Consider the following 144,179-nt stretch of genomic DNA (forward strand, 5'->3'; position numbering starts at 1 on the left):
GAGGGGCTTAAATTATCATTAGAACCATCAGTCATAAATACAGGCCAATGCCTTATCCTTTCCTTGCCACTTCGTGTAGTGAATGGCATATTGCCAATTTTTTGTTTCTCTAAAGCTAACTTAACTTTAGTTTTTTTTTTCTTTATCAGGGTAAAAGTAGATTTTTTTACATGGCCTGACTTAAGCCCTGGTGCATCGGCCTTCATAGATGACGTTGATGGCCTTGCATCGTCATCATGACTGCTGCCAGCAGCTACAAGACTGGTATGTGGATCCTGCTCTCCTGTCATGTGACTGTCCTCCATACTCACTGCAATCTTACAGCAGTGTCACCAAGCAATTATAGTGTAGCTCAGTTGTGGCTGACGCACAAAACCAAAATTTTTTATTTTTTTTTCACTGGTGGTGTGGCAGGCTAACACACACACAATTTTTTTTTTTTTTCACACTGGGGGTGAACCCCTGAAAGAGGCAGCAGCCCCTTGACAGACAGCAGCACAGCACCCCTCTGCACCTACGCTGATGACAAGTGTGGCTAACATGCACACAGGAAAATAAATATTTTTTTATTCACACTACGGGTGGGTGAAGAGCACCCCCTGGACAACACAGCAGAACAGCCAGCCTCTATGGACAACAGCCAGTCAGCCCCTATGGACTACAGCCAGCCAGCCCCTATGGACTGGACAACAGCCAGCCAGCCCCTCTATAGACAACAGCCAGCCCTTATGGACAGGACAACAGCCAGCCCCTATATGGACATTAAGCAGCCAGCACATGAGTGACAACAGTAGCCAAAGCCCCTATGCACAGCGTCAACAACAGCACAGCACAGGTCCCAGCTCCCTCCCTCTTCACTCTACAGCCGGAATGAAAAATGGCGGCGATCGCGGGACCTTTATAGAATCCAAAACCGACAGCGGGATAATGACGTTTTGCCTCGTTTTCAGATCTGAGTCAGGCGGGAAAGGCCGTGCCGACTCGGATCTGCCTCAGATCCACAAAGTTCGGGTGGGTTCGGTTGTCCGGGAACCGAACCCGCTCATCCTTAGTAATAAGATGCAAGCATATGTGAAATGACTGCTAGTGTTTTAGACTACAGTTGCAATATACATTTATAATATACAGTATTTACAAAATCAGAAAAAAAAAATATGAAGAATTTTTGACAAAGTTTAAATCTCTCTTCCATAACATACACTTACTGTAATAAAATAGTCATCCTTCATTCTGACGACACATGGGTGTTCTGCTTTTGTGGGATGCGGATGAGGGGGGATAATCCTGTGCGAAATGGTCTGCAGGGGGTAATGGGGCTGTTGTAGGTTGGGGGCACTGGGTACTTTCTATGCTTTGTTACACTGATGAAATTAACATTGTGACATCTGTTAAAGGGACAGGAATGGTGGTCGCTCACATAGGTGTGTATGCTTTAGAAGTTTATTGCACCCTAAGATGTGAATAGGGTACTGATGGCCTGCTTCAGAGATGGATGGAATTGCAGAACCACACACAAGCATCTGTGCAATCCTGTCCATCTCAAATGTGGGAAACAGACACCTCCTTGCTGCATCTGCGATCCCAGCTGTGCAACCGAGGTTGCAGCCTGGGATCACCATCGCAACCGCCGCGACCAATGGTCGCTATGGTTGCTGAAGCTTACCGTAGTCTGACTGGGTCCTGGCTGCTGTGAGGTCAGGAAATCTGCATCCACCAACGCAGACCCTGGCCTCGTCCCTCCCTGCCCCTGCACCACCCCGAAATGCTTCTGTCCGGTAATGGATTAAGGGCCCCATTTACAAAAACGAAAAATAACCCCTTTAGCGCTCGCTAAAGGAATTATGCCAGGTTCCTGTATTTAGTAAACAGCGGTAATCTTAATTACCGCTATTTTTACAGCATCGCTCTCGTCATCTTTTAGATGGCGAGAGCGATGCAGGCCCCATTGCCGGCAATGGAAACCCGGCGGTGCCTTTCCGGCACTGCCGGGTCTCCGTGTCATGCACATGCGCAGACGGACCGTTGCACATGCGCGTAACACTGGAGCCCCGTCGCTGGCAGCGTTAGGCCCAGTGGAGGACCTCGCTGAGGACTTCGAGTTCGTGGGACCTCACCGGAGGGGTAAGTAGTATTACTAAATAAATACTAGTGGAATTTTTGTTTGTATCACTGTGATACTAAGCAAAAATTGCAGCTGGTATTTCGTTTCGTTTGTAAATAGGGCCCTATATAGCTATCAGTTTTCCCAGGAAAGGATCATATTTGTCAAAGGAAATCTTTGCTGTGTTTTTGGGGTACTAATTTTGAAAGTGCCAAGTGGGTATCATTTTACGCCAAACATGCCCTCAGTCCATAGGTGTTTTTAATAAGATCAACTCATCTCCTGGTTCCCAGTAGTATAATTTGTAGAATGTATATTAACCCCTCTGTATACTATACATACTGTAATATACAGTGTAATGACATTAGCTGACTCTGAATGGGATCTTATGTACTCCTCCTCCCGCTATAAAACCAGAATAAATGCATTGATGCCGATTTAAATGTCTATTTTCTTTGATTATAAGCTTGCTTGAATCCAGTGCTCCCTCTCTCTGGCAGCAGGAAGCCACAGCAGCAGTCAGTGCTGCAGCAATCATAGCAAGCACGTCACAGGCTGCAGCCCACCTCCAGGCTCCCGCTATAGGTGTGACACTGAGCGGGGAAGAGGGGGCGGCCGAGAGCCTGCGCCGTGCACCAGGAAGCAGCAAGCAACCGGTTATACAGATACATTACACCCTGACTCACCCACTCACTGGCAATACAGCCCGTAGCCGCTTTACCTGCTGATCATCTGACTCACCTCATTCCACGGTCAGTATTCTCCTCATTGCTCTATCACTCCTGCAGAGCTACACAGATTGTAGCAGCACCGGCTACTATATGATCCATTTAATTCTGACCTGTGTGATTCACATGTGTTCCGAATTACCCGAATTAAAGGGATATATGGCATGCCTCCGATGCCCATGGCGTTGGATCAGCGCAGTGAATCACCCAGAAATATAGAATTTTTGTTTGCAGCACCATAGGGGTGCATATTAAAAATACATGATCTCAAGACCTACTTGTCTGTGTGATAGAATAATGTTTACATGTATACTGAACATCTGTACTTAATTGTAGGTTTGTTCTATTCATTGGGCAATAAAAAAAACAATGGTGTCAGTTTATGACCAGACTGCGCATACTGAGTGTCGGACAGAGATGATCTGGGTCTTGAGAGACTGTTTACTGTCGCTTTTATGCCTTAACAATTGCGAGCTCATCATCCATGTACCCTGCTTGGCACCAGGACTGTCCCGGGCATCACGCAGAGTTTATAAAAATTCCAGAAGGAACGGTTTACTGTAGTGATTTTTTTTTTTCTGGTGTATATGTTCTACCAACTAAGTATGTAAGGCTTGGGGGTCTATGTACTAATAATCGCGGCACTGCTGCAATTAATATATATCCATCTCGCCGGGAAGATTTTTATGTTTAATGAAAATATCCCCACTATGTACCAAGGGGAACTCGCAGAGACAGCGGTTGCGGTAACCGCTGTCCCTGCGAGTTTTATCCCCTGCACTGGGGGAAGCTGACACTGCAAATGTGCACAGCGTCAGCTTCCAGAACTGGCAAGGGGCTGCTGGGGGGAGATTGAAAGATCTCTCTCCTGCCCCTGGAGCACCATAGGTTTACAGTAGTTTACGCCATCTGAAGATGGTGTAAACTATCGGGACTAAACTCCGTAAAGCTTTGTTTAGTACATAGGGGGTCAGTTCTTAGTCCCCATTGATAATAATGGGCACTGCAATCTGAAGTGCTACTTAGCACTTTGCAGGAAATTTCACAGTGCTATTAGTAATAAGATCGATTCAGATTGATACATAGGCCCCTTGGACACCAGAAAAAAAAATTGTGGTATAGAAACAGTTCATGTACTTGACTGTCTGTAAATGTCCCGTGCGTCACACAGAGAGTCACCCTAGAGTATTTGCTCTATTCTGCACATACCTTCTTTCTAAATGTATCACAGGAATGACGGAACCGCCGTGAATAGGAAAGGCATGTGAGGGAGGCATATTTCTCTTAAGACTCCCCTGTGGCCAGTATTTTAAAGGAATTATATTACTAAGTATATGGGCAGGTTTAGCAATCTGGGGGTAGGGGGGGTAAGGTGCGCTCTTCCTGCTAGTAATGGTGATGACTTGTGTGTGTTTGTGAGTGGTGTTAATTAGAATGTTTCATCTGGTGGTGGTGATGTTTTGGGAGTGAGAAGGAGGGTATGATTGGGTATGGAGTGTAGTTTGGAGTAATGTGAAAAGGGGAATAAAATAGGATCAAAATGAGGCCAGCGAGACACAGTAATTTGGGGCAAAATCTTGTATTGAGTAGTCACAATGCTGCTCTGTTGAGATCCTGGGCAGATGGGTGGGGTTCAGTGATGAGTGGTGATGAGACTGGGGATGTAGGTGGACACTTTCAGGGGGCTCCTTCCCATGCGGTTCAGTGACCTTGCACGTCACCCCTGCTGGACCTATGGTCAACAGTCTAGGAAGTCTCGGGGGAGTCTCGGGGGGCGGGGGATGTGCAAAGTGGGTTGGAACACCTGTGCGGCGTCCCGCGTGTTGGTGTGAGTCTTGGCAGTACTTACCTACCAGTAGATTTTTTATTATGGTGATGTAGGTCGACGTTGCGACCATTGCAGATAGGTTGGAAGCTGCAGGTTTGTTGGTGAGCTGGATCAGTGTGTTGCTGGTGTGCTGCAGGTTTAGCAATCTGAATTACAAATATTTAAAAAATCTCAGACCTATTTATATTACCATATTAAAATCATTCAACATCTATATAAGGATTGGTTACGGAATACCAGAGCTCGGCATCCTGGCAGTCAGAATCCCGGCGCCAACATCCTGACATGGTTAGGATACCGACATCTGTTGGTAGGTATCCTGCCCCTAGCCCTAACCCTCCCTTCTCACACCCTAAGCCTAACCCTCACCCTCCCCCTAACCCCAGTACTTACCGCCGGGATTCTGACTGGTGTCGGGATTCCTGCGCCTGCATCCCGGCTGTTGGAATTTCAACTACCTCCCCTATATAAATCATTTAATAAAAACAAAAGATCTATTCCATGGTTTGATTTAAAGTTTATAAAGTTGTTGCCTTTTTGGTGTTCTTTTGTGTACCAGCTAAAGACCTGTGAATACACAATTAGCAGACAAGAGACCATAATATGAAATCTAAATAATGCATAGAGACTTACATTTCCAAAATAGTGTTCCTTCTAGGGTAGGCAGGGGGTAAGGCGGCTATCACAGACGGGCACTCCTCTGCGCACGCCTGAATAAAGGGCATAGGGCCTGATTCAGATCCACTCGCGAGCGGCTGTCCGCTCGCAAGTGGGTCGATGTTCTGCACTGAGCAGGCGCACGACGGAGGGAGCTCCGTCGTGCGCATGCGCCAGACGCGACGAGTGAAGTCCTTCGCTCGTTGTGTCTGATCAAAGGGGGCGTGCTGTCGATGTTGCTTGACAGCACGCCCCCTTTGGTGGGCGTGCCGGGGGCGTGCCTCCCTGACGGGGGCGTTCCCACGGGAACGCCTCCCGTCAGAGCCAAAATCACTCCAGAGCTTGCGGTTGAAAACCTCAACCGCAGGCTCCGGCTCGCAGTTTCGATGGTCGCGATGGTCACGGCCATCAAACTGCACTCTCGTATAGCCTGTGGGTGGTGACCCACAGCTATACGAGCGTCCAGGAGGACGCTCCATTTTCATGGAGGGCGGCCCTCATTCAGAGCGTGCGCTCTGCTCAGAGCGTGCGCTCTGCTCAGAGCGTACGGCTCTGAATGAGGGCCATAGTCTTTTATTATTTCGCCTTCACTTTCCCCATCTGTGGGGCACTGCCGTGGGGACTGCTATTTCAGCACATCCACCATCAGGGCAGGGTGCAATTCAGCGACTTCAAATCGGGATGGGCACGGCGCCCCGCCACACTGAGACAGCCTAGCAGGAACACTATATAATTACACTTAATTGCGTTATTGAAATTTGACCACCGTTACTGCTCCTAGTGAGTCTGTGTTTTCTCTATGATAATCCCAGGGGTCAGTGGCCATGAGTAGCAGATATCAGTTTGTTTCCCTATCAGTTACTTGCTGCCTAACAAATAAGTATAAGCTGGGCACACACAGAGCAACCAGTCATCTCCAAACAGCTGTATATGATCCGGGCATCCTTGTCCTATCACGCTGTGTATTCCCCTCCACTTCCAGGCTGGCTGTTGACCCCTCATAAGTGTTGAGCCAATTTTCGACCACGTGTATGTAATGTTCTTACCTGCTGGGCTTCTTCTTAGTTACATTTTCACCCACATCTTAAACTTATGCAATATCATTTGTATGGTTGAATGTGTGTCCTGACGAGATAACCGCCATAATTGGCGCTCTGTGTCTATATAGCACCAGACCTGTTATGTATTAGATGCCGGGTAAGGTTGTATTTGTCTTACATGGATGTGATTATCTGTTGGATATGTGTAGCTGAGCGTTGTCTTGCCACTAATTCAATTTCTGCCTCCATCTCTTGACTCCGTGCCTCATGAACCATTAGACTAACTAGACTGCAGCCTAGAGTACTGCATCAGTTTACTACACCTAGTGGGTCACAGGCAATTAATGACATTGCACATAGTGGTTTTCACACTTGTAAATTGACTTTTGAGCTCAGTTTGCTTTGACAGCGTTGATGGTGGGTGGTAAGAGGAGCAGGGAGAGATACTTTTATGTGGGAACTCTATAATGTGGCATTTGACAGGGGTAGGGGGCACAAGGGCACCCTACAATTGTATCAACCTAGAGCTGCTGTTTACCATAATCAGGTGCTGTATTGACCTCTGCTACTGAAATGTGTTCTAGCCACACTAAAGGTGCCCACACACATAGCGATGTGCTCACGATTAGCCGATGTGTACGATTTCCCTTGAAACTCTCCCCGGCAGCTCAGCACACGATCTGCACACGATTTGGTGTCCAATCTTCATACAATCTCTCCTGCATCCAGACTTTCACAGTGCATCGCTTTCCTAGATTGTCAGATCTGCCCTACAGCACGGCAGATCTGACGATGCGATGTGCGACCAGCGGGGACTCGCATCGCATCGTGAGTGGGGACTCACGGTTTTGGCATATTTTACACGATTTGTCGTCACGATTCGTCGAAATCGGCCAAATCATGTAAAATATCGCTATGTGTGGCCAGCTTAACACAAATTATTATTATTTTAGATTTTTGTGGCTCATTAATGAGCCTTACTGTTTCTGCTATACCCGGAGGGGGATATGTTCAGTATCCTGGCACAAGGGATGCTGGCGCTTAGAATACTGGCGCCGGAATTCCGACACATGTCAGATTCCCAGCGCCGGCATCCCGAAGGTAAGTAGCGGGGTTGCGGGGAGGGTTAGGCACTAGGGGAGGAGGGTTAGGGTTAGGCACTAGGGGAGGAGGGTTAGGGTTAGGCACTAGGGGAGGAGGGTTAGGTTTAGGCTGTGGGGATGGTGAGGTTAGGTTTAGGCACTTGGGGGAGAGGTTAGGTTCAGGCATCGGGGAGGGTTAGGGTAGGGAGAGGGGGAGGGTTAAGCAGTAGGGGAGGAGGGTTAGGTTTAGGCTGTGGGGATGGGGAGGTTAGGTTTAGGCACTGGGGGGAGGGTTAGGCACTAGGGGAGGAGGGTTAGGTTTAGGCTGTGGGGATGGTGAGGTTAGGTTTAGGCACTGGGGGGAGGGCTAGGATTAGGCTGTGGGGATGGGGAGGTTAGGTTTAGGCACTTGGGGGAGAGGTTAGGTTCAGGCATCGGGGAGGGTTAGGGTAGGGAGAGGGGGAGGGTTAGGCTACCTACCGACAGGTGTCGTTATCCTAACCCTGTCGGGATGCCGGTGTCTGGATTTTGACTGCCGGCATCCCGTACCCATCCCCCTTGAGGTATCTAGCCATTGGCTAATTCCTGTAAATTATGTATACAGCAGTTATAACAACAATGTTTTTAGGATAAATTAAAGTTGTATTTTTAAAAACAAATCCTAGCAGGGAGCAAAATAATCATGAATTATAAATGATGCATTCCTTTCTCATGATATATATTGTCAAATTAATGTATTTCATTTTATACCACATTAAAAATTATATTTTAGAAATCAATTCTGTTTAAATTCTCCAATACATGTTTATCCACAGTTTGTGTTTTCAAACATGATCATATAATTTGTATTTTGTATTTCCTAGGTAGAAATGGCCGACCCATGGCAAGAATGTCTGGATTTTGCTGTTGAGGTAGCAAGAAAAGCCGGCGCAGTATGTATCCTTGGAGAATGTGTTTAAATAATTCAGCCCTCATGTCAGAAATATCACTAACATTCTGCTTCCTTGTGTATAATGGATGAACTTGCCAAAGAAAAATTAGTTTGATTTTTAAATCCTTTAGATAATTGTTAGTTTAGCCACATGATTTATACCAGTTTATTCTTAAAATATTTAGGATACTGGTCAAGAGGGTGTAATCTGGGCAAAGTAGAAAACGATTGTTATGGACCACTGGTGCAGTTGTTACACAGCAATATGAATGTGACGTTATGGAAGAATTTATCCATAGCATACTGTACTGGACTTCTGGCATTTCTTGCTAGCTGACATTATAATAACAATCCCTAGCTGATATAAGTGACAGTACTTTTGCCGAGTGGCTACGTTTTGTACAGTGTATTTTTTGTTTCTGTAGACTTATTTATATTTCATTTTTTATCTTCACATTTGTGGCCTATATATTATTCAATATATGCGGCATATCCCCTGAAAACACCCGTTTCCGGTGGACGCCTGCAAATATTATCTACATTGTGTAAATGAGGGACCACAGCAGATACAGTGTCTCCATATCTGCTTCAGTTTCTCCATTGCTGACAGCAGAGGCAGCCTCCATAGAGTTTGGCTCCGTCAGTAGACCGTGCATGCGCCCCCCGCCCTGCATGTGTTTTTGATACATGCTTCAGGCGAATTTTAATTTCTAATTGCCACTTATAGAGGCGATAAGAAATCACAATTATCGGGTGTAAAACCCAATAGTTGATAAACCTGCCCCTTGTTCTCCAATAGCTCATTCATTATATGGTTTACGCCTTTGCCTATAGCTCTCACTGGGGCCGGCTCAGAGTAAGTCTGTTTTGAGGATGGGTTTTGCATTTTCTAGCAAAGGGCATTTACAGGCAGTCTCCAGTCTTACCTATCTCAGTCTTCTAGCCATTCGCAGACGTAACTGGGCTGCAGTGGCATGTTCACACACAAGCTGGGTTTAGTGAGGGTAAGCAGGGATCTCTTGCACCAAGGATAGGGCTGGTGGAGGTGCGCACTGATAATGATGGTGGCTATTTGAGCAAGCATATGGAGGGGGGAGGTGTGGTTGCATAGATGCATGCAACTCTGTATACGGTCAAATACTCGCATTTCCCTGCACGTTGTGTGAGTGGAATTACAGTAGACTGGTGTTCAGTTCTGAATTGGCTGTACTCTGGCTTCCTGGTTTAATACCAATCCTCATTACTTTTCCTTGTGCTGTCCTTTCCATCACTTTTTGACTAGTGAACTTAACCTCCTGATGTCGCCTACCCATCTTGTACCTCTCTTCCGCCAAAAACCTGGATCTGACCTGGGTTTTTGGACATGGATCCAACCCAGGTCAGACCCCGTTTACACTGCACCTTCAATCTGGGTTACTCCCAGGTCAGCCCTGTTCACACTGAACCCAGGTCTGCCCTGCTAAACCTGTGAGGTCATAAAAAGTGGGAGGTGACTGCTCCACAAACACCAATCAGCTTATTTTAGGCCTGACCCAGGTTGGATAACCTGGGTCGCGCCATTTACACTGCACCATTACCCGGGTCCATCCTGGGTCCGACCCTAGTACAGTAGCTACCTGGGTTGGATTGCTGGGTCACTTGACCCGGGTTATTTTTCAGGGACCCTTTTACACCCTTTTAAACCCAGGTTTTTGCTCTGTTGTAAAAGAGGTATTAGAGTACAGGTGTACCTGTCGACTGCACACAGTGGGGGGTAGCTATTTTGGTGGCTGGGCTATTGTTTATAAGAATGTAGGAGCAATGACTTCATTAATCATACTCCCCTACTCTAAATGAATGGCCGGGAGACTCCCAAATCTCACTTAAGCTGGGTACACACTAGACGATATGTCGTCTGATATTGCGGTCGCACAATATATCGTTTAGTGTGTACGGCCGACCGACATACCGTTCCGTCGGCCATGATCCAGGATCGTGTAGTGTGTACCCAGCATTAGAGTCTTTGGTGGTTGTTATTAAACAGCACTGTATTAGTATATACCATCCTAATGTTATTGCCATGATGTTTGGCAGGTGGTGTGTGCGGCACTGAAGGAGGAGATTTCGGTGATGGAGAAGAGCTCTCCGGCTGACCTGGTGACAGCCACAGATCAGAAAGTAGAAGAAATTATAATCTCGTTATTCAGAAAGAAATATCCCTCTCACAGGCAAGTCTGTATATAAATGCATTTTCATTTTGACAGTCGCGGGGAATAAATATATTGGTGGAATAAATACACACTGCATACTATGCTATTTATATGGTGTACAAACTTTTATACAGCAAGTATAGCATATTCTTTTTGTATGAAACACTGTACAAGTAAGTTAGCACTGCGTATCGCTCAGCTGTCACGGCGATATTTGTTTGTTCAGGGTAAGTCTAATTTCTTTAATTTATTTATTTTTTCTTCAGTTTGTTATTGCAGCAGCTTTACCCAGGATTCTACAGGCTGCTTTCAGGTCCAATTAGAAATAAAAAAACAGGTGCGCAATGTAGTCTGTGTGGGGACTGTATTTGACTACTGAGCTGCTACAATGAGTGGGAACTGCACCCCACTAAACAATAAATCAATAGAAAAAAGAAAAGTATAGCTGGTAGACAAATATAAAAAAAACTATTTATTATACCACAACATAAGTTTAGACAATAAACTTAAATATGAAAAAATGCCAAATTGGGTATGTTGTAGCAATAAAAAGAATTTAGGCTGCTGAAAAAAGACGGGATAGTGACAATTTTTCTTCAATGTGTCATGTCTGACATAAATCAGTCCAGGTAGTAAATATCAACGGTAAAGAAAAGTAAAATCTCACCCAGTCTGAAAAGGGTCTGCAATGTCCAGTCCGATTATATTAAATGTAGGTCCAGTCTGCACTTGACAGAAGTGTGTACTAAACGTGCGCTTCCCATATTGATCCCATTGATCAGTGATCACTATGTTTATATCCTCTCACGCTGCTGTCCACCAATTTCTTCACTTTGGGAAATGTACTGGGCTCTTTATCCTGACAATGTATATCTACAAATCCTCTCTTCCTGTGCATTCTTGTTACATAACAGATGGTTAATGTTACTTTCTCTGTTGCAGCTTCATTGGGGAGGAATCTGTGGCAGCAGGCCAGGTATGCACTCTGACCGATAACCCAACCTGGATCATTGACCCCATAGATGGCACAACTAACTTTGTGCACAGGTGGGTTCTTTGTGAGTCCAGCAGTAAATTATGGGGAAGATAAATGAAACCACAGGACCAACTGTTCTTCTCCAGCATATTTAGGGGGTTCGAAAATCCATACCTCAAGTAACCCTACCTTTCAGTAACATAGAACCCTAGGCTGAGAGTCCCCAGAGCAGAGCCTGGGATAGAAGCACTTGTGTATGTGTCGGTGGGCATGATTCAGGATTGTACACTAATGCCGCTGATGCGTCTGCGTACGCAGTGGATGTGCGAAAATATGCAAATGTCGCAGGCGCCGTGGAATGCATTGAGGCGCCCACTTCGCAAATCCAAGCATCCGGAGCCATGTTTACTCAGCGTTCCCACTAGGCTGTTTCAGCGGAGCGCCGCGCACTGCCCTATTTCTGAAGGGCAGAAAGCACCCTGTCCTCCAGCGTTGCGCCCCTCTGAAACAGCCTGCACGTTCTGTCCTCCACCCGCGGGCCGCAGTGTCCCGCGGGTGGGGAAAACGACAGAGCATGCGCCCGGCATCTATTCACAGTGACCGTTGTACTAGGGGACTGTCCGTAAGTGCCGTGCACGCTCGCAAGAGTTACGAAAAGGGGATGTGTCATAAAGACACGCCCTCTTTTCATTGGCCACGCCCATATGGATATGGTTTTTCCTGTGATGCTGTAGCCAGTAAAATGCTATTAAGCTGCTAAGAGCGTGGATACTACATACACATTTTTCAGTCAGACTTGTAGTATAACTATATACCCATGTCAGAGTGGTCTCACCAAGGTAAGATTCTCTTGTGGGTGTAATCCCCGTCTGGTTTTATCTTCTATATAACCATGCCAGATGATTGTGCTGATTTTTATGAAGCCGAGACATAGTGTTCAAATGGAAGCTCAGACACCACCTTCTATCTGCTGAAATAATTCCCAATCAGGGTCACTTTGTATATGTTTTGTTAATGTTTGTTTTTAATGTTTCATTTAGGTTTCCATTTGTGGCCGTATCTATAGGCTTTGCAGTGAATAAACAGGTGGGTAAAATGAATTAAACTTTAATCCTTTGGGGACTCTGATACATGGGGTATAAAGGCTTCTTTAGTCAGTGTGTGTGTGTGTGTGTGTGTATGTATGTATATATATATATATATATGTGTGTATATATATATATTCAAGAGTATAAGGGCTTTCACGACACACTCCAACTGATCATGATGTGACAGCGCAGTATAAGTAATGTGACTGAACAGTGTATGTGAATATAGTCCAGCGCTCCCAAGTGTGTGTTTCTCAGCAGCTTCCTTTAAAGATCATGTACAATAAAAAAACCAGGAGCACTTTGTTTGTATTAAATATGTATTTGGTAGTTATTGTATGTCTAAAAGTGTTCAGAATACCAAGTATCCTGTACATAGACAAACACAAATGAAAATGCTTATAGCTCCTTTGTAGAAAAGTTTGTTAGTGAAATCCACAACACTGATACTGACTGGGAAATAAGGAGCCGTAACTTCCCCTACCTTGCCCTGTATGTCATCGCCGGGCTCCGAAGTATAACCCCACACTGCTGCAGGTTCTCCCTGGTAATGAAGATGGCGTAGGTTCTGGTCCAGAGGCGTCAGTCACTCGTGTTAATATTTGCGATCATGTGCGCTGTGATGTCCGTGTATGCGGAATGAAGGTCCGTAGGCAAGTAATTACCAATGCGTTTCGTCACTGACACATGAGTTTTTCAAGTAAGGGGGTTATACTCCGGAGCCCTAACTAACATATACATATTAAATCCAAACGAAGCGTTTCCTTCTATTATTACTGAACAGTGTATGTAAATGTACTGTAGGTTTAAATTTAAGGAATGTTATTGTTAATGCACGGTATGAACAGGGGAGACCACCTTGGCACAGGGTTTTACTGACCGATGTCCGGTTACCTGAGCTCAGCCATTGACCCCCACAAATCTCCGGGTTCTCTGATTAGTGATATGGCAATGACTGACCACATAGAGCTGGGAGAAGGACAGTCATTCTGCGGTGCAGTGTGGATGGGGGTAGGACTGGGTACACTTAAGGCCATATTTCTCTAATGAAATGTACAAAGTTATCTACAAAATATATGAACCCATTACCAGCACTAAACCCAAGCAGTGATTTGCTGTAGATACCAGCCCCTGCTCAACTGTACAGGTCATTACTGTATTTGCGCTATTACTGTAATGCACTTACACTGCCACAATGTTTAAAAATGAGTTGTAACTAAAATAATCTGATCCCCAGCATACAGGCCTCTCACACAGGCTACACCCATAAATTATGTGTCTTATGGGACTTTTTGTAAAAAAATTAAATCCTATATTTAGCTAACTGCTATCCATAATTATGTTATACCTACAAGTCCCAGTGCTGTATTCATTAAAATGTCACATACTCTACATTTATAAAGCACTTAAAATGTTCCAAAACTAGTTTCCCTCAGTGGGAACACTACTGGCCTCACTTAGATCTAGGAACCGACCCAGCTCAGGGGTGTAAATGTGCACCTGGGCAGGCGATGTAATGTAAGGGCTGCAACTGCAGCTTTGTTATTTATTTGGTTTGCTTGGCAATACAATAAAGCAGGTCATAGAGTTTGCGTTCAGCACCTCCCACTCCTAATCTGATAGCACATATGAAGTATGCGGCCCTCTCCCCCCAACACACACATGCACGTTGCCATGCAATGCAGCATATTTTTATTAAGGTGCAAAAATGCCACCTATTAGCGGAGATTACTCTTAGATAAATAATGCTCTATCAGAGAAGTTGTTGCACAATTCGCGTGTCTTGGTGCGATCTTTTAGCGTCTTTTGTCTAAGCGCGCTTCCGGTTTTTTGCACTATCCTGTTACATAAGACCCGAAAATGCATTCGCATGAAAATTGTTAGTGGAGAAACCTGCGAAACGTACAGCAAGAATTGGGGAAATCTGTCTGTAGCCCATAAAAAGCCTAACTGACATAGGGAATCAATTTAGAAGTGTATTAGTGGCCCTAATAAAAGTATTTTGGGTTCTTAAATTGTGTGAAATGGCTGTTATATGCATATTTGTGTAACAGTGGAAAAATTATAATTAGCAAGTTTTTTGGCTAAAATAAATGCTGCAGTTAAATTAGGGGTACGTGAAAATGGGTGCAAGTATATTTTTTGGGTCATAAAAGTGCACTTTTAAAAAATACACCTGATGCAGCCACCTCCAATATTTAGAACACATGTTCCATCCATACAGCCCCCCCCAAAATATCTGCCCCACTACTTGAAATCTATTTTCCAACACTTTCAATTTTTTCACCCCAAAAATGACATGTCATTAATGGCCAAATTAATCTAATTAAAAAATAACTTTTGCCTAATTTGTCATAACGGGGGAGGGGGGTATCCAAGAGGCTCTGAAACAAGTCCCCACATTTGTAAGCAAAAATAGGAATTTTGCAAATTTTTTCACCTGCTCTGTGATGGTGTAACAGTTCGCAGTTTTTTGTCTATGGAGATTTCGCACGTGCGAAAACTTCGGTATAGGATTGCACGAAATGCATTTTTGTGTGAAAAGTTTGCACCTGTGAACACTTTTCTCCAAAACGCGGCTTATCGCTGCTAATTGGATATGGCCCTTAGTAGGACTTGGTGCGTGTGTGTAGTGAGCGATCCAATGGTTTATTCATATATGAAATGTTAAGTGTTGAGCATGTGACTGCTACAATGCCCAGCAACCTTTATAGCAGTAATTGCTTATCTAGGGTGCCAGTAAGCTGCTCTTAATTAAGAGAACAGACTTTTGGCAGATACTATCTACATGGCAGCCTTTCAACTCAATGTTTTACCTTCTGGGGTACTCGTACAGTCCAGTGCTGAGGCAGCATTCCCACCTACAGGTGTTCTGTGTTCCCTCCTGTAGATGCTGTTCCATACTTGTTGCTTTGTTGTATTGTTCTTTTTATCTAATGCAATAATCACTTACCATAAATGGTTTAATTCAGCCACCTCTGCTCTCTGCTGCTGCTATCTGGGTCTCCCGTGGCTTCTTCTAATCCATGTGGCCTCCTCCAATCCACGTGGTCTCCTCCTCCAATCCACGTGGTCTCTTCTTATACTGTTCTCATTATATTTCTCATGTTTCATTGCCAGTACAAATGGAACTTTTAAATATGACAAAAGCTCTATTTTAAATGGTTTCTGGAAGGAAGTTTATTGTAGTAGATGAAACACAAAATATAAATGTAATATGTTACGAAGGTGTAATCCTTTTTTAAGAAACCAAGATTTCTTTCTGTGGTTCTCTGTAGTTCTCCTATACCTTACTCCCCCGCACCTGCTATGTTGCCTTATGGTGTTCTGTATTTCACACCACATTTTGCAGAGGAGTACATTGCATTATTTGCACTGGACACATGAAGTTCTAGTTACCCCACTGAGGGGGAGATGTATCAAACCTTCTAAAGACGACAACCAATCCGCTTCTAGCTATCATGTATCTATTACATTCTATAAAATGACAGTCTGATTGGTTGCTCTGGGCAACTTCTCCCCCTGAGGAGTCTTTTAGTTATCTGTACAAAAGTGTGACTATTCTATTTCTCCGTCAGGTTGAATTTGGAGTGGTGTACAGCTGTGTAGAAGACAAGATGTACACGGGCAGGAAGGGAAAGGGGGCGTATTGTAATGGGCAGAAATTACAGATCTCTGGGCAGAAAGGTAAGTTCCACCTCACCTCATGATGTGCTTGTACTAATATTGACTCTACTCCATGCTAAACAGACTGTATCTTGAATCTAGAGACAGCAGTCAGTGAAAATCGCCACATACAGACATGTCCTCATACACCTAGGCTTAATACGCCATGCGGCGCTAGACATCTTGTCAAGTCAGCCGCAATGAGCAGAGCAGCGTCTTTTTTGCATTTTTTTGCTTGAATGCACGTCTTAGTCGCAATGCGAAGTGAATCAACAACTTCACCAGACTTCACTGATTAATTTGTTATGAATGAAACCACCTGGAAAGCACATGCCGCAGAATAATCCATATATATATTTGTCTAACGCAGCACTCCTGACCATATATATGAAGGGGCAAATGTAATAGCCTGCGACTTGCAGCCATCTGTGACTTCCCGGTGAGTCTGCCTGATGTTTTAAAGGGGCAATGATTTTTAAAGGCGAGAACAGGCTGGTTTTGCATTTTAAAACATTGGCCAGGCTTGCCGGGAAGTTGCTGATGTCTGCTATTCGCAGGCTATTACATATACCCCAAAGTAGTTTGTGAAATGACTTTATTTAACGGTGTTCTTTGTTTTCCAGATATAACAAAATCCATGATTATTACAGAATTAGGATCAAATCGTAACCCAGACGTTATTGCAACCGTTCTGTCTAACATGGAGAGACTATTGTGTATTCCAATCCATGGGTAATACTCTCCTTGTTTGTTTATTTTTCTCTCCAAATGTTTTAAACCTGATCTTCAACAGATGTAATACTTGAATGAAGAACAAAACCCACATACACAACCTTGCTATATAGAGCAGTTATACACTCGGTGGCCACTTTATTATATAGTCCTTTCTAGTACTGGGCAGGACCCCCTACCTCTTTGTTCCCAGAACATCCTGAATTCTTCATGACATGGATTAATGATTCTGGTCCATGGTGACATCATAGCATCGTGCAGTAGCTGCAGATTTATCATCACACTGATGCTGTGAATCTTGGAGTGAGAGCTGGTGCAGGCCGTTTACACTGAGCTCATTGCCATGTTCATGGAACCAGCGTGAGATGGTTTGTGCTTTGTGCCATGATGCGTTATCCTGCTGAAAGTAGCTAATAAAAGATGGGTAGACTGTGTCCATAAAGGGATATACATGGTCAGCAACAATACTTTGGTAGCCTGTGGCGGTTACGTAATACTCAGTTGGTATTAGGAGGCCTAATGTGTGCCAAGAAACATTCCCCACAGCATTACACCTCTACCAGTCTGAACAGTTCACACAAGCCAGATAGAATCCATGGATTCATGCTATTTACAGTAAATTCTGCATATTGCATCATCAGAACAGCCATCATTTTTCCAATCTTCCAGTATTGTTGAGCTTGTGCCCACTGCAGCCTCGATTTGCTTGTCTTAGCTGACGGCGTAGAACGGCGGTGCAGTCTTCTGCTGCTATAAACCATCCACTTCTAGTATTGAGGTGCTGTGCTCTAAGCAACACTCTTCTGCAACTACTATTGTTACGCATGGTTATGAGAGTTACTGTCTTCTTCTTGTCAGCTTGAAGCAGTCTGGCCATTCTCATCTTTCTCATGAACCAGGCAGTTTTGCCAACCAAACTGACGTTTACTGGATGGGTTTGTTTTGCGCACCGTTCTCTGTATACTCTATATAGGCTCATGTGTGTGTAAATCCAAATAGATGAGCGGTTTCAGAGATACTCAGGACACCTTGTGTAACACCAGTACTCATTCCATGGTCAAAGGGCCTGATTCAGACCCGTTTGCTATATGCGTGCGCTCGCAAGTGGCCCGAGGTTGTGCGCGCGCTTCATTCTGCGCGTGCACGAGCTACTCACTGCGATCGCATACCGCTCGCTCGCCCTGCAAAGACAGCCCACTGTAATGAGTGACAGGAGAGACCGTTTGTGGGTGGTAACAGGGGCAGTCCAGTAAAAACGGGGGAGGTGGAGATGCAAACGCAGGCGCGCCTGGGTGTTTCAACGCCGTTCCAGAGGCGTGCATAATTAACAGGCAGCGTCATAGTACACGTCACTTGGCTTTTTTTTTTTACACTGAAATGCTTGCAGAGCTTGCGGTAGGGTAAGGCTACCACAAGCACTGCGTTCGCATCCGATGGTCCTCGATGTACCAATGTTTTCATACACTTCCTGGAGATGACATGTGCCAGTGGGCGTCTCTACATAAGCTAAGGGGTGTCTGCATACGCAGAGCGATCACTCGCACAGCCAAAGTGGGTGTGCTTATGCCTTGGCGAGCGATCGCATCCAATGACATCAATTGGAAAAATTTGCATACTCTCAGTGCAAGCGTATGCATCTAGCGACCGGGTCTGAATCAGGCCCAAAGTCCCTTAGATCACATTTATTCCTCATAATGGTGATTGGTCTGTACAACTGAACCTCTTGACCATGTTTGCATGTTTCTATGCATTGAGCTGCTGTCACATGATTGGCTTATTGGATATTTGCATTATAGAGCAAGTAAGCCTAATAATGTGGCCAGTGAGTGTATATTCAAGTCAGAGATACAAGTGGGAAAAAAAAATTCTCAGAAATCTAATAACCTCTGGTGTCCTGTAAGGTGCAAATAATTATTTCCAAATTATATTACTCTAGCGCCTAAGAAAGGTACATTTCTTTCTTAGTTGAGTACTTATAACTCATTGCTTGTGCACTATGACTTCAGTTAGATTACTAAAATAGAGAACAGTTCTTATACAGGTGTCCACATACAACTACCCTCAAACCGCGCCAAATAGCACCGTTTAGCGTGCTCAAACACTGATGCTAGGTACCTAGGGCCTGATTCAGCAGCACTCATTAATGCGATCTTGCACGGAACACAGCTACAAAAATATGCTAATGCCCGCCAAAGCTCAGCCAGCATAAAGACGCCCACTGCTGCCTTCTCATCGCCGTTCAACCTCGCTCTTCTGCATAAACATCGGTACCAGTCACGCAGCATTTACACAGGTCTGACCAGCCTCAGACACTGCAAGTCTCATCGCACGCAGAAGGCTCTCATGCTGCGTATGCAGTTGCAGTGGCTATTTCATGCACGCCCATGAAACAGCGTGCAAATGGACTGGCACGCCTCACCACTCTCCAGTCACCACCCCCAAACACTCACAGCCTGTCACTCACTCTGCAATGGATTCCTCTGTGCGTGCGTTATCGCTGTGCAATCGCAGTGCGGCTTATATGCATGCGCAATGGCTAACAATCGCTTGTTCTGCGTAAGTAACATTTGCGATCGCAGAATCAGACCCCTCGTACACTATAAGAAGCAACATTGCAGAAAAAATTACAAAGTCAAGAGAAAAGAAGCAAATTAAGGAAAAAGTACACAATCCTGGTTAAACAGACAAGACAGGTCAGATACGAATCTCGTGCCATACATTATTATGCTTAATATACAACTTTATTCCAATTCCTTTACGACGATAAAAATAATTAATCCTGAGTACCTACGCTAACATGCAAAATTGGTATCTCGTGCCATGGTGCAAAATGGGTATGTGTATGAGGGCACATCTGTACATTGCTAGAGGGACTTTGGGGGGGTAATTCAATTAGGTCTGTTAATTTAACAGGGGTGAGAAAGGGTGGTAGCCTCAGGCTTGGGGCTATTCAATTCCAGAGCCTTTTTAGCCCAAGACTCTTTTTAACACCCATTCAATTAACATGTTAATGAGCGTTAACACTTAGAATCCGTGATAAGTTCACTGACCTATGCGTATCGGGGTCTTGGCACCCGTTAACAGGCTATTTTTCAGGATTTCTTTTGAAGTCTTATCAGACCCGAAAAAATAAATCCCAGCCTGCGGGCTGCCTTCCGGGCTAGTTGAATAGCCCTGGGGGATCAATTGGCCCACGGTAAATTAATGCGGCTATTTGAGTTCCCCCTCCTTAATATAATAAGATATATTTCTGGTTGTGGTTCATTAAATTTACATTTTGTAATATTAAATCACATTAGATTAATTTTAAGCAATGTTTTAAATGTTTCACCAACATCTGTGACGCAGGATCCGGGCGGTGGGCACAGCAGCTGTTAACATGTGTCTGGTGGCTACAGGAGGCGCTGATGCTTATTATGAGATGGGAATCCATTGCTGGGACATCGCTGCAGCATCTGTCATTGTCACAGAGGCCGGAGGACTTGTCTTGGATGTAAAAGGTTGGTACTGCATGTTATGTGTGTGTGTATATAATATTGTTCCACTTTTGGGCAACGTTCATAAAGGATTGTGATCTGACAAGAGTGACCGTAGATATTTCTCTTATCACAATCCACTTTATTAATAAATGAGTTATTTGAAGATGAAAAATCCCAGAATAATAGCTGAAGATTGCATCTTTACAGCAAGAGCATCAACAGCTAAAGACTATGAGCTTAATTCAGAGACCAATACGCTAATGCACTCATAGCTGCTGTGTAATGCATGCAGGCGGCTAGATATATGATGAGACGCCCACCACCGTCCTTGCAAATCCAAGCATCTATGTACAAAGACACCGCATCGGTCGCCGATTGTTTGATGTTACCAGTCCTGAGTAAGTCTATGGTCTCACAAAATGGCCACGGGAACTGAGACGCTGGCGCCATATTTTATGCTTATGGGATCGCAGATGTAAGCGGATACATTCCCCCGAAAACGGTCTCAGGCGCTCCCTGAATGTCAATCGCTTTGCAATTAAATCCTTCCTGCGAGGGGCATCGCGAACCTACCTTGGTGCGAGCGCAGTGTGACCGTGATGCATGCACAGTCGACCGATAATCGCTCAACTGCGTACATCTCTGAATTGGGTCCTATGTCAAGCCTATTAAATTTTAATTATTTTTGTCCAAAAAAATATATATTTGAAACAATGTGCAGCTGCTCGGCCAGGCTAGTTCAGGACATTGGCTCTTCTGGCCAGAAGTACCAGATGCCCTATCCGACTGTGCCTATGGTGCATTAACTTCCTTTCCTTCTATGTAACTTAGGGCCTGATTCAGACCCACTCGCGAGCGGCTGTCCGCTCGCAAGTGGGTCGATGTTCTGGACTGAGCATGCGCACGACGGAGGGAGCTCCGTCGTGCGCATGCGCCAGACGCGACGAGCGAAGGAAAGTCCTTCGCTCGTTGTGTCCGGTCAAAGGGGGCATGCTGTCAATGTTGATTGACAGCACGCCCCCTTTGGTAGGCGTGCCGGGGGCGTGCCTCCCTGACGGGGGCGTTCCCACGGGAATGCCTCCCGTCAAAAGCCGGCCCACTGACATCACTAGTGATGTCAGTGGGAGTGATTTTGGCTCTGATAGAGCCAAAATCACTCCGGAGCTTGCGGTTGAAAACCTCAACCGCAGGCTCCGGCTCGCAGTTTCGATGGTCGCGATGGTCTCGACCATCGCGGCCATCAAAATGCACGCTCGTATAGCCTGTGGGTGGTGACCCACAGCTATACGAGCGTCCAGAAGGACGCTCCATTTTCATGGAGGCCGGCCCTCATTCAGAGCGTGCGCTCTGCTCAGAGCGTACGGCTCTGAATGAGGGCCTTAATGCAGAGGATTTGCTTTTCAATTCCACAAGCTGCATAGCACCATCTAGAGGCAGCCAGTGTATACTACAACCAGTACAGTACCAGTTTGAAGAATTTTACTAAAAAAACAAATGTTGTGCTCTTCTTTTAATAATCACAAAGTGGCATCAAATGTTTTTAAGGATATTTCTGTGTCTCCTATATGTATCTAATCACTTCACACACAGTTGTATGAAAGGAGTGCCCGTAATTTGTGTGTCTGTGTTTGCAGGAGGGCCATTTGACCTGATGTCCTGTAGAGTGATTGCAGCAAGCAGTAAAGAAATTGGAGAGAGGATCTCTAAAGAACTCCAGCTCATACCATTAGTGCGTGATGATGGCAGGAAGCAGTGACCAGATCACTCGGGTTTACAATAAGCCATTCTCCTTTACAGAATAATATTTTACAAACCAATGCCCCACTCGACTCCACCCCTGCGTGCTACTCCTTAGACTTTACTGTTATGTGATGACAGTGACAGGAGCCGGGGCAAACATAGGGCCGTCTTGCCGTATACATCAAATTGGCCCAAATGTCTTTATGTACTTCTGAAGCGGAGAGGATAAGGATCTCAGAGGAGGTGATGCACTGAGAAGTAGCAAAGGAGATGGGGCTTTAGTTTCCCCTTGTATACATCCGTGCATGGGTGTAATAGCCGTGCATGGGTGTCAGTGGTACTTTTCAATCTGATCAATTTCAAAAATTTTGCTAAAATTGAAAATACTTTTTTTTATTTTTTATTATTTGTTAGTGAATTTATTGCTGATCAATAAAACTGACATTTTTGCAACCATAACCCTTAATCCAGTCTGGCCTGTTAAAAATACAAAAATATTTGTATAAATACAAAACCTTACTGACATTACTACACTACACAAACCATTCCCCACGCCAATCTGATCAGGGTCATCCTCTCGTTATTTCTCATTACTGATCTCCTTTGTCCATTACATGTCATTACTTTTGTTTTTTGGATTAATAAAAAAATGATGTAATGTCAGTCAATATTTTCGCTGACCTTGTTATAAAAGTTATCAAAGTGTGAGAACTGTATTTTGTATAGCAAACATCTCTCTTGTTTTCGAGGAAGAAACATTCTGGTATCATTTGTCTTAAACTGTATAAGAAAAATGACAGTTACCCAGGATTATAGCTGCATACAGATGTGTCCACATACATCTATCCTCCGTGCGCTACAAGTTGCGCCACACATAACGTGGGAGCTCCTTGTGACTCGGTAGCGCAGAGCGTCTTTTTGTGAGTCTTTTTACCTTCAAATGCGTCTTATTCGCACAGCAATGCGAAACGATAGCACAAACAGCTTCTGCTGATTAAAATGATATGCAGCATGCCTATGTTCTGTGCATGACTGCGGCTGTATCTGCATGCGAAACGCTACGTCAGTGTTACACCTGCTGACACTGTAACGTACCATTTTGCTTGCAGATACACCCGCACTCACACACAGAACATAGGCATGCTGCATATCATTTTAATCAGCAGAAGCTGCTTGTGCTATATAGTCACATCATTGTGCAAATAACACGCATTTGAAGGTGAAAAGATGCTCTGCGCTACCGAGTCACGCCACGGCATGCTGCAACTAGAAGAGCTGTTTAATGTGCAAGGAGGGACCCATCTGTATATAACACATAGTTAAAAAAAAAATGCCCAAAATGTATTCAGTTTTCCCATTAGTTTAACTTTTTTTAGTAACAGTTTACAGAGGTTTCATACAGCTTCTTGTAACTCAGCCACAATATTGTGGTCACAAAATACGTGAAACAGTACATAACCACATCATATTTATACATATTATTTTCCACCATAAGTTGTTTTGCAGTGGCCGTCAGTATTTAGGATGAAATGCGTGGAATGGAGTGATGGAGGTAACAGAAAATGTAAATAATAATAAGAGTTTCAGGTTAGGGATAAGAGACATTTTCGAAATTATTATTCCACAAGATTAGCACTAACGCATTTGGTGCATAACCTGCACTTTTCGCCAGTGGAATTTGTCCATTGTCCCCAGTTGTACACCAAACACACCACAAAGGATATTGACAGACTCCACCCCAGCTCTTTTCAATCAGCCTACAGCAAATTTACAAATATGACTCAAAGTGGCAATGCAAAATCAGACCTCTGAGTGTAATGCCAGAACTTCTCACCGCTTGTGTGCCGATAAGTTTCACACAAGCAACGTTTTGGTCATCTTTAGTTCAATAGTGACATTATGCAGATAAGTCACTCCTGTGCGGGAGAAATACAGTGTACATGGCAATACTTTCAATCAATTTACCCACTTGGTATTCAGATGATGACACAGGGCATGGTTTTTGGAAGTAATGATTTGCACAGCAGTAATAAAATTAAGGACATTGCAGGTTAGTATATAATGGTTAACAAAAATATAAAGTCCTACCCACACTAGGGAGGAGTTGCAACATATTTTGCTTTACATCTTATCTGTTCTATAGATGTCTATTTTTTTTTTTCTTGTATTAATGAGGGTGCAACACAGAATAAGTATTCTCACAAATGAAAAAGTATTCCGTTATATTGTCACTCATAAGTCCCCTCAAAAATAAGTATCTTTTAAAATATTATTATTATTTTTTTTACTACCCGTATTATGTCTAATATTCCGTTGGCAAAATATTTGATTGGTTCATTAATACCCTATAGTAAATTTCAGTGTGAGATGCTAAATATGTTATGCTGCTGTCACATATAGAGTGGCTTTAGGATAGAAAGGTGTTGGTGGAATAATGAAAAGCAGGTTTGGCTTTTTAATGTGTTTTGTTTATGTATTAGTGATGTGGTCATTTAATAGTTATTGTCTGGTGATCATCAGACAATGACAAACTACACTACAGAGGTATTGGAAGAGCCAGGGGATGGGGTGAGGACTTCATATCCACAAATGTTGGCCTACATTTCTACACCAGGTGAATAAATGAACAATAAAGAGAATCTACAATAAAGAGACAGAGACATATTGGCGAGGAAAATGGTCAGATTTATTTATTAAAATGAGGGGAAAGATATTTTGGTGAAGAAAGAACGACCTTATGCACAGTATCACCATCTTGGCCAACTAATCCAATAAAGGGTTTAGATGCGGGCCAATTGCCAGATCATTTTCAACAACTCAATGTCTAGATGGTGACCAACTGCCAGCAACTCAATGCCTAGATGGGGCCAACTGCCACCTCAGCATCAACAAATTAAAGGTGCATACACACGTAACGATTTTGTAACCAATGATTTTCTGTCAGATTTTCCCTTGAAAAAGTGAACGATTTTTTGAAGTGTACTGAACGATTCTTTGAACGATAAAAGAATAATGTTCCTTCCCTTAATGAAAATCGTCACGTTGGAAAGTCTGAAATGGAAGATGAACGATAACTACAAACGGGAGTGCGCATTTGTGATTATCGTTCATCGTTATAACTCCTAAACTGAACAATTTTTTTTAATGATTTAACGATAACGACGTAGTTATCGACAAATCGTTCAATAAATCGTTACGTGTGTATGCATCTTTAGGCCTAGATTGAGGCCAACTACCAGCTTATCACCATCAACTCAAGGCTTAGATGGGGGCCAAATGCCAGCTTATTGCCAACAACTCTTTGCCTATATGGGAGCCACCTGCCAGCCCAACAACTCAAGGTATCCAAACTCCCCTGTCATTGACACACAAAAGGCCCACAAGGACTGGTGGTGTCTCTCACCCTAGGGGGGTAGAATCAGCCTAAACCTATGTATTAGTGGGGAGAGCAAAGTGTGACACCCCTGAAGTGGTTATCATTACTTAAAATGTTGGTATTTAATTGATGTATGTACACTGTATATGAATAATTAACATAACCTATTAATTCATTTATTTACATGAATAATAGCAGTAAAGCTGCCCATATATATGTATCAACATCCCTCACAGAGGGGCCCTTGAAACGGACTGCCCATACTGAGCTATAGGAACCATAGGGGTACGCGACTCAGGACACTGAATGAGGCCAGCAATAGGGGAACACTGTCCCCATAGAGACTTACAACACACAGGCAGAGCGGCGCGTGCAGTCGGCGGGAAGCGGACGCGCACGCGACCGCTGCTTATATAGGGAGCACCTGCAGGGGCCGTTGGGTAGTTGGCTCGAGCCAGTGGTGTGGAGGAGAGCCTCTGTGACGAGTGTCCCATACCTCAGGAAGATCAGTGACGGTGACACGGGGCAAAGACCTGCCGGAGTAAAGGGGGAGAGCGGGACTTACCGATTAGTATTGTGTAGTGCTGCTGGAGTCCTGAAGGGGCCTGTGGGGTGAGGAGACCCGCGCTGCAGCCCCTACTGGTGACCGGAGCGTGACTTGCTGAACGGCGCTGTGTGGAGCCGCAGACAGCCAGAGAGTGGTGACTGATGCTGCCGGCAGGAAGCTGTGTCAGTGGAGCCGCCCTGCCTCTTCCCCCTGCTTGTTGACTGACAGCCGGGAGCTGAAGGAGCAGCCCTGGGGAGGAGATTAGAGCCATCACTCGTGGCTGAACCGGCCCTGGAGGCGGAGCAGTGAGTACTATCACCACCCCTGTCTGGACATACACCCCTCTCTGATTACCAAGTTCAGGGACAATCTGTAGACAGCATTTGGGACACACCACAGCCTACCCCTAGAGAACTAGTTACTGAGACTGTTAAAACAACACTATATAGTCATGGACTGCTTTATTAGTTAAATTCATGACCACAAGATTTGCAGTACCTGTGAGGAGTCAGCTTGTATAGATATATCCTTTCAGTGCAGTATAATTCTTCAGGTCATAACAACCTCAGTGTTAAAGCTAAAGTCAGCAGAGGACAAAAGTGAAAATAGCAGTAAATCTCCTTATCTGCGGCATGCTTTCCCACATTAACTGTTCGTTAAACAAAGTGGCCTCATTATAGAACCCTACAGCAAAAGTCAGTATATAAAACTAAGAGGAATTGGATCCTGTTAATCATCCGACTAGGATACATATAATCTGCTAGAGATAACGTCTTACCGCTGCAAGCATAAGGGCAGGAAAATAAGAAAATAAGGTATACATCCGTTCTTCAAACTCAAATAAACTTTAATGCAGCCTGCAGTACATTTGAGATTGTAAATACAGTGACTTAAAACCCGGGCACCGTTTGCAAACACTTCATCGACTAGTCATTCACTTGCATGCATTAGTGACGTAAAACTATTCTTTGTTTTGTGCACAAAATAATAGTTATATTTTATCTGGAATTGACATTGCATATTGATATTTGCCTGTTTGTATATCCACTGATTAACCCATTCTCCTAGTATTCGGATCCGAGATTCCAGAGTTCCAGATAAATAAATGAAAGATGGAGCAGAGTGTTTCCATTCTTATAAAAAAGTGTCAATTTTCTGGTGATATAGTTGTTTCAATGTAAAGTTGCTAAATTGCATTTGTCATATCTTGCATATTCTTTTGTTGGAATAAATTCAAGTTGTGTGAAATACAATTGCCTATATTTAATACTTACCTCCTGGTCGGAATCCGGGCCTCTCAGAGACAGAGAAGTGGTAAGAAAACCCTACATAGCACAATCCCCCAACCTATCACACTTGAATAGGTGTGACAAAAGCATTTACAGTCATCTGTCCCACAAAACAATAAAGCCAACAAAATATGCTGGTGGGTCGCTGGGGGCTTCCAATGAGACAAGAGACCTCCAAACGGTATGCAGTTAGGAAGCTGACGGTCGAAATGCCGACTGCTGGCTTCCCGACTGTCTAATCCTGACGGGACTAATGAGAAGGCGTCCAAATACTGACGCTTATCATCCCTACGCGGAAGCCCGATGCCCGGCATACCGAATGAAGGTAAGCCGGGCGGTGGGCGCGGACAGCCGCAGTGGGGAGGGTTAGGTTTCAGGGCTCCCTTAGGGTTAGGTACCCCCGGGGGGAGGTTAGGGTCAGGCACATCCCGGGAGGGTTAGGTTTAGGCTGCGGGGAAGGGGGGCTTAGGTTTAGGCACTTACAGGAGGGATTAGGGTTAGGCACTAGGGGGGGAGGTTAGGCTTTGGCACCCTTAAGGGATGGTTAGGGTGGGGATAGGGTTAGGTGTAGTTACTATAACTTACCAATCAGCATTTTCACTCTTCTGGTGTCAGGATTTGAACCGCTGGGCATAGGTCCAGCGGTCATTCATACCGATCCCCTCCAAACCAAGAAATCACTTATAAACCAGCAACCAGACTGTCCTCCGGACATCTGTGCTGCCGCCCTATCACCCCTTTACGGCACCATGACACAAAGCTTCTGCAAGGTACTCCATGGCGGGGATCCGAGGGGGACTAGCTAGCAGGCTACGCAGACTGCAGCCCGGAATCCAGGGGACAGGTAAGGCGGAACCCAGTTTGTGGGGACCTGCGTCTTGGTGCAGTCTTGCCTTCGGTCTCAGGAGACAGACTGGAGGCGCTAATGTGGTCACTGGTTCGCCCACGACTCCACCGGGGCACAAATATACTGGTGCAGTATATTGTAAAGGCCAAAGGACCCGATGGTTAATGCCAGCCAGGGATTAAGGCGCTCTCTCTGCAGACCCTCCCCAGCTCAGGGTGCCATTCCACTGCGGTCCTGGTGTTCCCTGGGCTGCTCCTCACCCTCCACCCCCTCAGAGATGCGCTGCAGCCATTTTATGCAGCAGGCCCACGGGAAATACTGGGTCCAGTCTCCCTGTATACCTCTGCCATGGGCCAGGTTACATAGCGCTATATCCTAACAGCCACTGTGGTCTGTGTAGTTGATTTTAGTGCCCATTGCAGACATATAATGTTTTTTCTGCATTTGTATGTGACTTGTGCTAGCGCTAATCTTTATTTTCTATACTGTCATTTTATACCTGTCCCTTTTTTTCTACTATAACCTGACATACTAAGGTATAGGGGGTTTATTGTACCTCACATCTTCTATATAATTGTGAAGACTATCACATACTATATAGTGCGGTTGCACACTACATGGTGCCATATATATAACGCGGTTCGGGAGACATCCTATTTGGTCCAGAATTAGAAACAATTGTGACTACTTTGGCAGCTTCCAAGACAACGTTCCTGGCCTCTGAATATAAAACAAAACCTAGGACGTCATCCTTACTCGGCCCCTGTCGGGATTCTGATTATCGGGATGCCACTGTCTGTATTTTGACAGTCAGCATCCCGACTGTCGGTCTCCCAATTTTGCTTTGGAAAATGTGCTTATATTGTACGCGTAGATTGGATGTAGAATCTGCCACCAAGAAACATATGGAGGGGGCTCCAAATGTAGTTCAAGGGTGAGTTTGCAAAAGGAGACACATGGAGGGGGGCTGCAAATGGAGACACATTGCAAAGGGAGAAAAGGAGACATGCAGGGGGCTTGCAAAGGGAAACATATGGAGGAGGCTCCAAATCTGGTTCAAGGGTGGGTTTGGGTAATGAATGCACCTTTCTGGGTGCCCATGATTAGCACCCAGCTGATTGGGGAGGAAGAGATTGTACCCACTGGCACAGAAACCTTTCCTCACTTTTACCATAGTGTTTAAAGCATGTCCTTAAAGCCTGAGTGCCACATAGTGTTCTATAGGGAGGGGGGCACATAGGGAACTAAAGGGGGGCCTTGCAATGAGAAATAACTATACTCTAGGGAGGAGGCCGCATAGGGAACTATAGGGAGGAGGCTGCATAGGGAACTATAAGGGAGGCTGCAATGAGAGAAATGGAGACATACTCATTTCGTGATTTTGACCCGACTACTTGGACCATGGGTGCCGAGAGGGGGGGGGGGGCAGGTACAGTTTACCCGGGCTTGCTAGAGGGACCCAGCATCGCCCCCCTCCCTGACAGCAGCTCAGCACACAGCTTGTGCTGGGCTGCAGTGCGAGACTGCTCGCTGCTACTGCAGCAGCCGGAGCAGTCTCCTTTGGCTGTGGGCGGGAGCGATCACACTGATCGCGCCCCAAGCTTAGCGCCGGGCTGGGGGACTTACAGCGCCTCCTTTTTTTGGTCAAGGGGGCGTAGCCACATCTCCCTCGAGTAATCCACGCCCCCTCCTTTACCCAGGCCCGGGCGGGCTCTCTATGGCCCTGACTTGGACCGCTTAGTAATTATTTTGGCTTAGGGGTGCCTTGAAAAAATCATGGAGACCATAAGGGAACCTCGAGCCGGAAAAGTTTGGTAACCTCTGGTTTAATGGACAAAATTATTAAGAATATTGTATAAAATTACCTTCAGGCTCTTGTGTATAAGGTGTATATGAAACTTAAATTAATTTTATGTATGTACACAAACTTTGTTTGAGCCACAAAATTTTTGAAAATATTGTTTAAAATTACCTGCAGGCTGTGTGTATAAGGTGTATATGAAACATAAATGCATTCTGTGTTTAAATTTGGGTCCCATTCACTAGTTATTTCATTATGATATGCAAATATTCCAAAATACGGACTATTCCGATATCCAAAATAACCTTGGTCCGAAGCATTTCAGATATGGGAGAGTCAACCTGTAAATAGCAGGTAATTCATTAGTCTATACCTATAGATCAGTATAACTCCGTATCGCCTGTAATTGCTTTAAGATGAGTATGCGTACCCTGATGCTAAATAATGCAAAGTCCGTACGCAGTTGGAATGGTGTGCAACTCAGAAGCCCTGCATTTGCGGATGAAAATTATTTCTCTACATTATGAAATTGTAGGGTATCGTGTTCAGCGGGGGATCCGATTGAGCAATGTGGTTGGTTTGCACTAATACAGACATTTGGGGTCTACATTTCAAAGCCCACCCCAAAATAAATTAAATATTCTTTAGATGTCCTGGTATGAGTATACGGTAATTACAAAAATATGATCTAAATACATTTTATTTCACATAACAGTATGTCACTGTAACTATAAACCAGATTTTAAGATAAATATTTGTTTTTAAATATAAAATCCTGTTTTTTGATTTTAAGTGTCAATGAGTTTTTTTTGACAAATAACATAGGGAGTTTAGTAAGTCAGATGAGTTAATTACAAGTGCATGGAATGTATATTAATAGTTAATTGATGTAGGGCCAGATCAATTAGCCGCGAAAAGCTGCGGTTTGGCAAAATGTTTACACCGGATGTTCAGGCTTTCATGCAAGGTGTTCTATGGATACAACCTCACTTTCTCCCTCCTGTGGCTCCATGGGATTTGTCAGTGGTGCTCAAAGCACTTCAGGAACTCCATTTGAACTCCTGAAATTGGTGGATGTCAAATGGCTCACTGCGAAGACACTGTTTCATCTGGCTATAGCGTCTGCCCGTAGGGTATCGGATTTAGGGGCACTTTCATGTTGCTCCCCCTTTTTGATATTTCATCAAGACAGGGCTGTTCTTCGAACACACTCAGGCTTCCTTCCCAAGGTGGTTTCTCGCTTCCACCTGAATGAGGAAATTGTGGTTCCGACCTTTAACTCACGAGACCTCTAGGCAGGTGAGGCCTCTTTGGATGTGATCTCTCTTTGGATGCAGATTTCACAAGAAGGGATGGCCAGCTAACAAACAGACTCTGGCCAGATGGATTCGCATGACTATCTCACAGGTTTACACGCAGACTGGCCTTCCTGTGCCGACTACAGTCTCTGCTCATTCTACTCGCTCTGTGGATCCCTCATAGGCAGCCCGGCATGGCGCCTCAGTTGAACAGTTATGCAAGGTGGCCACCTGGTCTTCTGTTCTCTCAGGATGCTTCCTTCGGGTGTAGGGTTCTCCTATCAGCGCAGGAGCGTTCCCGCCCTTGAACAACCGCTTTGGGACATCCCCAATATCTCTGTGTTGAGCCCTATGGTCACTGAAGAAGAAAAGGAGAGTTATGGTAAAACTTACCTTCGTTAACTCTCTTTCTTCAAAGTCCATAGGGTCCACAGGGCACCCACCCAGATGCACCTGGCTTCTATGGGCTTCTTCTCTTGGTCACTTGTTTCCTTCTCTGCATGAGTGTGATTCCCCAGTGTACCAGTCTTCCTTCTCTCCTATCCTGCTCCTGCCTTGGGCTTGTAGACAAAACTGAAGTTTCCCTCAGGCTGTGAACAGGGTATAGGGTGAAGAACCAGAGCATCCTGGGATTGAAAAGTTTTGCTTTTGGTGTCCGGTCCTCCAGGTCCTACCTACACCCCAATGTCTCCCTGTGGACCTTATGGACTTCGATGAAAGAGATTTAACGAAGGTATGTTTTACCATAACTCTCCTTGTTGGTGATGTGTAGAAAATAAAAATTGCTTTCAGTTGGCTTTCTTGCAATTGCAATATAAAAAACACTCACTCTGAATTTTAATAATTTAATAACTCTGGTTACAGCCCATTTTATACCATTTCAACAATCAGTCCAGCACAGACTACACTATAGAATGATAATTTTTGTATGGGTAACAGGAGCGAACATGGGGCCTGATTCATCACGGATAGCAAAAGCCGATGGTGGGTTCTGCGCATGCGTATGCTTTACAGTTCACCGGCCAGTATTGCGATCGCACTGCGATCACGTATGCAGATACAAAGCCATCACAGAGTGAGTGACAGAACGTCAGCGTTTGGGGGTGTGGTCAGAGAAACGCAGGCGTGCCTGTCTGTTTGAACGCCGTTTCCTGGGCATGCATAAATTAGCCAATGCGACTGCATTCGCAGCTTGAGTACTCACTGCGTTCGAGAGTTGCAATCTCTGAGACAGGTCAGACATGCTGTAATTCTGCGTTAGGGTCCGATGTTACTGATGTATATGCAGGATTGCGAGGTCTTACGGATGTGCGAACGTGGTAGTGGGCGTCTCTGTGCCGGGTGAGCAGTTGCAGACATTAGCATATTTTCGCAGCAGGACTGAGGACCTCATTCAGAGCCACTCGTAAGCGGCCGCTCATTCGTTCCGAGCGATGTTCGCACATCTGCGCATGCGTATGGGTTGTAATACGCATGCGCGAACCGGTCAAAATTCGTGTGCTCGCAAAATAGCGAATGCCTGCTAATTTGAGTGACAGAGTGAGGGTGGTAACAGGGGAAGGTGCTTGAAAACGGGGAGTGGAGATCCGAACGCAGGCGTGCCAAAAGGTCAAACCGGGCGTTTTAAGGGTGTGCATAATTAACAAAGCAGCGTCATCGACCACGTCAGTTGGGTGTCTTTTAGCCAGAACTGCTCGCATGATTGCGGTAGGAAAATGCAACCACAAGAATAGCGAGCAGTTCATACGCCTTTCAATGTACTCGATTAATCTAATAAATAGCGGAGATGACGTATGATGCGAGCGGCCAGGGGGCGTTTATTACAAAATTACGACCGCATGTTTTGTTCGCTCGTTCAGACATAGAGGCGTTAACAGACCGCAAAGAGCGAACGGTCAATTTAAATAGCCAACCCCTTTTTCTGAACGAGCGAACGCAAATAGCGTCCGGCTCTGAATCAGGCCCTGAGTGCGTAATCACAGCTGCAATCGCGATCCGTAGGGAATCATGCTCATGATTCAATCACCACAAATATGTGATACCTCGAGGTCCCATGTTATTACATGCTCATACACATGTAAATGTGTTTTAACATATCTATCCTGCTGAATATAATATCGTGTTTGCATTATTGAATTACACCAGGCTAGCCACCTTGCTCCTTATTTTCAAAATGTAGCTGTTCCTTAACTGGGTTTGGTATGTTTTGTCAACATCGATCATATCAACATTCTGCATGTCGACACTGAAGAAATGTTGACATGCTCAGTGATGTCAGATCATGCGGAGTTTCGGTACGCTGCCCTCTAACCCTAATCCTTCATCCCGCAGCCTAACCCTAATGTGGGTATTGTGCAGATGTAATCAAGTTCCATGTCAATATTTCAACAATGTTGACATCTTAACTGTCAACATTAGTGTGTCGACATTCTGCTTATCAATAAGGTGACTGCATTCCTCTTAAACAGCTTCCTTTAAATTACATATTTCAAATGTGTGTAAACATAAAAACCTGTGTGAATTAAAACACTTATTGTGAATTATGTTCTTTGGTGCTCACCAGATGTCCAGATATAAATACCAACAAACATAGTTTTATTTTGTACAATAGAAGAACTACAAGCACTTTTGCTTATCTTCAGATAGTATAATACTGTATGTTAAATGTTACAAATAAATACTAATTTCAGTGTTCAAGTATATATATGTACACACATTTCTGTCTATCATAATTAAACTCTGCATTCTTAGCAATTTATTGTCTACACCCTAAAAATGTTACATTTGTTTCTTTCTTGTACTTCATTTTAAGTAGTAGTTTCTTTAAGAAAACTGCACAGAACTGACTGTTATAAAAAAAAAAAAATTAGAAAGCCATAACAAACTAACCAATCAGAATGCAGAGATTCAACATTTGGTTTCTTTCCATTAACACCCACTTTCCCTAGGTGTTACTTTCCTTTCTAAAGTGCACTGTTGAGAAGGAAGCATTGTGTTGCTGCTTTAGTATTGTTATACAGATGTGTCCTTATACAATCTAGACTTAATACTCCTTGGAATGAAAAATTCTGCGGCCCCTACATTGTAACACTTCATATACAGATTCAGAGACTCAATTGCACTCAGATATACAAGCGTCGCATATCTAATTAATCAGCACAGTCTGCTGATGCGTCCTAGTTGCATCGCATTGTGACTTAAGGTGCATACACACGTAACGATTTTTCTAACGATTTGTTGTTAACGACGTCGTTATCGTTCAAAAAATCGTTCCGTTTCTGAGTTATAACGATGAATGATAATCGTTCAAGCACGCTCCCGTTTGTAGTTTTTAGTTATCGTTCATCGTCCATTTTAGACTGTCCAACATAATGATTTTCACTAAGGGAAGGAACATTTTTCGTTCATCACTGTAAAAATCGTTCATTACACTTCAAAAAATCATTCACTTTTTCAAGGGAAAATCTGAAAGAAAATCTGAAAGGAAATCTGACAGAAAATTGCTGGTTACAAAATCGTTGTGTGTATACACCTTTACATGCATTTTTGGCAAAAAAATACATCCGACACTTGAAGAGTCTCACGGGACCTGGCACACCAAGAGGGGCTTTTAGGGCAACTGCAGCAAAGATGTATAAGGACCCATCTGTACCATGTATTAATGGCATTGACTACTTATATGATAAATAAACATAGGCTGTAAGGGTTTAATGAAAGAACTAATGGATGAGAATAGCTGCTTTGTCTGCTTGCACCTACTTCTAGACCATTTGTAAGATACGTAATGATAATGGTAGCACTATACAGCTGTCTATCATTGTATTGTTGTCACTGTCCTCTTTTTTTCCTGTTTCATACAGTGCACAGGGTTTTACACCCTGGTTTCACTTACTGCCTGAGCTTCAATATAATTTGGACTTTTTTTTTTTTTTGCAGCTCTTTGCAGGGGGAGTGATTTACTAACACACAGTATATATAATCCTATAGCAAATAGCCAGACATTTGCTTTAATTTTCTGTCATGCACTAGATCGATTAAATGATGATTTGGTTTGCAACAGGTTTCTGCACATTTGCAGTAATGTGCAGTAATGTGTAATGTGTCCATTGTTCCTAAATCCTAATATTCCTATATACAGAGATATGTATTCCACTTTCATATCCACTTTCATTTTCTACATAACAGAGGAAGACACATTTCTGAGAGGCATTGGAGATGAAGGATATGTATAGCATTGCAGGCCTGCTTTAGTAGTTATTTGAATAAACAACTCTTGTTATTAATAACTATAACGCATTTGTAGAAACTAGAAATGTGAAGAAATGTATGATTGGTGGGCGAAACGCGTCAGAAACAGATTCGCAGGAAATTCGCTCATCTCTGCATGCAGATCTCTCCCACATAAATAGTTTATTCTTGCATTATTCTGCTCCTTCTTTAGTATTGTGTTTTTAAGTAGGATAAGTCAAGCAGATGATAGGCCATCCCCTCAGTCAACAGCAAATTTACTATTGCTAGTTATATTTAAATATTTTCTCTATATATGCATTCTCCATATTCATCAGGGAACTTGGACAGGTATTTCTTGCTTAATTATCTGGGGAATAAAGCACAGATTTATGACATGTCACAACATTTGTAAACATATTTTGCACATAGAAAATACAAACACGTTTACCATAGCTATAAACATAGTTTTTTTTGTTTGAACAGTTACTCCAGATGCATTTAAATTTGAACCCAAGAATATTTATTAGCCAGATTGTGTGGTAGTTGCTGGTGGCTGGGATGTGGTTGTTGCAATTTAGTGTGTGCTCTAATGTTTGCCTTATTGTTTTCCATATATTTTTTCCAGGTCTAAAAACATTAAATGCTTTTTATGGAGCAAATGTTGCACCCATGGCAGTCCCACAATCATGAAATCTATACATATAAGCATCTGAGTAGAACATGTTCAGTGTAGTTGCATCCATCCTTGTGGTTGAAGAGTTTTAAGTTGAATGTTACCAATGTTAATTCATTATTCCATTTAAAGTTACTTAATATTTGGAGCATCTAAGTAGTGCCTCTCAGGGAACTTATTGTGTGCTGGCGAACTGTTGCAGAAAGGGATAAATATAGTCTAATTATTTGGAAGTTATTGAAGTGATGTATGATACTATTGACTTCGAAGTGATTTATGAGGTTTTGATGAATTTTGTGGAGTCCCTCGGTTATTTTCTGCTATGTACTTGTGCTCATTCTAGCTCAGTATCTCTGTGTGTCATCCTAAATTTAAAATGCCGATTTGGTATTTTATTGGGTATGTCATCCTAAATTTAAAAGTACCGATTTGGTATTTTATTGGGTATGTCATCCTAAATTTAAAAGTACCGATTTGGTATTTTATTGGGTACGTTAAAAAAATTGTAAGTAAATTTGCTCCTGCCATGTTATTCACACATGTGGAAGTATAAATCTATGTATGTGTGGATGTACATACGTATGTGTATATATATGTGTGTGCATATATATGTGTCTGTGTGTGTATGTATATATATATATATATATATATTTATATATATATAATGTGTGTGTTGTATACTGTATGGCTGAATTAAGGAAAGTTGTGCAGAAGACAGATGCTGAGTTCTGGGTAATACACATTTGGTCAATGCTCCGGTTAGTGATACTGTCTTCTCTTACCATCCTCATTTTCTGTAGATATGTTTCCTTACTATCATCTTCGCTGATTTCTGGAATGGTTACTTGCCATCGCCGAAGTTCTACTTCCATTTCTTCCTCTGTGTACAGATCGGCCGGGTCCAGGCATTTAGCATTTATTATTCTGACTAAGATTTCCTTTTCGTCCACTCTGTGAGAAACAATGGAAACAAATGTCTATAGAACAACACCAAAGAATCAACTTATCCAACACCATTAATAAATGCCATAAATAACTATAATAATGAAATTGGCAGCATTGTTACATTTCCTTTTTTTTTCTTGTGCAGCTGTTGTACCTTGTGGATTACAGAATAATAGATTTACCTTACTGTTACCATATATCTCTTACATGTTTAGCTGTCAAAAAGGTGTGGCATGCCCAGAAAGGGATGAGTATCCAAAAGAAAGCCTTGTGGCCTGTGCAGATGATGCTTATTTCTTGGCTGATATGGAAGGTGAACAAGTACTCCAGGATAGGGGCACACTCTAGGTGTATTTCCCAAATGGACTGGTAAAAATTAACTTTTAATATAGAATGTTAAAAAACATGTTGAAAATCAAAGTATCCAGCACTATGACAACGGGAACAGTGTAAACATATAAACAATGTGATAGCCCAAATCCTCCAATTGGAAAGAGCCTCACTTTCATACGATTCCCTCCTTTCTGGACACTAGCCTATTTGCATTATATACCCATTCACAGTTACATGACTTTTTCGGGCTGCACCCACTCTGTGGAATGCCCTCCCACGCACAATATGACTTTCGTCTAGTCTCCAAACCTTCATACGTTCCATGTAAAAACCTTTTCAGACAAGCTTATCAAATCCTAGAACCACTCACATAACCTCCATAAGCTATACTACCCTGATACATCCCCTGTATACAGTCCATACATAACTTTACATATTTTATTTGTCTTTGCTTTCACAACCTGCAGACCCCAGGCCAACATTCCTGTGTGACTGGACCATACAGCCCCCCCAAGAACCTCTGCAATGTGGCTGGACTGATAATATGTAGCACCTATCCTTGTGTATCAATGCCTATTTCCCTATAGACTGTAAGCTTGCAAGCAGGGCCCTCTTACCTCTTTATCTTTCTGTTATTACCTGTCTTTTTTTTATTACTATTTGTACCCAATTGTAAAGTGCAACCAAATATGCTGGGGTCATACGTGCACGCAGGGGGGGTTTCCGAGTACCTAGAAACCCCCCCTGCCCACCGCTCCATTGCCGTCCGGCTCCTGCAGTGGTAACGGGATGACGTCATGACGTCTCTCCCACAATGCTGAGCGCGCCAGCCCGGGCGGGAGCGGCGTCGCGAGCAGGACCAGGACCAGGAGCAGAGGTTCAGGTAAGTATATTTTTATATATATATATATATATATATATATATATTTTTTTTTTTTTAACCTATCTGCACAACGGGGGAGGGGGGTGGCTACTACTGGGGGGACCTCTACTGGGGGAGGTGTGGCTACTACTGGGGGGACCTCTACTGGGGGAGGGGTGGCTACTACTGGGGGTGCCATTGGGAGGACCTACTCTACTGGGGACTACTACTTGGGGGGGAACTACCACTGGGGGCATTATAAAAGGGGCCTACTACTAGAGGCACTGCACTCGGGGGACCACTACTGGGGGCAATAATAGGAAGGGCCACTACAGGGGGTACTGGATAGGGGGGATCACTACAAGGTGCCTGCATAAGGGGACCACTACTGGGAAAACTGCATGGGGGGGACTACTGCTGGGGGCACTATATAAAGGGCACTGCATAGGGGGGGGACTACTACTGGGGGCACCTTATAAAGGACACTGCATAAGGGGATACCGCTACTGGGCGCACTGCATTGTGGGGACTGCTACTGGGGGCACTGCATAAGGGGGAACACTACGTGGGGCACTGCATTTGGGGGGGCCACTACTGGGGGTACTGAGTAAGGGGAACTAATTGGGGGCTGTATAAGGGGGACCACTACTGGGGATACTGTATAAGGGGCACTACTATGGGCCTGCATAAGAGGGACCACAACTGCATACTGGGGGTACTGTATAAGGGGTACTACTGGGGTTAAGGTGCATATGGATAGGAATGTTCAGCGTGAAAATAAAGGGGTGTGTCATGTTGACACGCCCCATTTTTAAGTGACCACGCCCATTTTTTCAGCGCGCATTCGGCGCGCGTACATCTCGGGATTTTGGGAGGGGGGGGCTCCCTTTTCAAATTTGCCCTGGGCTCCAAATACCCTAGTTACGCCACTGCTGTATTGTCATAGTGCTGGTTACTTTCAAATTTTTTTTTTTAACATTATATATTAAAAGTACATTTTTAACAGTCCATTTGGGATTATACATAGACTGTTGCCCTACCCTGGAGTACATTTTCTTGTTTTTCTCCTTGTTCATATTATTGCTCCTGCGTGCACCTCTTCTTTTCTTGCAGGCCACTTAGGGTTAATAATTACATTGGATTTATGAATGTGATATTTTTGATTTATAGATTCAATAAATTTTCATACCTTGCCATAATTTGGATAGCTAAACTCCTGTGCAGCCCCCCCTTGCCATTCCCCCTTTCCCTTCTACTTGAAATGGAAGGTGACCTAGTTTGTAGTTTGCCACAATTTTCCATTTGGTATGTTAGGAGACAGGGACATAACTAGATCGTTGTGGGCTTTATAGCTAAATTTTGATGGGATCCAAAAAGTTTCTAGGGGCAACTCTGCTCTCCCTGCCACTTCCCTCAACAGATGGCTGCTCCCTCTGTTGAAGGCCCATCTCTTCCTGCTCAGTGAGGAAGCAAACATTGGCGTTCTCTTGCAGCCCTAGAAAGCCAGCTTGTGTGCACAGCATTCTGGGAGTTCACATTGTCAGGAGTGTAGCCTAGCCAGTTACACAGCAGGAAGTTTATCCCGAAGCAATACAGAGGGGAAGCTACATGGTGCCTGGCAGCTGAGGGTCTCTAATGCCCTGTTCATTGTGCCATAGATGGGAGGTACTGTAGATTTCAGTCATCAAACCATGTTTAGATAAATTCCCATTCTAGTTGCAATTCTATTCACTATCTCTTTTCCTGCTTATGCTCCCTCTTAGATAAACAAAAAATTGAAAGCTTAATCTAATAATAAGAAACCCTATGCTACTACTGCCAGATTGCTAAATCTAGAGGGAACCAACTCATCAATCTATAATTGTTCAGGGCCGGCCCTCTTACTTTTTGGAGCAGCCTCCTGTCCGCTCGCATAGCTGTGGGTGACCACCCACAGCTATAGCGAGCAGCCAAAATGATGGTCGCGATGGTCAAGACCATCGCGACCATCGGGCTTGCGACGAGACCCTAAGGTAGGGTCTCATCTGCCGCAAGCCCTGGAGTGCTTTTGGCTCTATCAGAGCCAAAAGCACTCCCATTGACATCACTAGTGATGTCAGTGGGGCCGACCCCAGATGGTAGGCGTTCCCATGGGAACGCCTCCGTCTGGGCAGCCACGCCCCTGGCACGCCCACCAAAGGGGGCGTGCTGTCAATCACCATCGACAGCATGCCCCCTCTGGTGCGAGACCCATAACGATGGCTTGGCCGTCGTTATTCGGGTCTCGCGCATGCGCACGACGGAGCCGCCTCCGTCGTGCGCATGCGCACTTGGGCAACATCGACCCGCTTGCGAGTGCTCGCGAGCGGGTCAGAATCAGGCCCTGTGTCTTTTCTATGCTTGCACCATGTGGGGCCCCATGTGCACATGGGGGCCCCGGTTCAGATAAAATACCCCCGGAGCAGTTGTGAAAACAATAAACTCTGTGCTCTGGAAATGATGGTGCCATCCTCTTCAATTATAGAAAAAATCCAATGTACTCAACATTGCACTTGTTGTAACTGCAGGTGCTAAGGGATCTGCAGCCGAGGTTAGGCCCACTAGCCCTGTCAAAGCCTGATCTATATGTGTGAGCAAACCACCAATGAGTGGTACATCGAGGCCCTTCCACAAAAAAAAAACAACAATTCCTGTGGGGCCCATGAATATCTAGTTACACCCCTGCTACTGCTTAATTCTTAAAGGAGCCTCTAAGGTTGGGTAATAGAGTGTGAGTATGCAGGTGCTGATTCTGGGTCACATGCAGCATGGCTGTATCTGCGGTGGAAGCCGCGGCAGCTTGATTTACATACTTATGCTACTGCGAGATTCCATTCAGCTAATGCAAGGGTCCGTGTGCCTGCAAGCAGAAAGCCGTGATGTCCATTGTTGCCAGCCAACGCGAACTATCATCAGTATCAGCACTTGCACAAGCCCCATGCTAGGTGCAAGAGATCTGTCAGAAACAGGCTTCCATTCCCCATATGCATGAGTCACACGGGGCATTAGATACACGCCCACTACACTCCCATACGTCAAGGTGGTTCCATGCGATTGCATTGCCGCTGCCCACTTACCACCCCGAAACGCCCAATTTCATGGAAAGACAGATCTGGTCAAGTTCCGTCTGACTCAGAATAGGATGGACATAGACACAGAAATGTGTGACTTCGCATTTGTGCATGCTCTATATGCAAAAACTCGCCAATTGCGCCCGTGTACAGAGATCGATCCGACTGGGAATCAGCCCCATAATACAGAGCCAGCACTTTGTCTCAGCTGTATCATTATAGAATAGATAGTATTAACAATTGCGCAATGAACCAGTAATCTGCAGCAATTAAAACCATACTGGAGTAAACATCGATGCTCCTAATTCATAAACAGTAAAAATAGAATGGATACAATTGCGCTGATGACTGGAAAGATGTACACGATTTTATTATATTAAAATCCACAAATTAACATGAAATAGAATGTCACAATGCATTATTTCATGTAAATAAATAAGAAAGTGTCAAAGTGCAAACAATAAAAAATTGATTCAATTTTCTGGTGTTATATCATGAGGAAATAATGTCATGAAAAAAACATACTGGAATCATCCAGTTGTCATATATTGCAGGATGGAAAAAGACATACCATATGGGAATGGTGGTGTGTGAGAAAGTGTATATTCAAGGTATCCAATAGGCCATTCGTCAGTTCACCACCAAACTTAGCCCAACAATGAGTCCTTTTGAAGTCCAAGTACCACAGCAAGGCATGGAGCACAACGCGTTTCGGATATTAATCCTTTTTCAAGTGCATGCCGCTGTGAATGCAAATGGTACTATTTATACAGAATATAATGGGAGTGGTTATCCACGAGTTCCTGCATTGCTTCCCGCCACTTGCGTGTCATCTCAGGTTCATAACCCCGGAAATGTGCGTTCCAATACAATTCTCTGGATCCAGACGCAGGTGTTAGTGACGCGTATACGCCACTTGCGCCCCACTGGCGAGCACCTTCTTTGAAGGATAAATTAGTACAAAGTACCTATATGATCAAAAACCCATAAGTGAGAGAACTAAGGGTTTCCACAGGTGTGGATCATGTTTAATGTGTCGGTCAACCAGTCATCATAAACATGCCAAAAAAATTGCTAGTTTTGAAGCTAATGGTAAAACATTCAAAATCAATAATTTTATAACCTGTCACGCTGTATCATTCACAAAAACAACAGAAACAAAGATAAAGGTTTCATAACTTACTCATTAGTACTATTATCGTCTTTACTTCCTGTCTGGTCATCATGACTCTTGTTCTTTGTACTAGGGCTTCCTGAAAATGAAAGTCAGATATTGTAGAGTGTGACTCATCTCTGGGGAATACTGTGTCCCTTCTCCTTATAGATAAGTTATTAAATAATGTTTATGTTCAGTTCATTACTGTTACTGTATCTGTTGTGATGGTGAAGCATAACTATACAGTGTAGATAATCATACATACACTCACTTATAGCCTACATTAGTTGAATGAATATTACTCCTACTTGGAGATGCTGGCAGAGATTATTATGTAGATTAATTACTCTTGCTAGTTCATGGACCCCGTACGTGCACCATTATTATGTATATAATGAGGAGGCGTGGCTATGCCCCCAGCAGCCACGCCCCCAACATCTGGACCCTCCCACAATCTTAGCAGCCTTGGTTAGTTCTAGATGTAATATGCAAAGAATATATGTCACTGATGCACTAACCTTTCAGTGGGCCTGGCGGCTTTTCATTGAGATCACCCTTGTACTGTATTCCACTTTCCTATAAGTAACACATCAAATTAAAATATTTCCTGCTTTGTTCTCAAGACCGTGTTTCATAGGAATCCAATTACCTTTAGAAGCTGCTGGAGTCTTTCTATGTCCCAGTCCCTCAAGTAATAGAAACAGTCACGAATGTGATGAGCGTGTAATCCCTTTGCATGACATTCATCTGAGAAGCCACATTTCTGGGAAATAACAATGACAAGAGCAGGAGATTTGTTGAATAGACGTATGGGTTATATTTACTTCTTGGTGAGTTTACTGCCCCACTAATGGTAAATGAAAGCACAATGTGTTTTGCCCTCTATATCAGTGGCGTTATATATTTTGAAGTTTAAGCCTCCATTTTGTAAATATACCCAATTGTATTTATAATTGTATCTTGTGCATGTCTAGATATCAATCACATCAGACACTATGGTCCCAGGGGCGTTTCAAGAGAGGAGGGGGCCCATGTGCATACTCAGTGCAGGCCCCCTTCTCTCTCCGGCGGTCCCGCGGCGCAGCGCTGGCAGTAGATTCTGGCTTAGTGCCACAATCTACTGCGCATGCGCGGGTCTCTGGGAAAATGGTGCCTGTGCTGTTTTCCTGGGGACAGCAGTACTGCGCATGAGTGAGTCACCGGGAAAATGGCCGCTGACATTTTCCCAGTGATATTTGCTGCTCTGCAGCGCTACGGGAAGGTAAGCGTAAGACTATATGGGTGCAATGTGTGTGGTGTCGGCCCCCTGGACCCAGGGACCCGTGTGCACCGCACACCCTGCACCCATTATAGATACGCCCCTGTATGGGCCTTATGTACAGAAATAGTCCAAAGTGGTACGAACCAACGCAATTCCAGCTATTTAGCCCATAGCGGCAGTAATTTAAAAAGCAAAACCTGATTGGCTTTGTACTGATTATAAGAGGTGAAGTAAGAGGAATATGCAGAGCGGATGGCACATCGCAAGAGGAGAAATGTCAGCGCAATAAATAAATAAAAAGAACAGAGCGCAACAACTTAATAAAAGATAATTAATGATAAGAGGCCGTATAATGTACGAGGGAGAGAAGGGACAGGAGTTGGACCATAGCAGACATTACAGTAGTAATACATGTCCTATTTCAATTATCAATTATACTTCCTATAGCAGGATTATTACAAATACAGTATATAAATAATTCCATATCCCTACAATCAAATGTTTATATAAAGAAATTGGTGAAGCATAGAAGTGTATAGAAAAGATGAGTCTGTTGAAAATATCAACTTTAGGAACTCTGAGTTCTCCTATATGTTAATAAATGTAAATTGTATATATGTATGTACAGTATGTATGTATGTATGTGGCCAATCTGTCTACTGAAGTTTTTGTAATCATTTGCTGCATAAGAAGAATTCTTCCTTAATAACTATTAATTATTGCATAAAACCACATTATACTTGTTATCATGTAATGTGATGTACAGTATGTCTAATAGGGACTCAAGTGTTAACACTTATATTTACTTCAAAGCTACAAACCCTAAATATTCATAGCTAGGCATTTTAATTAAAACATAAATGTAATATGACTGATTTTTTTAGGTACAGTATAAGCTTAATGAGATACAAATACTGATAAAAAGCAAGTAACAATATGCATTATTAAATATAATTGTTTTATAATTACCAGTGATGATATCTGTTGGGTTCAATTGAGAGCACAATATTTACACTGTAGTTTACTAATGAACATATAAATGTACAATCATTACTGGACTAAGCTGTTGTTTACTTTACATACTTTTGATGGCCAATAGATCAATATTATGTTTACCTTCGAAGCGCAGGAGACTATTTAGACAAGGGTGGAGTTTTAAGCTAGTATTATGCTGACAAAGTGGGTGTGCTGGGTGATTCCTACAGTTGGACTATGTTTATCTGCATGCCGGTATATGCCTACATTTGTGTTTATGGTTATCTAAAAGTGAGGTTTTTAGAACTTCTCCTGGAACCGTTATTTCTCTGTTACATGCAATAAATCCAAATCTACCTAAACAACACATAAAATTCAGCTTGAAAGTGGGTGTTCATTTTGTTATTGAAACTTTTCATGGTATACAAGGCTTGCACAGCAGGGCAAGTCAGGGACTGCACCAGCACAGGACCCATTTCATAGTTCTTCATGCTGCTGACTGATTCCTGTGGTGTCAACAGCAAACTCCTGCTCCGGGCCTCCCACCTGAACCACACCAACTCCTGATGCAGCTTTTCCCAGATGCCCTTGTTGATCCTGAATTATCTTCTGAAACATTTCTGTAACCAGCCTGATGAACCTTACGTTGCCACAATCGTTAAATGCCTCCAAGTACTCTCTGGTCGTGACACACTTATTATACACTTTGCCTCTGCACTAGAGGTCTCACTGGGAGGGATGAACACCAAAAGTACCGCTGCTTAACTACAAGGATGTGCTTGACCATAAGGTACTTCTGACCAACCAGCCATCATGGATGTGATGCCTCATCAATGAGCTCGGCTGGCACTTATCCCACACTGACTCTGAGGTAGTGCTGAAGGACTAGGATAAAAAAAAACAACCTGGTTCTGTGATATTACAGGGGCAAGGCACTGCTGGATCACTTGCAGCTGTCCCCGAATCTAGCTTGACAGCAGTACAAATGCTTGTCACAATCTCTATAATCCTTTCTTTTTACTCTATGGATTCCATTCAAACTGTTAAGCTCAAACCCCCAACTTCCTCTATTACCGCAAATTTCGAGTCATACTCGCTAACTTCCTCATCCCAGCAGCCAGCTGGCGGCCCATCCACCCATCCATAATTCCCTTTTTTGGAATGAGTTCTCTGAACCACTGAAATTGTGTGAAGTTGTTGTTTGGAATTGGAGGATAAACAACAAAACTACCATATATCTCCTGGCAAAGGTATAGATATTGATTATAATGCACTGGCATATATTTTATTATGTAGGGAACAATAATGTTTAAGGAGAATGTGGTGGAAATGTAACTTGGTTAACTGGTCCTGCCAGATAACTTGGGTGTTACATAGTAATAGTGGTAATAGTAATATGCCTGAAACCCCCCATAATAATGGGGGTAGAACGTAGCATGTCTGCTGTAGACAGTGTTTGCCAATTTCTATTTATTTGATCTTGTTATTAAACTATTCTTCACATAAGATCCATTTATGGGTTCATTAGTAGTGGTGGTGGAACTTGTAGGATGATATAGCAGATAGAATAAAAGACTAGAATCTACTTACAGTTCCTTGGTGAAACGGTTGTCTGCAGCCACCACAGAATTCATGCTGACACTGTGTGCACTTGAAGTGTAAGCATCCTCCTTTCCACAAGTCAAATCGAAATGTACAAGAAGGACAAGCTAGACAATCGCACCAAAAAAAGAAATATATACTTATATATAAAGCACATTAATGGTGTCACTACACGTTGTACAGACGTTTTCGACATTTGTTTTTGTGTAAACAGTTTCTGTAAATACATTTGAGGTAAATTTATTAAAGCTTCTAAAAGTGGTGTTATCCATAGCAACCAATCAGATTATATCTATTATTTTCTAGTAAACAGTAGATAAATGATAGCTAGTATCTGTTTGGTTGCTATGGGCTACACGACCACTATTCATTTTTCAGAAGCTTAAGTACAGATGTGCCCTCATACACCTGTCGTCAATATGTCATGTGGCGCAAGCGAGCTGCGACGAGCAGTGCAGCATCTTTGTCGCTTGTTTTAGTCGCAAATTTAGCCTTAGGATGTGACAAAACCGCTTTACTGCACTGCACTGATCACTTTGATATTCAACACTTGGGAATTCAATTAGATGCGAAAAAGCAAAAACTTAATGTCAGAGAAGCTTTTGGACAATTCGCTTGTTTTTGTGCGATCTTTTCACGTCTTTTGTCTATGCGCGCTACCGTTTTTCCGCACTATCCTATTACAAAAGACATGAAAATACATTTGCACGAAAACTGTGCATGGTGAAACCAGCGAAAAGTACAGCACAATTTGGGGAAATCAGCCTTTACCCCATAACTGACATAGGAAATCAATTTAGTTGTGTAGTAGAGAACCTAATAAAAGTATTTGGGGTTCTTAAATTGTGTAAAATGGCTGTTATATGCATATTTGTGTAACATTGGAAAAATTATAAAAAGTTTTTTTGGCCAAAATAAATAGTGCAGTTAAATTAGTGCTACATGAAAATGGGTGCAAGTATATTTTTGTGTCCTAAAACTACACTTTAAAAATACACCTGGTGCAGCCACCTGCAAATCCAAATCCCGTCTAGATTCAACTTCACTAGGCAGCCGATATCGAGAATGTACAGAGATGTCAGAAAAATTGTCCTCAGTGTCCTAAAATATGCTGTTGTACCCAATGTCCACTTAACCACGGATATGTGGACAAGTGGAACAGGGCAGACTATATGACTGTGACAGCCCACTGGGTAGATATATCGCCTTACACAGCAACAACAGCAGCGTCACCAGTAGCAGCATCTCAGAAATGCCAGCTCGTTCCAAGGTAGGCTACACTGTGTATCACCGGTTTCAGTAAGAGGCACACCGCCGACAACCTCTTAAAGAAACTGAGGGAAATCATCGCCCAATGGCTTACCACACTTAGACTCTCCTGGGGATTTGTGATATCTGACAACGCCACCAATATTGTGCGGACATTACATCTGGGCAAATTCCATCACGTCCCATGTTTTGCTCACACAATAAATTTGGTAGTGCAGAATTTTTGGAAAAACGACAGGACCGTGCAGGAGACGTTTTGGGTGGCCCGAAAAATTTCAAGCCACTTTCGCCATTCAGCGACTGCGTGCCGAAAAGTGGAACACTTTGAAAACACTCTTTAACCTGCAGGGGTGTATTTAGAGAGGAGGGGGCCCGTGTTCACTCACCATCCGGGGCCCCCTCCTCTCTCTCCGGCGGTCAAGGCGTATTGACACATTCAGTAGACTCCGAACATTAGTCTGTGCCCGGAGTCTACTGCGCATGTGCAGTACACCGGGAAGCTGTCGTGACAGCCATTTTCCTAGCGATTTCCCTACTGAGCATGCGCAGAACACCGGTAAAGTGGATGCTGCGGCCACTTTCCAGGCATTCTGTGTAGCCGATGTGGGACTTCGGAGAAGTAAGTATTTGGAAGTATTGGTGCAGGGTGTGCTGTGTGGGCCCCCCTGTGAACCTGCCCTGCCATCACCTGAAGCAAGAGGTTGCAATGCGGTGGAACTCAACACTCTATATGCTTCAGAGGATGGAGGAGCACCAAAAGGCCATTCAAGCCTATATATCCACCTATGACATAGGCAAAGGAGGGGGCATGCACCTGACTCAAGCGCAGTGGAGAATGATTTCCGTGTTGTGCAAGGTTCTCCAGCCCATCGAACTTGCCACACGTGAAGACAGTTCAGACACTGCCAGCTTGAGTCAGGCCATTCCCTTCATCAAGCTTTTGCAGAAGCAGCTGGAGAAAGTGAAGGAGGAGCTAAGACAGTGATTCCGCTTGGTATGTGCGACTTGTGGATGAAGCCCTTCATTCACTTTCCCAGGATTCGAGGATGGTCAATCTGTTGCAATCAGACCACTACATTTTGGCCTTGGTGCTCAATCCTAGGTTTAAATCCTACGTGGCGTCTATCTTTCCGGCGGACACAAGCCTGTAGAAGGGCAAAGACCTGCTGGTGAAAACACTGTCAGCTGAAGCGGAACGTGACATGGCAACAGCTCCTTCTTAATTTTCTCCCGCAACTGGGGCTGCCAGGAAACAACTTAGATATCCTAATCAACCCGCTGGCAGTGATGCAGGGCAGGCAGGACCAAGTTTGGACATCTGGCCCGGACTGAAGGACCTGCCAACAATTTCTGATGTGTCTACTGTCACTGCATATGATGCTGTCACCATTGAAAGAATGGTGGAGGATTACATCGGTGACAACATCCAAGTAGGCATGTCAGACAGTCTGTACCTGTACTGGCAGGAAAAAGAGGCAATTTGGAGGCCCTGTACAAACTGGCTCTATTTTATCTAAGTGGCACCCCTCCAGTGTGTACTCTGAAAGAGTTTTTAGTGCAGCCAGGAACCTTGTTAGCGAAAGATGTAGGAGGTTGCTTCCACAAAATGTGGAGATGATGTTCATCAAAATTAATTATCAATTCTTCCGAGAAGACCAGCCTCCAGAAAGTACAGAGGGACCTGTGGTGGTGGATTCCAGCGGGGACGAATTAATACTCTGTGAGGATGAGGATGTACACAACACTGAAGAGGGTGGAGGAATCGGTGGATGAGGATGAGGACGACATCTTGCCTCTGTAGAGCCAGTTTGTGCAGGGACAGATTAATTGCCAGCTTGTTTTGTGGGGGCCCAAATGAACCAATGATTTCAGCCACAGTCGTGTGGCAGACCCTGGCTCTGAAATTATTGGTTTGTTAAAGTGTGCATGTCCTGTTTATACAACATAAGGGTGGGTGGGAGGGCCCAAGGACAATTTCATCTTGCACCTCTTTTTTTTGTTTGCATTATGTACTCTTTGGGGCCTAGCTTTTCAAACTGCCATCCTGTCTGCCACTGCAGTGCCACTCCTAGATGGGCCACGTGTTTGTGCTTCCCACTTGTGTTGCTTAGCATAGTCATCCAGCTACTGTACCTCGGTGCAACCTTTTGGCCTAAAAACAATATTATGAGGTGTTCAGAATAGACTGGAAATGAATGTTATTGAGGTTAATAATATTGTAGGAACAAAAAATAAATAAAATGCTGTGATTTTAGCTGTTTTTATGCTTTTTTCCCAAAAAAATACAGATCCAAAACCAAAACCCAGAAGGATGGTTTTGGCAAAACCAATCCAGATCCAAACATGAAGAAAGATCCAGATCCAAAACCAAAACACAAAAAATGAAAAGTGGCCGGTGCACACCCCTAGTACATATGTATGTGTATATAGGGGGCAGCTGCATCAATGAAGAGTTTGGCTGCAGAGTGAAGTATGGAGGAGTTAGGCGGGCATGGGGCTGTGCTGTATTATAGATTTAGATCTGCCAGCAGCTTGCTATCTGATTTATCCCATTTCAGGGGCCATAGTCTGTGGCTGTGATGTCCCCAGTATTTTGTGTTGGTTGTTGAGTTCTCTGTATTATATGGCACTCATTGCAAAGTTCTTTGTAGTGTATGGTGGTCACTTGGTGGGGTGTGGAGGGGAAATGTACTTAGCCGTGGACAGGGATAAAGTACCAACCAATCAGCTCCTAACTGCCACTTTTCAGGCTGTTTTTGAAAAATGGCAGTTAGGAGCTGGTTGGTTGGTACTTTATCACTTTTGAAGGCTTAGTACATCTCCCCCTTGGAAGCTTAGTGGATTATATGGCAGACACTAGTGCTCTGTATTATATGGCGGTCTCTGTTATGCTCTATGTATTATATGGTGATCACTGTGACGCTCTCTGTATTATATGGCACTCACTGCGATGTTCTCTGTATTATATGGCACTCACTGCGATGATCTCTGTATTATATGGCAGTCACTGTGATGTTCTTTGTAATGTATGGCGGTCACTTGGATGCTTGGTGTATTATATGACAGGCACAGATGCATTGTATTATATGCAATGTTTATTTACATAATATATTTTGGTCATTGTAATGCTCTCTGTATTATAAGGCGGTCACTGAGATGTTCTCTGCATTATCTGGTGGTCACTGTGATGCTCCCTATATTATATAGCAGTCAAAATGTGTAGCGGGGGCAGGGCCACGATGACTAGATCACACAGACACGCCCCACGCCCCTCGCACCGCCCCTAATGTCGGGTAATGTCCCTGGCCATACCCCCCACGCCAGTAGAGGCCAGCAAGAATGTTGGCAAGTACTGTATGTTACAATGCAATTTAGATTACAGTTTGGACAAGTCCCTCTCAAATCTATATCTGTGTACATTTTACATCTGCCCCACCTGCAGTGCAACATGGTTTTTCCAAGATGCAAAGTTACTTGCTTTTTTTTTACTCCTAACTCAAAATCACTCCTATATCCGCTTGCCGTGCATGTGAACTCAAGGCCATCACCATTTTCTGATGACATTATAAAGGCTAAACATTTTCTATAGTGGAATGTTTAACAGAAGTCATGAGGATAATGTCATAGTCTAAACTACTCAATATCTACACAACGGCTGTAATTTATTTTTTTCAATGGTCCTTATCCAACCATCCATTAATGCAAAAGTGAATTACTGTAATAGTACTACCAATCCCATGCTCCAAAAGATAAGTGTCCAGTTCCTTTGGTTTGTGTTGCAGCTTCAGCAATCTAAACTCTTTACACTGTAGATTTTCATGTGTGTCCTCCCACTGTGCGACAGAAAAGCAAACAATTAGTTTGTCCATAAACATTGCTATATACACAATTAACTATTTATCAGGCCTGGCAGAGAATAAAGAGTGGTACAAACAGAATCAAATCATCTCTCTATTCTAAGGAGCATCCTCAGACATTGGTGTTCTATAATACCACGGCCAGGAGACACCTCAATGCAACGTCCTACAATATGGCATTAATAAAAAAGTAAATAACAACTGTTGTCACTAGATGGCAGTAAAACATATCTAAGCTTACAAGTAAAATATTACATTTCAAAAGTGATTAATTATGACATGTATAGTCTATATAAAAAAGAAACAATATTATGGGTCTGTAGCAGGTGCAATGGTGCATCAATACCTCTATACATTTAATTTACTGATAAAGACATTCCCCGATGCTGAGGGAATTTCTGTGTCCATAGACCTTATGCATTCTCTGCGTTCTCATGAGAAAATTAAAGTAAGTTTAACCATGAAATTAATTTATGTAGATTTATATAAAATAATATATATACATATAAATAATATTTATGAATATGGAATATATCCAACAATATTAGGCGCCACACACTTAACGAACAGTAGGATGAATTGACAGTATCCTACATGGATAGCACCGACTCATATAATTACTTCAGCACTTACTTGTTCTTTGCAGCTGAAACAGGTGATTTTATTGCAGGCTGGACAATCCATTTTTATTGTGTCTAACTCATGCACAATACCAAATGAGCACTGAAAGGATAAGGATGACATAAACATTACACTTACAGGGCCTGTTTCATCACGGATCGCTATTGTGATTGCAGTTGCGATTACGCACGCAGTCTGTGATTATGCACACAGTATGGTAATGACTGCAATCGCAAAGCTATTGGAAAGACGCCCAATGCTAGCATAGAGACGCCCACTACCGCTTTCGTACATCCATAATACTTTGCAATCCTGCACATAAATCGGGAACATCGAGTGACATCGGCCCCTCACAGTGGCAAACGCAGGATTTCTAGAGAGAGGTTTCCAAATGCTTAATTTTAGAGTGAGTGTGGCCAGTCAATGAACAGGGCAGAATTAGTACTTAACAAGCTTTAATATGCATCATACATAGTATATTGTGTATCGTAAATCCAGCATATACAGGACCAGTGATCACAGTATGCGGCAGTAGGGCCATCCTGCCTGAGCTGAATGTATTTATTTTAGATGTGGGCACCATTCCAGACTATTAGAGCAAGTTCGGGAGCCTGGAGGAGTAGCAGAAGAACCTAGCACTGCCCTGGACATATGTACATATTGGGCTCTATAGCAGTACATCTCTACCAGTGCATGTTTTCCAGATCTTCTAGTTGGTGCACAGGTTATTTATTACTGGCTGATACATGTTAAAAGATCCACAGGTGGTGCTAATTATTTCATTTGTGATACTGAGAAGAACATGAGGCACTAGTAACAATCTATTATATTACTATTTCTATTGTGGTCATGGTGTGGGCTGGGGAAGGGGGTTTCCAGGCAGACGGAAACCCCCCCTGCGTTTGCCTATGCCTCAGGCACTGTTACAACAGGTCTGACCTTACTCAGAAATTGCTAACTTCGTCGCACGCAGTGAGTACTCAGGCTGCGTATGCCATCTCAGTGGCTAATTTATACACGCTCATGCAACTGCGTTCAAACGGACAGGCACGCCTGCATTTCTCCAACCAGTCCCCTGTCAACACCCCAAACACTCACTTCCTGTCAATCACTCTGCGATGGGTCTGCATGGTCTCTACGATCGCAGTGCCATCGCAATGGAGCCTTCGCGCACTGCAATGCATATGCATACGCAGTACACAGCAATCAGCCGTCTGCACGCATAATCGCAATAGCGTTCCGTAATGATGAATCAGGCCCATAGTACATAAACATATATACATTTTAAAATACTTATTAATATGTCTTCCTTGCATTAAGTGTTAACATTGGGCATTGTTCGAACAGTAACCATCCTAAATGCAGTTGCTCAATAGTGCAGTGGGAGGTCCCATCCCCATCAGAGCATCTCAGTGACTGCTGGAGACAGGAGTGAGGCCCTACACCTGAAGATGTAGTAGGGAGCCACATTGTGGCCTGATACAGAGGCAGGGTCCATAAACAGATCTACAAAAAACACACATCACCAGAAACAAGAGCAGGCACCCCAAATATATCACGTCCATGTTTTCCCTTTAATTATATTTAAATGCTTCCTGTCAGTTCACTGAATTCATAAGGCCCTTAGAGAGTGGGGCAGAGAGTTTGGGCGATCAGGGGGAGAGATATAGGCAGGGGGATAACAGCAGAGGGAGGGAACAAAATAGGAAAAGAGAGTGGGGAGGGGGAGAAAGACAGAGGGAAAAACATTACAGGTAGATAGGGTAGACAGAGAAAACAGTCAACTCTAGGCACAAAAGTTTGCGACCTGGCAAATGACAGGTCCTTATCAATGCTCATTTAAAGGGTTATATTTACTAAAGTGCAGGTTTATAGAAGTGGAGATGTTGCCCATAGAAACCAATCAGACTCTAGCTATTATCTTCACAGCGTGAATCCATGGGGGGAGCGATCAGTGTGGTCGCTCCCCCCCCACAGGAGACTGCTGCTGCAGCTCAGCACACAGCAGCAGGTGCTGGGCTGCCGATGGACAGGAGGGAGGGGGGGTGTTGTCGGACCCGGGCCCCTCTGGCAAGACTGGGCTCGGGTAATTAGTATCCACCCTGCTCCCCAGTGCCTAAACCTAACCTCCCCCCCTAGCGCCTAAACCTAACCTTCCCCTCCCCGCACCCTAAACTTAATACTCCCCCCTTAGTGCCTACCCCCCCCCTAATGCCTAACCCTAACCCTCCCCATAGTGCCTACGTCCTAACCCTTCCCCTAACCCTGCTACTCACCTTCGGGATGCCGGCTACGGGATTCTGACAGGTGTCGGGATTCTGGCACCAGTATTCTAAGTGCCGACTTCCCCTATAAACGGTACTAATAAAATCCATACATAACATACTAATAATACAGTAGGGTTGGACTAAAGGCAGTTTCTAGTTTACCCAAGACTTGCTTCTCTGTTCTGAGTTCATTCTCTGCTGGTTTCAGAAAGTGCCAGTGTTTTGTCAATTTACCTGAGAGATTTACTGGCAATTGTATAAAGGCAAATCTAGTCAATATATGCAGTTTATATCTAATGGTCAGTTCCCAATGTGATTAGTGACTCCAAGGGATTACCATGAACCTGGAGTTTAATGGTCCATATCGAGTACAGATAATTTACATAAAGAGATAACCCAAGGAAGTAGAATAAGTCTCAGGTGGAGTTATGGAGGAGCTATTTGGCAATCCAGTACCAGCACCTTAGACGAGTACAATTATTGTTACTTACATGGCTACACCAGCGGAAATTGGGCATCTTCATTAATGCTTTGTCTCTCAGTTTTCTTTGAAATAACTCATAGGTTTCTTGGTCAAGATAGTGATGGATCTGCAAAAGCAAGAAAACATACAATATGTGAGCATAATATGGCAACAATAGGCATAATAATATAACATTGTTTCATATACTGTAGGGATGCATTTAAATTATTATTTTTAGGATTTGGCTGAATATAAAATTGTTTCTATAAGTTGCTTTATTAACATTAAGCATGGTAATATGCTATTAGTAGAAATGTAGTTACTGCATTAAATATTTCTAGAAAATCAGTATTTGGAATTGGTTGACCTAAAAAGTTTTAGAATTTTGCTGAAGCTAAATCCTGCTTAGCGATTAAATGTATTATAACTGTGGGTTAGCAGAATCACTGGTTTTCTGCAATTTTCCTGTTCATGTTTTAGACACAATAGGCGCTATTCAGCAGTACTGCCAATACTGTCGGACAACATCAAAACAATATTTTTTTTGCTCCGTTCTTTTCCACGCTATTCAGGAAAAAATTCTCAGGGACAGCGGTCCCTGTGTATATATTTATATATACACTATATATATGTAGTAAAAACAGAAGGCACTCAACAGGTCTCTGCAATGTAATGCAAAAAATCCAGACGGAGCCGGTAATGGCCATCACCATTACCGATTCCGTCTAGTTGAGCTCTGTTGAGTTGACATTGCCGAGACCTGTTGAGTTGAACACTATTGGATAGGCGCCCAGGCACGCTGCTATCTGATGTTTGTGAGTGCACAGTATATACACTATATATATATAGAGAGAGAGAGAGAGAGAGAGAGAATACCCACTGTCCGGCACTCTGTTCCTCCTATCAATGATAGCCTCCGTGCCTTCCTTGTAATGGTAAAAACAAAAATAAAATAGGCGGCACTGGAGGTCTTAAATGCAAATGGAAAGATTTACTCCAACATTTCAGGCCATATACATCCTTGACAAAAGGGCTGTATATGCCCTGAAACGTTGGAGTAAATCTTTCCATCTACATTTAAGACCTCCAGTGCCGCCTATTTTATTTTTATATATATATATGTATATATATATATATATATATATATATATATGTTAGGGGTGTGCACCGGCCACTTTTTGTGTTTTGGTTTTGGATCTGGATTTTTCTTCGTGTTTTGGATCTGGGTTGGTTTTGCCAAATCCACCCTTCCGGGTTTTGTGTTTTGGATCTGTATTTTTTTGGAAAAAAGCATAAAAACAGCTAAAATCACAGAATTTGGTGTTTTTTTTTGTTCCTACGCTATTATTAACCTCAATAACATTCATTTCCACTCATTTCCAGTCTATTCTGAACACCTCACACCTCACAATATTGTTTTTAGGCCAAAAGGTTGCACCGAGGTAGCTGGATGACTATGCTAAGCAACACAAGTGGGCGCACAAACACGTGACCCATCTAGGAGTGGCACTGCAGTGGCAGACAGGATGGCAGTTTCAAAAACTAGGCCCCAAAAGGCTCTGCTCAGTGACTTATCGTGTCACCCATCGACTGCTGTTGCTGTGCACACAGGACGGGACTCAGGAGAGAGATGGGTGCCGCCGAGGCTGATAGGACGCTGTTCGTGGGGAACTTAGCTCACAAGGCCACTGAGGAGATCCTGTTCGATCTGGTCCTGCAATTAACATTAAAATTCCAAAGGACGAGGATGGAAAGTCGAAACAATTTGCTTTTGTCAATTTCAAACATGAGGACTCTGTTCCCTATGGAATGAGTTTGTTAAATAGAATCAAACTCTTTGGGAGGCCGCTGAAAATTCAATTCAGATCAGGAAGCAGCCATGGCTCCGCAGAAGCAAATAGCGCAGCCTACTCACCACAAGGAAATGCCAGTTTTACTGGAAACAGTCCATCAACACATGACCGCAGGCATGATGGCAATGGGAAGTTCACGAAATACCCTGAACTTTCACCTCCTGTTCCAAACTATCAGAGATCTTACTCTTCTCCGGACAATCTTCAAAGACAAGCAATGATGAATAACTTCTATAGGTCGGAAACCCCTTATGGATCCAGCACAGCAGTGATGGCCCAACCCAGTTACTCGCCATCACATTATCCGCCTCACCAAAGTCGGTACAGTCACGGATCCGATCATTCTCCGCCACATAGATATGATTCCTCTTCCAGCCACCGATCCAGTAGAAAACATAGCTCTCATCCTTATCAAAAGGAGAGTTACCACAGTAGCAGAGACGTATACTATAGAGGAGGTCAGGAGGAGCACTATCATGGCACTGATGGCTGGAGTCCAAACTAGAGAAAAGAGCCTAGGTGGCATTCATCTCGCCACTAATCTGTCACAGTCACATCTACTTTTTACTGGATCTCTGTTTGGCCAGAAGTCTCTCTTCTTTTACTTCTACGCAAAAGAAATCCTTTCCTTGAGCCGTTAGGTGTCCTCTAAAGGACCAGAGAATAAAGCTGCAAAATATTATTCTAGTATTATGGGCAGATGGTTATATTCTCACATTTATTTTTTTTATGGCTCACATTGTGGGGGTTTTAAACAAGGTTTTTTTTTTTTTTAATTATTCAATGCAAGAAAATACTTTTTAATAGAAAACTTAATGTAAAGTGAAATATATACCCTGTTTTAGAAGAACAGTACATGTCCTATTCTCAAGCAAATGAAAAAAGTTATATTAAATTAAATCTACAACTACACACATTAAAGCCATGCTATATGTGAGCTGAAAGGGCAGTTCCTAGTGAATGGATGTGCTGAATGTAGGTTCCACCCACACATTCACTAACTGTATTGCGCATAGGTAGTTGATCCACCTTAGTGCTTACACAATATGAGCGATCTAATCCAAATATCTGGCCAAATCACACTCAATTGAGTGACCGTTGGGAGCTTGATTGGTTGGGAATTGTCTCTGTCCAATTGGTCTCTCTCTGGGGCTTGGTACATGGTACATGGACCCCATAGTCCCTGAAGCTGTCATTCCTTTACAGTGCGGTCACATTCTATACTTATTTGGGTGTATCATTGTATCAATGTTTTGGTTCGTTTGGGCCCCCACAAAACAAGCTGGCAATTAATCTGTCCCTGCACAAACTGGCTCTACAGAGGCAAGATGTCATGACAGGTGTGCCGATGACAGTGACAGGTGTGTTAACACGCACACAAATTTATTTATTTTTTCGGGCAGCAGCCCTTGACAGACAGCAGCACAGCATCCCTGTGCAGCTACGCCGATGACAGTGACAGGTGTGCCAATGACAGTGACAGGTGTGCCGATGACAGTGACAGGTGTGGCTAACACACACACAAAAAAAATATTTATTTTTTTCTCACACTGGGGGTGGGTGAAGACGAGCACCCCTGAAGGACAGAGCACCACCTGGACAATAAGGACAACAGTATCCAGCCCCTATATGGACAACAGTAGCCAGTCAGCCCCTATATGGACAACAGTAGCCAGCCAGCCCCTGTGGTCAGCGTGATTGTCAGCAGCAACAGATCCCAGCTCCCTCCCTGTGCACGCTCCACAGCTGGAATGAATCATGGTGGCGATCGCAGGACCTTTTATAGAATCCAAAACCCGCGAGAATCCGACAGCGGGATGATGACGTTTTGCCTCGTTTTCAGATCCGAGCCAGGCGGGAAACCCCGAGCCGGCTCGGATCCGGACACGGATCAGGGGGCTCAGCGGGGTTCGGGTTGCGGAAATCCGAACCCGCTCATCCCTAATATATGTATATATATATATATATATATATATATATATATACCATCCAAAATACACAGCACTCCAAGGGCTCCAAACTGGCAATCACATCAACAAGTGAAAAACAAACATACCTTGCATGTTATTTGGCACACCCCCCGTGGAGACTGACCGCCCGTCACTCCCGCGCCCGAGGGCTTGTCTCACCGGAAGTGACCTCACCACCTCCCATAACCAAGGTAACATGTAACAACAAAGACAAGGAACAGCAAACCATGTTGATACATAAAACATTATTTGGCCGAATAGTCTCACCACATTAGTGATTAAAAATAATGCTAGACATCACAGCAGCTGGCTGCTGTTGTCCTATATGGACAACAGTAGCCAGTCAGCCCCTATATGGACAACAGTAGCCAGCCAGCCCCTGTGGTCAGCGTCAGTGTCAGCAGCAACAAATCCCAGCTCCCTCCCTCTGCACACTCCACAGCTGGAATGAAAATTGGCGGTGATCACAGGACCTTTTATAGAATCCAAAACCCGCAAGAATCCGACAGCGGGCTGATGACATTTTGCCTCGATTTCAGATCCGAGCCAGGCGGGAAACCCCGAGCCGGCTCGGATCCGGACTCGGATTTTGGGGTTCGGATTGCAGGAATCCGAACCCGCTCATCCCTAATATATGTATATATAAAAAAGACACAGCACTCCAAGGGCTCCAAACTGGCAATCACATCAACAAGTGAAAAACAAACATACCTTGCATGTTATATAGCACACCCCTCGTGGAGACTGACCGTCCGGCACTCCCACGCCCGAGGGCTTATCTCACCGGGAGTAACCTCACCACCTCCCATAACCAAGGTAACATGTAACAACAAAGACACGGAACAGCAAACCATGTTGATACATAAAACATTATGTGGCCGAATAGTCTCACCACATTAGTGATTAAAAACAATACTAGACATCACAGCAGAGAATACACTTCACAAATACACAATACATTAATAGCACAGTTTACATATACAATTACATAGAAAAGCAACAAAGCCCGAATTAGTTCCTTGCAATAGATAAGAATTTGGCATCTTACGAAGACCTTGTGTTTCGTCAAGCAGACAAGGGGGGCGCCATTGTGGTGTTAAACCTTGATGATTACAAAATAGAAGCTGAGAAACAACTTATTGTCTGTTCTACCTATAAAAAATTGTCCTGTGATCCTACTGTGTCTTTCAAAAAAGAGCTAGACTCTTTGATATCTTCAGCTTGCACCCAGGGGTTAATTTCTCCAGCTATTAAAAAATCTTTAGAAGTCAATCATCCCGTTAAACCCTTGCTGTACTTAATCCCCAAAATACATAAAGATCCGGTTAATCCACCCGGACGGCCTATCATAGCCGCCCATGGGTCATTATACCAGCCCATTTCTATGTACTTGGATGCTCTACTACAACCTTGTGTACGATCTCGGACCACTTTTTTTGAAAGACACTAATAGATTATTATTGTCATTATCCAAGTTACCGGCGTTACCTCCGGATTGTGTTTTATGCTCTGTAGATGTCTGCAGCCTATATACATGCATTCCTCACGCAGCAGGTATGCAGGATACTAGGTTACTGATTACCAACAATCCACTGTATAGTGGACCTTGTGTTGAGCTGTTTATGGAGTTATTAGAGCTGGTGTTAACCTGTAATTATTTCATGTACGATGGCTCGTTCTTTTTGCAACTTTTGGGCTGTGCGATGGGGTCCAATGTGGCCCCATCGTACACTAATGCCTACATGTTTAGTGTTGAATACGATGTATTTTTTGCAGACCCAGCTGTTGCTAAGAATATAATTGCATTTTGTCGCTACATAGACGATTTATTGATTGTTTGGGGTGGCACACCACAATCTTTTGTTGATGTCATTAAGAATTACAACGACTTAAACCAACCTGTTAACTTTACCTACATCATAGACCTACTGTACAAAGGGTTCATTTATTGGATGTAACACTAACTAAAAATGAGGGCAAATTATTGCCGTCACTCTTTACTAAAACCACAGACAGAAACAACATGTTGCTAGCTAGCAGTGCACATCCAGCCCCTTTGAAACATGCATTACCTTATTCCCAGTTCCTACGTGCTTTGAGAATAGCCAACAATCGAACTGAGGGTATTAAACAACTTGAAGAGATGTATCTGAAATTTGCCCAGAAGGGCTATAGCCATTCAATGTTGGAACAAGCAAAATCTAAAGCGTTGGCAATTCCAGTGGATATGTTGTTATCCACTATATAAAAAGGACACACGTAACTCAAACAAACATATTTGGGTAAATAAGTATAATCATATGTGTACTTTCATTAACCATAAAGCTAAGGGCCGTATTCAATTTGAGGCGTTAAGTCCGGATTCGCGGTAATTTACAGCCGATTACGTCATTATCGCCTGTTTTAGTTTTCCTCCGTATTCAATTTGAAAGACTTTCCGCCTAGGCGTTAAGTCAATGCAATGTAATAGGAGGTAAAGTTTCGCCTATGAATGGCAGGCATTAAAATGTGCAGAATTGGGGTTTTGGGGTGCAACGTTTCGGGAACCCCCGTGCAGCCTTCAGACAGCCCCCCAAAGGTAATCTGTGTAAGAAAAAATGTAAAAAAAATTAAGGACACCCCAAAAATTGACTTTGAAAAGGGGGCAAAAAAAAAATTGGGGGTACAAACTTAAAAAATAGCGACCTTGACTCTGGGGGGGGTCCCCAAGTATGCCCCAAGTGTTTTTTTGATTGCAGGTGTTTGCGGCAGCTGGGTTTTTCACAATTTTTTTAAGTCACTTTAGGGAAAAAAAACACCTGCCTATTTAAAAACCCGACTTTCTTTTGCAGCCAAAAACGGGGGTACCCATAGTGATCCCCCATGTCTGGACATCTTTAGGGGGTCCTAGGATTATTTCCTGAAAATTCCCGTGTTTACCACCGATCCAAGTATCGCCGGGTCCCGTTTTCGCCTAGTTTCAAATTGAATACGGGGATACGCGGGCACGCGCGCGATACTTTATCGCCTAGAAAACAGGCGAAGCCAGCGTTAAGTCCGGGCCGCGTTAAGTTAACGCGGCTCGGCTCAAATTGAATACGGGCCTAAGTCGCTATGGCCGATCATAACGACTGACAAAGACTTAAAATACCTACACAATTCTGCTTTCATGTCATGTTACCGCAGAGGTAGGAACTTGAGGGAATATTTAGTCCACAACGACAGTTTGGTAAGAGTAAAAATACCTCTTTCCTGGGCGCTCCAAAATTGGGTTGCTTTAAGTGTCCTAATTGCACTACGTGCAGATTTCTTCAAACGGGACCCATATTTTTTCATAAAGACACAGGAACTAAATTTAGTATTAGACATCATCTCACATGTACCAGCAATTTTGTTGTTTACTCCATTACTTGCCCTTGTTCGAAGTTATACATAGGGAAGACGGAGTGCACTTTTAGGGAACGTATGGCTCAGCATCGCTCAGCCATACGAGCGACTATAGCCTCAGGCAATAGCGAACAGCCAGTAGCAAGGCATTTTGCCTTGCCTAAACATAACATCTCATCCCTTAGGTACAGAATTATCGATCATATACCCCCCTTATTAGGGGAGGTGACAGAGCTTGTAAATTGCTTCAAAGGGAAACTGAGTGGATAATTAGGTTGGACACTTTGGCCCCTAGAGGGCTTAATGAAACATTAGGATTACATTGTTTCACTTAGTGATAGTCGTTTGGTCATCTGATATTCTTTGTGTTTGTTTTATTTTTCATTTTCTTGTGTACATCTGTTCTGTTTCTAGGTTGAGGTCGTATATCATCACTTTTTGTGCCTATTGATATCGACTGATATAGTACTGTATAAGATCGTTTAGATCTGCGCCCCTAGGCGAACATAAATTCGACACCAGTTTCACGCGTCTTGTTAGCGATTCTGTTAATTGTCTCCTCTGAGTAGCTTACGTTTGAGTCAATAAGATGAGTTACATGTCCATTTGTACATTGCTAGTATCTTTGATATCTATTGCAAGGAACTAATTCGGGCTTTGTTGCCTTTCTATGTAATTATATATGTAAACTGTGCTATTAATGTATTGTGTATTTGTGAATAACACCCGTTTTTTGGGGGATACCTGCAAATATTTAGTATCACCTCCAATGTATGAAGGAGGGACTGCAGCAGATATCTCTGATTTCTGACAGCAGAGTTGCAGCCCCCATAGGTTTCTATGGGGAATGTGATGCTGTCAGATTTACCAAGCTTCCCGAGTTGGCCCCGCAGCTAATGCCATCTGAAAATGTCATTGTGCTGCTGTAGCCTATGGACTGCACTTCATAAAATTTCCCGGGAGAGGGTTCCCTGAGCCTTCTAGAGGGGCCCAGGTCTGGCGCTGCTCTCCCCCTCCCTCCCTCCCTCACTCCTCCCACCCACACAGCAGCCCAGCACACAGCGTATGCTGGGCTGCAGTAGGAGACTGCTCGTGGCTGCTGAGCAGCAGCAGCCGCAGCAGTCTCCTATGCTTGTGGGAGGAGGAGCGATCACACTGATCGTGCCCCCATCTGGCTTTGCGCTGGGCTGAGGGGCTCACAGCGCCCCCCTCCCCTGCTACATGGTGCTGCAAAAGTGTTTTTTTTCTTCTTTCTTTAGCTCAAGGGGGCGTGTCCACACCTCCCGTGATTAAGCCACACCCCCTTCACCTGGGTTCTCTACGCCCCTATCAGCAATGGCCGCCATGCTTGAGTGGTCAGTAGGCCACGCATGCGCAGGAGCCCCAATACAGAAGTGAAGAAACTGATGCAGTCTTTTCACTCTGAGCACATCGGAAAGGACATACTAATTTCAGAGCCCCTTTCCATGCGTGTGCTATTTAATACATCTGGCTTTCTGAATAGACCCTGATATTATTACAGACAAAACCTGGCATATTTTACCTGTAATAACATTACAGTGGCTGGCAAAATCATAGGAAAGGAGAGTTTGCAATACCGTGGCTCATGTAATAAACCGCTTGGAGTTGCATTACGCTATAGCATGTCACTTATCAGAAAAACATCCAAGGAAAGAAAAGCTTCACTACTGATAAAGATAAATTTTCCTGCTGGCATGAAAAACAATGATGAAAAAAATTCAACATGCTATCTAAGCAGTTTTTCTATAACTCATGTGACAAGTGCAGGAGATATAACTACATTTTATTTTTACTTGTGATGTTTGCCTTCTATCTTAAATGCTGCATGGAGAGCCTGCTAGGCTAAACCCAGGAAATGCAATTGTAAGAGCTCTGCTCAAACCCAAAGGATTCAGCCAAATCTCAAACAGAATCCTGCATTTGGTATATTTCTAAGTCTTTAACATACAGTATACCATACATGTGTTTTCTGCATTCTGCATTATTGCTGATATATATATATATATATATTTCTATATAGTATATACTGTGTATATATATATATATATATATATATATATATATATATATATAACAAGAAAAAAGAGGGGCACTCACCAGGCTTGTAAAAAAGTTAGTCCAGTTTTAATTCAAGTAATGTACCATACTCAATGTTTCGGTCACAGTTTGTGACCTTCTTCAGGAGAACCAGCAACAAATAACAAAGTTCAGCAACAATAGCACAAGATACAGGAATAATACATATATATATGAATAATACATATATATATATAGTACCAGTCAAAAGTTTGGACACACCTTCTCATTCAATGGTTTTTGTTTATTTAATTTATTTTCAACATAGTAGATTAATACTGAAGACATCAAAACTATGAAAGGACACATATGGAATTATGTTGTAAACAAAAAAGTGTTAAACAAATCAAAATATGTTTTATATTTTAAATTCCTCAAAGTAGCCCCTTTTGCTTGGATGACAGCTTTGCACACTCTTGGCATTCTCTCAATCAGCTTCATGAGGTAGTCTCCTGGAATGGTTTAGAATTAACAGGTGTGCCTTGTCAAGAGTCAATCTGTGGAATTACTTGCCTTCTTAATGTGTTTGAGACCATCAGTTATGTTGTGCAGAGGTAGGGTTAGTACACAGTGGACACCACTATTTGACTACTGTTGTAATCCATATTATGGCACCAACCACTCAACTCAGTAAAGAGAAACGACAGTCGATCATTACTTTAAGACATGATGGTCAGTCAATACGGAAAATTTCAAGAACTTTGAAAGTATCCTCAAGTGCAGTTCCAAAAACCATCAAACGCTATGATGAAACTTGCTCTCATGAGGACCGCCCCAGGAAAGGAAGACCAAGAGTTACCTCTGCTGCAGAGGATAAGTTCATTAGAGTTACCAGCCTCAGAAACCGCTACTTAACAGCACCTCAGATTAGAGACCACATAAAGTCTTCACAGAGTTCAAGTAGCAGACAAATCTCAACATCAGCTGTTCAGAGGAGACTGCGTGAATCAGGCCTTCATGGTCGTATTGCTGCGAAGAAGCCATTACTGAGGATGAAGAACAAGAAGAAGAGAATTGTTTGGGCCAAGAAACACAAGGAATGGACATTAGACCAGTGGAAATCTGTACTTTGGTCTGATGAGTCCAAATTTTAGATTTTTGTTTCCAACCGCCGTGTCTTTGTGAGACGCAGAGAAGGTGAGGGGATGGTTCCCACTGTGAAGCATGGAGGAGGAGGTGTGATGGTGTGGGGGTACTTTGCTGGTGACACTGTTGGCGATTTATTCAAAATTCAAGGCACACTTAACCAGCATGGCTACCACAGCATTCTGCAGCGCCATGCCATCCCATCTGGTTTGCGCTTACTGGGACCATCATTTGTTTTTCAACAAGACAATTACCCCAAACACACCTCCAGGCTATGTAAGGGCTACTTGACCAAGAAGGAAAGTGATGGAGTGCTGCGTCAGATGACCTGGCCTCCACAATCACCCGACCTAAACCCAAGTGAGCTGGTTTGGGATGAGTTGGACCACAGAGTGAAGGAAAAAACAGCCAACAAGTGCTCAGCACCATTCCAGGAGACTACCTAATGAAGCTGATTGAGAAAATGCCAAGAGTGTGCAAAGCAATCATCAAAGCAAAAGGGGGCCACCTTGAGGAATCTAAAATATAAACATTTCGATTTGTTTAACACTTTTTTATTTTCAACATAATTCCATATGTGTTCTTTCATAGTTTTGATATCTTCAGTACTAATCTACTATGTTGAAAATAAATAAAACTATTGAATGAGAAGGTGAGTCCAAACTCATGACTTGTGCTATATACATATATATATATATATATATATATATACTCAAATGGTGCCTGAAATATATATATGATAATGTTGGTTTTTTTGGGGAGCGCCTAAACTGGATTATACAACTCTATATAGAATCCAATTCCCCCTTTGTATAGTATAAGATTTGTCCCTTTTACATAGCGTGTTGTGAGGTTATAATGGTGAATTTTATATTCCTCCTATCAGGCCTAATATGAGACATTTTTCAACCTGAGTTTACCCAAATACAACTAATAACCTTGCCTGCCTAAGATGAACTTGATGAGAATAAGATAAGAGAATATTTTTTAAAACATTGGTTGTTTATTGCATGGAAAAATATTTTAAATTAATTCTCTAACTACTCACAGTATCGAGTAGATACAGTTCTATATAATATAGTATTTCCTTATTTACTCTTTTTTATTTTTTTTATCCCAGTGTTTTATTTATCCATTTGTATTTTTTTATTTTTATGTGTATGATGTATTGAGTATTTTTATGAAATAATTGTAATTAATGAGTTTTTTTTCTTTTAAAAAAGAGACCTACTTTTAGAATAATCCTTTGGTACATGGCACTTTGGCACTTTATATTTATTGAATGTATTTTTTTCACTTGACACTTTATATATAGCTAATTGAATTGTGCTTATCCTTATACACTCAACATTTTGCACCGAAGCACTTTAACACTGTTTTTCAGAAATACTCACAATTGTATACAAGGCACTATTATGCGTAACAATTTTTGTTTTTTTCACACCTAACTTATGTTTTATGTATTAATGAATAATCTACACATATATATTCAACACTAATAGGCGCTAACACCCAAGTACATCGTTACACATCTCTCGCTAAGGGCTGGCTAACCACAGCCCTATATCTCTTGGGTAAAGCCGCCACCCTAAATAAACACAGGGGGTGTATTTATACTTGTTTTCACGTTCAGTTATATATCACACTGTAGATATGTCAACTATGTGGCGCAGCAACCTTCACTTCTTTTGCACATATATATATATATATACACATTCGTAAGAATAGAGGTGAATAATTATTATTTTTCAAATGTTGTCCTGATACCTCTAGAGTTAACGAAACCTGCTTCCTGTATCTGGCTGTAGTCACTGACTCCCAATGACTCCTGCACATTGCCAGGGTTAAGATGAAAGAACAAAGTATATCACCAGCAGAATACATGGGGTCACTAATGGATCTACCGCCATTGCAGGTAAGCAGCACATCACCGTGCCCAAAAAAAACATATGCTATGAGGTCTTGCAATGTAGGCTTCACCCATGAAGGATATTTACAGTTTCACACACATTTCTGATGAAAGCAAAACAGTTTCAAAGCTACTATTGATGCAACTGGATTTATTGCCAAACACAGAGATACCATCCCCAGAAGAACACATGGGCAAAGACCTAGCTGCCATACTAGCAGGGGTGGTATTTTTGTGTTGATCTGCCAATGGCTTAATGAACTTTAGATTCAGCGAAATAGGCTCAGTTATTGGTCTTCTTTTTGCCAATAGTGTATACTTCTTACTTATATTTTGGCTCTGGTGTGACTTTAGGAAAAAAATAAATTGTAGTTAAAGTTAGCTCTTGTGCTCGTTTGCAGTATCATAGTTTACACATAGTACATTTTATATTGTGTTAATGTGTTAGTAGCTGCACTGAATGATTATAATTAATGACAGGAGAGCCATAAAGATACTAACTTGATATGAAGCTTACGTTACTGCACCCATGTTGATACTTTATACATGGTATAATGCACTCACTACTACAAATGATATGGGTATTAAAGTGTCTGAAGTGTTCTGTAATCATATAAAAGCAAGAGGCTCTAGATCAAGCGTTTTATACAGGTCACAGAAACCTAAGGTTATTGGAACTCACGGTTTACACAGGTTTTATATTTCTTTTATATTACAGGGTATAGACACAGTGGAGTTTGAATACAGCATTATAACATACAATTTAATTATTTATATACATTATAATATGCAACCTGTGTATCCAATAAGCTGTAAAACTCCATGGATTCTTCGGAGTCCCCCTCATTCCCCAGGTCCGGCTTTTTGCAGATCGGACACATAAAGTATATGATGCTCTTCTCTTTGATCACAGTGGAGAAGTGGTGAATGAAACATTGCTCGCAGAAGGAACAATTGCAGTGTGTCATCTTCGCAAACTAAATGGATATAATATTTGGCATGTTTAGAAATGTGTCTACACGTACAGATGTAACAGAGTAGGTTCACCTTTCTTTTTATTTTGTTTCTTTTTGCTAATCTAAAATATATACATTTACAGATCTCTTCTCTGAATTCACTCTGCAGTACCTAAAATCATTCTGTTCTTGTTCTAGTATTCTGCTTTCCGTCTTCTGTGTCAAAACCTGTCTAGCATTGAGCAGTACCTGTCTGGTTTTGCATCAAACTTTCTCCACTATTTGTCGCTGTAAATAGGCCAGAGTTATGCTGTGAACACACTGGAGCGATTTCGGCCCAATATGTAATTTTCGGTCAAATCGGAAGCATATATTGGCTGGATCGCTCAGTGTGTGCACCTATTCTCCCGCAGTTGTTAGCGATATCTTCCAGTTGACTGTGCTGCACGGCCAACCAGACGATATCGCATGCGGTGCCACGCAAGGTAATGAAGGACGGAACAAGAGATTGTTCCGTCCTTCATTACTTCGCTCTGATGTGTAACGTGGTTACGATATGTCGGCCCATCGGCCACCATAACGCCCAGGTACACATCATCTAGTCTGTACCCAGTATTAAACTTGCAATATTACAGTCCTCCAAAATGATGGAGGTTTGACAGTCCCCAATTCCTTCCTGTATGTTAGCTAGTCACTTTAAATGTATACTCTGTAAGTTTTAAAACTCTTTCATGAATACTCTCCCTAGAATTCTGGCCTGGTACCTCAGGGTGATAGTTCTTCTTTGTCTAACAGACATGATTCTTACGCTTCTCATGTTATGCAAGGTTTAGATAAATGAAAAAGCCAGGCACCAAGATCTTCTAACGCCATCTTCACCCATCTCAGTGCTGGCTCTCACCTTCCTGATGTTGTTAATTTAGAGGTGTGACAAGCCATAATCAAAAACAGCATCTCTTACATTACATGATATTATTCTTACTGTAAATCCTTTTGTGAGCTGCAGTTTCAAATACCTAGGCCATATTATTTCCAGTACTTGCAGCTCTGACAATGACTGCAGTCACAGGGTAGGCTTTTAGCCTGCTAAATTCACAGAAGCTCTAATCCTTCAAGATAATAACATCAGAAAGCCTTAATTACTGATTTATATAGGGATGAAGCAGATATTGGAGATGAGCAATGCCTCTATGTGGTCAGGGGTGCCGAGAGGGGGTGGGACCGGGTATGCTGACACGCCCCAATCCCTCTTCAAAGTCTTACCTGTCAGCAGCCCTGCTGGGCTACAGTAGGACTAGGGAGACAGCAGGAGTCTCATCTACTTCTGCGGGGGTGGGGAGTGATCACACTGATCGCGTCATCCCCCTGATTTGCCCCAGGCTGAGGGGTTCACAGTGCCCCCCTCCTTCATCGCCACACCTCCCATGATAAGGCCATGCCCCCTGAATATAACCGGGGCCCAGACAGGCTCTTTACAGGCCTGTATAAGGTTGGGAATGTAAGTTTCATTAAGTTGTGTACAAGTAAAGCATTGACCATAATTGGATGACTCCCAATTCCCAATTATGGTCACCTCAAAGTCTCAATTGTAATATAATAAAGTTAGAAAAAAATAATGTATGAACATAGGAATAAACCCTAAATTCATGGTGTCATTTTAGGACATTAGTTGGATACCTTTAATTCTTCAAAACCTCTGGTCTTATTTGCCAATGTTATTGGCTTTGATCTACTTTCTACACTATACGGAACAGAAAAAATGGGTTGGGCATGAAATGCCGACGCCGGAAGCAGAATCCCGACGGCTAAGGTAAGTACCCTATTCTTACCCCTCTCCTCCCCCATAGCCCTCCCTTAGGGGTGCCTAACCCTAAAACTCCCGGGGTGGTGCCTAACCCTAAGTCCCCCCGGGGGTGCCTAAACCTAACCCCTCATTCTCGCACCCTAAACCCAATCTTCCCGGGTGGAGTGCCTAACATTAACCTCCCCCAGGCGGCACCTACCCCCCCTTCCCCTAGCCTAACCTTAACCCTCCCCAGAGGGTGCCTACCCCCCCCACCCAGCTGACACTAACCCTCTCCCCGTTTACCTTAGTTCAGGATGCCGTCTGTCGGGATTCCGTCATCGACCTAAAGTTAGGCGTCTGGATTTCAACGCCGGGATTCCATCATACGGCTTCCCGGGCATTAGTATTCTGACTACTTCCTGGGTTGGGTATGAAATCCCGGCGGTTGCATAGCCGGATTCCGTCAGACGGCTTCCCGGGCGTCGGTATTCTGATTACATCCCGATAAAACAGCACATAAGAATAGCTAAATGGTTCCTTATTCATTGAAGCTGTTGTTATACTGGACGTGACATGTTATAAAGCAATGCTTTATCATACTGCCTTGTGTCTTTCCCTACTGTATCCCAGCTATGTGTCCTTCTTTACTATTTCCTCTAAGCATTTTTCATATAATTGTATAAAGAAGACAGAAATACGAAGAACGGAGAAGACAGAAACACGAAGAAGAAGGAAATGGAGGCCAATTTATTCCTATTATTTTTTACAATCTTTAGACTATTTGACATAATATTTTACATTTAACAGAGCTGCTACAGTGGTATTTTACCTTCATGATGCAAATATGAACATTTAAATTTTGGGCCATAAATATATATATACATGGTTTTGCAGTCTTGCTAAGTATTACGGATGTGTGTAAGGTAAGGTGGGCGTCCTTATGTTGTGCTGAAACGGCATAGCGATCGCAGTGGATTAGCATATCATCGCATTGAGAATGCGTGCGTTATCGCAGCCGCGATCGTAGTTGCAATCCGTACTGAGGGCCTGATTCAGCAAGGAACGCCTCATAGCGTGCGCTGAAGTAAGCAAATCCTGAGTAAGGTCTGACCTGCCTTAACTCTGCGTATGGCTCCGATGGTACTTGATTGTGCCAATGATTTTACAGTCTTGCCAGCCATTTCGGATGTGCGTGTGAAGTGAAGTGGGCGTCCTATTGTGCTGCGGCGGAGTTGCAATCGCTGTGGATTAGCGTACTATTGCACTGAACTGCAAGCATACACTATATAGCAATCTGTAGTGAATCAGGCCCATAATCCACTATAGTCCAACTGTCGGATATTCCTGTCGATCAATCTTACCCTATTTTCTAAAGTATGGATTCTCTGCGGTTTTAAAATTAGTAAATTGGTAGGTTACTGTGTACACTCCCCATTTATACACAGTGCTATATCATTTTTTAGCAAGCCAGTAATATCCACACAGACAATTAGAGTAATGCTGCATACACACGTAACGATGTTAGTAACCAACGATTGTCGTTAACGATTTTCGTTCAGATTTTCCCTTGAAAAAGTGAATGAAAATCGTTTAGAAAAATCATTGGTTGCTAAATTAATGAACGATTTTTTCAACGATTTTCATGAACGATGAACGATTTTTTAAACATGCATACAGTGAATGGACATTGTTCATCGTTCATTCTGTACAACATGAACGATTTTCTGAACGAAAATCGTTCTGTTGGACAGTCATAATGGACGATGAACTACAAACTACAAACGGGAGCGCGCTTGAACGATTATCGTTCATCGGTCACCAAAAAAAATGAACAATTTTTCAAACAATTTAACGATAACGACGTCGTTATAGTTAAATCGTTCAAAAAATTGTTACGTGTGTACGCACCTTAATGCATGTTCACTTGTTTTTAATACTCTACAGCAGTGATTCCCAACCTCGGTTTTCAAGGCACACCAACAGTCCTGGTTTTAGTGATATCCATGCTTAAGCACAGATGGTTAAATCAAAATAACCTAGGTACTAATTAAGTCACCTGTGCTCAACTATGGCTATCCTTAAAACCTGGACTGTTAGTGTGCCTTGAGGACCGTGGTAATGCACTCTACTAGAAAGACGTTACCTTTGAATATGGATATTGCTCACTGCATATCTGGCACTCATGTGATAGGAATTGGAGAGCAGACCTGTAGTCCGAGCAGGAAGAAACAGCCTCTTGCATATCCTCCATACTCCAGCGATCATTGTTCTCCAAGCATAATTTCTCAAATATTCTTTGTTTCTCTTCCAATAACTGAACAACATTGCAAAGTTATATAGAGAACGTTGGTTATTAATAGTTTACTACCATGTCCCAACAGTGGCATCACTCACCTTGGTAACACCCGGTGCGGACTCCAGAGAAAATAGTAGTGCGCGCAGCTAAGCCGTGCACTGGTAAAAAGGAGCGTGGCCTCACAGCCCGAACCCTCAGTTTAGTTACTCGGGGGGCGATGCAGACTGCCCCCGGGGACTAGTATGTGTGCAGTGCCGGCTCCCTCACAGTAGCCGAGTGCTGCACATAATGCCACAGCAGTGCAGCACCCGGCTCCTGTCACTGAGGAAGAGTTGGCACTTGGGAGCTCATTCAGACCCGCTCGCAAGCAAGTGGCCGCTCATGGCAGAAGATGTTCACTAATGTGCGCATGCGTGTAGTTCGCAATGCGTGTGCGCAAACTAGTACGAGCGATCGGATTTTGCTCGCTCGTCCTGCAAAGACAGCCCAGTGGAATGAGTGACAGGAGAGGCCGTTTCTGGGTGGTAACAGGGGCAGGCCAGTAGTAATGGGGGAGTGGAGTTGTGGACGCAGGCGTGCCAGAGTGTTTTCACGCCGTTGCTGGGGCGTGCATAATTAACAGGCAGCATCATAGTACACGTCGCCTGGTTGATTTTTACACTGAAGAGCTTGCAGTGCTTGCGGTAGGGTACAGTCAACCACAAGCGCTGCGGTCAGATTCGATGGAACCCGATGTACCGATGGTTGTATATACTTCCAGGAGATGACGTACGCAAGTGGGTGGCTAAAGACAGGCTGGTGGGCGTCTATAAACACAAAGTGATCGCTTGCCCAGACATAGTGGGCGTGCTTATGCCTTGCCGTGCGAGCGGCTACCTTGACGTCACTTAGCTGAATTTCCATTGGCTGGGAGCGAGCGGCCGCATCTTGTGAGTGGGTCTGAATGAGCTCCTTGGTGTCACCCCTCTTTGTGATGCCACTGTGTCCCAAACTGTGTAATAATAATAATAATAATAATAATAATTTCACTGGAAGGACATGCCAGACAAAAACATCATTATTGTTGTAAATTAGTGAAGGCAGGGGTAACAGGGAGTCAGTTGAGAGTTTGCTTAAAAGTAATACAAGCAAAACTAAGATTATAGTTTTGGGTGCACAGGTAATATATACTGTAATAAGATTTATGTTATTGACAGGGCCATAACTAGGGTGTGCGAGCAGTGCGAAAGCACAGAGAGCAGCACTCTGTGGGCAGCACCGCCGCTCACCCACAGCTCCCTGCATCTGCCTAGTAGGGTGCCTAGAATTGCACCCTGCAGCCAGAATGTCTGCAGCAGTGACGCCTGGAGAATCCTTAGGACACCTTAGTTCACACCACTGCCCTGATAATGCTCTGGGCACTGCTGTAATCACTGGCGATTGCATGCGCAGATGGACTCCCGGATCATAAACCCGGAAGTCCACGGCGCAGGGCAGATCGCAAAGGACAGCTCTTATCGGAAGAGCTGTCCTTTGTACTGTTGATCGCATATGTTAGTGCATCAGCAGGGAGGCGGTGTCCGGCGGTAAGTACTGCGAGGTGTTAGTGCATCTCGCCCAATGTCATGCGGGGAGTGGCCTGCACCAGACGCCCGGGAGCGCTAGTTACGGCACTGGTTATTGATCATATGTGTGAAGGGATGTGGTATGTTAGACATTAGCAGCAGATCCGTTAAGTCCTATGAGTTGCGAGTTGGAGCCTTTATGGCTCGGACTTGTTTTCCCAGCACATCCCACAGGTGATCTATCGGATTGAGATCTGGGGAATTTGGAGACCAAGTTAACACCTTGAACTCTTTGTCATGGTATTATAAGTGCATTTGTGCCGTCATTATAAGTGTGTTAGTTTTCCCCGGGTACTGGTTGGCCAGAGAAACATGGTGGTTTTGCTGCAATTCTTTCTCGTGGTATTGAACAAACCACAGGCAGATTTGCCAATCACCAAAGGTCTGAGAATAGTAAATTCAATAATTTGAAAGTAAAAACCTCTAGCAATGTGTGATGGTTTACAGTTTAAACTCCTAGTAATACCTTATTTTAGTAAATTACCCACCACCCCACCTCCCGGGGTCACTTATACCCCTTTTACACCAGAGCAAAAACCTGGGTTTTTGCTGGGTCTCACCAGGTTGCAGCTCAGTGTAAATGGGTCCCTGAAAAATAACCCGGGTCAAGTGACCCAGCAATCCAACCCAGGTAGCTACCAGGGTTGGACCCGGGTTTTTGGTGGAAAAGAGGTATTATTTACAATTTTTCATCAAGTTAGGGTATAAATAAATGAAGACAAATAGTTACATCAATGTCATTATTTGGATCCGACCGTGATTCGCTGCTGGTTGTACTTGTATGGTCATTATCTGTTGGAATAATTAAAAATATGGATTAGCTCATTGCTCTACCTATTGTGTATGCTATATTACAGACACCGCTTACAATTTCAGAGAAGGGCAATTATTTCATATATTCTGTTTTATTTTTGAACTCCTTGTGTATTTGTAGTTTAAATTACTTTCAGTAACTTGTTTTATATAGTGTTTCTTTTCTATTTTGATAACATTTTAGAATTGAAGACAAAAAACAAACAATATAACCAAAGATATATATATGTGTATATATATATATATATATATATATATAATATATATATTCCACTAAAATAATTGATCAGTGTGCATATTGTTGAATTTCAATCCCATGGCTTCTGATTAACATTGGAATTAATGGGAAACCTGCTCCAGGTCCACCTCACAAATTAGGTTTGCTCTGTGTAGAGAAAGACCTCAGATGCTCACCAGATCAGAATGACGCCTCTTTGTCAGGAATTTAACTGGGCAGGGAAAGAACAGGTGTGAGCTTGAATGATACTTCTCTATTAAAAGGTAAAACTAATTTTAATAGTAGGAGCTGGGGTAGATTATGGGGGAGATGTATCAACCTTCCTAAAGAGGACAAGTAGAGAAGTTGACAACCAATCAGATTGTAGCTATCATTTATCTAGTACATTCTATAAAATAAAAGCTGGAATCCGTATCATGGTGGCCAGGACAGAACACAGAGGGGGGGGGGGGGAGTGAGAGAAAGGAAAGTTTAGAAAAGGAATACTAGTAGAAGGGGGCACAGATAGAGGCACAAGGGGGCATAGAGATGCAAAAGGTACAAAGGATACAAAGGGCCCAGACAGACAGAAGGGGTGCAGATTGTGGAACAGAAAGGTAGGAGGGGGGAACTGAGTCAGAATGGGGCACAAGTTTGTAGGCTTGTCATATCATCCCTTTAACTCAGAATACATGTGGATTACACAGGTTCTGTAGCCAGGGGCGTATCTATAATGGGTGCAGGGAACACGGGCCCCTGGGTCCAGGGGGGCCCCGCACCGCACACCCTGCACCCATAGTATTACTTACCCCCCCGGAGTCCCACGTCGGCGTGGGGGTCCGGCACTGTAAAGACGACTGGAAAATGGCCGCCGCTGCCATTTTCCTGTTGTTTGTGCATGCGTAGCCATTTTCCCGGTGACCTGCGCAAACTCTATAGACACTGGGCACACTCTAGTGCCCAGAGTCTATACTTCCGGCGCTGACCGCGCACAGCTCAGTGCGCTGCCGGCCGCCAGACAGAGAAGAGGCCCGTGTTGGAGACTGCACACAGGCCCCCTCCTCTCTAGAAATGCCCCTGTCTGTGGCTGATGAAAACCAGGTGATATGTGAACTTTAAGTCAGCCAGCCACAGAACCTGTGTAATTCATGTGTGTCCTGAATTAAAAGGGATGATCTGGCGAGCCTACACATATAGAGGCACGGACAGACAGAAGCGGGTACAGGAAATGTGTAGAAAACACAAAATTACTTGTTGTAGACAGATCACTCGACTGTTTTGTTTTCAAATAAAATATGGCGTAGAGGCGGTTTCTGGGTGGAAATATACCAACAAGCAGCAGCAACAAAGGTATTCTCCCTGTGCATATCCTGCAAATTTACTTTAGCAAATAGGCCCAATAGAAACATTCTATTTTAGTGTGTTTGTGTGCTTGTGCGTGTGCATGCGCGTGTATAGATTGATATACATTGTATTTATTTGCCCTTTTCTTCTTGGGGGGGGGGGAGTGCCAAATTAGAACTTGCCTCCGGGCGACTGGGATGAACATACGCCACTGCGTGTCAATATGGAGGAGGCAGAGCCAATATGATGCGATTTCATTAGAATCAAGTCATTTGACCCCCCCCTTCCCCCCGATTGACCCGCGAATCACGGCAATTGCTGTGAGGGGGCGTGCCTTAAGAACATACTGCCGGTCTGCTAGGTCCTGCCCCGGTCAGATCTGCTGTTTGTGTATACTGTATGTGACCTATGTGTTTGCATGTAAGGTATGTGTGACATAGGTATGTGTGTGTGTGTTTGTGTATATGTTTATATGCGTGTGTGTATGTATATATATATGTACACACACACACATATATATATATATATAATTATATAATATATACAGGGGCGCCGAGAGGGGGGGAGCGGGTACAATTTACCTGGGCCCGGGCTTCCAGAGGGGCCCGGTGGGGGCCCCGGGTCCGGCGCCGCCCCCCCCTCCCTTCCTCCCTCCCTCACAGCAGCCCAGCACACAGCGCCCCCCCCCCGGCTTTGCGCCGGGCTAAGGGGCTCACAGTGCTCCCTCCGCGGCGCTGCAAAGTATGGTTTTCTTTCTCAAGGGGGCGTGGCCACTACGCCCCTGTGTGTATATATATATATATATATATATATATGTGGAACCCCCCCCCAATAAAAATCCTGTGTTTGCCCCTGATATCCCTGATCACTTTGCAGTCAATTAAGGCACTTTTTCTGTTCATCTTACACTTGATAAGGTTGACAAAACATTTTCAGAGCCAACCATAAATATACCAAAAATTATCCATTATATTATTATTTCTAACTAGCTGGGATACCGGCGTTGCCTGGGTTTAAGACTGGAGCTGAAGTACACCTGCAGCCTTCATTTTTTGACATTGTCCTTGCCTAAACCTGGATATCTATGCACATTAGGAGTAAATGACAGTGCAGGCAGCATATTCTCATACCACTGGGAATGGGGTATATCAGGAGCAGAGTGACTTACAGAACAGTATAGCTTCCAAAATCACTTGAGTTTAAGAAATCACTGCAGAAAAGAAGGGGTGATTCAGCTGCGGACGCATATGCTATTGCTGCTTTAGCTGTAATATGGTAATAATGCAGCAGGAGATTTTACACCTCCTACAGTACATGCATGGTCTCTTCTGCTGGCTGAGTGACCATGGGGACACACAAGCCGGCTGCTGCAGATGAGTTAAAGAGACAAGGAAATCTCCATCAGCCGACGGAGATCCCTGCCTCTCCATTCCTCTCCCCCCCACCCCTCCCAACATCGGTGACACGCCTCCATTTGGGAAAAGGAGGCCTTCGCCGCCTGCTCCTAGTCCTGAAAGGGCATCAGACTGTCAATCACTTACAGTCTGCTGCTGGACTGCATGCGGGATCGCAGACCCATACTGCAAATGCACAGATTCCCGGTAATCGGGAATCTGCGTGATCCCTGTCACTGCTTTCGCAGCTGAATCACCCCCTGAAATCGCTCTGCAGACCAATGTTGAAGACCATGTCTAGCAGAGCTGCCATCAGGGGGCGAAGGGGGCCCATCCGCAGTGGTACTCTTTCCAGACAGAAGGGGGCCTGTCCACAGTGGCACTGTATGGCTTCAATCAATCTCTCCTGCTGTTTGTAATCTCCATATGCTAAGCTTTGCCAGGATCAAAGAGTGTGGATTGATTATACTGTCTGCCACTGTCTGAATGTATTGCGTGCTGAGCTGCTCATGAGCCTGCCAGAGTGTGACAGTGTCTGTATGAAGCCAGCCCCAGATTCTGAGTAATTTAAGAGTGCCTCGGTTTTAAGGGATTGTGTGACAGTGTGTGGCCCTGATGAAGTTCACACCTAGGCAAAAACCTATTCCTGATCAAACTACACCACCATGCCAAATGTGATGGAGCTAGGTACAAAACTCTGACAGTGCATAAATGAAAAACAGGCAAACAGGCAGACACACTTTCTCATTTATTACAGTACAAGCTGGGATACCCGGCTATGCCCGGGTTGAAGACTGGACCCTGAAGTACACATGCATCCTCTATTTGTGTACATTGTTCTTGCCTATAACCCCATTCCATTGATTCTGAAAAAGGCCCCACTGTTTGCTAACATGCATGCAAACAGTGGCATAACTACCTTGGGTGCAACGGGTGCAACTGCGAACACAAGGTGGGCCAGCCCAGTCAGGGCTGCTGAGGGGAGCCTGGGTGTCGGTGGTGCTGATTTGGTGGTGGCCCGCCAGCTGACTACAGCTGGTGCACCAGCAGGTAGACATGGAGAAACAGTGCCGCCAATCGCAAGGCAATCAGAGCTTGCGGACCGGCAGCCAATCAGTATTGGTGACTCCTTATTGGCTGCTGAACAGCAAGCTCTGATTGGGTCGTGACCAGCGCCAGATTCAAACTGCGCTGGCACTGTCTGTCCATGTCTGCCACTGCCTGTCCAGCTGTAATTAGCTAGCGGCATGGCACAAAATCCACACCTGCTGGCTGCTGGTGGCATACAGGGGGAGGCAAGAGGCTGCTGGAGGGACACGGGGAGGTGAGTTGCTGGGGGGTGCATAATGTGTAGAGTATTACTGTGTGGCATAATCTTATAACATTATGCCACACAGTAATGCCCCTTATAAAATTATGCCACACAGTAATGCCCCTTATAAGGGGCATTACTGTTTAAGGGGTACTACTATTGTGTGGAATAATGTAATATATGGGGAACTACTACTATGTGGCATAATCTGTAAAGGGCATTACTGTGTGGTATATTGTGTAAGGAGCATTACTGTGTAATATAAGGGGCATTACTGTGTGGAATAATGTATAAGGGGCACTACACTGCATGGCATAATGTGTATAAAATGTACTACTGTTATACATAACCTAAATGGGCTCTGTGTGGCATAACAATAATGGGCTGTGTGAGTGGGCAAATGTATGTGTTTTTTCTTACCTCTGGGGGGGGCAATCTTGCTATGTGGCACACAAAGTTCTAGTTACTCCCTTGCATACAAACACAGAGGGCTGACTAATATATATGGTCACTTTAAAAAGTACTAACTCTGGATTTAATATGAACTTGCAGGAGTCATAAGCTGTGTACACACCAGACGATATTTTGCACGATACGAACACATCAGAACGACAAATCGAGTGAAATATGTCCAAATCATGAATGTCCACTCACAATCACGATGCCGATGCGCATACCCTCAGGCTATACATCGCATCTTCAGAACTTGCCTACAGCAGGCAAGATCTGCCAATCTCATACACGATGCTCTGGAAATTGTTAAGGACACTTTTTACCACCATATCATGTCCTGGAGTGCCAGGGAGCTGCCAGGGAGAGTTCAATGAAAATCGCACTTGCTCAGCCTGTGAGCTTAAAAGGATACATTTGTAGCTAGTACATAGGTTTTTGTCAGACTGGCAATTCCCACTGGAGCCAGCCCTGGAACCTGTGTAATGTAAGAGTGTCCCCATTTTTAGGGATTGTTTGACAGTGTGTAGCTTGATGAAGTTCAAACCTAAGCAAAAACATAATCCTGATCAAACTACACCACCATGCCAAATTTGGTGGAGCTAGGTCCAAAACTCTGGTCGTGCATAAAGGACAAACAGACAGACAGGTTTTCTCGCTTATTATATAGATACAGATATACATGGAGTCATCTATAAATGAGGGACATGGCCATTGTAGTTTTACCTCTTTGTAAACAGCAAATCCACAGCAGAAATCGATGAATGGAAATCTACAATATGACGGCAAGAGAAAGGTCAATAAACGTTGGGGTGTGCTCAACTCCATTGTTAACATTTTCTACGTATCCTTGTTAGTACATACTGTATGCATTGACATAAAATGTGCTCTATAAGCTGAGACTCTATAAATAATAAATTACATCAATTAAGCAAATGGCAAAAGCAATGTTTGAAATGTGGGATAATGCATTTCCTACTGTTAGGGTATTAGTAGTGCGGCATTCCGTTACCGTAAGAAAAGCATGCTATTATACAGGATGCAGGACACCCAGGTAACCTCCGTCACTGTATATAGTATTTCCCAGAACCAAGTGTTTTATTCCTTTATATGTTGTAACCCCCTTTTTTAACACTAAAGGGTCACAAGGTTACTAACGCCCTTGTTATCTAATTTACCCACCTTTAACATTCCTCTAAGTGGTGTACATAATTTTATCAGTGCCTCCACCCAAGTATTAGTGGTCAGTCTGGGCCTACTTGGGAAAACCTAAATGTTAATAGGAATTAAGAAATTTAGGGTAGATAACCCAGTATATAAATTATAATAGTAGTCCTGTTCAAATCCTGTCCCTCTTAGGTTAGGTGTTCACCAATAACTCTCGGTGCTACTCCAGGTAAGTAACTCACTTTGATTATAATTCATATATCTTTTTATGAATAAATAATACCTAGGCAGTAACAAATGTTTGCTATATACCATAACTTTGAAATACACAGTTATACATGTTTATATGTTCATAAATTTTAACTGAACTATACATTTATACCACATCATAATAATCTATATAAAGATATATTGATCCGTAAATAGAAACTATGCAGGAATCTAGAATCTTACAGCGAATCCGACATCCCTGGAAATATCACAGTCAAATACAGTTATTCATGTCCACTTGTGTGAATAGTCTCATACAGTAAAGTAGTTGGATCAGAGTAATAATTACGTTTTATAAAGGCAGCAGAGGAAGTAGCCATAGAGTAAACTTATGCGCTGACCTGTGGCTCTGACCTCCTCTATCTGCAACTGAAGTAATATTTCTTATTTTAGCCCAACAAAAGTGTATATCCTGTAATTTGCAACACTTGTATTTCTAGTTGGAGTTGCTGCAAAGTTTAAAGTTGAAATACTTTAACCCCTGGAATTAGCAGTTTACCCAATGAAAGAATACCTGAAGGCCTGTCACTGAATTACCTCACATAAAGGGGCATATGTACCAAAGCTTGATGTGAGATAAAATTGTGAGATATATATCACCAACCAATCAGCTTCTAACTTACAGGCTGTGTTTAAAAAATTATAGTTAGGAGCTCACTGGTTGGTGACAGGGCCGGACTGGCGATCGGGCAGTATTGGCAAATGCCAGAAGGGCCGTTGGCCAAATGGTCCGGTCCGGTCAGTGGCACCGTGCAGCCTTCCCTTCCAGCTCAATTCACTGTTCCATCTCCTCCTCCAGCGGCCCGCCCCTCCTGTCACTCACCGTGATGCAGCCTGCGTGACGTCCCGACGGCTCCTTTTGTGGCACGGCGTTTGAAACGTTATGCTGTCGCTCAGAGGCTGTGCTGTGTCGTTATGCTGTGGCTCTAGTCCCATCCACCAATCACAGTGGTGGGATGTCTCCCCTCACTGATTGGTGGATGGATGGAGCTATCCACCAATCAGAATTCAGAAGGCCGCAGGAGGACTAGACAAGGAGATGGACTGATTGCAGCAGGGTAAGTGATATGGTGAAGGTTCACAGTCCTATAGTTGGGTCGCCTCATAGATCTGAGCACTATTTACAATGAGAGAGGGAGGGAGAACATATTTGGACCATAACTTTTAATAAAAAGGGCAGGCAGATTTGGGTAAGATGTTTAATAAAGGGGGTATTTGTGGCATTATTTCTAATTATGGAGTTGTTTGCTTGTGTGTGTGTGTATGGGGGGGTTAATCTAGTGCATTATTTTTAATAAGGGATGTGTGTGTGTTGTATATGTGTGTGTTTATGTATGTGTGTGTGTAAAATCTGTGGTTTGATTTTTTTCATGAGGGAGGAGGGGGATTATCCAATTTGAGGTACAGCTTTTAATCAGGTTTGTGTGTGGGGGGTTATATCTGGTTTTGTATTTGTTTATAGGTTTTTGATGTTTTTATATTTAAATTGCCATACCCACATTACACAAGCTAAACCGACATTGCATAAACCATACCCACATTACATAAACCATTCCTGCAAGATTTTCATTACACTAATTTTTTCATCACAGTGTGCTGGTAGAAAAGCTGGGGCCAAATGCTTGTATTGTCCCTGTCGAAGTCAAATAATTGGATATGATCGATTGCAATTATTATCTGACGATCTAGTTTATGGTCTGATAAAGAGTAAAATGGACATCACTCTGCGTCGGCGAAATCCGATGCAGCACAAAGTCAGTTTATGGGAAACAGGTTCTGTGTATATGGGGTCTTTTTACTAAGCAGTGTTAGGAGACAGAGTGAAAAATGATAAGTCTGTGATAAGGTGCCAGCCAATCAGCTCCCAACTGTCATTTTTCAAACAGCCTGTGAGATGACAGTTGGGAGCTGATTGGCTGGCACCTTATCACAGACTTATCACTTTTCACTCTGTCTCATAACACTGCTTAGTAACTCGACCCCTATGTCTGTAACAAGTAATTAAAAATGCACACAGATACTGGTATGTGTTTAGGAGTATTTTAAATGCAAAGTTAGAAACCATTGTCAGAAGTCTGACTATCTTTGGCAATTGTATTCCTTTTTGTTCAATGCTACTGTAGAAGAGGGACTGACATTTACATTCCAAACAGGCAGAGGAGGACCTTTGATGTGTTATCAGACATTGTGACAGCAGGTATCTGCTGGTCATCTCTGAGCAGAAAGACTTCATTGTCTATTACACCTTGGAATTTGGTTCAGACAGACATAATATCAAATATGCCAGTTGATGGACAAAGTTTTATATATATATATATATATATATATATATAAATATGTATAACCCTGTCCATTAACACATACACTGATGCACATAACGCACACACATAAAGATATATGCATGCACATAGACACTCGTATGTGTATCCACTTGTGTACACATAGATGCCCATGTGCATCCTCACATACATACATACGAACATTACACGGATGCACATATGCGAACGCATATGTATAGAATGGTTCCCATTCACTACGGTTAATAATCAGAGTTATTTAAGGAATTGTGAGATAATGATTAAGATGTAATATGTACTTAAATGAGATCTGAGGTGCGGAATACAGTGGACAGGTCGTGTTTGGTATTATACTAAATCCCTCTTTATTCGCAGATCTCTGGTTCTATCGGCCAGGAGATCGCATCATGCTTCCGCTAGTTACGGATCATAGGGAGTTATTGGTTAGCATGTTACCATTTTGTATGAAGTGTCTGTAGCCAGTTTAACTAGTTCTTCGGCGGGAAAACTACACAAAGAAGCTGTTGGAGAACTGAGACATACCCCTAATGACACCATATGAACTAACCAATGACCAGAGTGACTTGAAGCAAGAACCAATGAGAATCTGTTATTATGTGCCTTTGTTGTCTCTGTAATCTGTACCGAATATAGGCTTGTGAGCTGGGTGCAGTATGCAGTCATTTCTCCATTTCTTTGGGTGATGGTGACCGCAGGGTTCAGGATTGAAATACTGCATACTGGGACCAGTAGCACATGTGTATGTATTGGCTGGACTTATATATATCTTATTGCTTTTTATTCTAATTGTTAAAGCTTTCCCTGTTTACATAAATAACTTTTTGTGCTTTGGAACCCACAATTGGACTGGAAAGCAATTCTTTCTTTAGCGACTTGCAGCGCTAATAGCGACTAGCGACAATTAGGTATCAATATCCCCCAGGCTGAAAGTTGCTAGCCAGCCCCTGCTGTCATTGCCGCTGAGGAGCCGTGAAGAGAAGCTGGGGCCAGGAGTGGACAGGATCCGAGAAGACACAGAAGGTGAGTTGGGGCGGCAGAGACTGAGCGATAAGGATCCAATGGGAGTTGCTACTATACATACAGGGAGGGGGGGAGGGGGGGGAGAGACACAGGACAAGGAGCTGCTGCTATAGAGAAGGAGGGGTTATCTACTGGGAGAGGAGACACAGGACAGGGAGCTGCTGCTATGGGGCGGGAATCATCTGCTGGGAGAGGAGATACAGGACAGGGAGCTGCTGCTATAGGGGGATCATCTGCTGGGAGAGGAGACACAGGACAGAGCTGCTGCTATAGGGACGGGGAAGAACATCTGCTGGGAGAGGTTGACAGGACAGGGAGCTGCTGCTATAGGGATGGGGGGGCATCTTGTGGGAGAAGAGGCACAGGACAGGGAGCTGGTGCTATAGGACAGGGGGGATCATCTTGTGGGACACAGGACAGGGAGCTGCTGTTATAAGGACGGGGGGAGGGGGGTCATCTGGTGGGAGAGGAGACACAGGACAGAGAGCTGCTGTTATTAGGATGGGGTTAGGTCTAGAACGAGATGCTTCACAGGACCTTTGATGTCACAACCACGTGACCGGCAACCAAAGGGGAGGGGCAAGGTTTAGAATAGGGGCCAAAAATGTTTGCTCGCCACACTTCAGGCACGGTTTATATTTCCTCTCCATGCCCATGTGTATAGTAACACTGGTAGCTGTCCGGCCTTGTCACAGCGGTCACGTGGTTGTGACATCAGAGGTCCTTTCTTCAAGTTGGATCTAGCAACAACCGATGGGGGAGGGGGTATAATCTGATGGGAGAGGAGACACAGGGCAGGGAGCTGCTGCTATAGGGATGGGGTGGTTGGAATATGGTGGGAGAGGAGACACAGGGCAGGGAGCTGCTGCTATAGGGATGGGGTGGTTGGAATATGGTGGGAGAGAAGACACATGGACAGGGAGCTGCTGCTAGAGGGATGGGGGGGTTACTCAGGTGGGAATGTATTGACATAGTGACAGGGAGATGCTGCTTGAAAAACACGTTGGGGGAGTCGAAGCTGCTGGTCGGAGAGGAGACATATACACACTTCATGTGTTTTAAAGGGGCATAATGTGTTTTAAGGGGCATTACTGTGTGCCATAATGTGTTTTAAGGGGCATTACTGTGTGGCATGTGTTTTAAGGGGCATCACTGTGTGACATAATGTGTTTTAAAATGCATAATGTGGGGAGACCTGACCATTGAAACCGGTTACACTCCCTCCCCAGGCAGAGGACACAGAGCTGGTATCCCGTGGACAATGAGGGGTGTTTCTACCAGGCGCAGCTTTGGTCCGCACTGTCAGTGTCTGTGCCCTTGTCTGGAGTCCCTGCTTTTCGACCCCCCTGGTCAACCTCGTATTCCACCTTGATCACTCCAGGTAACAGATGCTTCACTGCGGCATCACAAGGGCTAACAGCATCTAGAGGGGTGAATAGCGGGACACCGCTCCGGCTCCACACCAATGTTCTCCAAGTACTGACTCTTAAACCATTCTGCGCATCACCATATTACATTAGACATACTGGGGTGGACTGTAATCTACAGCGACTCCAGTGCTATATTTAAATTTGAATTTGTTTTTGTTTCCTACTCTGAACATGTCTCCTACTGTTTATTGTTTTTAGTCATGACCATCGAACACTCCCTATGTACCCCTGATTTGATATGTAGTTTCAGTTTATCAGGTCAAGTATGTACATGTATCTTGAGATTTGATTGCATAAAAGTTTCATCATGGACAGCGTGCAGCACCGCAAAACTTTTCTCTCTTTTTTTTTAACCTAAGGGGGTGTGGTCATGCCTCCTGCGAGACAGATAACACATATTTTTTTTTGCAGTTGCTTATAATGAGAATCTTTGTTAAATTGTCTATATTCCCAAATAGTCTAATTCCAAATTTGTATCTTTCAGTAAGGATTATAATTTGTTATGTTTTAATCAATAACCGATGATAACGGGGAGAAGCGCGTTGTGGCGTGCTTGCTCACCACATTCGTAGGACTCTATTCTGACTGGTCCTCGATCCAAGTGCCTCCCCCTAGCCATCCTCTCGCTGTCCATCCAACTTTCCGGCTCCAGTAGTAGGCTTGCCGGGATCGCTGGCTCCGATACTGAGCAAATAAAGTTGTGAAGTCCTCTACAGTGTCTGTTGGCAAACTGTAGCATGCTGAATCTGACAGCGTATGATCAATTACTCCGCTTTCAACTACTTTCGCCTTGCAGGTTTCCTCAGGATAATGCAGATGCTCAATCTCTTCACCCTGCTTGGAATAAATGCCCGATAACCTTCTGACGTCAGTCCTACTTTCTCTCATATCAGGTTAGTTGTTCCTTGATCCTATATTCCATGCCATTTGCCTTTGATATCACATTCTTGATTGGTTTTGATTACTTGTTCTTCACTTTTTTACAGGCTGTGTGCATACCGCAGTTAAAGAAGCTCTCTTTATTCTTGGTTAGCCAAGTCTCTGTATTGTCTGTCTTCTTTCTGGGCTGGCTTCTCACCAGATTCTACCAAATCATTGGTGCTCTCCTGTAGACCATTTTTGGTACCTTGGGTAGGAAGGGTCTCATCTCTTCATCAGCTAGGAGGATATGCCAATGCTTCCTTAGATTCATTCTAGATGTTTGCTTGGACCTGAATAATCGGTAATGAATAGTATATCTGAATTGTCATTTTCCTTTTTCTTCTCCTTGTATTCCAGTAATGTCTCCCTTTTCAATTTTTCTATTTTCTTTTTATCCTTCTTTAATTTGTCTGGATCACATCATTGTCCCTTTGGAATGTTGGACAGCCATTTCCCATGATGATTGCATGTTGCATCCAGATAGCTGTTCACATCTACTGGTGTGACAAACGTTTATGTTTCCAATTTTCCTTGTTCTATAAATATTGTAAGGTCCTGAATGTTGATGGTGTTACTACTGATCTCACTTGTAAATTCCAGACCTTCCTCATTTTTGTTAATGTCTGTAATAAAATCTTCCAGGTCTTCTTTATTCCCATCCCATATAATAACTATATCATCAATATATCTTGCCCAAAGGATTAGATTATCTATATACACATTATTCTTCTATATTCATTCCTTCTCCCATTCCACTAGGTAGAAATTTGCATGTGAAGGAGCAAATTTCACCCCCATCACATTCCCCTGCCATTGGAGATAGAAGCTATCCTTGAACCAAAAATACTTGTCTTAATATGAAGTTGATCCCTTGGATTATAAACTTTATCTGAGTTTCTTTTAGGTTTGAATCTTCTCTCAGTCTATTCTCTACATTTCTACATCCCTTTTGGTGGTCTATGCAGGTGTATAATGACTTAATGTCGCAGGGTAGCTAAAAGATAGATATTCTTCCACTTTATTCTGTTAAGTATATTCAATACCTGTGTGGTGTCCTTTAAATGATTCTTCTGTTTCGCCACTACTGGTTGTAAGAAGGTGTGTATGTAACCTGACAAGTTAGCAGTTAAAGATCTTTTACCTGCCACGATCGGTCTTCCTGGTGGCTGTTTTTGGTTCTTGTGCACCTTCGGTATGTGATAGAACACAGGTATGACTGGACATTTAGGATATTGAAATTCATACTCTTTTGATGTAAGGATTCCTTCTTCTGTTCCTTCTTTCAATAGGGGGATCAGTTCTTTTTTGAAGTCTTCCGTTGGGTTCTTGTTAAGTTTCATATATATTGTATCGTCCTTTTATAGATTGTGCGCCTCCATTATATATGCTTCCCAATCCATGATTATGATCCCCCACCTATATCAACTTATTTAATTACCAGTTCCTCGTTTCTTCCCAGCTTTTTTAGGGCTATGATCTCTGCACGCATTAAATTTTAATTCTTCTTTCCTTTCTTTTTTCTTTTATATATATCTGGAATCTCTATAATTTCTATCTCTACGAGTTTCTGAAATGTATTGACTAAGTATCCCTTAAGGTGCTGTGGGTAAAAAGAGGATTTTTCTTTTAGATTCATATGTATATAGTCATCATCTTCTTCTTGTTCCTGTACATCTTGTTTCCTATGTCTATAAAAAATGTTTGTTCAAAGTTATCTTCCTCACAAACTTCTCTAAGTTAATGTGGGTCTCATATTTTCTTAGTTTATTTGTTGGGGCGAATTTTAGGCCCTTTATTTAGGACTTGTATCTCCATGTTGTTAAGGGTGTGCTTGCTTAAGTTGAATATCCCCTTTGTTGTTGTTTTCTTCCTTCCTCCCTTCATTTTCTTTCTTTGATTTTGTTTTAATTCCACCTCGCTTTCCCTGCTTGTTATAGTGCTCCTTTTTCTCTATCTATTTCCCTTGCTCTCTAGAAGGCTTGATGTGATCTTTGGGATTGCTCCTGTATTTGTAAATGAGTGTTTTTTGTGAGCCAACTCTTAAAAAGTATCTAGATAGTCATCTGCCTCACCAGCATCAACTTCTAGATGTTCATATTAATTTGATACCGGTCTTTCATTTTTTTCTCTCTGTTTCCACTCCCCCCCCGCTTACCTATCTCTCACCTTCTCTCCTCCCAATCTCTTGTTCCCCATGGCACTCCTTACCATTCACTCTCCCCCCCAATTTTCCTTTGTCCCTATCCCACCTTTCATTTTTCCTCCCCCACTAGCTCTCACTGTCACTGATTCCTCATCACTGGTGGAAAGGGTCAGAGGTTATACAAATTATATATAACATTTTCAGAATGCCTCAAGGCGCATAAATATTGCAAAAATGTAAAGGAAAACTATAACATAAATAAACCAAACAAGGTGGTGAGGAAGTGTGTGTGTGAGTGTGTGTGGGGGGGGGGGTAGGTGGTAAGATTGAGAGACTCACTAGGGCTTGAAAAGCATGCAATGATTTGTCGCACAGTGGGGAGTAGGGAGCAAACAGCAATCAATGGGCTCCATTTAATTATGTATACCGCACTTACGGTACATACAGACTTGCACAATTTTGTTCACTGCCCATGGGGTTGTGCACAAAAATGTGTGAGTCCGGGGTGAGATCGGGTCACGATGGGGGCAATTTGCCATGCCGTTGCCGGCATTTCTATGCCATTACTACTGCAATTTGCCCCCTTTGCACCTAATTGAATTGAGCCCAATGAGTCTGTGTCTACTAAGCAGGTTGGTAAATAGGATCGGAGTCACCAGTTTGAAAAATGGAGACAACAGAACAGATGCAGCACTAATGACAGGCATAATACTAGGGAATAAAACTAGGGAGGAGGACCCTGCTCGCGAGGGCTTACAGTCTATGGACCTGATTCAGCATTGCTCATATGGGCAATGCTGAAAACAGATTCATGATTATCGTGAATCTACGCATGGGCAGGACCCAATTTGCTGCTGTCTATGGGGACTGCATCTATGGATGCAGTTTCCTGGCCTTGCAAGCCGGCCAAGCCTGAGTAAGCTGAGGCTTACTCAGCTGGCCGGATGCCCGGTGCCGTCCACCATCGTGACCGATGGTCGCGATGGTGATCCCAGCCTGTGACCTCGGTCGCAGTGCTGGGATCACAAAAGCAGCAGCGGGTGTCATACACCTCCTGCTTCATTTGCATATTAGCAAGGACGGAATTGTAAAGCTGAATCACTCCCATGTATAAATTAATCTATACCTCAATCCACCCCAGTAATGTCTAGATCCTTACCAAACCAAATGGGGGATTTCACACATAGCCACACCTCTTTTCTGACAAGCCACTCCCCATTTCAGTACTGAAATATCAGAACTGTCCCAGAGCATAGGCACTGTTGTTAGGAATACAAGTAAATGGATTACATACATCTTTAATATTATTTATATACACATACTGTATATTATTTGTTTTTATCCATCAGAAGACAGTTGAAAATAAACAACAAATGTTAACAATAAAATGTTTTTTTTAAGTCCATTTAAATAAAATGACAGCTGCAGTGGTTCAAAGAGGAATATGTTATATTGTTTTCACATTGTTTTTCCAGCTGGCAATAAAACAGAATATTAAGAAATGATGGCGTGACATACTCTTAATACCAGATTATGGTGCATGTGCCCACTGGGCCAGTCTAAAAAAAAATGACCAATGATGGCTTACCAGGATGCAACTATTTCCTTGTGTATCTATTTTCATGATCTATGGAACATAAGAAAAGATCACAATATAATATCTACAAACAAATATACCTACACAATACACAACTGTGTTCATTACATTAGTGGGCCCTAATACCACCTCCCTAGTATTAATGGTATATAGAGGACACCAAGGTTTCTAGAGAGCATTAGATGCTGCTGGTATACTTTTTTGCTGTGTTTGTGTTTTATTTACATTTGCAGAATTTGTGGAGGTGAAAATAGGGCATAAATTAGTTTTAAAGGCCAATGTTTGGGACTTTGAGTTGGTGTCTGAATCAGTATGTTGGTTTATGTTAGGGCTATGTAGTAGGGGTTAAGATTGGGTTAAGCATACCATTTTCTGTTTGAACCAGGAAATATTAGGGTCACCTTGGTCAGACTATGTGAAAGAAAATAACCCCCACCCCCCTCTTTAAAACAATGGGTCTACTGTCTTCCTAGGACACACAGAGGCTGAGATAGAAGCTACTTGATAGTGTTACACTATAAACAGGAGGCTACTTGATAGTGTTACCCTATAAACAGGAATAGAAACTACTTGATAGTGTTACCCTATAACCAGGAATATAAGCTACTTGATAGTGTTACCCTATAAACTGGAATATCATGAAAAGAAGCTACTTGATAGTGTTACCCTATAAACAGGAATAGAAGCTACTTGATAGTGTTACCCTATAAACATGAATAGCAGCTACTTAATAGTGTTACCCTATTAACAGGAATATCATGAATTTAATGGAGTTATTAAATTCTAATCCAGGTCCTCTTCAGAATTTCACTTATGTAAACATTATTATTAACAAAATTAACAACAACATTTTCACTAGCAATATAGTAACTTGCATAATCCAGCTATGTACCTTATGTGAAACACTTGCCTCAAATATTTTTCCTTGATACACTTATGTCCACATGTTATGGAAAATTTAAATGGAGACTAATGCTGGGGATGCACTCTACAATTATCTGTCAGATATCTGTCCAATCTGGCTGGTTGGAATGAAAATCTGGTAATGTATGGGAGCCAATGACAATCGACCATATGGTCTTAAACACTGGAAAATGGGCAAAAATTATTGGACAAATTGGTTAAATTAATTTGATTTAACCAAGTTGTCTGGATGACAATTTTTGTCTGTTTTTCAGTGTTTGTGAGGAAATGGTCGATTGTCATTGGCTCCCATACATTACCAGATTTTCATTCCAACCAGCCAGATTTGACAGATAATTGTATATCAAAGCCTTCCAACTCCCATCCTAACTTGCTGCAACATGCTCCTTCCTCCCTGTTTACGCCATCTGTGTCACACCTGTTTGTCTGCCCCTCCCCTTTAGAATGTAAGCTCTTACGAGCAGGGCCCTCTACCCTCTTGTGCTTCTCCTTACTTTACTTTCATCTACTTCTTACACCCCACCAGGGCACCTAACACTTGGTTGCTTATGCTCTGTTGCATATCTAGGTGTTATGGTGACTAATGTCGCAATGTATATTATCCATGTCCTTGTCCTATATTGTACTGTAAATCACTTGTCAAATTATTTGTTTATGTACTTTGTAAGGCGCTGTGGAACACTTGTGGCGCCATATAAATAAAGGATAATAATAATAATAATAATAATATAGTGTATGCCCAGCATTAGATAAACATCAACTATTAATAGTAACTAATTGTCTATATTTCATATTTAATCTCCATTGGATATCTTTCTGTTAACATGTTTAACTTCTCCTCTCTAATTTGTTGTTACTCATTGGCTTACCACTGTTCAATGGTGGAACTAATACTGCATGGGATGTGGCCATTTCGGTGTCCAGAGGGTAGAGGGCCTGGCAATGTTTGTACACCCTCCCGAGCCCCCACCTCTGCTCATCTGAGCTGTTACAGGGGTCAGCACATGCACAATACTAACATTTATGAGAGGCCCAGCAATGCTAGTTTACCTTCTAAAGCCTATTTGAAGCTTCACTGCTAATGCGCCGAGACATAAGCACAGTTATAGCAGGGGCCATGAGGACTGGCATCACCGGGCCCTTCCTAAAATGTTGCTGTGGAGGACAGCAATGCTGATTCCATATCAGCAGCTACTCTAACACACAGATGTATCCCAATACACTGGCTATTACTGTGAAACACATATGCGTGAAGCTGCATACACACACAACGATTTTGTTACCAACGATTTTATGAACGATTTTTATGAACGATTTTCTGTCAGATTATCTGTTAGATTTTTTAAAGTGTAATGAACGATTTTTATGAACTACAAACGATTTTTGCATATTCCCTTAATGAAAATCGTTCAGTTGACAAGTCTGACTGAACTACAAACTACAAACGTGAACGCGCATGAACGATAATCGTTCATCATTTGACTCAGAAAGTGAACGATTTTTTCAAACGATTATCGTTAAACAATATCGTTTAACGATTATCGGTCAAAAAATCGTTGTGTGTGTATGCAGCTTAACTGATAATAACCACATTTACCTTAACTACTTTCCTCAATAGCTGATAGTGAACACATTTAACTTTGATTAGCTTCCTCATTTAGTTGCTTAATGATTAAGCCAAATTGATATGCAATGATTGTTACAGAGTAGTAAGTAATACTTCCTGATCCATGATGTTCATAGATAGAGTAACTCAATAGATAATATAACTGACTATAGGACCTATTTATTATTCAGCCTTGAATGCAATTTAAGGACAAGACTTGCCACGAGTTGCGGCAGCGTATGCAATATTACTGGAGCAATTGGGGACAGTTATTTAAAAAGCAGATGTCCCCACGAGCTCTATCACTACTACATTCACTGTTAATTAGGATTTGCAATATATAACAAATATTTAAAGGATTTTATTATTTAGACCATCGTCATGTAGAAAGAAAGGTCAGTATTCTCTCTAACATCCCGCAGGCTGCAAGCTTTCTAGTTTTATTTTGCACATTAGTAGACTAAGCAGGTTTTCTTATCTCACTCCTATCCGTTCTTTAGACCAGGTAACTCAGCTGCTGTGGAACTACTCCTCCCAGCATATTCTGCTAGCTTTAACAAGACCTAATCTCAAAACTGTTACAGTCTGCAGGGCATGCTGAGGTGTGTAGTTCCACAGCAGCTGGAGTCATACCAAGTTGTATGTGGTTCTCTTAGCATGGGGTAAAGGGCAGTGCTGTTATTTTGCTCCAGATGGCAGTCCACCGGGGGTCAGAGAAGAATGGGCTGAGGTCCGCCATTCTGCCGTGACACACTAGATTAATGTCCACACATGTGACACAAAAGTTTCAAGAAATAAAAATAAATGTACATTAACCATATTATTAAAATGCCCTCAGACATTCCCACATGCCATATATACAATCTCAAACTCCCTAATATTCCCTCAGATCTTCCCATATACCATTTATGTACCCATCTGACCACCACATATGTCATTTATATGCTAATCAGACCCCCGCTGTAACCCCAGACCTCCCCACATGCTATTTATATGCCCCGGCCTCAGACACTCCACATGCTTTAGGCCTCAGCATATGCCATTTATATGCCCAGGGTTGTAGTGAGCTTTGATTGGTTGGAATGAAAATCTGGTATTTAGGAGCAGTTTGCTCCTAAATGGCAGAAAACATGAAAATGGTCGTTCAGACAAGTTTGTTACATGTTTGATCTAAACAATTTGTTCAAACAACAGTTTTTATCCATTTTCCGGCATTTGGGAGCAAATTGCTGATTGTCATTTGCTTTCATCCCTTACCAGATTTTCATTCCAACCAATCAACTAGTTGGCTGGTTGGACAGATAATCTTTAGATGTGTGGCCAGCTTTAGATAATAGGGGTCATCAATTGAGAAGTAGTAAAATGTACCAGATGAAGGACTTTCGTGGTATTATCACTCGCCTCACACCCCTTGACAAATCCGACTTGGTCACTGTGTATCAACTGAGGAATGAGGGGATTTAGGACCTCATTCAGAGGGGCTCGCAAAATGCGAGCGCTCACTCTGAATGAGGGCGGCTGCTTCTTTGTAAAGAGCCGGCCTCCTGGTCGCTCGCTAAGGTGGGTGACCACCGCCAGCTTTAGCGAGCGGCCAGGTTGATGATCGCGATGGTCTTGCGACGAGACCCTTGTGGTAGGGTCTTGTCTGCCGCAAGCCCCAGTGAGCTTTCGGCTCTAATACAGCCGGAAGCTCACCACTGACATTATGAGTGATGTCAGTGCGGCCGCCCCCAAACAGCAGGCGTTACTTCAGGAATGCCTCAGTTTGGCCAGCCACCCCCCCCACCCCGCCTACTAAACGGGACGAGCTGTTGATCACCATCAACAGCCGCCCCTTTTGTAGTGACCCCCGGAGTGAGATAATTTTTCTCTCGCTTCGGGGCTTACACACGCACAGTGCGGCCACTGCGCGTGCGCAGGGCCTCAACATCGACCCACTTGCGAGCGCTCAGCTCTTGCGAGCGGGACTGAATGAGACCCTTAGTCTATTGACAATTAATTTGGCATATAATTTAAGGTCCACGTTTAATAACGATATGGGTCTGTAGCTCGGGCACAGGGAGGGGTCCTTACCAGTTTGGGGATGACTGAAATATGTGCCTCCAGGAACTGCTTAGAGAATTGTGATTCCACTGAGACATTGTTGAAGGCATTCAACATCATAGGGGCTAGTTTATCTTGAAAACTCTTGTAATAGCCTACGGTTAGGCCGTCAGGCCCAGGGCTTTTACCCGCAGGCGAGGAAGCTATAGCTAGCTCTAGTTCTCGCATGGAAAATGGATTCTCCAAAGCGAGCTCATCTGAAGGAGAGATGGTAGGGAAGGAAATAGAGGTGAGATAGTGAAGTAAGGGGATTAGATGAGACAGGATTAAGGTCAGGTAGGTTATAGAGGGTAGAATAATACTGTTGGAAGCAAGCTGCAAGTTTAGAGGTTTCAACATGGGATGTTCCCCGATTATACTTAAGTGTGTGTATAAATCCAGATGCTCGCTGGGCTCTCAGCGCTCTTGCCAAAAATCTTCCCGGCTTGTTCCCCAATTGGTAAAAGCATTGCGAGTTTCCAAAAGCTTATGATAGTCCTCTTTGGACATGGTCCGCTTATGAGATGCCTCCAGTGACTTAAGCTGATGTAAAAGGGCCGCAATCTGTGCAGAATTTAGTTTTTTAACATATGAGCCCAATTACATATGCTTACCTTGGATAACGCATTTGTGCGCTTTCCATACTGAAATTAGGGAAGTTTCTGGGATGACGTTATGAGTAATGTAGTCAGATAGAGCGGTATCAAGTTTTCTTTACAGTATGCGTCTTGTAGAAGGGACTCTTGTCCATTGCTTAGAGGAAAAATGTGGGAGAATCAAAGTCAGGGAGACCGAAGCGTGATCTGACCATGTTATTGGCCCAATGTCAGCTTCAGCGAGCATGTGGAGATGTCTATGACTGAGGAATAGGTAGTCCAGGCGAGAGTAAGTGTTGTGTGGGTGAGAGTAAAAGGAATAGTTACGGCCTGTGGGATATAAAGTCCTCCAGGAATCTGCCAATTGGTAGTTGTGAAGCAGTATCTTGACTTGTTTATATTTGGTGAGAGGACATCTAGGTGCATTCTTAGATATATCTAGTGAGGGGTCCAAGGGCCAGTTAAGATCTCCTCCCAAAATTGCAATGCCTTTAAGTAAGGGGTCAAGCATATCCATGGCAGACCGAAGGAAGTTATATTGGCCTTGGTTAGGGGTATATATATTGATGAATGTGAAGACCTGATTATATATGTGGCATGTAAGTAGAAGGAGTCTACCTGGAATCAATCTGTGTATGGTTACATCAGCGATGGGAAGTTTCTGTGACAAAATAATTGCAACACCTTTAGATTTCCCATCGGGGTCATTGTTATAGTAGGCAGTAGAATAATGCCTATCACACAGAGACTGGGGATGGGCAGATATTTTAAAATGGGTTTCCTGGACTAGTGCCACATCTACTCAGTTTGCCCATAGGGAACGTAATAGTTGAGATCGCTTTGGAGGGAATTTAGTCCCCGGGCATTTACGGAGGAGATTGAGAGCTTAGTAGGTAGGGACATTATGGAGGGCAAAGAAGTAGTAGCATTCAAAGACCCTAAGGGAAAGAGGAGGGAGAAAAAAAGGAAAAAAGAAACAGTGAAAAACAAACATTAACAAGATATGAAAATAGACACTAATGAAAAACCCGTGACTGAGATCACATTATGGTCCGAGGTCTCAGTAGCGATATACATCAAGCGGGTGTGGGGGCACAGGGGGGTGGTGTCAACTTTAACCTCAAACAAATAGCAAGGTATAAAATCTAGATATAAACATCAAAACTTACTAAAGTTAGCAATCATGACGTTGTAGGAAATTTAACAATACAGGTTGAGTCTCCCATATCCAAATATTCCGAAATACGGAATATTCCGAAATACGGAATAATTTTGGCATGACTGAGATAATGAAACCTTCGATTTTTGATGGTACAATGTACACAAACTTTGTCTAAGGCGCAAATTATTAAAAAATATTGTATAAAATTACCTTCAGGCTGTGTGTATAGGGTGTATATGAAACATAAATTAATTTCATGTATGTACACAAACTTTGTTTAAGCCACAAAATTATTGAAAATATTGTATAAAATGACCTGCAGGCTGTGTATAAGGTGTATATAACGCATAAATGCTTTCTGTGTGTATATTTGGGTCCCATTGCCAAGATATTTCATTATGGTATGCAATTATTCCAAAATACGGAATATTCCGTTATCCAAAATACCCCTGGTCCCAAGGTTTTTGGATATGGGAGACTCAACCTGTAGCAATATTAAATATAAAGTAGCTCCATATAGTAAACAATATCCTAGAATAAGAAGAAAGAGATAAACAATCAGGTAACATCCGTTTCGGATTGAGCTGGGGAAGACCTGAGTCAACGTCGGGGATTCCGGACCGTCTGCCAAGAGGAAGGAAGGGGTGCAGTTGAGGGCAAGTCCCATTGTGCTAATGGTTCTTTCTAGTCATGAGTCTCAATTTTCGGGAGGCCCAGAGAAGAGCAGAAGGATGGTAGGTCAGATGGGTTGTAGAGTGTGTGGGTTTTGCCCAAGAAAGTTACTTGTAAGTGGAAAGGGAATCCCCATCTGTACTTTAATTGGCGTTTACACAGTTCATCAGTTAGTGGACGTAGAGCTCGGCATTGTTGCAGAGTGTGCCAAGATAAATCCTGGAAAATGTGAGTAACATTGGCATTAAAATCCACTCCATCTAGTTGCCTGACTTTCCGCATTATTTCCTCTTTTTGGGCAAAGTAGTGTAGTCGGCAGATTACATCTCTTGGGCAGTCAGAGGAGGAGCCACGCGGCCGCAGTGCTCGATGGTCAAATTGTAGCTTGTCTTTTGGGTCGTTGCCGAGTATCTCATTGAAAATCTTTGTTAAAGCATCGATTAAGTTAGAAGGGAGGACATCCTCGGGCAAACCCCTTACGCGTATGTTATTTCTACGGCCATGATTGTCCAAGTCTTCCATCCTAGTTTTAAGGAGAGTAATTCTATAGTTGTCAGCTTAGATAAAGAGGTATCTGTGTGTTCCTGACTATCTTTTATGGATGTGAGGCGGTCCAAAAGTAAGGTGAGATCCTGTTTAACAGAAGCCAGTTCCTGTCGAGGAGAGTTTTGGATATCTGACTTTGTTGGTAATGTCTTAACGTATGCCATTAGTTCCTGTAAGTCGTTGCCTGACTTCGCAGAGGATTGAGAAGATGGGGTCTCCATTGACATAGGGCTAGGAGGATTCGATGGATCTGGCGGAGAAGCTACTGAGTCAGGGATAGAATCTTGTTTAATAGGAGTTGGCAACAGAAATGGACGTAGACCGGATTGAGATAATTCTGTGCTAGGATGAGGAGCTTCTTTCTTATTAGCAGATTTCCCGTTTTTCCCATGGCATACAGAAATCCATAAAAGTAGGTTAATGATGGGCCATAAACGTACGTAGTAGTGTTATGATGTCATATGGAGAGATGAGGCAGTCGAGCACCCACCCTCAGATGCCAGGAAATTATTATGCAGCCATTATGGACATATGAAGCCTTGTTTCCTGGTAAAATGGTAGAGATGTTTGTTGCATTTATGAGCAACTATTACATGAATATCGCTGAAAGGTGTTGTCAATAGAAATGAGAAATAGTAATCAAATGTCTTTTAGTCCTGCAATACAAGCTATGACCACAGGGGGGAGTTCCAGAATGCCTGAAGTATATGAAACTCTCAGCAACGTTGAGAGATATTGGGCTCTATTTATTAACATTATTTTTACTAAAATAAAGTGAAAAAGGGTGTTTTCACACTCTTTTCACATTATTTTAGTATCACCTATAGTTATTACAGGGCAATTGGAGTAGAATTCGTAAAATTCTACTCCAACCCCTAAGTATCACTTATTTTTAGTAAAGCAGATCGCATTTCCCATAACTGTAATGGGAAATGTGATTCGACCATAGTTACTAAAAAAAAATGTGAAAAAAATATCTGGGAAAGCCCTGTGATAATAACGCCACCTGGAGGTGGCGTTATCCAGGGTCTCCCCCGGTTACCGGACTCCTGCTCTGCTCTAACGGGGAGAGCAGAGCCGGGAGTCGGTCCCTGTAATCAGCTGTGTGGTCTAAACAGACCGCAAGCTGATTACTGTAAAAAAAAGAAAAAAAAATAGTAAAAAAAAAAATGACTTACCTGACTCCAGGGACCGGTGATCAGGGCTCCGGTGATGTCTCCCCCCCATTCAGCTGGTCTCCCATAGTGCACTGCTGCCTGGTCATCAGGTGATCGGGTCCCAGTGCAGTATGGGAGATCACCTGACCGGAGGAATGGAGAACATCACCGGAGGCCTGGAGCACGCAGGTAAGTGTAAATAAGGGAGAGGGGGGTCGCGGGGGGGAGGGGGGGTCGCGGGGGGTCTGCGATCACGGGAGGCGGGGCTTAGCGCCAGAGGGGGTTAGCAGTGGCGACCGGTTGGCGCATGCGCGGGCACTTAATCACTTTATTTTTTGCGAAAATACTGTGATAAGGCTCCGAAGGGGATTCGCAGGGACAGAGCTTTATCACAAGCCCTGTCCCTGCAAGGGATTTGTAGTAAATCCCTGTGATATTGCCTGAATTCGCAATGCGAATTCAGTCGTTAATATCACACTACAATCTGCATTAGAAATGCGGATTGTAGTAAATAGAGCCCATTAACTGCTAGTTCCAGCACAGATTCACTTCTTTGTTGTAAAGTAAAAGAATGGAGTGGAGGTGTAGGAAGTCCTGCAGCAAGGGACACAGGAGCAATTACAGTGCTGTGAGCAGTACTGGCTTGCTGTTGATTTCCTCAGAGATGCCACAGTGGGGAGAGCTATACAGCAGCAGGTATGCAGGGTGCAGTGTGAGCCGGAGATCACACACACTGAGTCACCGTGGAGTACTCACTGCGTTCCACAGAGCCGCTTCCAGGGGACAGAAGGGGGAGTCTTCGCCAGGAGGTATTACACAAGGAGAGGCAGGGAGACCTCCCGCAGTGCAGCAGAGACCCACGGCGGCGGCCGCGATGGGAGAGCCACCCGTTATGGAGCCACTTCCAGGGGGATAAATTAGTCAGCGGGGAAGTCTCTGACAGGTGGATCTCCACGGGGGTGGTAGCGGTATTGCCCGGCAGCTAATAGGGGTCAGTGGCGGGTTGTAGTGGGAGCTGCAGGCTGTGTGCTGAGGGCCAAAATGGCGGATCAGCGTTATATGCACCACCTTATAGACCCGCTTCCCAGGGTCCAAAGGAGGCAGTGGGGTGATCTAGACCCGGAGGGCACCCGCAGGGGATCGAGCGGTACCTCCGTAGAGGCAGTAGAGGTCCGTGGTGGCGGCCGCAACAGGAGAGCAGGGCCCTGTAGAGCCGCTTCTAGGGGTCCAATAGAGGCAACAACGGAGCCTCTAACCAGAGGATCCCCACGGGGGGAGGTAGCGGCACGTCCGGGGAAGCGGCTGAGGTCAGTAGAGGTGGCCGCGATGGGAGTGCAGCTGACGGTCCACAGATGCCCCAACTCAAGGCCGCAGCTGCAGGGTGAGAGGTAGGCCCCAATCAGGACTGGGGATCAAATTCACTCCGGAGCCCGGGGAGTGAAAGGGAGCAGAGTCAGGGTGGCCCAGACATTCAGAGGCCCCTGGAGAGGGGTAGGTCGACCTGTTATAAAGTGGGTTTTGCCCTATAAAGCAAGGGTAAGTCAGCAGCTACATGAAATTATGTCTGCCCAGTCAGGTAGCTAGGCTACGCCCCCCAGGAGTAATATCTTTAATTTTTCAAATGGAACCTGTCTTTTAATAGGAGAGACTATCTATATAGAATTGTGTTTTTATTTTGCATATTACTTGCATAGAAAATGGGATTAATAGATATACAGCCATGGCCAAAAGTTTTGAAAATGACACAAGTATTGGTTTTCACAGTTTGCTGCTTCAGTGTTTTTAGACCTTTTTGTTAGATGTTACTATGGTATACTGAAGTAAGATTACAAGCATTTCATAAATGTCAAAGGCTTTTATTGACAATTACATTAAGTTTATGCAAAGAGTCAATATTTGCAGTGATGACCCTTCTTTTTGAAGACCTCTGAAATTTGCCCCTGGCATGCTGTCAATCAACTTCTAGGCCACATACTGAGTGATGGCCGCCCATTCTTGCCTAATCAATGCTTGGAGATTGCCAGAATTTGTGGGTTTTTATTTGTCCACCCGCCTCTTGAGGATTGACAATGGGATTATGGTCTGGGGAGTTTCCTGACCATGGACCCAAAATGTCGATGCTTTGTTCCCTGAGCTACTTAGCTATCACTTTTGCCTTATGGCAAGGTGCTCCATCATGCTGGAAAAGGCATTGTTCGTCACTAAACTGTGCTTGGATGGTTGGAAGAAGTTGCATTTCATAGCTGTGTTCTTAGGCAAAATTGTGAGTGATCCCACTCCCTTGGCTGAGAAGCATCCCCACACATGAATGGTCTTAGGATGCTTTACTGTTGGCATGACACATGACATGACACAGGACAGAAGACTGATGGTGGCGCTCATCTTTCCTTTTCCGGACAAGCGTTTTTCCATATGCCACAAACAATCTGAAAGTGGATTCATCAGAGAAAATAACTTTACCCTAGTCCTCAGCAGTCCAATCCCTGTTTCTTTTGCAGTATATCAGTCTGTCCCTGTCACTCACAATTTTGCCGATGAACACAGCCATGAATAAAGAATGGTACCAAAACATCCTCCAAGAGCAAATTCTCCCAACCATCCAAGAACAGTTTGGTGACGAACAATGCCTTTTCCAGCATGATGGAGCACCTTGCCATAAGGCAAAAGTGATAACTAAGTGGCTCAGGGAACAAAGCATTGACATTTTGAGTCCATGGCCAGGAAACTCCCCAGACCTTAATCCAATTGAGAACTTGTGGTCAATCCTCAAGAGGCGGGTGGACAAACAAAACCCCACAAATTCTGACAAACTCCAAGCATTGATTAGTCAAGAATGGGTGGCCATCGGTTAGTATGTGGCCCAGAAGTTGATTGACAGCATGCCAGGGCGAATTGCAGAGGTCTTCAAAAAGAAGGGACAACACTGCAAATACTGACTCTCTGCATAAACTTAATGTAATTGTCAATAAATGCCTTTGGGCTCTATTTATTAACATTTATTAATATTTATTAACATTATTTTTACTAAAATAAAGTGAAAAGGGGTGTTTTCACACCCTATTCACATTATTTTAGTTTCACCTAAAGTTACTACAGGGCAATTGGAGTAGAATTGGAGTCAAATTCTTCTCCAAGCCCTAATTATCACTTATTTTTAGCAAGCAGATCACATTTCCCATAATTGTAATGGGAAATGTGATCTGTCTGCAAGTTACTAAAAATAAATTGTGAAAAATATAGGGGAAAGCCCTGTGATAACGCCACCTGGAGTTATCAAGGTCTTCCCCAGTTACCAGACTCCTGATCCACTCTAACGGGCAGAGCAGAGCACGGAGCCGGCCCCAGTGATCAGCTGTATGGTCTAAACAGACCATACACTGATTCACTGTAAAAAAAAGTAAAAAAAAAAAACTTACCTGAGTCCAGGGACCGGTGATTGGGGATCCGGGTGATGTCATCCCTCCAGTCAGCTGGTCTCCCATGCTGCACTGGGGCCCGGTCGTCACCTGACAGGGTCTCAGTGCAGGATGGGATGTCACCTGACCGGAGCCACGGAGGACATCACCGGAGCACCGATAACTGCAGGTAAGTGTAATTATGGGAGGGGGAGTTTGCGGGGGGGTCCGTGATCACTGGGGGTGGGGCTTAGTGGAGGGGGCTGAGGCTTAGCGGCGGCCGGTCAGCGCATGTATCGGCACTTGTCACGGTATTTTTTGCGTAAATACCATGATAAGTGTGCAGAGGCTATTTGCAGGGACAGAACTTTATCGCAAGCTCTGTCCCTGAAAGGGATTTTTAGTAAATCCCTGTGATATTGCCTGAATTCGCAATGCAAATTCAGTCGGTAATATCACACTACAATCTGCATTACAAATGCGGATTGTACTAAATAGAGCCCTTTGACACTTATGAAATGCTTGTAATTATACTTCAGTATACCATAGTAACATCTGACAAATGCGGATTGTAGTAAAATAGAGCCCTTTGACACTTATGAAATGCTTGTAATTATACCTCAGTATACCATAGTAACATCTGGCAAAAAGTTCTAAAAACACTGAAGCAGCAAACTTTGTGAAAACCAATACTTGTGTCATTCTCAAAACTTTTGGCCATGGCTGTAGTCTATCTCGTGAAAGGAAACTATACATTGGTTATAGCGCTGTTGAACTTACAACTTTTCAGTATATTGCATGTAGCATTAGACTTGGGAAACACAATTCCATTTTCTTTCCTTTTCAAATTTGTTTCTTGGGATATACTTCTATACTGGCGCTTCTTCAGCCCAGTCTATTTACGGAGTATTGTACCCTTGTAATATTCGATAATCAACTTTAATAATCAAATTAGTTATTATGTATGTTTGTGTGTTGTTTGTATCTTGCTAATAATATTTAAATATTTCAATTAAAAGTTATGTTTTAATATTCATGCCTATATTTTCAACAAATGTCACTAGTAGTGGTATATCTGAGTGCTCCTGCAAGTTTGATATCTGTACTGTCTATCCTTGTTTCTATTATTCATTTACTTGCAGGAAGCTCCGCCACTAATACTATCACCCACCCTTATCTGGTGATTTCCTTAAGTACACATGACTTGATATTCTGCTGTAAGAAATGTTATGTTCCTCTCACCTTGGACCTGTGCAGAAGGAAACCCCCTTCAAGACAATTAGGTTTGAGTGTCAGCTCTGTGTCCCTGGATAATTCGGATTTGTCTCCCTGTGACGGCTGTGGTGATAAAGCCTACATCATGAGCTTGATTGGGCTGGGATATTGTTGCTGAACAAATCTCTGTACAATGCTACATAAAATTGCGAATTAAAAAAATTATTTTGACAGGAAAGTTACTAAAGCTTGTAGAAACCAATGCTTATCCAGCATTTTTTTTTACTGTTTTTAATCTGCTAGATTTACTATAGTAAAAGCTGCCGGAAAACCACCTGAAAAATTACCATTTTACAAAGCGTCTATGACTAAACTGCCATCACATTTTTCCAATAATAAAAATACAAAGTACTACATTTATCAAAGGGCACTTTGTGAAACTGCTGGAAAGAAGGGGCAAAAAAAATAATCCATCAGACAAAGAGATGTGGCTGTGACAGGTGAGGAAGCAATTTAAGATGATCCTCCCCCCCCCCCATACACACACACACACACACACACTTTATTATTATTATTATTATTATTATTATTATTTATTTACAGTATATGGCGCCACAAGTGTTCCGCAGTGCCTTACAAAGTACATGAACAAATAAGTAAGCAGTGACTTACACTACAATACAAAGCAGGACATGGACATGTATAATAAACATTGCTATATTAGCGACCTTTACGCCCACATAAGCAGCCGAGTGTTGGTTGCCCTAGTGGGGAGTAAGAGATAAATTAAATTACAGTAGGGAGAAGCGCAAGAGGGTAGAGGGCCCTGCTTGAAAGAGCTTACATTCTTTAAGGGAGGGGCAGACGAACAGGAGTGACACAGATGGGGTAGGCGGGGAGGAAGGAAGATGTAGAAGCAAGTTAGGATGAGAGCTGGAAGGCTTTAATGAAGTAGTGGGTCTTAAGAGCTCGTTTGAAAGATTGTAGAGAGGTGCAGAGTCTGATGGGGAGAGGGAGGGAGTTCCAAAGGTGGGGAGCAACGCGGTCAAAATCTTGGAGGCGGGAGTGGGAGGAAGTAATCAATTGGAATGAAAGGCGGTGTGTATTAAGTGAACGAAGAGGGCAGACAGAAGAGTGAAGGGAGATGAGATCAGAGATGTAAATGGGAGAGGAATGGGTGAGGGCTTTGTAAGTGAGTGTGAGAACCTTGAATTGGGTTCTGAAAGGGAAGGGGAGCCAGTGGAGGGCTTGTAAGAGAGGGGAGGCAGATGTAGAGCATTTGGAGAGGAAGATGAGCCGAGAAGCAGCACTGAGCACAGACTGGAGAGGAGAGAAATGGGATTTGGGGAGGCCAGATAGGAGAAGGTTACAGTAGTCCAATCTGGAGATGACCAATGAATGTATGAGGGTTTTGGTGGCATCCTGGGTGAGAAAGGGTCTGATCTTGGAAATATTCTTGAGATGGAAATGACAGGACTGTGAGAGGTTCTGAATATGTGGTTTGAAGGAGAGGGAAGAGTCCAGGATGACTCCAAGACAACGCACTTTGGAACTAGATGAGATAGTTGTGCCATCTATTGATAAAGAAATAGTGGGACATGATGTTATGTGGGAGACGATCAGCTCAGTCTTAGACATATTAAGTTTGAGAAATCGCTGGGACATCCAGGAAGAGATAGCAGAGAGACAGTTAGAGATACGAGTCAGTAGAGAGGGGAAAGATCAGGTGAGGAAAGGTAGATCTGAGTATCATCAGCATAGAGATGATAATGGAGGTCAAAAGAGCGGATGAGTTTACCTAGAGAGGACGTAAAGAGAGAGAGAATAGGAGAGGCCCAAGAACAGAACCTTGGGGAACACCTACTGTAAGAGGCTGTGGTGGGGAGGAGTTGTCGTGAGAGGAAACAGAGAAGGAGCAGTCAGAGAGGTAAGAGGACAGCCAGGAGAGAGCAGTGTCAAGTAGACCAAGGGAGTGAAGGATATGCAGTAGTAGAGGGTGGTCTACAGTGTCAAAAGCAGCAGAGAGGTCAAGGAGAATGAGCAGAGAGTAGTGGCCTTGGATTTGGCAGCAAGGAGGTCAGTGCTGACTTTTGTGAGGGCAGTTTCAATGGAGTGGAGAGAACGGAAGCCAGACTGAAAAGGGTCAAGAAGGGAGTGGGAAGAAAGAAACGTGTTGAGGCGGTTGTAAACAATACGTTCAAGGAGTTTTTAGGCAAAAGGGAGGAGAGAGATAGGTCGGTAGTTAGAGAGAATGTTATGATCAAGGTTAGGTTTTTTAAGAATGGGGGAGACAAGGGCATGCTTGAATGCAGAAGGAAAGGTGCCAGAAGAGAGGAAGATATTAAGGAGGTGGGCAATATGGGAGCAGACAGAAGAGAAGAGGTAGCAGAGGGGATAGGGTCGAGGGGAGAGGTAGAAGGGAGGGAGGACTGGATAAGGGCCTTAACTTCCTCCCCAGTCACAGGGGAGAAGGATGTCGGAGTCAGTTTGTATGTGTGTGTATGCTACTTAGCATATTTAGGGGTATATTTACTAAGCAGTGTTAAGAGACAAAGTGAAATGAGATAAGGTACCAGCCAATCAGCTCCTAACTGCCATGTCACAGGCTGTGTTTGAAAAATGACAGTTGGGAGCAGGGAAGAACTATGGGAGACAATGGAGGCGTCCGCGGCCGGGCTCCAACTCTGAAGGGGCACCTCCTCCATTGTCCACAATATATTCACCCCACTTAGGGCTGTAACGACAGTATGTACCCGGAGTGTACCGTCACAGCCGCCCAATACATAGCACCTCTTCCCGGCACTTGAGAAGCCACCATACACTAGTGCAGAGCTCCATGTCAGACCATCAGCTGCTGCCTTCGTCTATCTATAGCCTGTCTGCATGCGAATTTCTACATTACAATGTCAGTGGCTGTGACGGTGGAGGGCACCAAATTATAACTTGCCTCCGGGCATCTGGGATGAATTTACGCCACTGGTTGGAGCTGATTGGCTGGTACCTTATCACCTTTCACTTTGTCTCCTAACACTGCTTAGTAAATAGACCCCATAGCTACTTAGCATCAGGCCCTGTCCCCTGGGGGATGAGAGACCAGTTCTGACTGGTTGCCCATCTATATAGTAGGCAGGTTTACACCAGGAGCACCTTGCCAGCAATCTGCTTCATCTCTCTGGGTTTTTTATTCCCTATGGATTATGATGGCTGGTAAGCAGTGCTTAGAGTGGTCCTAGAGACGTGGTGGAACTATGCCAGTAGTAGTGCCGCCAGTAGTAGTGTCTCCAGTAGTAGTGCCCCCAGTAGTAGTGCCCCCAGTAGTAGTACCCCTTACACAAAAAAAATAATATTAAAAACACAAACACAATACTAACCTTTAGCCCCGCTTCTGCGTCCGCTGCCGTCTGGTCCCACCGCTCCTCGGTACAATGGGAGAGATGTCATGACATCTCTCCCATTGTGCCCACCCGAGCTCAGGAGTGAACTCCAGCCTCCATCTGCCGCTGTAGGGAAGGAGGTGGGGCGCCCACAAATATCAAGATCTCAGTGGGCGCTTGGCAAATGGAGCCTCCCTGCGGCGTGGGGCAAGTGGCCGGGCAAGGTGGGATGGAGGAGGCGGAACTAATGGAACTGACGGAACACAGGTCCACCCTGTTCTGGCCCACTTTAACCCCTGTTGATAAGTACTGTATATATTCTTCCCACTGCACTACAGAACAAAATAAGGCCCTCATTCAGAGCCGTACGCTCTGAGCAGAGCGCACGCTCTGAATGAGGGCCGCCCTCCATAATTATGGAGCGTCCTCCTGGACGCTCGTATAGCTGTGGGTCACCACCCACAGCCTATACGAGCGTGCAGTTTGATGGCCGCGATGGTCTTGACCATCGCGACCATCGAAACTGCGTGCAAAAGCCTGCGGTTGAGTTTTTCAACCGCAAGGCCCGGGGTGATTTTGGCTCTATCAGAGCCAAAATCACTCCCACTGACATCACTAGTGATGTCAGTGGGCCGGCTTCTGACGATAGGCGTTCCCTTGGGAACGCCCCCGTCAGGGAGGCACGCCCCCGGCACGCCCACCAAAGGGGGCGTGCTGTCAATCAACATCGACAGCACGCCCCCTTTGATCAGACACAACGAGCGAAGGATAAAAAAAATTCTAATTATATGTGTGCATATATATATATATATATATATATATATTACTGTATATTCGCCAAGTCACTATGTAGGTATTTATTTTCTTGCCTGATCTTCCATCTTCAGTTTTCTCCATTGTTATTCCCTTTTTCCTTCTCTCATCATGTTCTTCCCCCATTTCCTCCCGTCCCCTCTGTCCATCCACATTTCCTCCTATTTCCCTCTGTCGGCCCCCCTTTACTCCCATCCACCTCTGTTTGTCCCACTTCTTCCCGCCTCACCCTATTTTCCCCCCTTTCCTCCTGTCTCCATCTTTGCCCCCTCTCCCATGTATATATAAATATATACATAATATAATGTGATCTAGCAACACCTACTGTAATGATAACTGGGCATATATTACAGTAGGTGTCCCTGGAGCAACGTATACAAATCACATTACTGTGTGTAATATATATATATATATATATATATATATATATGCACTGCATGTGTGTGTGTATATATATATATATATATATATATGGATGGATGTGTGTATGTAATATGATCTGTGTATCTTGCTCCAGCGAAACCTACTATAATATGGGGCCCCAAATCGGTATCTTGCCTAGGGCCCCCTGAGGTCAAAATCCGGCTCTGGGTGGGACTGAGAGAGGGGAACACTGAGGAGCTTTACAGCAGCAGGATCTTGCACAACAGTGTTCGATAACCCATACGGTAGTGAGCATTTTGTGCTAATTAGGCATTTGGCCGGTTAGGCGAAGGGTGCGAGACGGACTGGCCTTGCCAGCGTTTAGATGCCGCGGGAATGGCAATTCGCACCCTTCGCTGACAATTGAATTCCCCCTTTGCATATATGACTTAAAGTGCTACAGTTATCTTCTGGTGAAATCCTTTTTTGCACTGTAATCCTATACTCATGTAAAGAGTTCATTTAAAAACAAAATAGTTTACATTAATTTGATGACATCAAATTAATATTAGAAGTAAAACTTAACACTGGGGTTCTTTTTAAGGCTTGAGACCCCCATTCATGATTCTTTTTCAGATCAAAAACTTATAATTAACTTTATTTAGATTCCACATTAAACAAACTGTGCTCTTTTAAAGAGGACAAGTATAACAACCTATCAGATTGTAGCTATCATTTTATAGAATGTACTTGATAAATGATAACTACAGTTGATTGTTGCTATGGGCAACTTAATTTTCCTCTTTAGAAGTTTGACACATCTCCCCCTATATTTATTAAGATTTTACTATGAAATATATTCTAACAATATTAATAATCAGTTTATTAGTTTATATCTTAGTAAAGCAAAGCTTCTAGCTCTATTGGTATGAAAACCTGTTTTTCTGGTTCGCAATATATGTTAAAGACGACTAACCTGTCAAGCTACATAATTTTATTAATGACGCAATGACAGGTTTGCCTACCCTCCCGATTTGGCCGGGAGCCCCCTGATTTTCGGGTGCCGCTCCTGGCCCCCCGGAAAGGCAGGCAAGCCTCCCGACATTCCCCAACCCTCCCGACCTCCACCCAGAATAAACTAGTAATCCCCACAGCGGGGAGGCCGGTGACGAGATTAGGGCTGAATCGCGTCATCGTGGCCCCGCCCCCTGCTTCACAGTGCCGAAATACACGGCATTGTGAAGAGGGGGCGGGACCACGATGACACAATCATGCGGCCCCACCCCTGGCTCCACCCCCAACGTGTCACAGCTGTCCGGACACACCCCCGGACACGCTGTTAGCTGACAATCAGCTTTACTTCCCGAAAGTAGGGAGCTGATTGTCAGCAAGTATGCGCAATGATATGAACTGTAGGTCAGAACCAGGCAAACTACAGACAGAGGGGCTTAAGCAGAGTGAGATCTGTGCCTGTTTGTGTAGTGATTAATACGCACAATAGCACACATATGCATCTATGCAGATTTGCGTGACTATGATATGCCCTCTTACGCCTGGAGAGGTGAGACAGTGAAGAGAAGGGGCAGACTAGCATAGGCGAGCGTGTATTTGCGCAATTGTGAATTGATGCGGAGCGGTACAGAAATTCATATAGGCCAGTTCAAAGCGTATTATTTGCTGGTAATTGAGGACAGGTGCCAGTGCACGATGACGATGATAGTCACCAGCACTAGTAAGCTGCTTGTGATTGGCTGATTGTGAATGCATCACTGATGATGTTAGGTGCTTTCATCATTGCTTGTGCATATATTGGAGTCAATTCAATTGGCCGTGATATGCCGTTTATCGCTTTTCGTGACCTGTATTTGCATCAGACCAATTGAGGTGTGCTGTAAAATTGATGATGTAGAGCAGGGGTGGGGAACCTTTTTTCTGCCGAGGGCCATTTTGATATATATAACATTTTTCACTGGGCCCGGTGTAGGCCACACCCCCTACATGTGATGTCACACAGGGGCGGGGCCACACTCGCCAGTGATTACAGCAATACATACTTGCCGACATTCAGCTCCCTCCTTCCGGGGGGAGCTGAATGCCTGCATTCTGTGGGGGGCGTGGCCGGGCTATGATGCCGTTTTGGGGGCGGGCCCGGGGGCGTGACCGCACGATCACGTCATCGTGGCCCGCCCCCTCTTCACAATGCCGGAAAAAAGGCATTGTGAAGCAGGGGGCGGAGCCACGATGATGCGATTCAGCGCGAATCACGTCATCGGGCCCCTCGGCAGCGGGGTTTTTTACTAGTAGTCTGGGGGGGTAGGCGGCAGCCGGGAGGCTTGCCTGCCTTTCCGGGGGGTCGGGAGCGGCACCCGATATTCGGGAGGCTCCCGACCAAATCGGGAGGGTAGGCAAGCCTGCAGCAATGCCTGGAGCGGGGAGCTGTAAGGGCAGCGGTGTGACCGTCTGAAGTGTCCTAAGGACGCTCCAGGCAGCACTGCTGCATAGATTCTGGCTGCAGGGTGCCATTATAAGCACACTGCTAGCCAGATGAGGCTAGCAGAAAAAAGCTCAGAGAGCCAGACCAAATGATTCTGGGGGCCTTATACGTCCCCTGGGCCTGAGGTTCCCCATCCCTGATGTAGAGGATACTATAAGTAGTGATGCTCCACAGCATATCAAACCTAATTGAATTGGTCCCATTATGATTTTATGTGTCTGTTTTTAGTCATTTATTTATTATTTGTGTATTACAGAGTTCTATTAAAAAGGTTTAGAATGCAAATTTCACAAATAAAACATATGCTTAAGTAAACTTGATGCATTTGTTACTGGAGACAAACTACACACATCGTGCAATACAGTAGTTGCCACTTTGCATATTCACACAGTTACGACTCATTTTACAGTCTCCAAAGTAATTTCTAAGGATTTTTATATATAAAAGACCAGTATATTTGGCTATTTTTAGCTTAATTGTGAACAAATGTTTGATTACTTACTAGATTTACACTCAATGAACATTAATTTTCTCTAAACAAATGTATTTCAGTAGATTTATGATAATAAACAGTAATAAAATTAGCACATAGCGCATAATAGGAGAATGCTGGAAAGCAGAGGGTGTCAGTAGCCATCGGAACAGGAGATGCTATGTAATATAATTAGAGAATACAAAACACAATTACCTGACTAGTCCGTTTGTCTCTTGCTTGTGGAGATGAGAGCTGTCATTGGGATACCAGAGGAAACAATGAACATTATACAGCGTACAGTCCCTCCTAGCACTGACAGTTCCCTCCTCCCATCGTCACGCACATTCTTAGCTCTCTTTTACTGGAACAAGGAGTTTTCATACAGTTTTGTCTGTCAGAAAACTTCCTGGTGATGGCAGATAAAAAATACTTTGTGTGACAGTTTGTTTAGTAATTGTAAAAAGTAACATGCAAAGTAGCACCAGACACATAAGTAATGTCTTATACGCTGAGCATGATACAAATAACTTTATGTAAGTAGAACTATTTATTGCCTTTCTACTGTGGACAAAGTCCATGTACAATGACACAATTATTGTTAAGTTGTTAAGGTAATATTGCTGACATGTAAGAGTTTGCGTCAAGGGCATATTAAGAGAGGAGGGGGCCGTGTGCAGTCTCTCCGTATGGGGGTCATTCAGAGTCGGTCGCAAGCGAGGAGTGCTCGCAACCGACTCGATGTTGCCCCACTGGGTATGTGCACGACGGAGCCGGCTCCGTCGTGCGCATGCGCGAGACCCGGCTAGCGATGGATGCTCCGTCGCTAGGGGTCTCTCAGCAGACGGGGCGAGCTGTCGATGGTGAGTGACAGCTCGCCCCATTTGGGAGGCGGGCAGGGGGCGTGCCTGCCCAAACTGAGGCGTTCCCACCGGAACGCTTGCCGTTTGTTGGCGGCCCCGGAGCTTCCTGCTCGATCAGAGCAGGAAGCTCCCTGGGGCTTACGAGTGCCCAGACCCAACCTTAGGGTCTGGTCGTAAGAGCCGATGGTCTTGACCATCGCAACCATCACCCATGTCGGTCGCTAGAGCTGTGGGTGTTAACCCACAGCTTAGCGATCGACAAGGAGGTGGTCGTTCAGGTTGCAAGCGGCCACCCTGATTCAGTGCGACCGCTTGCAACTAACGACCGCCTCTGAATGAGTTCCAATGTCTAGATACACACAAGATGTTAGACAGTCAATAGGTTGACTGGGACAAAAGGTTGACAGAGACAAAAGGTTGACACGCTAAAAGTCGACATGTAAATATGGTAGACAATGTCAAAGGATAGACACAAAAATGGTCAACCCAATATGGTCGACACATGATTTATTTTGTTTTTTAGGGTGAGGTTTAGGGTTAGGCACTTACTGGAGGGTTAGGCACTTATCCTGACGGTTAGGGGCAGACACTTACTCTGATGGTTAGGGTTAGGCATCAGGAGGGAGGGTTAGAGTTAGGCACTTACCAGAGGGTTAGGGTTAGGCACTAGAAGGGACGATTAGGGTCAGGCACCTACCCCGACGGTTAGGGTTAGGCACCAGGTGGGAGGGTTAGGGTGAAGATTAGGGCTAAAAAAAAAAATAATAATAATAATGTCGGCCATTGTTGAGTCGACCAAGGTCATGTCGACCTTTTAACCTCGTCGACCATTTGTTTCTGTTGGCCTTCTTACATGTCGGTTTTAGAGTGTGTCTGTCAGAGTTCAGCCGGGGATCGGCCGTCCCTTACCGTCCCGCCGGCTTCCTCTCACTTCCCGGGCAGTCAGGCGGCTGGTGCGGCGACGTGGGAGGTGCTGAGCATTCTCCCTGATGCTGGTGTGTCGGGCGGCCTGGTGTGCGGGGATCAGAGTCTCCGTCATGGGCACCGCCAATACACTTCCCCTTGTGACTTCCGTCCCTGATAGTCTGGCCGGTCAGCAGACGCTGTGGACCAATCAGCAGGCTTCCAGGGGTATACATCCGGCTCCTGTGTATCAGGTAATTGCCTGAACAACCATTGTTGCTGCTAGTGTTACTAGTGGTCTCTCATTCCAGGTTCCCTTGCTTCCAGGGAGCTAATCCCAGCGTGTCAGTTTTCCACGAGCAACAGTGCTTTACCACCGCAGCCTGTGTGCAGTATACCATCCATCTCACCAGTGCTTTACCACTGCAACCTGTGTGCAGTATACCATCCATCTCACCAGTGCTTTACCACTGCAGCCTGTGTGCAGTATACCGTCCATCTCACCAGTGCTTTACCACCGCAGCCTGTGTGCAGTATACCATCCATCTCACCAGTGCTTTACCATCACAGCCTGAGTGCAGCGATATATATCCACCTCTCCAGTACTTACCACCACAGTCCGGGTCCAATACCACTACCCACCTCGTTACTGGACTCCGTGGTCGCTACCCGTTTCACACGTTATTGCACCGTGGTGCATTCCTACCGACCGGCAGCCCGGTAGGGTGCGTGCGCAGTCACACTCCGCAGTGCATACTCCCTTGTATCTCAAGTACAGTATCCCGAACTGGGGGTTCCACCCCAGTTCCTACGTGCCTCCTACTGGCACCTTGCCCTAGGGCCACAGGTGTTTGTTTCTCCTTTTCCTGCAGGGCTTGGTCACCTAGTCAAAGGACCACGACCTGCTTACGGGGTGCAGCTCAAGCCCATATACCGCTTGGGGGGGTCACTGGCGAACACCACCCCGTGGGTTAGATTCCGCACCTTTGACTAGGTCTCGCCAACGACCAAGACCCGTGGATGTGGAGATCGTACATTCAGGCCCCTCGCCTTCGTTTCTTCCCGCAGCCTCAGGCCTCGGCTTTAAAAGACCCGCCTCCCAGCGTGACAGTTTGTTCAGGCCAAATGGAAGCCGCAGGCTCCCCAGGTACTGGGACTCTCCAGGAACTAATAACTCGCATGGATAACCAAGAGGCGGCACAGCAACACGTGGCCCAGTACCTACAAGAACTATCTGGTCAGCTCATGGCCATCCAGAATACCCTGGTATCTATGTCTCCCGCTCCGCCTTCTGTCGCTCTCGCAGTTTCTCCAGCATTACCTTCTGGGATCATTCCACAAAAGTCTCGTTTGCACCTGGCTACTCCTGAAAGGTTCGATGATAGTGTCGTGGTTTCATAAACCAGTGTGATATCCAGTTCGAATGCCTCACCCAGAACTTTCCTACCTCCCGGTCTAAAGTGGCATACGTAATCTCACTACTAACTGGGGCAGCCCTGGACTGGGTCTCCCCATTGTGGGAACGAGCGGATCCGGTGGTATCTAGATATGAAGACTTCGTAGCAGCCTTCAAAAGGATTTTCGATAAACCCGGAAGATCTGTCTCTGCTTCTTCGGATTTTCTTCATGTCCGCCAGGGTACCCGGTCCGTCGGGCAATACGTAGTACAATTTCAAACCCTTGCGTCCAAACTGAAGTGGAAAGAGGAAGCACTTAGGCAGCCTTCCTACATGGCTTATCAGAGAGGATGAAGGACGAATTGGCGTCAAGGGACTTACCTACCACCTTTTCAGATATTATATCTCTCTGCATAAAAATCGATCTTCGCCACAGAGAGCGGTGGGGAAATAGGGGGCGTGGAGATCGTTCTCGGGATCGCCCATCCTTGGGAAGTCATTCCTTTCTTTCTCTCTCTAGCAGCGAGGAGCCGATACAGATAAACTGATCCAGGTTAAGTACAGCCGAATGTAACCGGCGTTTTCAAAATAAGCTGTGCTTGTATTGTGCTGCTCCGGAGCACATATTAAGGAATTGTCCTTTACTGGCGGGAAACGCGAAACCCTAGTTGATGTTGGGAGCATTCAATTAGGGGTTATTTCAGAATCCTCCCAGATAACTGACAGTTTATGGCTCGTGTCGCTCCTCCTACCAGTCCAGGACAAGGACAATTAAAGCCCTTGTAGATTCCGGGGCTGCCGGGAATTTTATTTCTAAACCACTGGTTCAGACTCTAGGCATTCCAGTGGTTCCGTTGCCAAACAAATTACTGCTCTCTGGTGTGGATCGCAAAACCGTGCTAGGGGAATCTATTTCCTCAAAATACCCTGCCTGTGTCCCTCCAGGTTGGATGTCTGCACCGAGAAGCAATTGAATTTTTTGTACTTCCTAACTCAGCTTATGAGCTAGTTCTAGGCCTTCCCTGGCTAAGAAAGCACAATCCTACTTTTGAGTGGTCCAGTATGCAAATTTTATAATGGGATCCAAGTTGTTGCCGTGGATGTCTCACCCAAGTACTCCCTGTACGCACCCACGCTGTTCTCCCCAGTGGAAGTGGAAGTTCCTCCCCGTCTGACAAACCAAAAAACTCCTCTGTGTCCAGTCTACCAGCAGCTTATCAAGACTTTGCCGACGTATTCTGCGATTATGGTAAAGAATCGATACCCACTGCCTTTAATTCCGGAGCTTTTTGACAAGGTTCGCGGGACACATTTTTTCACCAAACTAGATCTACGGGGGGCATATAACCTAATACGTATTAAAGCTGGAGATGAGTGGAAGACCGCTTTAAATACAAGGGACGGCCACTTCGAATATCTTGTAATGCCCTTCGGACTCTGCAACGCCCCAGCGATATTCCAAGGTTATGTGAACAAATTCTTTCGGGACATTCTCTATAGTTTTGTCATTGTCTACTTGGATGACATCTTAATTTTCTCTAAGAATCCACCACCAGCATGTTTGTGAAGTCTTGTTTCGTCTCCAGAAGCACCATCTCTATGGAAAAATATCCAAGTGCCTCTTTGAGCAAACCTCGGTTCCTTTCTTAGGACATATAATTTCTGGGAAGACCCTCTGGATGGATCCGGAGAAGTTAAAAGCCATTTCAGATTGTCCGCTACCCAAATCCTTGAAAGCTACTCAATGCTTTTTAGGATTTTCAAACTATTACAGACGGTTTATACTGAATTTCTCCACGCTGGTGTCACCTATTACTAGTCTCACAAAAAAGGGTGCCAACCCCACTCTTTGGCCGGATACTGCCATACAAGCTTTTCAAAAATTAAAAAAAGCCTCCACTGCACCTATTCTATGTCAACCTCAATTGGACAAACCATTTACAGTTGAGGTGGATGCCTCTTCGGTAGGGGTAGGGGCAGTTCTGTCTCAAGTCTCAAGTGGCAGAAAGAACCATCCCTGTGGGTATTTCTCTCGTAAATTTTCCTCTGCCGAAAAAAACTATGCAATTGGCGATCAAGAGTTACTGGCAATGCGGTTGGCCTTAATGGAATGGCGGCATTTGTTGGAAGGAGCCAACTTTCCAGTTACCGTTGTTACGGATCATAAAAATGTAATCTATCTCCAAACGGCTCACCGTTTAAATGCTAGACAGGCCCGCTGGTCCCTGTTCTTTTCAAGATTCAATTTAAAACTTAAATTTCGTCCAGGCAGTCTAAACAAGAAGGCTGATGCCCTCTCATGGTCTTTTTTATTCAACACTCAAGAAGAGGATCATCAACGTTCCCGACCAATTCTAGATCCTATGGTCTTCGTCTCCACTCAAATTCTGACTCCTCCTCCAGGAAAATGTTTTGTGACCCCTGAACTACGGAAGAAATTGTTAACCTGGGCTCATAGCTCTCTGTTCGCTGGTCATTCAGGTATCCTCAAGACGTACAAATTCCTTCAGCGTTCTTATTGGTGGCCCACACTGAAAGGGGAAATTCGAGAATTCATACTATCTTGTGTGAAATGCTCTCAGCATAAGGTTTCCCGTAAGAAGGCAGCAGGTCTCCTACGACCCCTATCCACTCCGGATGCTCCTTGGACCCATATATCCATGGATTTCATCTCCGAACTCCCATGCTCCAAAGGATACAATACCATATGGGTAGTGGTAGATTGTTTTTCAAAAATGGCACACTTTATTCCATTGATAGGTCTCCCTTCTGCTCCTCAGTTGGCAAAAATTTTTGTTAAAGAGATTTTCAGGTTACATGGGCTTCCAAAAGAGATCATTTCTGACCGCGGAGTCCAATTTGTAGCTAAATTCTAGAGGGCCTTGTGTAGTACTTGCGGAACTAAGTTAAAATTTTCATCTGCCTATCATCCACAAACTAATGGGCAAAACCTAAAGAGTTAACCAAGAGCTGGATACCTTTATAAGACTCTTTGGCCCTCATTCAGAGCCACTCGCTAGCGGCAGTACGCTCGTTCCGAGCGATGTTCGCACATCTGCGCATGCGTATGGATCGTTATACGCATGCGCGAACCAGTCAGTGCGGCCAAAATTCATGTGCTCGCAATATAGCGAATGCCTGCTATTTTGAGTGACAGAATGAGGCGTATGTGGGTGGTAACAGGGGAAGGTGCTTGAAAATGGGGAGTGGAGATCCGAACGCAGGCGTGCTTAAAGGTCAAAACGGGCGTTTTATGGGTGTGCATAATTAATACAGCAGCGTCATTGACCACGTCACTGGGTTATTTTATAGCCAGAACTGCTCGCAAGATTGTGGTAGCAAAAACCAACCACAAGAATAGCGAGCAGTTCATACGCTGGTCGATGTACTCGATTAATCTAATAGCGGACATGACGTATGGTGCGTGCGGCCAGGGGGCGTTTTTAACAAATAAACGAGCGTATGTTTTGCTCGCTCATTCAGACTTAGAGGTGTGAACAGACTGCAATTTGCGAACTGATCATTTGAATAGCCACCCCTTGTTTTTGAACGAACGACCACAAATAGCGAACGGCTCTGAATCAGGCCCTTTGTTTCTTCCTCACAGGACAACTGGGTTGATCTACTACCTTGGGCCGAATTTTCGCACAACTTCAAATATCACACTTCCTCCAAAGCCACTCCTTTTTTCACGGTGTTCGGGAGACATCCTCGAGTCCAAGATTTTCAAAATTTACCCGCAGTAGAGGTTCCTGCAGTTTCTAACTTGGTAGAATCTTTTGCAACCATTTGGAGGAGGGCTCATTCTTCTTTGAAGCAATCGTCTAAGAATTATAAAAAATTTGCAGATAGACGTCGTGTCTCTGTTCCACTGCTGAGAGTTGGAGTTAAAGTCTGGGTGTCCTCCAGGAACATTCGATTAAAAGTACCCAGTATGAAGCTAGCCCCACGCTTCATTGGTCCTTACCGTGTTCACAAAGTCATCAACCCAGTTGTGTATAAATTGGAACTCCCTCCTCAACTAAGAATATCCTATACCTTTCATATTTCTCTGCTACGTCCTCTAGTGTTGAATCGTTTTCAGACTTCTGCTCCCAAGTTACCTCAAGTGCAAACCTCACAAGGTACAGAGTTCGAGGTGGGGAAGATTCTAGACTCTCGGTTTAGGTCTAACAACCTCCAATATCTCATTGATTGGAAGGGGTATGGCCCTGAGGAAAGGGCATGGATCAGAGCCACAGATGTTCACGTGCCTCAAATGGTTCGAGCCTTCCATATTAAATTTCCTGGTAAGCCTGGTGGGTCCACCCTGAAAGGGGGGGGTACTGTCAGAGCTCAGCCAGGGATTGGCTGTCCCTTACTGTCCCGCCGGTTTCCTCTGACTTTCCGGGCAGTCGGGCGACGTGGCAGTTGCTGAGCATTCTCCCTGATGCTGGTGAATGGGGATCGGAGTCTTCGTTATGGGCGGCGCCATGACACTTCCCCTTGTGACTTGCCTTCCTTCCCTGACAGTCTGGCCGGTCAGCAGACGCTGTGGACCAATCAGCAGGCTTCCAGGGGTATACATCCGGCTCCTGTGTATCAGGTAATTGCCTGAACAACCATTGTTGCTGCTAGTGTTACTAGTGGTCTCTCATTCCAGGTTCCCTTGCTTCCAGGGAGCTAATCCCAGCGTGTCAGTTTTCCACGAGCAACAGTGCTTTACCACCGCAGCCTGTGTGCAGTATACCATCCATCTCACCAGTGCTTTACCACCGCAGCCTGTGTGCAGTATACCATCCATCTCACCAGTGCTTTACCACTGCAGCCTGTGTGCAGTATACCGTCCATCTCACCAGTGCTTTACCACCGCAGCCTGTGTGCAGTATACCATCCATCTCACCAGTGCTTTACCATCACAGCCTGAGTGCAGCGATATATATCCACCTCTCCAGTACTTACCACCACAGTCCGGGTCCAATACCACTACCCACCTCGTTACTGGACTCCGTGGTCGCTACCTGTTTCACACGTTATTGCACCGTGGTGCATTCTTACCGACCGGCAACCCAGTAGGGTACGTGCGCAGTCACACTCCGCAGTGCACACTCCCTTGTACCTCAAGTACAGTATCCTGAACCGGGGGTTCCACCCCAGTTCCTACGTGCCTCCTACTGGCACCTTGCCCTTGGGCCACAGGTGTTTGTTTCTCCTTTTCCCGCGGGGCTTGGTCACCTAGTCAAAGGACCGCAACCTGTTTACGGGGTGCAGCTCAAGCCCATATCCCACTTGGGGGGGTCACTGGTGAACACCACCCCGTGGGTTAGATTCCCCACCTTTGACTAGGTCTCGCCAACGACCAAGACCCGTGGATGCGGAGATCGTACATCCAGGCCCCTCGCCTTCGTATCTTCCCGCAGCCTCAGGCCTCGGCTTTCAAAGACCCACCTCCCAGCGTGACAGGGTCGACCTTTTGTCCCAGTCGACCTACTGCCTGTCTAACATCTGGTTTCTACCTAGTCATTGTCTACCTTTTTACTATCTATCTGTTAATCCACACCCCTCTCTATCAAGCACTGCAGGAGCCGCTAGTGCTGTGTCAGAGTCCAATGGCGCGGTTGCCATTTGCCCCACGATTTGACTTCTGCGTATTCGCAAAACACAATGGCCATTTTCCCTGTGCAGCACTGCCAACGAGGCACTCCGGAGAGGTAAGTAATGAAGAGAAGGTTGCAGGGCAGAGCTGGATTATGCACGAGGCTATACAGGTGGCCTTCTTGGGCTCGGTAGGACCTAGGGGCCCGTCTGCTGCCGAGCAGAAGGGGTTCAGAAGCAACTGATGGGGGAGGTCGGGCTGCAAGCAGGATGGGGAGGTGTCCGTAAGTGGAGGAGGGGGTGACCGTGAGCGCGGGTGCCAGCAGGAGCAGAGTCTGACTGTGTCACTCACAGACAGTTTCAGACTCAGAAAGAATCTGCCATGTGTCTGTGAGTGATGCAGACAGTCTCCCAGTCCATGGGGAGTGGTGTTGCACTGCTGGGTAAATTGCAAGAGATGCTGCAGAAGGCTCAGAGGAGCATGTGCTGATCTCTGATTGGAGGAGCCCATCACATGCTCCTCTGACCCATGGAGATCAGCAGCAGCAACAGCCTCATGAGAGACTCACAGTGAGTGAGAATAAAGCAACAGGTAAGTGGAGCTGGGGGGTTGGTGGGATAGGAAGAAGGGGGAGGGGTAATCGGTAAAGTTGGGAAAAGTTTATAAGTAAGTTGTGTATGAGTTTTATTATGAGGCTCAGTAATGATAGGATGCATTTTGGGGGGTTCATTAACATGAAGGTTTTTTTTTAATAAGATGGAGTTAAAGTAGTGACTGTGAATGGAATTACTGATGTGAATAATGGACTGTTTATAGGGGAAGGGGGTCATTGTGGTTAACGGGGCTGCTGTTATCATCCTGAAGTAGTGAATGATTTTTTTAGGATGGATTTTTTTTAGGATGAATGGATAATATTGTGTGGCAGTCTCAAAACTACTGTGTTGTATATTGGTCATTCACATGTTCTCTGTATTATATGGAGCTCATTCACATGCTCTCTGTATTATATGGTGGTCATTCACATGCTCTCTGTATTATATGGCAGTCACTCACATGCTCTCTGAATTATATGGGATCATTGACATATTCTCTGTGTTATATGGCGGTCATGGGAAAGCAGTATGTAAAAGTACTGGGAGGTGGTGTCACCATACTGTGACATCTTGAAAATGCCCAGACCTGCATCAGTTGTAATTTTAAATCTCGTGAGTCAGTTTGAATATCGGCTAGGCTGCTCATGGCAAGGCGACGTGATTTATCTGAGTTTGAGCTGGGCATGATAGTGGGTGCCCGACGGATTTCACATTCCATTTCCGAAATTGTGCAGTCATTCAAAATTCCTCTATCTACGGTGTCGTGTGTATCGGGAATACTTAATGAAAGGGATTATCACCCACCGTGGACTGCACAGTGGCCAACCACGGGTGCTTAATGATCTTGATCAGCGGCATCTGGCCAGAATTGTTTGTGGTAATAGGCATGTGACACTGGCTCAAATCACATTCAATGCAGGAGGTATATCCAGCAGGTCAGTGCAGCATTCTTTAGCTTCCATGGGATATTGGAGCAGAAGACCCACCAGAGGGCCCTTGTTAACACTATGACACCGGACACAGAACCTCACCTTGGCTTGTAACATCGCTAATTGGACCTAGAGGACTAGCATCATGTGACGTGGTCAGTGAGTCAAGTTTCCAGTTGTTTCAGGCTGATGGTAGAGGCCATGGACCACATTTGTCAACAAGGCACCATGCAGGTTGGTGGTAGTTCCATAATGGCGTGGGGGTGTATTCATGTGGCATGGGTTGGGTCTGCTACTCATTGACTAGTAACAGCTACTGTACATTTCTTTTATTGATGATCATTTGCAGCCCTTCATGGACTTCATGTACCTCCACAATTATGGAATATTTCAGTAGGATAATGCACCGTATTCAGAATTGGGTCGAGGAGCATTCTGGAGAGTTCCAACGAATGGGGCACCACGTTCACCTGCCCTGAACCCATCAAAGCATTTATAAGATGTGGTGAAGAGGTCCATTTGCACCCAAGATCCTGCACCTACAAATATCAGGGAGCTGTGGGTAGCTATTTAGACGGCATGGGTCAACATCTCTCCAGAGGTCTTTCGTCCACTTGTGTAATCGATGCCACATTGAGTTGTTGCAGTTTGCTGTGCTAGAGGGGTCCTACACAATACTAGACACCTATCCCATGACTTTTGACACTTCAGTGTATGGCAGTCATTCACATGCTCTGTATTATACGGCAGTCAGTGCTCTCTGTATTATATGGTGGTTATTGACAAGCACTGTTGATTGAAAATGTTACCTATTACTGCTTATCGCTTAGTAGACCCCTATGGTTTCTTTATTTCTATATGGATTAGTTTGCTTTGTACAGTAATTTGCTTTTTGTTTCTGTAGTGGTAGAGGGTAAGATTTGTTTAAGTTCCAGTTTGTCTAGAAAAGATATACATTGTATGAATGTATTGGGGTGTGGGCCTCAAACCAGTATGTTGCCTAGGGGCCCGTGGGGTCTTAATCAGGCTCTGGTGCAATGGGGTCTTCCTTGGACCGAGGGACCCATGTGCACCGCACACCCTGCAGCCATTATAGTTATGCCACTGGTTTGTGTATTTCTATAAATATGTGATAAATGGTATCTATGGAAATCGGAGTGTCCTGTTTTCAGTGATCAAGATGAGCAGGGAAACTGATCTCCACGAGGTGACCATTTACTTTAATGTTATATGTGGACCTTTTCATGGAGATGAAAGTAGCGCACCCTTTCATCCACTTATCATGTTGGAAGCATTCCCTATCACATGCTTTGGACATCCTTAATGTCCGAGAGAGTTCCCAATATCGGGGAAGGGGGCTCTCTCAGACTCCCGAAGAAAGTGGAACAGTGGGCCTGATTCAGAGCCGCTCGTAAGCGGCCATCGTTCGCTCCGAGCGATGATCGCACAACGGCGCATGTGTATGGGTCGTAATGCGCATGTGCCAACCAGTCATTGTGGTCGGAAATCGTGCGCTTGTAAAACAGCGAAGGACTGCTAATTTGAGTGACAGAATGAGGCGTTTGTGGGAGGTAACAAGGGAAGGTGCTTGAAAACCGTGGAGTGGAGATCCGAACGCAGGCGTGCCAAACGGTCAAAACGGCGTTTAATGGGTGTGCATAATTAACAAAGCAGTGTCATCGACTACATCACTTGGTTGTCTTTTAGCCTGAACTGCTCGCAGTGATAGTGGGAAGTAAATCCTACCACAAGCACTGCGAGCAGTTCAGAAGCCTTTCAATGTTCCCGATTAATCTAATAAATACAGGAGATGACGTATGATGTGAACGGCAAAGGGGCGTCTTTACAAAATAGCGAGCGCATTTTTCGACGCTCGCTCAGACATAGAGGCGTCAACAGACCGCAAAGAACGAGCGCTCAATTTAAATATCCGGTCCCTGCAAATAGCGTCCGGCTCTGAATCAGGCCCAGTGTCCCGTATTATGCCCACTTCCTGAGTGAAGTGGGCGGCATGGAGACTTCATGATGCACTTGCAGCTTTGCACCACAGGTGGAGGAGCCACAATGACCCAAACGCAGCACCGTGCTCCCTGCACCTCGAACATTGCTGTCCACTCTGAGACTCTCCCGGAGGGGCCTTTGTAAAAGACGGCAAGTATGCCCATATAAAATCCAAGTCTCTGCTCACTGGACTGAGTAAAAAGTGCAGGGTTTGGCGATCAGGAAAATTGGGCATAATACCTTTTAACAGCAGCACATAGTGCCGGATTCAGTACCAATCGCAAGTGCAACTACGGATGCAGATCGAGCAATTGTTTGCCATCGCACATGCGTATAAGCCACACTGAGTGTGCGCAGTGATCGCACTACAGTTACGGACACACAGAAAAATCCTTCGCAGAGTGAGTGATAGGCTATCAGCGTTTTTGGGTGGTGACTGGGTGGTGGTCAGTAAAACACAGGTGTGCCCGTCCGTTTAAACGCCGTTTCCTGAGCGTGCATGCCACTACCATTGCATACGCAGCATGAGAGCCCTCTGCGTGCGAGGAGACTTGTGTCTGCGGCAGGTCAGACCTGCTGTAAATGTTGCGTGAGTGGTCAATATGCGTCGATGGTACTGATGTTTACGCAGAAGAGCGACATTGGGCAGATGTGAGAAAGCAGTAGTGGGCGTCTTTATGACGGCTGAGCTTTGGCAAGCATTAGCTTATTTTCGCCACTGCGTTCCGTACGAAATCGCAGCTGCAATCGCAATTGCGATTCGTACTGAATCAGGCCCTTAGATACTGTCTATAGTACTTTATGCACCCATTGACTGTGTTGGCATGCTGGCACTTGTACCGCAAGCAACTTAAAATTATTCGCTGCTTTAAATATAGCAGCTTTACTGTGTCGGTGTCCACATAACGTAGGCTATTACATATTGAATGCAGATTGTAGTGTGATATTAATGACTGAATTCGCATTGCGAATTCAGGCAATATCACAGGGATTTACTACAAATCCCTTGCAGGGACAGAGCTTGCGATAAAGCTCTGTCCCTGCGAATCCCCTTCGGGGCCTTATCACGGTATTTTCGCAAAAAATACCGTGACAAAGTGCCCGCGCATGCACCGACAGGCCGCCGCTGCTTCCCCATGGCACTAAGCCCCACCCCGGGTGCTAAGCCCCGCCCCCCATGATCGCGGACCCCCCGCGACCCCCCCTCCCTTCATTACACTTACCTGCATGATCCGGGCCTCCGGTGATGTTCTCCATGCCTCCGGTCAGGTGATCTCCCATACTGCACTGGGACCCGATCACCTGATGACCGGGCAGCAGTACACTATGGGAGACCAGCTGACCGGAGGGGAGGCATCACCGGAGGCCCGATCACCGGTCCCTGGAGTCAGGTAAGTACATTTTTTTTTTACCAATTTTTTTTTTTTTACAGTAATCAGCTTGCGGTCTGTTTAGACCACACAGCTGATTACTGGGACCGACTCCCAGCTCTGCTCTCCCCGTTAGAGCAGGGCAGGAGTACGGTAACCGGGGGAGACCCTGGATAACGCCACCTCCAGGTGGCGTTATTATCACAGGGCTTTCCCCGATATTTTTTTACAATTTATTTTTAGTAACTCTGGTCAGATCACATTTCCCATTACAATTATGGGAAATGCGATCTGATTACTAAAAATAAGTGATACATAGGGGTTGGAGTCGAGTTTTACAAATTCTACTCCAATTGCCCTGTAATAACTATAGGTGATACTAAAATAATGTGAAAAGAGTGTGAAAACACCCTTTTTCACTTTATTTTAGTCAAAATAATGTTAATAAATAGAGCCCAAAGAGTGTCAACACATTAACATCACAGTACATTGAACATTAATAAGCAAATTGGGAGACACTATCACACATGTAAGCCCAGCCTACTCTTATGACTGCGATTTATACTTTATAAACTACTAAGATCAAAGAGAGGATGGGTCAGGATAACAGAGGGGTCGTGTGATGAATTCAAGCAAGCCGAAAGGGTAATGGACCACCCCCATACTAATCGATGTTAAATGGTTGACAACTCATACAACAATGATGGCCTGGGGCAATTTGTTGATTTGGCGATGATTGTCCCAATAAATCGCCAATGTATGTGCTTCCCCGATTGACGATTGAGATTAAAAAGTGATCACATTCGCCAAATCGAGTTGTCCAACATGTTGGTTTTCACAGATCAATTTGGGCTGTAGATAACTAGTGTATGGTAAAAATCAGCCGATTTGCAGACCGTTACTAGTAAAATTTGAGCCTTTCAAGATTGGCAGATCTGTCTTTCCTGATAATGATCTGTAAATCACTGAAAAAGATCTGTAATGTATGGGCACAGCTTGCTATATTGGGAAATCATGGGGTAGAGGGTGCGGAGGGTGCGCTCGCCCTATGGGTGTAATGCTGGAGTAATAGTGTGTTGTGGTCTTTTGTGTTCGATGTTGTTTGTGGAGTGATGGGGTGTAGGGAGGGAAGGGGGTCTAATGGACTGGAGGTGGTGGGTGAGGAAATGAAGACAGAGGCAGAAATGGGGGCCAAAGGGTTTATTGGAAAAAAACAGTACTAATCCTGTTTGGTCCCAGGCACCCAGGTGGGGTGAGCGATCCACTTGGGGGTGTGTGTGGGTGGAGACTGGGGAGGTGAGTGGACCCTTTTAGAGGGCTCCTTTCCGTGCAGTTCAATAGACTGGCACGTTACCCCTGCTGGACCTTTGGTCAACAGTCTTAGGATGTCTCGGGGGGAGGGGAGTGGTGGGTTGGCAGCGGGTCTGGCGTTTGTGGATGTACACCCTGGCGGCGTCCCGCGCAGGGGTATAAGTCTCGGAGTCACCTACCGGTAGGATTTGTTGGTGAAAAAGGCTTGGGCTGCTGGTAGCTGGTGTTAGTTTCCTTTTGCAGATGCGGTGTTGGATGGCTGTTGCGGTGTCAGCGGTTGGAGGAAGCTCTGTGTGTAGTAGTGGCTTGCTGGTGCACTGTGGGGCTTGGTGCACCGCGTTGCTGGCGTTCTGTTCCCGCTGCCTGGTGGGTGCCTGCTGGTGTGGATCGCTTAGGGATTGCTGCTGGACGAACAGCTGTGAGTGGAGCTGGTGTTGGTTGCTCCCAGGGGGCGGTGCGTGGTCGCCTGGGTCTAGCAGGTGGAGTGGTGATCAAGAGGGGTGCGAAGGGCTTTGCTAGGTGTGATGCCCAGCGCGGCCCTGCGGGTGGTGGGTAGAGAGGGTTCTGGAAGCAGCAAGGCTCGACCGAGTTCTCCGCAGGAATGAAGAGCTCTGGTGTAAGCTGGCTGTGGTGTCAGAATGTAGGGGGTCTCCAACGCGTTTCGGCAGGGGCGCTGCCTTCTTCAAGGAGGTAAGAAGAAGGCAGAGCCCCTGCCGAAACGCGTTGGAGACCCCCTACATTCTGACACCACAGCCAGCTTACACCAGAGCTCTTCATTCCTGCGGAGAACTCGGTCGAGCCTTGCTGCTTCCAGAACCCTCTCTACCCACCACCCGCAGGGCCGCGCTGGGCATCACACCTAGCAAAGCCCTTCGCACCCCTCTTGATCACCACTCCACCTGCTAGACCCAGGCGACCACGCACCGCCCCCTGGGAGCAACCAACACCAGCTCCACTCACAGCTGTTCGTCCAGCAGCAATCCCTAAGCGATCCACACCAGCAGGCACCCACCAGGCAGCGGGAACAGAACGCCAGCAACGCGGTGCACCAAGCCCCACAGTGCACCAGCAAGCCACTACCACACACAGAGCTTCCTCCAACCGCTGACACCGCAACAGCCATCCAACACCGCATCTGCAAAAGGAAACTAACACCAGCTACCAGCAGCCCAAGCCTTTTTCACCAACAAATCCTACCGGTAGGTAAGTGACTCCGAGACTTATACCCCTGCGCGGGACGCCGCCAGGGTGTACATCCACAACCACCAGACCCGCTGCCAACCCACCACTCCCCTCCCCCCGAGACATCCTAAGACTGTTGACCAAAGGTCCAGCAGGGGTAATGTGCCGGTCTATTGAACTGCACGGAAAGGAGCCCCCTAAAAGGGTCCACTCACCTCCCCAGTCTCCACCCACACACACCCCCAAGTGGATCGCTCACCCCACCTGGGTGCCTGGGACCAAACAGGATTAGTACTGTTTTTTTCCAATAAACCCTTTGGCCCCCATTTCTGCCTCTGTCTTCATTTCCTCACCCACCACCTCCAGTCCATTAGACCCCCTTCCCTCCCTACACCCCATCACTCCACAAACAACATCGAACACAAAAGACCACAACACACTATTACTCCAGCATTACACCCATAGGGCGAGCGCACCCTCCGCACCCTCTACCCCATTATATCGTTACACAGGACCCGGTACTCCTGCTTTTAGGAAGGTGCAGCACCCCGACACAAACAATACATCTCACATCCCATCTGCCCATACAGCAGAGCGCAGTTCTAACCCATCATTTGCAGTTATATTGGGAAATCATTATATTATGCAACAAATCGTCAAATTGTTCAAATGTGGTTTTCTTATTGTACGGGGGCCTTAACACTCACATTACCATACCTCCCAACATTTTTACTTACCAATGAGGGACAGGTCGCGCGCCTGCGGCACGCGCACCAGGAAAGGGGGCATGGTTTGTGTAAAAAGGGGTGGGGTCTACGGAAACCGGGACGGAGCCTCGCGGCTTCCCGTTTTCTTCACTTTGGGGGCGTGCCCAGCACTCTCTGAGATGATATTGATTGATTGAACGATAATGATATTGTTATCGTTCAATCGCTCAATTAAATCATCTAGTGGATGGGCACCTTTAGTTGTCAATCGTTATCCATTAATTAGTATGCCAAGTTCATCCAGCAACAATCTATGCTTGTACCACATGGAATGTTTGAGGGAGTCTCTAATACCTCTTTACCACTGCCCAAATAACCCGGGTTATTGCCGGGTCTACCCATGTCACGGCATGGCGTAAAAGGGTCCTTAAAAAATAACCCAGGTAGGAGTGACCAGGGAATCTAACCCTGGTAGCTACCCGGGTCGAACCCAGGAAGGACCCGGGTAACGGTGCAGTGTAAACAGCGCGACCTGGGTCTATCCGACCTGGGTCACGCGAAAAAGCTGCTGATTGGAGATTCATTGAGTAGTCCCTACTCACTTTTTATGACCTCATCTTTGTGAGCCTAAAAAAGGACATTTCTAATGACATACAGAGATTTTGCAGGGCAGACCCGGGTTCAGTGTAAACGATGCCGACCTGGGAATAACCTGGGTCCAAGGTGCAGTGTAAATGGGGCCTGACCCGGCTCTGACACGGGTTGGAATCATGGAGCTGATTCACTATCGATTCACTATCGATCGCAGCTGTGATTGCAATAGTGATTACGCATGCAATCTCACTGCAATAGTATGCTAATCCACTGCGATCACTACGCCACCGCAGCACAACATAAGGATGCCAACTTTACCTTACACACATCCATAATCCTTAGCAAGACTGCAAAACCATCAGTAACATCGAGTACCATCGCAGCCTCACGCACACTTGCACAAGCTCTGGGCCTAATTCAGACCCGCTCGCGTGCGCTGAGCGCTCGCAAGTGGGTCGATGTTGGCCAAGTGCGCATGCGCACGACGGAGGCGGCTCCGTCGTGCGCATGCGCGAGACCCGAATAACGACGACCAAGCCGTCGTTATGGGTCTCGCACCAAAGGGGGCGTGCTGTCGATGGTGAGTGACAGCACGCCCCCTTTGGTGGGCGTGCCGGGGGCGTGGCTGCCCAGACGGAGGCATTCCCATGGGAACGCCTACCGTCTGGGGCCAGCCCCACTGACATCACTAGTGATGTCAGTGGGAGTGCTTTTGGCTCTGATAGAGCCAAAAGCACTCCAGGGCTTGCGGCAACGAGACCCTACCACAAGGGTCTCGTCGCAAGCCCGATAGTCGCGATGGTCTTGACCATCGCGACCATGATTTTGGCCGCTTGCTATAGCTGTGGGTGGTCACCCACAGCTATGCGAGTGGCCAGGAGGCCACTCTTAAATTCAGAGTGATTCAGAGCGAGCGCTCTGTCAGTGCGTCCGGCTCTGAATCAGGGCCTCTGTCTTTACTCAGGAATTGCTAACTTCATCTCACGCTATGAGTACTCAGGCTGCGTAATGCATCACAGTGAATAATTTATGCACGCCCCTGCAACGGCGTTCAAACGCACTGGCACGCCTACGTTTCACCGACCACCCCTCATCACCACCCATGAATGGCACTTCCTGTCAATCACTCTGCGATGGGTCTGCGTAGTCACTGCGATCCAATTGCAGTGGTTGGCACGCGCACTGTGATGCATGCGCAGTACTGACAATTGGACGATTGCGTGTGTATTATCAGTTGTGATCCTTGATGAAACAGACCCCATGTTCGAAAACACAGGGCCTGATTCAGAGCCGGATGCCCTGACCAGAGCGCTCGCTCTGAATCAGGGCCGGCCTAGCTGAAAATGGTGCGGCCTCCTGGCCGCTCGCATAGCTGTGGGTGACCACCCACAGCTTATGCGAGCGTCCATAATGATGGTCAAGACCATCGCGACCATCGGGCTTGCGACGAGACCCTTGCGGTAGGGTCTCGTGGCCGCAAGACCAGGAGTGATTTTGGCTCTATCAGAACCAAAATCACTCCCACTGACATCACTAGTGATGTCAGTGGGGCCGGACCCAGACGGTAGGCGTTCCCATGGGAACGCCTCCGTCTGGGCAGCCACGCCCCCGGCATGCCCACCAAAGGGGGCATGCTGTCACTCACCATCGACAGCACGCCCCCTTTGGTGCAAGACCTGGAGCGACGGCTTCCCCGTCGCTCGCCGGGTCTCGCGCATGCGCACGATGGAGCTCCCTCCGTCGTGCGCATGCGCACTTGGGCACCATCGACCCGCTTGCGAGCGTACAGCGCTCGCGAGCGGGTCTGAATGAGACCCACAGGTCGGACCCAGGTTTTTGGTGGAAAAGGGGTACAATTCTCTCCTGACAATCAACTGGTAAAGTGGTATAATATAACTCTCCCATGTATTGTTCATATATATGTGGCAATCTGTCCATCAACCAAAATGCTGGCAGGGAATTTGTAAAACAAGGACACACTTAAAATTCCAAAATTTACAATACAGACTGATATTTTTTGTTTTGTTTTGTTGGTGTCCGTGGAGTGCAAGGCAAACAGAAACTTAGATAACCAAACGGAAACTTCCTGGCTAGTAGTGAAACTCACCTGTACGTATACAGGATTCCTGGGGACTTTCCCTACCATGAAATTAAATTGGCACACTTCCAATCCTTCCCGTAACACTGGGCCTGATTCAGAAATGGACGCAATGGAGATTATGAACACAGGTCGAGCGACTGTTTGCCATCGTGCATGCATATAAGCTGTACTGTGGACCTCATTCAGAGTCTCTCGCAAGATGCGATCGCTCGCACCCAGCTTATGCAAATTTGTCAAAGTGACGCCACGGGAAGCGATCGCTCGCCAAGGCATAAGCACGCCCACCATGTCTTAGTGAGTGACCAGCGTACGCCCAATCGCACAGGCAGAACCGCCCACCAGCACACATCATCTCCAGGAAGTGTATTAAAACATTGCACGAAGTGTGCGCATGCACGTACACAAACCATCGGGCCGCTTGCGAGCGCACAGTACTAGCGAGAGACTGTGAATGAGGCCCTGTGTCTGTGCAGCAATATTGCGATTACGGCATACTTACCTACCTTGTAGGTAAGCTTCCCGGGAGCAGCCTGGAAAGCTGCTACTGCAGGCTGGTGATGTAATTAGACCCCACCCCTTTCATTAGAAAAGTCTGCGATTCGTGGGTCCGTGAAGAGGGGGTGGGGCTAAATGAGGCAAATCGCAGCGTTTGGCCCACCCCCTCATCGCGGACCCGCAAATTCCCCATTAAATCTCCCCATCCTGCCCGCTTCACTAGGAAGTGGGCGGGATGTGGGAGATCTGTCTACACTTCCGGGGGCGCGTGGGGCTCCCGCGACTTCCGGGAGTGTAGGCAAGTATGGATTACGGACACACAGAGGAATCCAATGCAGAGTGAGTGACAGGTTGTCAGTGTTTGGGGTTGGTAACAGGGGGGTAGTCAGGCGTATCTGACCGTTTAAACGCCATTACATGGGCGCAGCATGAAAGCCCTCTGCGTGTCAGGAGAGCTGCCAAGTCTGTGGCAGGTCTAATCTGCTGCAAGGGCAAGATGGCCGCTCGATGTATGTCGATGTTACCAATATTTGCTCAGGTAAGCGGCGTCGTATGCACATGAGAAGGCAGCGGCGGGCGTACTTATTCTCGGGTAAGCTTTGGAAGTATTAGCATATTTTCGCAGCTGCACTGCATACGAAATCACAGCTGCGATCACATTAGTGTCCATCTCTGAATCAGACCCCCTATCAATTGTATACTCCCCAGCTTTGCCCCAGAGCATCACTGACTGCTGCATGTGCTGTACATAGGTCAGTAACCAGCATAGGTAGATCAGCCCAGAACATGTTCTGATAGAGTAGAATAGAGTAACCCAGGCCACCCAACCTTCTAGCAATTACCAGGTTCCAGGTCCAGAATCTCAAATTTTCAGTGATCTTTACAGGGGAAACACTGGGTCCTGGATCTGAGATCACCCAGATTACTTTTGCAACAAACCATTCACACTAAGGGGGAGATGTATCATCGGCGAAAATGCGGTAAACCCCCCGAAAATGCAGTTTTCGGGGGTTTTACCGCATTCCCCGTATGTATTAAGCGCATTCTTCAGGTGGCGTTACCCAAAAGAGGCCTATGGGCTTCTTAGCATGAACGGATCCCTCCCATGATCCCCCGCGGCCCGCGGCCTTCTGCGCATGCGCAGAAGGACTTCTGGGTGTTCAACCCGGAAGTCCCTCTGCCCGGCAGCATCGCAAAGGACAGCTTTTATCGAGAGAGCTGTCCTTTACGAAATCCTTGGTACATACCGCGGTAATGAACCGTGGTATGTACGCGAAATCAAGGGGGATGTACCGCATCGGCGATGTCGCCATTAATACATCTCCCCCTAACTAAGGACTAGCCTGTAAACGACTAGCCTGTAAAACACGCCACCAACAAACAGTCCTCATGGACTCTCCATCTGTTTGCTATGTGCGCAGCCTCTATAGCTGTTACAAGTATACTCCACCACCACTGCTGTAGTGAGGGGCATAGTGCTTACATCAGCTGTTGCATTTACAACACAGACGCCTGGCGCACAATAACACCCAGCAATACCCATATGCTCCAGACTGCTTCTACACTGCTGGTATACCTGTTACATCCCAGTGTCTTATGCTACTTGTTGTTCTACCTGGTTCAATAAACCTAAGAACTGGTTAAGCTGTACCATGTGTGGACTACCTGCCACTAGCACCAGACAACTGTGCAAACACATCTAACATCACATATACTCTGGCCAGGTGTATAATAAACAGGGGCGTAACTAGAACTTTTTGGGCCCCATAGCAACATTTTTAAGGGCCCCCCCTAACTTAGCTCTTACACAATGACCACAGTAGTTCCTCTAAAACATTAAATGCCCACTGTAATGGTGCCCCTTATGCAATGCCCACTGTAATGGTGCCCTTTACGCAGTGCCCCCAGTGGTAATAATACCCCCTGTAGTAATGCCCCTGTAATGCACCCAGTAGTAAGCCCCTTGTAATGTCCCCAGTAGTGAGCCCCCTGTAATGCCCCCAGTAGTGGGCTCCCTGTAGCTGCCCCCAGTAGTGGGCCCCATGTAGCTGCCCCACTAGTGAGCCCCCTGTAGCTGCCCCACTAGTGGGCACCCTGTAGCTGCCCCCAGTAGTGAGCCCCCTGTAGCTGCCCCCAGTAGTGGGCCCCCTGTAGATGCCCCCACTAGTGAGCCCCCTGTAGCTGCCCCCAGTAGTGGGCCCCCTGTAGCTGCCCCCAGTAGTGAGCCCCCTGTAGCTGCCCCCAGTAGTGAGCCCCCTGTAGCTGACCCCAGTAGTGGGCCCCCTGTAGCTGCCCCCAGTAGTGGGCCCCCAGTAGTGAGCCCCCTGTAGCTGCCCCCAGTAGTGGGCCCCCTGTAGCTGCCCCCAGTAGTGAGCCCCCTGTAGCTACCCCCAGTAGTGAGCCCCCTGTAGCTGCCCCCAGTAGTGAGCCCCCTGTAGCTGCCCCCAGTAGTGGGCCCCCTGTAGCTGCCCCCAGTAGTGAGCCCCCTGTAGCTGCCCCCATAGTGAGCCCCCTGTAGCTGCCCCCAGTAGTGAGCCCCCTGTAGCTGCCCCCAGTAGTGAGCCCCCTGTAGCTGCCTCCAGTAGTGAGCCCCCTGTAGCTGACCCCAGTAGTGGGCCCCTGCCAGTAGTGAGATCTCAGTAGCTGCCCCCAGTAGAGGGCCCCCTGTAGCTGCCCCTGCCAGTAGTGAGATCTCAGTAGCTGCCCCCTGTAGTGGGCCCCCTGTAGCTGCCCCTGCCAGTAGTGAGATCTCAGTAGCTGCCCCCAGTAGTGGGCCCCCTGTAGCTGCCCCCAGTAGTGGGCCCCCTGTAGCTGCCCCCAGTAGTGAGCCCCCTGTAGCTGCCCCCAGTAGTGGGCCCCCTGTAGCTGCCCCCAGTAGTGAGCCCCCTGTAGCTGCCCCCAGTAGTGGGCCCCCTGTAGCTGCCCCCAGTAGTGAGCCCCCTGTAGCTACCCCCGGTAGTGAGCCCCCTGTAGCTGCCCCCAGTAGTGAGCCCCCTGTAGCTGCCCCCAGTAGTGGGCCCCCTGTAGCTGCCCCCAGTAGTGAGCCCCCTGTAGCTGCCCCCATAGTGAGCCCCCTGTAGCTGCCCCCAGTAGTGAGCCCCCTGTAGCTGCCCCCAGTAGTGAGCCCCCTGTAGCTGCCTCCAGTAGTGAGCCCCCTGTAGCTGACCCCAGTAGTGGGCCCCTGCCAGTAGTGAGATCTCAGTAGCTGCCCCCAGTAGAGGGCCCCCTGTAGCTGCCCCTGCCAGTAGTGAGATCTCAGTAGCTGCCCCCTGTAGTGGGCCCCCTGTAGCTGCCCCTGCCAGTAGTGAGATCTCAGTAGCTGCCCCCAGTAGTGGGCCCCCTGTAGCTGCCCCCAGTAGTGGGCCCCCTGTAGCTGCCCCCAGTAGTGAGCCCCCTGTAGCTGCCCCCAGTAGTGGGCCCCCTGTAGCTGCCCCCAGTAGTGAGCCCCCTGTAGCTGCCCCCAGTAGTGGGCCCCCTGTAGCTGCCCCCAGTAGTGAGCCCCCTGTAGCTACCCCCGGTAGTGAGCCCCCTGTAGCTGCCCCCAGTAGTGAGCCCCCTGTAGCTGCCCCCAGTAGTGGGCCCCCTGTAGCTGCCCCCAGTAGTGAGCCCCCTGTAGCTGCCCCCATAGTGAGCCCCCTGTAGCTGCCCCCAGTAGTGAGCCCCCTGTAGCTGCCCCCAGTAGTGAGCCCCCTGTAGCTGCCTCCAGTAGTGAGCCCCCTGTAGCTGACCCCAGTAGTGGGCCCCTGCCAGTAGTGAGATCTCAGTAGCTGCCCCCAGTAGAGGGCCCCCTGTAGCTGCCCCTGCCAGTAGTGAGATCTCAGTAGCTGCCCCCTGTAGTGAGCCCCCTGTAGCTGCCCCTGCCAGTAGTGAGATCTCAGTAGCTGCCCCCAGTAGTGGGCCCCCTGTAGCTGCCCCCAGTAGTGGGCCCCCTGTAGCTGCCCCCAGTAGTGAGCCCCCTGTAGCTGCCCCCAGTAGTGGGCCCCCTGTAGATGCCCCCACTAGTGAGCCCCCTGTAGCTGCCCCCAATAGTGAACCACCTGTAGCTGCCCCCAGTAGTGGGCCCCCTGTAGCTGCCCCCAGTAGTGGGCCCCCTGTAGCTGCCCCCAGTAGTGAGCCCCCTGTAGCTGCCCCCAGTAGTGAGCCCCCTGTAGCTGCCCCCAGTAGTGAGCCCCCTGTAGCTGCCCCCAGTAGTGGGCCCCCTGTAGCTGCCCCCAGTAGTGAGCACCCTGTAGCTGCCCCCAGTAGTGGGCCCCCTGTAGCTGCCCCCAGTAGTGGGCCCCCTGCAGCTGCCCCCAGTAGTGAGCCCCCTGTAGCTGCCCCCAGTAGCTGCCCCCTGTAGCTGACCCCAGTAGTGGGCCCCCTGTAGCTGCCCCCAGTAGTGAGCCCCCTGTAGCTGACCCCAGTAGTGGGCCCCCTGTAGCTGCCCCCAGTAGTGAGCCCCCTGTAGCTGCCCCCTGTTGCTGACCCCAGTAGTGAGCCCCCTGTAGCTGCCTCCAGTAGTGAGCCCCCTGTAGCTGCCCCCAGTAGTGAGCCCCCTGTAGCTGCCCCCAGTAGTGAGCCCCCTGTAGCTGCCCCCAGTAGTGAGCCCCCTATAGCTGACCCCAGTAGTGGGCCCCCTGTAGCTGCCCCTGCAAGTAGTGAGATCTCAGTAGCTGCCCCCTGTAGTGGGCCCCCTGTAGCTGGCCCTGCCAGTAGTGAGATCTCAGTAGCTGCCCCCAGTAGTGAGAGCCCAGTAGCTGTCCTCACACCCCCCCCCCGCGCGAGCACACACACACATAAATAAAAATAAAAAAAACACTTACCTTAAACCAGAGCCTGCAGCCGTCCGTCCACGGCGCCTGCTCCTCAGCACTATGGGAGTGACGTCATGACGTCATGCCCTATAGCAACCGCACCCCCTGCACCCTCCATAGTTACGCCACTGATAATAAATATATACCCAGCTACATTTAGTTGCACTCCACATAGCTAGGCTATTCTACCCATAGGTTATGGGACCAGGATACAGTCCAGAAGTCTTAAGTTAATAGGTTATGGTCCCAAGCACAATAAGCATTAATTTGTATAAAGTTAATTAGTTAATTGATGACAACCTGTGACATTGTTTAACTAACTGATTTTTTTTTAAAAATATATGTAAATGTCAGCCATTTTTTCCCAGTCTCTTGTCTCTTACAGCAGACATGCGACAGCTCACCCCACAAACACACTGTCCTGTTGCTGGATTGTCTCAGTTTTGCTGTGTAACCTTGGTGGCACCCTCCTATATTGCAACGGGTATCACACAAGCATGGGGTCACTAATTTCTCCTGTCATAATTGTATGTTTTTCTGTTGGATTAATATTTCACTGTCTGGCTTTTGCCAATTGTAAAGTCTGTATGATCCTGTTCTAATTCTGACTATTTCTCTCATTTGTTTCTGTAATTTAGTTGTCTCGTGTCTTACCTCTGGACTTGTCCTGTGGATCAGGATATGCTAATTTGCCTGGGAAGTCTGCTCAGCATGCAGGCTGCAACACCCAGTGGCGTAACTAGGGTATTTGGAGCCCAGGGCAAATTTTAAAATGAAGCCCCCCCCAAAAAAAATATATAAAAAAGAGGGGGAAAAATGGGCGTGGTCACTGAAAAATGGGGCGTGTCAACATGACACACACCCCTTTCTTGTCACTGGGAACATTTTTCCATTTGCACATTAATGCAGTGCCCCTTATACAGTCCCCCCTATGCAGTGCTCTTAATAGTGGTCCCCCTTATGCAGGCCCCCAGTAGTACCCCTTATATAGTACCCCCAGTATACAATGTCCCCAGTAGTGGTCCCTCTTATGCAGGCCCCCAGTAGTGCCCCTTATACAGTCAGGGCTGTATTAACAGCAGTGTGGGCCCTGGGCAAAGCAATGCACTGGGGCCCCTACCCACCCATTCACGGGAAAAAAAATGTATGTATATTGTGTATGAGCAGTCGTGTCTCTCACACTGCCCCGGGGCTTATCGCTGCAATAATACCACATGATAGTGAGATTTTGTCGGGTTATATAATTATAGGATTGCTCAGTCATTAAATCATGCTGTGCAACTCGGCCGCAGCGCTGCCCTTACCTTTGCGGTGCGGGTGGGTGCGCCTATGGCCGGGTCAGGAGTCGGGACAGAGGCAGTGGCACACGAGTCTCCTGGATTAGAGTCTACGCAGCAGCGGCTGAGCGGCACACACAGCAGCAGCTCTCAAGGAAAGGCAACACTCAAGCTGCCTGGTTAGGGCGGAGCTGCTGCTGCTGCTCGCGCATCAACCAGTCAGCAGTCACGTCTCTCACACGCAGAGAGACTCTGTCTGACTGGGCTGATTCCCTATTACGTCATTTGCAGCGAGATCATGCAATTTATTTAAGAGGCGTAGCATGAAGCCAAGGCACCTGGAGCATGCCTACGCAACCGCGCCCCTGCCCCCATCCTCCTATACAGAATTTCACCATAGGGGACGTGGCAAGCATGTTAGCATGTTAGACCTGTTTCTGTGTATAATACATGCACAATAATTATTTAATTAGTTTTATATTTGATAAATGTTATGAGTGAGACAAATACAGTATATGCAGAGATGAAAACAGATATAGGTTGCACGTTTACATCCCCAAAGAACTTGCAGAGGAAAGGTCAGATCTAGAACATATGTATTTGTCCATTGCCCCTAATATGCCATCACGCTTCTCCACATGCCCTTTTTATGCCACTGAACTTCTCTAAATGCCCCTTGTAATGCCACCAGACTCATCAACATGCCTATTTTATGCCATCAGACCCATCCACATATCCTGTTTATGTCACCACAATCCTCTACGTGCACCTTTTATGCCACCAGACCCGTCCACATACAAATTTGATGCCATCAAACACCTCCACATGCCCCTTAAATGCCCTGAGACTTCTCCACAATGTAAGTTATTACACTTGTCCGCATGTCCCTTTTGTGCCATGAGACCCCTCAATATGAGACTTTTATGTAATAACACCCCGCCACATGCACCTGGTATACCATTACACTTATCCACGTCCCCCCTTCCCATTTTCTATTCTGTAGTATATTTCTACCCCCTTGTTTTGTATTATGTAACATTCTCTTCTCTCCTGCACTTTGTATTTGTGGTATTCTATCCACCTCCGTCACTTTGTATTATGCAGTATTCTTTAGCCTCCTTGTGTTGTATTATGTAGCAACCCCTACTCCCCATTATGTATGATGCAGTGTACTCTCCTGCTCCCCTGTTTTGTATAAAGTGGTTTTCTCCCCCAACCCTCCCTATTGTATTATGTCCCCCCCTCATTTTGTATTGCGCTGTATCTCCATAACCCCACAAACAATTTCAAAACACATTTGGAACTTACAAGCAAAGAGCAGTAGAAGAACTCTCTGCTCCTGTACATTGTGGGAAATCAAGCTGTAAAATCCAGCTCCTCCCGTCCCTGCTCTGCCTCCTCGGCTCACTGTGGAAAGCAGCATCACACAGAATCACATGACCGTGACCTGACAGCTGCATCCTGCAGGAAGAGATTCGGGCACTGTGTGAGTACCCTCCAATACTATCGGTGCCGGACAGAGCCTTCCACTACCTTTGGCGCCCACAACAGGTTCTTGCGCCTGGAGCGTGTGCTCCGCCCTTAATACGTTCCGTCTGAAGCGGAGTCGGCAGATGATGAAGTGTAACCGGAGACTTAGGTGAGTCCTCATCATGACGGGGATGGGGGGGGGGAGATCGGAATACAGAGTGCCGGAGGCCAGTTTTTTAAAATATCACAAGTCAAAAATACAGTGTGCTGGCTGCAGGGGGGTGGGTTGGCAGGCCCCTAGAAGCTTTGGGCCCTTGGGCAACTGCCCAACAAGCCCAATGGAAGAGACGACCCTGTATACAGTACCCCCAGTAGTGGTCCCCCTTATGCAGCCCCCGATTAGTTCCCCTTATACAGGCCCCCAGTATTGGTTCCCCATATGCAGTGCCCCTTACACAGTGCCCCCCTGTAGTGGTCCCCCTTATGCAGCCCCCATTAGTTCCCCTTATACAGTGCCCCCAGTAGTGATCCCCCATATGCAGGCCCCCAGTAGTGATCCCCCATATGCAGTGCCCCTTATACAGTGCCCCCAGGAGTGACCCCCCTTATGCAGGCCCCCAAGAGTGACCCCCCTTATGCAGGCCCCCAGTAGTGATCCCCCATATGCAAGCCCGCAGTAGTTATCCCCCTATGCAGTGCCACCTGTAGTGGTTCTCCCTTTTCAGTGCCCCCTGTAGTGGTCCCCCCTGTGCAGTGCCCACAGTAGTAAGCCCCTTATATAGTGCCCCAGTAGGAGTCCCCCTTGATGCAGTGCCCCCAGTAGTAGTCCCCAGTAGTGGTCCCCCCTATACAGTGCCCTTTATATAGTGCCCCCAGTAGGAGTCCCCCTTGATGCAGTGCCCCCTGTAGTAGTCCAAAGTAGTGGTCCCCCCCAATGCAGTGCCCCCAGTAGTATCCCCCCCAGTAGTAGTCCCCAGTAGTCGTCCCCCCCTGAAGCAGTGCCCCCAGTAGTAGTCCCGTCCTTAGTAACAGCCCCCCCCGAAGCAGTGCCCCCCAGTAGTAGTCCCCTCCTTAGTAATAGTCCCCCCGATGCAGTGCCCCCAGTATAAGTGCTCCCCCTGACAAATACACACTGAAATTAAGCAATAAATAAAAGAAAAATACTTACCAGAATCCACGCTCCGACTCCCGCCGCTGTCCGCACGTCAGTCCTCCCAGGCTGGCGCGCTCTGCATTATGGGAGAGACGTCATGACGTCTCTCCCATTACCCACTGCAGGAGCCGGAAGGGAGCCGGCTCTTGCAGTGGGCGCTGCAGTAGTCAATGAGAGTCTATCTGACTCTCATTGGCTGCTGTTTAACACACACATCGCTTGCGCTGGCAGAGATGTGTGTGCAGCAGCAGCAGCCAATGAGAGTCTGTCTGACTCTCATTGGCTGCTGATTAACACACACATCCCCGCCAGCGCTGGCGGCAATGTGTGTGCTATGCACAGCATGAGCACGCTTGCCACCCTCCTCCTGGCACTATTGGGCAAGCGCTCAGGGAAAGGGACGGGGCTCGGCAGTGCAGAACAGGACCGGTGCTGGGAAGCCTAGTGCCACTCCTGTGTAAATGTGTAGTGCTGACCGCACTCACTGCGGTGGGCACTACACTGGCAAACTAGGACGGGCCAGTACCGTGGCCGGCGGTGGGGGGGGGGGCCCCCGCTCCGCCGGTCCCACAGCGCCCAGGGCACGCGCCCCGCTCGCCCTGCCCTAGTTACGCCACTGGCAACACCTTCAGTGTTAGCATGAGATTGTGCTATTCCTTCTAGGCTGATTATTCACCAGAGATTCCTTCTGTCTGTGAACTAGTCCTGATTAGAACAGTGGGCTGATTCAGACCCACTCGCTAGATGCGTTCGCTCGCAGCCATCAGCTGCCAAAGTATGCAAATCCCGCGATCGCACAGCAAGGCATTAGCACGCCTACTATGTCTTGGCGTCCGATCGCAGTGTGTATATAGACACCCACCAGCTTGTCTTAAGTAGAGATGTGCACCGACCCCCATGTTTTGGGTTTGGTTTTGGATTTGTATCTCCTCTTGTTTTGGATCTGGATTGGTTTTGTCAAAACCGCCCTTGCGTGTTTTGTTTTTGGTTTTGGATCTGTATTTTTTTTTTAAAAATCATAAAAACACCTAAAATCACATAATTTGGGTCTGTTTTTGTTCCTACAGTATTATTAACCTTAATAACATTTATTTGCAGTCATTTCCAATCAATTTTGACCACCTCACAATATTGATTTTTTTCATCTAGTTTAGGGCCAAAAGGTTGCATCCAGCTAGTTGGCTGACTAAGCTAAGCGACAGCAGTGGGCGGCACTAACATGTGGCAGTACAGCTTCCAACACAGATACAGTGTGTTTATACACTGTGGGTTGGATCAGGGCCGGTTCTATGGTTACGCATGGTACGCGGCCGCGTAAGGCGCCACATAGTGAACGGCGCCGCGGCCGCGACCATGCAGAATTATCAGTGGCTTACTGCGGTGCAGACTGTGTCTCTGTGACACAGCTGCACCGCTCGTGTAGCGCTGACCGGACGGAGTTCGGTCAGCGCTACACAGTGCCAAACACACAGCCGCCGGTGCCGGCAGCTGTGTGTTTGTTTCAGCAGCTGATGAGAGTCTGTCAGACTCTCATCGGCTGCTGCTGCTCCCACTGCGGGAGCCATCTTCCGGCTCCCGCAGTGGGTAATGGGAGAGACTTCATGACGTCATGAAGTCTCTCCCATAATGCAAAGCGGCCCTGGAGAATGGTAGGGAGTAGCTGATAGCGGCGGCGGGAGCAGGAGCGGGGGTTCAGGTAAGTGTTTTTTTTTTATTTTTTTATTACGTCTGTCTCTACTGGGGGGGGCTACAAGGGGGATTACTACTGGGGGCACTTGAAGGGGGGATTACTACTGGGGGTACTTGAAGGGGGGAATACTACTGGTGGCACTAGAAGGGGGGATTACTACTGGGGGCACTTGAAGGGGGGATTACTACTGGGGGTACTTGAAGGGGGGATTACTACTGGGGGCACTAGAAGAGAGGATTACTACTGGGGGCACTTGAAGGGGGGATTACTACAGGGGGCACTAGAAGGGAGGAATACTACTGGGGCACTTGAAGGGGGGATTACTACTGGGGGCACTAGAAGGGAGGATTACTACTGGGGGCACTTGAAGGGGGGATTACTAATGGGGGCACTAGAAGGGAGGATTACTACTGGGGGCACTGCATAGGGGGACTACTACTGGGGGCACTATATAAGCTTACTAATGGGGGCACAAGGGGCACTGCACAGGGGGGACCACTACCGCGGGCACTGCATAGGGGGGGCGCCAAAAAACCTACTCGCTTACCAAACATTTTTGGCTAGGGCCGGCCCTGGGTTGGATACACCAATAGTGTACTTACTGTGATAGCAGTGTCGGCAGTGCAGGGCGCTGGCGGTGTCCTCAATGCGAGAGTGCCAGCAGTGTCCTCAATGTTGGCAGAGTGGGGGTCCTGGCAGTGTCCTGAGTGCATAGTGTCGGCAGAGTGGAGGTGCCAGCGGTGTCCTCAGTGCAGGAGTGCTGACAGTGTCGACTGTGCGGGGATGCCCTCGGTGTGGGAGTAGCAGCAGTGTGGGCTCGCTGATGGTGTCCTCGATACATGGGTCAGTAGTGCGGGGGTGCTGGCAGTGTCCTTTGTGTCCTTAGTGCAGGGTGCCGGTAATGTCGACAAAGCGGGGGTGCCAGCGGTGTTCTCAGTGCACGTGTGCTGACAATGTCGGCAGTGCAGGGGTGCTGGTGGGGCCCTCAGTGTGGGAGTGCCGGCAGTGTCGGCAATGTGGGGTTGCTGACGGTGTCCTCAGTACGTGGGGATTGCAGGAATGCTGGCAGTGTCCTCGGTGCAGGATGTTAGCAAAGTGGGGGTGCCAGCGGTGTCCTCAGTGCACATGTGTTGACAGTGTCGGCAGTGCAGAGGTGCCAGTGGTGTCCTCAGAGTAGGAGTGCCGGCAATGTCGGCAGTGTGGGGTTGCAGACGGCGTCCTCAGTACGTGGGGCAGCAGTTCAGGGGTGCTGGCAGTGTCCTCAGTGCAGGGTGTCGGCAGAGCGGGGTTGCCAGCTGTGTCTTCAATGTGGGGGTCCCGATAGTGTAGGCAGTGCAGGGGTGCCAGTGGTGTCCTCAATGCAGGGTACCAGTGGGGGTGTTGGCAGCTGGGGATGCTGCCAGTGGTGGACGGCAGCAGGGGGTGCCGGCGATGTCAGGTAAGGGGGATGGGCGGCATCTTCCTGCTTCCTGTGCCCATATTCAATGGGCTTAATGCTGATTGGCTGAGAGCCGTGACAGACGGCTCTCTCAGCCAATAAGTGTTGATCCCGTTCGTTGCAAAACCTCCGACAGTGGATTTGCAAGGTTTTGCTTGAAAGAGGGATCCGAGCTCTGTCTTGGGTTGCCCCGGATCCCTGAAATTCGGGTGGGTCCGGTTCCCGGAGAACCGGACACGCTCATCCCTAGTCTTAAGATGCCAACTTTCCCTTAGTATTACATATCATCTCTAGGGGTGAGCGGGTTCGGATTTCTGAAATCCGAACCCCCCCGAGCCCCCCCGATCCGAGGCCGATCTGAGTCAGGCTCGACTTTTCCCGCCTGACTCGGATCTGAAATCGAGGCAAAACTTCATCATCCCGCCTTCCGAGTCTCGCGGGTTTTGGATCCTATATAAGGTACCTGCGTCGGCGCCATTTTCTCACTCGGCTGTGGACAGTGAAGAGGGAGGGTGGGATTTAGGGCTGGCTGGGCTGTGTAGTGTAGTGTAGTGTAGTGCAGAGTATTGTTGTGCTGTGCTGTGCTGCGCTGTGCTGCTGTTGTCCACTACTTCAAAGTCCATAGGGGCTGGCTGTGTTGTGCTGTGCTGCTGTTGTTAATAGGGGCTGTGTCCACTACTTCAAAGTCCATAGGGGCTGGCTGGACTGTGTTGTGCAGTCAGTTCTCCATAGGGGCTGTGTCCACTCCAAAGTCCTGTGCAGTGTCCCAGTCCTAAAGGGGTGCTGTAGTGTTGTCCAGGGGGTGCTCTGTCTATCAGGGGTGCTCCCCCCAAGTGCTAAAAAAATAATATTTTTTGTGTGTTTGTGAATTGTGTGCGCAGTAGCCGCACGTGCATCAACAAAGTAGTGCCAAGCGTGCGCATATGTCATAAGTAAAGGGCCGGCTGGCTTGACCGTTAAAGGGTGCTGTAACCCCCAAAGTACACTCCAGTCCAAACCAAAAAAAAAATTATTTTCTGTGTTTGTGAATTGTGTGCGCAGTAGCCGCACGTGCATCAACAAAGTAGTGCCAAGCGTGCGCCTGTGTCATAAGTAAAGGGCCGGCTGGCTTGACCGTTAAAGGGTGCTGTAACCCCCAAAGTACACTCC

The 144,179-nt window shown here is 45.4% G+C and overlaps 2 protein-coding genes and 1 pseudogene across 3 annotated transcripts; 2 read left to right on the plus strand and 1 right to left on the minus strand.

The window, feature by feature from the left end:
* Positions 1-2,672: 2,672 nt before the first annotated feature.
* Positions 2,673-22,897, plus strand: IMPA1 (inositol monophosphatase 1). Of its 2 annotated transcripts, none has more exons than XM_088471417.1 (9): positions 2,673-2,853; positions 8,300-8,368; positions 10,441-10,574; positions 11,499-11,603; positions 12,573-12,618; positions 16,199-16,307; positions 16,910-17,018; positions 20,367-20,518; positions 22,132-22,897. In XM_088471417.1, the coding sequence occupies exons 2-9, from the start codon at positions 8,306-8,308 to the stop codon at positions 22,251-22,253; spliced, it is 840 nt and encodes a 279-aa protein (XP_088327543.1). In that variant the 5' UTR covers positions 2,673-2,853; positions 8,300-8,305; the 3' UTR covers positions 22,254-22,897. The 2 variants fall into 2 exon arrangements, with proteins under 2 accessions (XP_088327543.1, XP_088327544.1); XM_088471418.1 differs by having other exon boundaries at positions 8,304-8,368.
* An 11,109-nt stretch (positions 22,898-34,006) lies between these two features.
* LOC148524962 (E3 ubiquitin-protein ligase RNF31-like) lies at positions 34,007-111,454 on the minus strand. Its single transcript, XM_088471543.1, has 15 exons — positions 111,405-111,454; positions 90,309-90,347; positions 80,178-80,223; positions 74,652-74,713; positions 72,165-72,335; positions 68,074-68,256; positions 55,027-55,125; positions 52,281-52,370; positions 51,521-51,623; positions 46,510-46,628; positions 43,333-43,446; positions 43,202-43,259; positions 42,711-42,780; positions 37,081-37,249; positions 34,007-35,992 (listed from the first exon to the last, which is right to left on the minus strand). The coding sequence occupies exons 2-15, from the start codon at positions 90,342-90,344 to the stop codon at positions 35,957-35,959; spliced, it is 1,356 nt and encodes a 451-aa protein (XP_088327669.1). The 5' UTR covers positions 90,345-90,347; positions 111,405-111,454; the 3' UTR covers positions 34,007-35,956.
* LOC148524963 (RNA-binding protein 7-like) lies at positions 56,629-57,392 on the plus strand (annotated as a pseudogene).
* Positions 111,455-144,179: the final 32,725 nt, after the last annotated feature.

Source organism: Taudactylus pleione, unplaced genomic scaffold (assembly GCF_031769625.1).
Source record: "Taudactylus pleione unplaced genomic scaffold, aTauple2 ptg000114l, whole genome shotgun sequence".
Lineage (NCBI taxonomy): Eukaryota > Metazoa > Chordata > Amphibia > Anura > Myobatrachidae > Taudactylus > Taudactylus pleione.

Bases quoted from the DNA above. Each gene is read 5' to 3' on its own strand.
- IMPA1 (XM_088471417.1), top strand. From the start codon at position 8,306: ATGGCCGACCCATGGCAAGAATGTCTGGATTTTGCTGTTGAGGTAGCA. The intron at 8,369-10,440 runs GTATGTATCCTT...GATGTTTGGCAG, and splicing joins TAGCAAGAAAAGCCGGCGCA to GTGGTGTGTGCGGCACTGAA. The intron at 12,619-16,198 runs GTGGGTAAAATG...TTTCTCCGTCAG, and splicing joins GCTTTGCAGTGAATAAACAG to GTTGAATTTGGAGTGGTGTA.
- LOC148524962 (XM_088471543.1), bottom strand. From the start codon at position 90,344: ATGAAAATAGATACACAAGGAAATAGTTGCATCCTG. The intron at 46,629-51,520 runs GTAGTACTATTA...GCGATTGTCTAG, and splicing joins TCTTTTGGAGCATGGGATTG to CTTGTCCTTCTTGTACATTT. The intron at 43,447-46,509 runs GTAAGTAGATTC...GTTATTTCCCAG, and splicing joins AACCGTTTCACCAAGGAACT to AAATGTGGCTTCTCAGATGA.